General features: G+C 37.3%; 7 protein-coding genes across 20 annotated transcripts in view; 3 read left to right on the top strand and 4 right to left on the bottom strand.

The window, feature by feature from the left end:
- Positions 1–29,502, top strand: part of rasgrf2a (Ras protein-specific guanine nucleotide-releasing factor 2a) — a 35,347-nt gene extending 5,845 nt beyond the window's left edge. The window contains exons 2-28 of one of the 4 annotated variants that reach the window (XM_055207451.2): positions 938–1,044; positions 1,277–1,424; positions 1,502–1,591; positions 1,681–1,934; positions 2,053–2,132; positions 2,228–2,421; positions 4,531–4,640; positions 5,151–5,269; positions 5,541–5,701; positions 6,044–6,110; positions 6,300–6,436; positions 8,299–8,381; positions 8,534–8,737; positions 8,947–9,039; positions 13,392–13,795; positions 15,387–15,512; positions 15,814–15,903; positions 16,020–16,126; positions 22,012–22,124; positions 22,243–22,303; positions 22,407–22,510; positions 25,072–25,156; positions 25,420–25,617; positions 25,827–25,906; positions 25,981–26,098; positions 26,258–26,326; positions 27,864–29,502. In XM_055207451.2, the coding sequence (XP_055063426.2) occupies positions 938–1,044; positions 1,277–1,424; positions 1,502–1,591; positions 1,681–1,934; positions 2,053–2,132; positions 2,228–2,421; positions 4,531–4,640; positions 5,151–5,269; positions 5,541–5,701; positions 6,044–6,110; positions 6,300–6,436; positions 8,299–8,381; positions 8,534–8,737; positions 8,947–9,039; positions 13,392–13,795; positions 15,387–15,512; positions 15,814–15,903; positions 16,020–16,126; positions 22,012–22,124; positions 22,243–22,303; positions 22,407–22,510; positions 25,072–25,156; positions 25,420–25,617; positions 25,827–25,906; positions 25,981–26,098; positions 26,258–26,326; positions 27,864–27,962 (3,501 nt within the window). In that variant the 3' untranslated portion in view covers positions 27,963–29,502. Of the gene's footprint in view, positions 1–937; positions 1,045–1,276; positions 1,425–1,501; positions 1,592–1,680; positions 1,935–2,052; positions 2,133–2,227; positions 2,422–4,530; positions 4,641–5,150; positions 5,270–5,540; positions 5,702–6,043; positions 6,111–6,299; positions 6,437–8,298; positions 8,382–8,488; positions 8,738–8,946; positions 9,040–13,391; positions 13,796–15,386; positions 15,513–15,813; positions 15,904–16,019; positions 16,127–22,011; positions 22,125–22,242; positions 22,304–22,406; positions 22,511–25,071; positions 25,157–25,419; positions 25,618–25,826; positions 25,907–25,980; positions 26,099–26,257; positions 26,327–27,863 lie in introns of all 4 variants that reach the window. The other 3 variants (XM_055207450.2, XM_055207453.2, XM_055207452.2) reach the window with 3 other exon arrangements.
- A 2,958-nt stretch (positions 29,503–32,460) lies between these two features.
- ckmt2a (creatine kinase, mitochondrial 2a (sarcomeric)) lies at positions 32,461–37,135 on the top strand. Its single transcript, XM_055207454.2, has 10 exons — positions 32,461–32,620; positions 34,043–34,227; positions 34,762–34,960; positions 35,083–35,178; positions 35,256–35,477; positions 35,914–35,999; positions 36,252–36,375; positions 36,467–36,601; positions 36,681–36,806; positions 36,891–37,135. The coding sequence occupies exons 2-10, from the start codon at positions 34,079–34,081 to the stop codon at positions 37,005–37,007; spliced, it is 1,254 nt and encodes a 417-aa protein (XP_055063429.1). The 5' UTR covers positions 32,461–32,620; positions 34,043–34,078; the 3' UTR covers positions 37,008–37,135.
- A 1,415-nt stretch (positions 37,136–38,550) lies between these two features.
- ube2l3a (ubiquitin-conjugating enzyme E2L 3a) lies at positions 38,551–41,842 on the bottom strand. The gene is made up of 4 exons (XM_055207457.2): positions 41,756–41,842; positions 40,887–40,982; positions 40,579–40,765; positions 38,551–39,360 (listed from the first exon to the last, which is right to left on the bottom strand). The coding sequence occupies exons 1-4, from the start codon at positions 41,780–41,782 to the stop codon at positions 39,206–39,208; spliced, it is 465 nt and encodes a 154-aa protein (XP_055063432.1). The 5' UTR covers positions 41,783–41,842; the 3' UTR covers positions 38,551–39,205.
- hic2 (hypermethylated in cancer 2) lies at positions 41,298–56,924 on the top strand. 2 transcript variants are annotated; one of them, XM_055207456.2, is made up of 2 exons: positions 41,298–41,329; positions 52,370–56,924. In XM_055207456.2, exon 2 carries the CDS (start codon positions 52,400–52,402, stop codon positions 54,077–54,079), a length of 1,680 nt encoding a protein of 559 aa, XP_055063431.2. In that variant the 5' UTR covers positions 41,298–41,329; positions 52,370–52,399; the 3' UTR covers positions 54,080–56,924. The 2 variants fall into 2 exon arrangements, with proteins under 2 accessions (XP_055063431.2, XP_055063430.2); XM_055207455.2 differs by lacking the exon at positions 41,298–41,329 and adding an exon at positions 44,132–44,300.
- Positions 56,925–68,582: 11,658 nt separating this feature from the next.
- Positions 68,583–103,058, bottom strand: pi4kaa (phosphatidylinositol 4-kinase, catalytic, alpha a). Of its 7 annotated transcripts, none has more exons than XM_073874590.1 (55): positions 102,843–103,058; positions 100,337–100,453; positions 100,097–100,190; positions 99,924–100,012; positions 99,636–99,708; positions 98,830–99,089; positions 98,522–98,606; positions 96,996–97,147; positions 96,852–96,917; positions 96,680–96,776; positions 96,382–96,573; positions 96,214–96,314; positions 93,913–94,042; positions 93,199–93,331; positions 92,851–92,946; positions 92,503–92,686; positions 92,308–92,408; positions 91,942–92,110; positions 91,637–91,687; positions 91,440–91,548; positions 91,185–91,321; positions 90,310–90,443; positions 90,147–90,229; positions 89,782–89,852; positions 88,901–89,025; positions 87,492–87,573; positions 87,333–87,416; positions 87,160–87,249; positions 86,965–87,084; positions 86,694–86,786; positions 86,460–86,616; positions 86,224–86,351; positions 84,078–84,236; positions 83,130–83,281; positions 82,904–83,011; positions 82,576–82,796; positions 81,795–81,953; positions 80,301–80,374; positions 80,009–80,214; positions 78,705–78,795; positions 78,157–78,324; positions 76,616–76,669; positions 76,405–76,525; positions 76,199–76,328; positions 76,006–76,076; positions 75,849–75,921; positions 75,675–75,745; positions 75,467–75,576; positions 75,057–75,161; positions 73,036–73,161; positions 72,789–72,909; positions 72,485–72,644; positions 72,196–72,285; positions 72,041–72,124; positions 68,583–69,881 (listed from the first exon to the last, which is right to left on the bottom strand). In XM_073874590.1, the coding sequence occupies exons 1-55, from the start codon at positions 102,936–102,938 to the stop codon at positions 69,830–69,832; spliced, it is 6,405 nt and encodes a 2,134-aa protein (XP_073730691.1). In that variant the 5' UTR covers positions 102,939–103,058; the 3' UTR covers positions 68,583–69,829. The 7 variants fall into 7 exon arrangements, with proteins under 7 accessions (XP_073730691.1, XP_073730695.1, XP_073730693.1 ...); XM_073874594.1 differs by having other exon boundaries at positions 82,669–82,796; XM_073874592.1 differs by having other exon boundaries at positions 93,199–93,328.
- Positions 103,059–104,163: 1,105 nt separating this feature from the next.
- On the bottom strand, positions 104,164–112,949 carry slc25a1b (slc25a1 solute carrier family 25 member 1b). The gene is made up of 9 exons (XM_055207465.2): positions 112,677–112,949; positions 109,909–110,016; positions 108,649–108,748; positions 108,096–108,234; positions 106,824–106,908; positions 106,475–106,579; positions 106,262–106,377; positions 106,095–106,168; positions 104,164–105,876 (listed from the first exon to the last, which is right to left on the bottom strand). The coding sequence occupies exons 1-9, from the start codon at positions 112,786–112,788 to the stop codon at positions 105,762–105,764; spliced, it is 954 nt and encodes a 317-aa protein (XP_055063440.1). The 5' UTR covers positions 112,789–112,949; the 3' UTR covers positions 104,164–105,761.
- A 3,001-nt stretch (positions 112,950–115,950) lies between these two features.
- On the bottom strand, positions 115,951–136,574 carry LOC129446441 (kinesin-like protein KIF2A). Of its 4 annotated transcripts, none has more exons than XM_055207466.2 (21): positions 136,396–136,574; positions 131,802–131,896; positions 131,044–131,172; positions 130,714–130,768; positions 130,114–130,233; positions 127,203–127,303; positions 127,004–127,099; positions 126,877–126,931; positions 126,639–126,801; positions 126,466–126,556; positions 126,299–126,362; positions 126,128–126,219; positions 125,859–126,001; positions 125,572–125,776; positions 125,364–125,474; positions 123,279–123,346; positions 122,060–122,173; positions 121,444–121,591; positions 119,613–119,714; positions 118,583–118,718; positions 115,951–117,207 (listed from the first exon to the last, which is right to left on the bottom strand). In XM_055207466.2, exons 1-21 carry the CDS (start codon positions 136,454–136,456, stop codon positions 117,122–117,124), a joined length of 2,235 nt encoding a protein of 744 aa, XP_055063441.1. In that variant the 5' UTR covers positions 136,457–136,574; the 3' UTR covers positions 115,951–117,121. The 4 variants fall into 4 exon arrangements, with proteins under 4 accessions (XP_055063441.1, XP_055063445.1, XP_055063444.1 ...); XM_055207470.2 differs by having other exon boundaries at positions 122,090–122,173; XM_055207469.2 differs by having other exon boundaries at positions 130,114–130,215.
- Between the last annotated feature and the right edge of the window lie 7,605 nt (positions 136,575–144,179).

The raw sequence follows: 144,179 nt of genomic DNA, 5'->3' as shown, positions 1-144,179 counted from the left end.
CATTTTTATGGTATACATTTTGATCATTATGTACATCAAACCCACAATCCTTTGCGCTGCTCTAACCCTGAGCTACAAAAACAGGAAGCTCCACCTAGCTGTGACCATTGTGGTTTTATACATTAAAAAGCGTCCTTTAATATGCCACACACGTCATGTTTCTGTTTCCCATCTAAGAATAGTTGTAGGGTCAGATTTCTGCTGGACGCGGATGTTTTATGACCACATTTTGAATTTGTGTGCGAAGAGCGAGAGAACGCACGCACGCGGAAGTGTGTAGAGAATTATGCAAATTACAACGAAGTATGTGTGAAGTCAGCAAGCACCGTTAGTGTAAATAAAAAAGCAAAAGAATATGGGATTTTTTTGGGAGATTTTGTGGGTTGGTGAAGCACATTCACATGTATCTGTAGAGCGTTACACTAGCATCTATTGTTAGAGTCGAGTTGAAACGAGGCCTGAAGCTGAAGCGCATTAACAGACAGCACTGCGGTTACATAATCACACACCAGCCATGCATCAGGAAAATACAAGCAAGCCCTTAAGCCTGTGTCCTGTATAAAGCTCTCCGTATCACTGCACCATCTCTTATCTCTAAAACAGGTCCGGGGTCAGATTTCACCCAAGATCTAAAAACTGATGTATGTTAAGTCTATAATGTCATAATGCAAATTTTATTTTCTTTATGCACACATTTTTTATGGTTTTAGTGAAATGTATGGTGGGCATAAGATTTATCATCGGACCTCAAAATCCAAAATGGATCCTTTTTTTTATTGCCTGGTGCTGTGTGATTTCATGTCCGCTGATAGTTTTTAATAAATACCCATAAGGTCACGTTAGAGACCGCAGTACTGTACTTAGATCAGTTTTATCACTGTGAATCATATACGTTACGGTGTGTTTGTTAATATGTGGTCTGGATTGTTTTCCTCAGCATCATTTTCTGGTGATCTTCGGTCACGATGGACAGAAACCTCTGGAGCTGCGGACAGAAGAAGATGCAGACTGCAGTGAGTGGGTGGAGGCCATTCAGCAGGCCAGGTGAAGCAAACCACATTTCACTTTTTCTCTTTGTACGGATCGATAACAAACTAGTTTGCATGTCATGCGCGGTAAATCGATTAGGAAATAAATCACCTCTTTAACGTATCAGATGTTTCTCCGAAGATAAGAACTGAAATTTGTCTCCTCTGGTGATCTTAGCGATATGTGAACATTTTTCTTGGTTTATTTGGTGCTGATGTTTCTCTTTGTAAATGTCTGTCGGCGGCAGTTACTCCGATCTCATCATCGAGCGGGAAGTTCTCATGCAGAAGTACATCCATCTCGTGCAGATCCTGGAGACGGAGAAGGTGGCCGCCAATCAGCTGAGGACACAACTGGAAGATCAAGATACAGAGATCGAGAGGCTGAAGGCAGAGGTCAGAGGTCAAATCCTAACATGCATCTCATCTCTAATTCTCATCCTCTGATGTAAATGTCTTTTATCTTCTCATAGATCACAGTTTTGAATAAAGCAAAAGAGAGGATGTTGCTGTATCAGTCCAATCAAGAGGAGGAAGATCCGGACATCAAGAAAATCAAGAAGGTATTTGTCATAAGTTTAAGAATTGGTGTGTGCAGAACTGTAGGGCGTGAACGTCACCGCACGGGCGTCTTCTGTGTTCGGGTTCGCAGGTTCAGAGTTTCATGCGCGGTTGGCTCTGCCGGAGGAAGTGGAAGACCATCGTGCAGGACTATATCTGCTCGCCTCACGCCGAGAGCATGAGGAAGAGAAACCAGATCGTCTTTAACATGGTCGAAGCGGAGACAGAATATGTCCTTCAGCTGTCCATCCTGGTTAACTGTTTCCTGCGGCCGCTCCGGATGGCGGCCAGTTCCAAAAAACCTCCCATCAGCCACGACGATGTCAGCAGTATCTTCCTTAATAGGTACTACGTTTGAACCAATGGTTGTATATGATGTGTATATTAAAATATCTAGTTTTGTGTTTATCATCCTCCTGTGAAAATATAACCTTGTCTGTTTGTGTTTTTCTTTATACGCAAGCGAAACCATAATGTTTCTTCATGAGATATTCCATCAGGGCCTGAAGGCTCGTATAGCCAACTGGCCGACGTTAGTTTTAGGTGAGTTAGTATGAATCCAGATCTAACGGCAGACTTGAGTCCTGCTTTACGTGCACATATGGTTCGTATCTGATAATTGATTTGTTTGTGTTCAGCTGATCTGTTTGACATCCTGCTGCCAATGCTGAACATTTACCAGGAGTTTGTGCGAAATCATCAGTACAGCCTGCAGGTTTTGGCAAACTGCAAACAGAACCGAGACTTTGATAAACTTCTGAAGCAGTATGAAGCAAACGCTGCCTGTGAGGGCAGAATGCTGGAAACTTTCCTTACATACCCAATGTTTCAGGTGAACCTCAAAATGTAGACATATGCTGAAAAATCAGATGCATTGCATTGTGGGATAGATCACAGTCAAGTCCTCCCGATTTGCTTGTATTTACAACCAGTAAGCGTGTGGTCACACTATACTTTTCATTCCATTGACTTCCATTCATTTACGTATGAAAAGTTTCGCATTTCACTGAGTTCCAAAGTTCAAGTTTGGTGAACTTGTATATTTGTATTTGTATATTGACAAATAGATGATTGATATATCAAAGCATGACCTTTTCAGGAGGATTCTGAAATTAATAATAATAAAACAATAATAAAAGCAACCAAAACAATACTTTTGCGCATTATATCATATCTGGTTGCTGCAAGGGTCTGCATAGAAATCTTGCATGTTGAAACGGTTTATAAATTTATACTTACCGAAAATGAAGAACAAAAAATGTGCATCAATTGTGTTTTGCTTTTTTGTTTTTTAATTTGTTTATAAAGCCACTATAATGTTACAAATTTATATATTTCAGTGCTGTCATATTTTGTGCAGAAAGCTTATTTTGTTGTATATATAAAGCCTGATAACTTTCACTGCAAAAAATTACTTTCTTACTTACAATTTTTTTTCTTGTTTTGTAAAAATATCTAAAAACTCTTAAATCAAGATGCATTGTCTTGATGAGCAAAATGACCTAGGAAAATAAGTCGTTTTAGACAAAAATATTAATTTAAATAATTTGTGCTTAAAACAAGCAAAATAATTTGCCAATGGGACAAGAAAAAAAACTGAAACTTTTAAACCATCTTAAATTTTCTTACCTCATTGGCAGTTTTTTTTTTTTTTTGCTTGTTTTAAGTACAAATTCACTTAAATTTGACATTTGACAAACTAGACTTATTTCTTAGGTAATTTTGCTCATCAAGAAAATACATCTTGATTTAATTTTTGTATATTTGTACTTAAAACAAAACAAAAATACTAAGTAAGAAAGTCATTTTTTGCAGTGTTCAAATTTTTTTTTCATCCATTGATCACTGCAAAAAATTATTTTTAAGAAAAAAAATCTTATTATAATGTCTTGTTTGCAGTAAAAATATCAAAAAATTCTTAAATTAAGATGCTTTTTCTTGATGAGCAAAACGCCCCAAGAAAATAAGTGTAGTTTTAGACCAAAAATATCAAATTTAAGTAATTTTCTGCAAATAGGTTAAGCAAATTTTTCTTTAATATTTCTTTGAATTTAGTGCTTAAGAAAAATGTTGCTTACCCCATTGGCAGATTTTTTTTGCTCAAGTTCATTTAAATTTGATATTTTTGGTCTAAAAACTATACTTATTTTGTTGGGTCGTTTTGCTCATAAAGAAAAAGCATCTTCATTTAAGAATTTTTTGATTTTTTTCTGAAAACAAGACAAAAATACTAAAAACATTCCAACAATCATTTTTTGCAGTGATTCCCGCATGTTTCTCACGAACACCGCGTGCCAATTTTGTCTTGTTTTCAGTAAAAATATCTAAAAATTCTTAAATTAAGATGTATTTTCTTGATGCGCAAAATGACCTAGGAAAATAAGTCTACAGTTTTTAGACAAAAAATATCAAATTTAAAGAAATTTGTGCTTAAAACAAGCCAAAAAAAAAAATAATCTGCCAATGGAATAAGAACATTTTTCTAGAAGTAAGTTTTTATGAAAAAAGTAAATCTTAACGTTTATATTTTTTGTTTAAAAACTAGACTTATTTTCCAAGGTCAATTTGCTCATCCAGAAAATTGATGAGAATTTAGAATTTGTATTTATTTTTAGTTGAAAACAAGAAACAAACACTAAGAAAGTCATTTTATGCAGTGTGAGATGAGAATTCAAATATTTCCGAGTTATTTGGAATGCAGAATTAAAGAAAATCTTGAGTTTTCCCACTCATTTACGACTTTGTGGTTGCAATCACGTACGTTTATTGCGTAAATACGATATACTGTGTCTGACATGATTTGAAAACACTAATAGTGTTCTAGCCGAGGTTATCTGTGTATTTCATGAATATAAAGGATGTGTTGTATAATAGTATAGCATTCTGAAGATAACAAAGGAGATTTTAGTTTTTTTTATCTCAATTGTTAATTATGATCTAGATTCCTCGCTATATCATCACTCTTCACGAGCTACTTGCACACACACCTCATGAACATGTGGAACGCAAGAGTCTGGAATTTGCCAAATCCAAACTGGAGGAACTATCCAAGTGAGTATCTGCATTTTGTGTTCATGAAGTCAAATGAAGACATTTTGACATTTTTTGTAACCAAGTAGATCTGGACTTCCATAGTATTATTTTTCCTACTATGGAGGTCAATGGTGCCCCAGATACAGGTTTGGAAAAACTTGAGAAGTAAATGACCATTTAAAATATCACTTTAATGGCTTTGAAAGTAATCCTATTCATCTCGAGTAAAGTCATTAAAAAACTGTGACGTCAGATTTTAACAACTAAAAGTGTTTTTTCTACAAAATATCAAACACGGCGTTCAGTGGGAACATTCTGTCTATGGAAAACAAAGCTTTTAAATGCAAACGACATAATTAACATTCATGAAAACAAAGATCACACTTTCTTTCACGGTGGAATATTGACCCATTCACATGTTAATTTATTCATACATCCAACCAGTAGAGATGTCGTTTGTTTTATTTGATCATTTGCTTTGTCGTCTGTAACTGAGATGAGACAAATGCATGTTTTTTTTGTTCTCAGAATGATGCACGATGAAGTGAGTGACACCGAAAACATCCGGAAAAATCTTGCGATTGAGCGAATGATCGTGGAGGGCTGTGACATTCTGCTCGACACCAGTCAGACGTTTGTACGACAAGGTGAGATGCATTTCATTATTTGCAGTCTTGTCAATCATCAGGTTATTTTCAGGGTGTGAAGGAGGAGAAATAGATAAACTTTGTATTTTTCGACTTATACGTTTATTTCGGGTATGTCAGTAAACTCGTGACTTGATTGTTTGGCCCACTGAGCAACAGGAACCTGTTATCTGTTCACATGTCTTTCTTCAGTGGTTCAAAAAATATTTCTTCCAGTGTTTTATTTGTCGATATATCTCTGTTAAGCTGATGTGTGTGTTTTCTCCTTCAGGTTCTCTGGTTCAACTTCCCTCCATTGAGAAAGGTAAACTGAGTAAAGTGCGTTTGGGTTCACTGTCTCTGAGAAAGGAGAGCGAACGGCAGTGTTTCCTGTTTACTAAACACTTCCTCATCTGCACCCGGACCTCCAGTGGAAAACTGCACCTGCTCAAAGTGAGCCGGCCCATGACAAAAACATTTATTTGTTATTCTTTTAGTAAAACGCATGCATGAATGAAAGAGGACAGACGGGTCACCAATGTGACGTTTTTCATATATCTTTAACTTCATATCCAGTGTTACTCTCGTAATAGTCCCAAATGCATAAAGCATAAAGAAATAACCAGGAAAATACGTAGTAAAGCACACTTTAAGTCCTTACAAAGTTCAAGTTTGTAAATGAAAAATCATTTAAATCCAGTCATTGGACATATATTTCCCCCACGTGTAGTTTATTAATCAACGCTTCATCTATTTGCTTTATAACAAGGTACCGTTTGTTTTTTTCAACTATAGCAAGGAGGCACGTTGTCTCTTATCGAGTGTGGACTGATCGAGGAGGTGGACGCTAATGATGAAGACTGTAAGTGTGATGTTTGCAGATGTCGGAAAAAATATCCTGCTCATATTTTAGCCAATAAAGTTAAGGACACAATTATAAACCTGTCCAAAAGCACATCAACACCTATGACGTGTAGTTTATAAATTGTATGAACATACTGAAATAATAAATATGAATAACTGAGTTAAGTTTTGTTTCTGTGTCCTTTAGATAACGCTGCCGTTCAGGGATTTAACCATCTGGAGTTTAAAATCGTGGTTGAACCGGCTGATGGTCCATCATTTACAGTCACTCTGCTGGCACCGTCTCGACAGGAGAAAGCTGCGTGGACCAGTGACATCAGCCAGGTAAAACACACAGTAAATGTAAGACCGTTTGCACTAAACATATCACGAGGTTGTCTTTGTTATATTTACATCTGTGCATTATGGCTGATGTTTTTTCTTATCCAATACTTCCTCCTCTCTATTCAATAACAAACCCATGGCTTTGGTGTTTCTCATACTGTTGAGCTACAGGAAAGCTGGCTTATTTGCATTAACAAAAATAGACTTAACTGAATTTTCTGGAAAGGCTTGAGCGGTCTTTTAAACAGTTTGCTTTAGGGATCGAATGCACATTTTCATGCTGATTTTAGAATTCGTTTTGTTATGATTACTGAATATTATTAAATCTTTTTGGTAATCATTTATTTATTTGGCTTTATATAGTTAGCTTTACCAGCTGTATTTTATATAATGTCAAAAACACTAAATACTAATGATGGATAGACAAACAGATACATAGACAGACAGACAGACAGACAGACAGACAAATATATACATAGACAGACAGATAAATACATAGAAAGACCGGCAGACAGATACATAGGCAGACAGACAGATATATACACAGCAGACAGACAGACATATACATAGACAGACAGACAGACAGATATATACATAGACAGACAGACAGACAGACACACAGACAGACACACACACACACACACAGACAGATATATACATAGACAGACAGACAGACAGACAGACAGACAGACAGACATATACATAGACAGATAGACCGACAGACAGACAGACAGATATATACATAGACAGACAGACAGATATAAACATAGACAGACAGACAGATATATACATAGACAGACAGATATATACATAGACAGACAGACAGAAAGACATATACATAGACAGACAGACAGACAGACAGACATATACATAGACAGATAGACAGACAGACATGTACATAGACAGACAGACAGGCAAACAGACATATACATAGACAGACAGACAGACAGACATATACATAGACAGACAGACAGACAGACAGACAGACAAACAGACAAACAGACATTTACATAGACAGACAGATATATACATAGACAGACAGAAAGACATATACACAGACAGACATACAGACAGACAGACAGACAGACAGACAGAAAGACAGACAGATAAATACATAGACAGACAGATATATACATAGACAGACAGACAGACAGACAGATATATACATAGACAGACAGATATATACATAGACAGACAGAAAGACATACATAGACAGACAGACAGACAGACAGACAGACAGACAGACAGACAAACAGATAGACAGACAGATATATACATAGACAGACAGACAGACAGACAGACAGATATATACATAGACAGACAGATATATACATAGACAGACAGAAAGACATATACATAGACAGACAGACAGACAGACAGACAGACAGACAGACAGACAGACAGACAGACAGATATATACATAGACAGACAGACAGACAGACAGACAGACACACACACACACACACACACACACAGACACACAGACAAACACACACACAGACAGATATATACATAGACAGACAGACAGACAGACAGACAGATATATACATAGACAGACAGACAGACAGACAGACAGACAGATATATATACATAAACAGACAGATATATACATAGACAGACAGAAACTCATATACATAGACAGACAGACACACAGACAGATATATACATAGACAGACAGACAGACAGACAGACAGACAGATATTGTGATCAGTAGCATGATACATTTTTTATCTATCAAAACATTCTGATGTACAGTAGAAATGAAAAACTGTTTAATAATATCAATACAGTTGTTGATATGTTTTGTGTCCTAGAATGATTTTCTGTTGTTTTTCTTTTCTTTTCCTGATTTTTCATGATAGTGCATTGACAACATTCACTGTAATGGCTTGATGACCAGCGTGTTTGAGGAAAACTCTAAAGTTACTGTGCCTCACATGATCAAGTAAGATTCAACTTCACTTACATTCACATTCATTTAACTTATTGGTTTGTTTATATTTCACGTCAATGTGTAAAATAAACTCGCTCATACATGAATATCATACACAGATCTGATGCCCGGCTGCACAAGGACGATGTTGATATTTGTTTCAGCAAAACGTTAAACTCGTGCAAGGTCCCACAGATCCGTTACGCCAGCGTGGAGAGACTTCTGGAACGACTGACAGACCTGCGCTTCCTTTCCATCGACTTCCTCAACACCTTCCTGCACACGTATCGAATCTTTACCACTGCTGCCGTCGTGATGGACAAACTGGCCGACATCTACAAGAAACCTTTCACGTCTATACCCGTCAGGTGACAGCCGAGATCTTCCTGTCCTGATGTTTGATATTTAAAGCGTGTGACTTTTCAAACAGGTCCCAACCACTTTCTATAAGTAACTAACACATGCATACTAAAATGTTTGTATCCATCTTTGTATATTGTTTACGGTCCTTAAAACTCACCGTCTTCCCCTGATCCTCCCACAATCCTCTTGTTTCCTTCACTGCTGTCACTCACAGGGTTCAGTATCATTCATCTGACCGTTTGTCCATCACCTCCATCTGTCCAGACTACAGTCTGAAGATCACAAGACTCGCGCTGGATCAGTCCAAGTAACTCATCGCTCGTCTGTGACTCACTCAGCCTTGTTTCCTTAATTATTTTAGTTTTTTTTGAGCATTTTCTCTGTAATCCTTCATATTAAACTTTAACTTTGGCGTCTACAGTATATATACAGTGAGGCCTGCTGTTTTGCAAGTTCTCCCACTTGGGGATCATGGGGGGGTCTGAGGTTGTCGTCTTGGGTGAATGTCCACTGTGGGAGACATGGTCTAAAAAAAATCCAGAAATCACAATGTGTGCTTTTTTTTACTATTTATTTGTATGATACAGCTGCAAATAAGTATTTGAACACCTGAGAAAGTGTTAATATTTGGTACAGTAGCCTTTTGTTTGCAATTACAGAGGTCAAACATTTCCTGTAGTTTTTCACCAGGTTTGCACACACTGCAGGAGGGATTTTGGCCCACTCCTCCACACAGATCTTCTCTAGATCAGTCAGGTTTCTGGCCTGTCGTTGAGAAACACGAAGTTTGAGCTCCCTCCAAAGATTCTCTATTGGGTTTCGGTCTGGAGACTGACCAGGCCACGCCAGAACCTTGATATGTTTCTTACAGAGCCACTCATTGGTTATCCTGGCTGTGTGCTTCGGGTCATTGTCATGTTGGAAGACCCAGCCTCAACCCATCCCCAAAATCTCGCAATACACGGCCCCGGTCATCCTTTCCTTAATACAGTGCAGTCGTCCTGTCCCATGTGCAGAAAAACACCCCCAAAGCATGATTCGACCACCCCCATGCTTCACAGTAGGGATGGTGTTCTTGGGATGGTACTCATCATTCTTCTTTCTCCAAACATGTTTAGTAGAATTATGACCAAAAAGTTCTGTTTTGGTCTCATCTGACCACCTGACTTTCTCCCATGATTCCTCTGGATCATCCAAATGGTCATTGGCAAACTTAAGACGGGCCTGGACATGTGCTGGTTTAAGCAGGGGAACCTTCTACCCCATGCATGATTTCAAACTGTGACGTCTTAGTGTATTACCAACAGTAACCTTGGAAACGGTGGTCCCAGCTCTTTTCAGGTCATTGACCAGCTCCTCTCGTATAGTTCTGGGCTGATTTCTCACCTTTCTTAGGATCATTGAGCTCCCACGAGGTGAGATCTTGCATGGAGCACCAGTCTGAGGGAGATTGACAGTCATGTTTAGCATCTTCCATTTTCTAATGATTGCTCCAACAGTGGACCTTTTATCACCAAGCTGCTTGGCAATTGCCCCGTAGCCCCTTCCAGCCTTGTGGAGGTGTACAATTTTGTCTCTAGTGTCTTTGGTCTTGGCCATGTTAGTAGTTGGATTCTTACTGATTGTAAACTCTGAGAACAGACGGTGCTATATGGCACCAAAAGTGGTTCTTTGCTCTTTGCTATATGGCCCCTATATGGTTCTACACAGGTGCTTCACTGGTGCTATATGGCACTAAAAATGGTTCTTCTATGATTACGAGCGGAGAGCCACTTTTGGTGCTATATAGCGCCGTTTGTTTTTGGAGTGTATGGTGTAGACAGGTGTCTTTATGCAGCTAACGACCTCAAATAGGTTAATAAAATTAGGATAATAAATGGAGTGGAGGTGGACATTTTAAAGGCAGACTAACTTGTCTATGAGGGTCAGAATTCTAGCTGATAAACAGGTGTTCGGGCGCCTGTTTGCAGCTGTATCATGCAAATGGATAGTTGGGAAAATCATACATTGTGATTTATGTTTTTTTTGTCTCTCGCGGTGGACATGCGCCTACGGTGGCGGTTTTGGACCCCTCCATGATTTGTAGGTGGGAGAACTTGCAAAATAGCAGGGTGTTCAAATATTTATTTTCCTCACTGTATATATACAGTATATATATAAATAACTTGTGTCTGTAATCTAATAATCATCTTGCTTCATAAGTCAAAGCTTGATTATAAACATGACTGGCCACATTTACATAAACTGCCATGAACTGCCCACTTACCGGACTCACATTACAGCATTTTTGGTTGATTATAAGGTCTGCTTGAAGCACACACACGAGGAGATTTCAAAAGGTCTGTCATGCACCTCTGTCTCTCCGATTTAAAATCCTAAATATCAAACATGTTTGATATAATCGGGTGGCTCTGATTTGCTTGCGAGCAGATCAGGAGGTGTAAAGGCCCACGTATACGTCAGTTTTTTGCACAGCCTCGCAAAGTATACTTCATTTGACTCCTACAGGTACACCAGTGTTAAATGCATGCGCATTGCGACAAATTGCAATACCTCTCTTGGCCTGTTTATTACATACTGTACTCCTGTATGCGCATGCATGACCTGCACATACAAAGTACAACGGTATGCATAAAAAGTATGCCCAGGCCTTAAGATTTAATCCGTAAATGTCATTACACGCCACAAATTACATAATAATCTAAGTCAAACATTGGAGCCGATTGAGGTTCTGGGCTAAAAAGGGAAAAATCGGGATAAATTCAGAATGAAAATTACTTTAGTGTGAACCCGTCATTAGAAAAAAAACAAAAATTAGATACATCAGACAAAAAGGTAATTGTGTATAAATTGTATGTTTCGGAAGGACTGTGACTGTGTAAAAGCATAAAAACTAGCTATGGTATTCGGTTTAATCTCTACAGTATAAATGTTCTGGTTGGGTTTTCCATTTACATGGTACATCAAGTACACTTTAATTAAAAAATCCTCTCTTCGCCTATTTTCTCATTAAAATGTGTGTTACAGAAAGACACTAGCTCGTAGCACTGAAATTTAGCACCATTTATGTCAATAATTTTTCGCACTGTAGCGAAAAAGTCCTCAGGCAGTTTTAGTACCTAAACCTTAATGTCCTATTTTAAAAGGTCCAATGGGTCTCATTCACTAATTTATACACAAAGTTTTTCATATTTATACGACACTTGAACTTCTTATGAAAACTTTCCACCTAATTCGCTTATGAACGTTTGTGAATTTGAAGTTTTTTTGCATGAGCGGCCACGTGCACGAGGTTGGCAATTTGCATAAACCACGCCCAATCTAGCTCCATATAAGGGCTTTTCGCAGCGCAACGCTGGTCCAAAGAAAATTTTAGAGCAGTTTTTCACCAAAGCAAAAGAGCTAGAAATCCATGATCATATTTATTAGCAATTTATTAGTAATATTTAGTTTGCTTTGCATTTTTGATTTGGGGGGTTTTGCTGTTGCTGAAGGTAGCCAGTACTTTGTCTTCCAGAGTAACGTTAAAGTATTAGATGTGATAAAAAAGACATTTATTAACTCTTTCAACGCCATCAACGAGTTATCTCGTCAATTAAGAGAAAAAAATTGCATTAAAAAGTATTCCTGATGAGGTTTTATGTTAATCTGTAATACCGCGATTATTCACTAGATGCACTTACCCAATTTATAAAAAAACTGAAGCAAAAAATGATTTACTAATTTTAAACTATTTGTATGTTTTGATAATCGTTCTGAATCTGATTTCTAACAAAATTACTTCACAAAAATGCAATTATTTCAGCTTTTTGCTAATTAAATTTTTTTATTTTTTTAAAGAAAGTTTATAAGCAGAGAAAAAAAATAAGATCGTTTTGTATGTTTTGTATTGTTTGTTTGTTTGAAAGCAGAGGGTCTGTTCTTTCATTTGATATATATATATATATATATATATATATATATATATATATATATATATATAGAAGGGCAACTTTTCATAATATAATATTTGTATGTTTATATAAGGGCAACTTTTCAAAAATGGCTGGCAGCGAATGAGTTAATATGACAGAGACATCATCTGTTTCTCATTAAATTTACATACCTTTACATTATATAATGTAAAGTTTTCATAATATAACTTTTCATAATATAATATTTGTATATATATATTATATATAGAAGGGCAACTTTTCAAAAATGGCTGGCAGCGAATGAGTTAATATGACAGAGACATCATCTGTTTCTCATTAAATTTACATACCTTTACATTAGGCATTAAGCAGACACTTTATATAGAGATTTAAAAAGTGAGAAAGGAAATATAATAATGTATCCTCTGTATAATAAAAAGATATAATAATATATAATATAAAATATAATAATGTAAGTGTTATATCAAAATTTTTACATACATTATAATTATAGCCTAGTATTTTATTTATTGTGTACATTTGATATTTGTTTTTAATTTTTTTTGTACATTTAGAAGAAATTTGAATACAAAAGGTTTTATTGAATCATGAAAACGTCCATACACACATCTCACGCACAAATTCGTTCATATGCATGCTTAGTGAATGAGACCCATTGGTATTTCTAGAATTGTACGTGAGGTAATATGTATTTATTAACATGTTTTTGTCTTCGATGGTCCAGGTCCCTTGAACTTTTCTTCGCCACAAACCAGGGCCCCTGGAGCGGAGAGCACCTGAACAACAAATCCCCGCGGCTGTCACGCAAGTTCTCGTCTCCTCCGCCCGTATCTGTCCCGTCCCGTACGGCTTCCCCAATCCAAGCCCGCAAACTTTCCCTCAGTTCTGCTGTGGGCTGTAGGGGTGGAGCCCTGGACCTGTCGACGGCCACGTCCTCCGCATCCGGCAGCCCGACGTCCACCTATAACCCCCTCATCTCCTCCCCTCCTCCCACCTGTACCAAAGCCCCTCTGGACCTCAGCCGGGGTCCCAGTTCTCCCGAGCTCGCATCCACCACTCCGGACGAGGGCGGGGACCTGCCACGTATAGACGCCTTCTGCGGGAAACTGCGGAGGAGCATTCGAAGAGGTGAGATCAACACTGCTGACCCATCTTGGCCACTCCCTTTACAGCATCATTCCTGCCATTTGTTCACACAGGATGCGTTCCGTGAATGTAACGGCAATGTTACTAGGTCCCCTTTACAGGAATGATCCCAAAACATTTACGGGAGGTGTTTCTGTTTGCCAATTTTACGAAAATTTTCTAGGATCATACTGCTGTGTGAATGGGGTTCGGATGAGCGTCTTTGTTTCGTTTTTGTGTTGTTATTTGTGTTGTATTAGAATACAGTTAATCATTTCCACAAGAGTTTTCACACAGTCTATTTATTAAAGCTGCAATTCGTAACTTTTTTAGTTAATAATAAACAAAAATCAGTTGAGTAAATAAATAAAAAAACACAACGGTAATCTTATAATAATGATTTATAATTTACTTGCTTGAGTTGGACAAAAAGAAGAGGACCCGGCTACTATATCTATAAATATATAAAGTAAAGTGATCTATAAAGCAACAATCATCTGGGGAATTATGTGTTGTTAAAAAAGTGAAAAATCTAACTGCGGAGAGCCTTACGCCACGTGCACACCAAACGCGAAGTATCGCGTTCCTTGCTCTAGATTACTCACAGGATTTACCTTGGTGTGGCATGTGAATTTTTCCCTTAAGTTTAATATTTTTAACTTGCGCAAAGAGGTGTTTGAGACGAATAGCGCGTGTTTTCGCTGCAGTCACGCAGCCAAATTCGCATCATTCGCATCGCCCCGCTTGAGATTGCATCACATCTTTGCATTCACTTTGTATGTAATCTACTCGCGCAAATTGAATTTGCGTTTGGTATATGCCCCATTACAGTCAAAAAGTGAATGTGACAGAGCTCAAAGAGTTAATATCAGCAGGGCTTTTCACCATTTAAAGGTTGTTTAAATACTGGAGCAGATTTTTCCTCTGAACCAATTAGAAATCAGCAACGTACGGAGCCCCTAAGGGGACATGTAGTAAAAATTAAATAAAGTTTAGTTTCCCATGCACATGTGAAACTATTATGTGGGCATGAGAAACTATCGCGTGCGCACGTGAAACTATCGTGTTTAGTTTCGTGTGCGCACGTGGAACTTTCGTTTTCTTTTTTGAACGCGACAGATTCACGTGCGCACGCTATAGTTTCACTTGCGCACGCTATAGTTTCACGTGCATACGCGAAAGTTTTACGTGAGCATGCGGAATTAAACTTTTTAAAAAATTCTGCACATGAAGGTTTCGTGTGAGCACATGAAAGTTTCACGTGAGCACATGAAACTAAACTTTAGATTTTTTTGTTACTCCAATGTCACCTTAGGGGCTCGGTAGCAACGTGATTTATGTTAACATTCTTTTCGGATAAATAATTTTTAGGATATACTTCTGTCATGCCGAAATAAAATGACAGATCCGCTATGATGCAGTGATTACAGACACAGGGAAAGCACAATGCATGATACCACAAATAACGACAATTTAATGTTTCAAAGAGAGGGGGCGATAGCGAGGCAAAAGTAACGAATTGCAGCTTTAATAATGATAGATGCACATCACCTAAATTCAAAAGATCACTGAGATTGTATGATGGTCCTGACAGCTGTTCTGGAGTCAGTGTCATTGGACAAGTTCATTCCCGAGACGCCCGTGTCGAGTGAGACTGGAGATCTGTCACCCTGCCGATCTCCATCCACACCACGACACCTGCGCTGCAGACAGCCAGCAGGTACCATCTGCTTTCATCTCAGATTCTCAGGGAATATTTTAAGCATTGACCTTAAATACATTAAATCAGTTTATTCCTTTCAGTCCACTTGTATAGTGCATTTTTATTTTTATTTGCTTTGTATGTAAATGTGGTTGACCTATTTCACTCTGTCATTTATCAGGTGTTGCACTGAAAAAGTTAATAAATCCAATGAGATCCAACTGTTTCTTTAATGTGCTTGTTGTTGTGACGTCATAACCACACAGATTTCTAGTCACACATGTGTTTAAAACATGATAATCTGTTTGTCTTCTGATAGGTCAGTCTCCTGATAACAACCGCTGTTCCGTCTCTCCGGCCTCCGCGTTCGCCATCGCCACAGCCGCGGCTGGACACGGCAGCCCGCAAGGTCAGACGACACAGATCGCTTCAGACGGCTCACACGATCTCCTACGGCCTTTGGTTATGATCCCGCTGTGAGAAAAATACACACTCACAGTATTCCCCTGCTTTCCTTTTATTCAGGTTTTAACAACCAAGAGAAATCGTACGACAAAGAGTTTCTCATCCGCAGGGCTGCCACCAACAGGGTTCTCAATGTCCTGCGCCATTGGGTTTCCAAGCACTCGCAGGTTTGTGTGACTGCCATCTTTTCCAGCCCTGACACTCTCTTCCATCTGCTCTCCACTGATTTATTACTCATAACATCTCACATAGAGGACAAAATTATATTGGTCAGTCTATATCGGGGGTTTTCAAACTGTGGGTCGGGACCCACTCGTGAGTCGCACAGTAAGATAACGTGCATCGTGCAAAGTCACTTGGCTGTTGTGATGAATGATTTTGATATAATATACCATCATGTATTTTGGTATTGCAATTAACCTTATAAAAATATAAACTACCCTTCTAAAAGAAAACAAATGTGTGTGTTTCTATTTGAAAATATTGTGGTGGGTTCTGAGAAATTATGAGGATTATATTGGATTAAGTGGGAACAAAATGAAAACTTTGGGAACCTCTGTTTGATGTATATTATCATCCCTTTAATATTCCCCAGCAAGCAATTTTGCCTTCAAAAGATGTCTAATAGCGTCCAAACACAGGCCAGACATCTTGGCTAAAACAAGGCAAAATTACGGCGGTCACGTAACATTTAATAGACATCTAACCACACCCCAATAATATGTGAAATACAATAAATGATAGCAAACAGCTTGTAATTACTTTTGACTTTGCTTACATGATGAAATATCAGCGACATGGAACCAAATTCGTTTATTTTTTGAAGTCTGTTACTCGTAACCGGTATACATCAGCTTTATAGTTAAAGGTGCAATGTGTACATTTTAGCGGCATCTAGGGGTGCAATTGCGGGCCAAACACTTCACTCTGACTAAATACTCCATTCGGGCTAAATGCTGCATTCGGGCTAAACGTGTAATTTGCGCCAAATGCACCATCCAGGCTAAATGCAGCATTCAGGCTAAATGCGCCATTCAGGCTAAACGTGTAATTCGCGTTAAACGCAGCATTCAAGCTAAATGCACCATTCAGGCTAAATGAGACATTCGGGCTAAACTTGCCATTCAGGCTAAACACGGCATTCGGGCTAAACGCGGCAGTCGGGCTAAACGCGTCATTTGCACTAAACGCACCATTCGGGCTAAACACGGGATTCGGGCTAAATGTGTAATTTGCACTAAACGCACCATTCAGGCTAAACACTGCACTCAGGCTAAATGCACCATTCAGGCTAAATGTGTAATTCGCGCTAAACGCACCATTCAGGCTAAACGCTGCACTCAGGCTAAATGTGTAATTCGCGCTAAACGCACCATTCAGGCTAAACGCTGCACTCAGGCTAAATGCACCATTCAGGCTAAATGTGTAATTCGCGCTAAACGCACCATTCAGGCTAAACGCAGCATTCGGGCCAAATGCACCATTTAGGCTAAATGTGTAATATGCTCTAAACGCACCATTCAGGCTAAAAGCAGCATTCGGTCTAAATGCGCCATTCAGGCTAAACGTGTAATTCGCGTTAAACGCACCATTCGGGCTAAACGCAGCTTTCAAGCTAAATGCACCATTCAGGCTAAATGAGACATTCAGGCTAAACTTGCCATTTAGGCTAAACACGGCATTCGGGCTAAACGCGGCAGTCGGGCTAAACGCGTCATTTTCACTAAACGCACCATTCGGGCTAAACACGGGATTCGGGCTAAATGTGTAATTCGCACTAAACGCACCATTCAGGCTAAACACTGCACTCAGGCTAAATGCACCATTCAGGCTAAATGTGTAATTTGCACTAAACGCACCATTCAGGCTAAACACTGCACTCAGGCTAAATGCACCATTCAGGCTAAATGTGTAATTCGCACTAAACGCACCATTCAGGCTAAACACTGCACTCAGGCTAAATGCACCATTCAGGCTAAATGTGTAATTCGCGCTAAACGCACCATTCAGGCTAAACGCAGCATTCGGGCCAAATGCACCATTTAGGCTAAATGTGTAATATGCTCTAAACGCACCATTCAGGCTAAACACTGCACTCAGGCTAAATGCACCATTCAGGCTAAATGTGTAATTCGCACTAAACGCACCATTCAGGCTAAACACTGCACTCAGGCTAAATGCACCATTCAGGCTAAATGTGTAATTCGCACTAAACGCACCATTCGGGCTAAACACGGCATTCAGGCTAAATGTGTAATTCGCGCTAAACACACCATTCAGGCTAAACGCTGCACTCAGGCTAAATGCACCATTCAGGCTAAATGTGTAATTCGCACTAAACGCACCATTCAGGCTAAACACTGCACTCAGGCTAAATGCACCATTCAGGCTAAATGTGTAATTCGCACTAAACGCACCATTCAGGCTAAACACTGCACTCAGGCTAAATGCACCATTCAGGCTAAATGTGTAATTCGCGCTAAACGCACCATTCAGGCTAAACGCAGCATTCGGGCCAAATGCACCATTTAGGCTAAATGTGTAATATGCTCTAAACGCACCATTCAGGCTAAACACTGCACTCAGGCTAAATGCACCATTCAGGCTAAATGTGTAATTCGCACTAAACGCACCATTCAGGCTAAACACTGCACTCAGGCTAAATGCACCATTCAGGCTAAATGTGTAATTCGCACTAAACGCACCATTCGGGCTAAACACGGCATTCAGGCTAAATGTGTAATTCGCGCTAAACACACCATTCAGGCTAAACGCTGCACTCAGGCTAAATGCACCATTCAGGCTAAATGTGTAATTCGCACTAAACGCACCATTCAGGCTAAACACTGCACTCAGGCTGAATGCACCATTCAGGCTAAATGTGTAATTCGCACTAAACGCACCATTCAGGCTAAACACTGCACTCAGGCTAAATGCACCATTCAGGCTAAATGTGTAATTCGCACTAAATGCACCATTCGGGCTAAACACGGCATTCAGGCTAAATGTGTAATTCGCGCTAAACACACCATTCAGGCTAAACGCTGCACTCAGGCTAAATGCACCATTCAGGCTAAATGTGTAATTCGCGCTAAACGCACCATTCAGGCTAAACGCAGCATTCGGGCCAAATGCACCATTTAGGCTAAATGTGTAATATGCTCTAAACGCACCATTCAGGCTAAAAGCAGCATTCGGTCTAAATGCGCCATTCAGGCTAAACGTGTAATTCGCGTTAAACGCACCATTCGGGCTAAACGCAGCTTTCAAGCTAAATGCACCATTCAGGCTAAATGAGACATTCAGGCTAAACTTGCCATTTAGGCTAAACACGGCATTCGGGCTAAACGCGGCAGTCGGGCTAAACGCGTCATTTGCACTAAACGCACCATTCGGGCTAAACACGGGATTCGGGCTAAATGTGTAATTCGCACTAAATGCACCATTCAGGCTAAACACTGCACTCAGGCTAAATGCACCATTCAGGCTAAATGTGTAATTCGCACTAAACGCACCATTCGGGCTAAACACGGCATTCAGGCTAAATGTGTAATCCGCGCTAAACGCACCATTCAGGCTAAACGCTGCACTCAGGCTAAATGCACCATTCAGGCTAAATGTGTAATTCGCGCTAAACGCACCATTCAGGCTAAACGCAGCATTCGGGCCAAATGCACCATTTAGGCTAAATGTGTAATTTGCTCTAAACGCACCATTCAGGCTAAAAGCAGCATTCGGTCTAAATGCGCCATTCGGGCTAAATGTGACATTCGGGCTAAATGTGCCATTCAGGCTAAACACGGCATTCGGGCTAAACGCGGCATTCAGGCTAAACGCTTCATTTGCGCTAAACGCAGCATTCGGGCCAAATGCACCATTTAGGCTAAATGTGTAATTTGCTCTAAACGCACCATTCAGGCTAAAAGCAGCATTCGGTCTAAATGCGCCATCCGGGCTAAATGTGACATTCGGGCTAAATGTGCCATTCAGGCTAAACACGCCATTCGGGCTAAATGTGGCATTCAGGCTAAACGCTTAATTTGCGCTAAATGCTCCATTCGGGCTAAACACGGCATTCAGGCTAAACGCAGCATTCGGGCCCAACGCGTTATTCAGGCTAAATGTGTCATTCGCGCTAAACGCAGCATTCGAGCTAAACGCAGCATACGGGCTAAACGCGTCATTCAGGCTAAACGTGCCATTCGGACTAATCGTGCCATTTGGACTAATCGTGCCATTTGGACTAATCGTGCCATTTGGGCTAAATGCTCCATTGCACTTAACACATTATTTGCGCTACACGTGTAATTTCCGCGTTTCGAGCCACATGATGTCTAATCGCGTCTTTGCATTGACTTAGCATGTAAAGCACTCATGCTTAACGCTTTATTTTTTATCTTAAAAATAAAAAATAGACCCTTATAATCACATAGTTAGCATTTGCCATTGTTTTTTCCATGCTGTGAATGACCCAATTACAACAGATTTTTGAGAATCACAGTTCATGTGACACAGCCTTGCACCTCTTCAGTTCAGTCCCTGTCACACCTGCTTTACACTGCAGTCCTTTACTGAACGTAATAGTGGCTGCGCTAAATGTCACCAGACACCCGCAGAGCCCCTGAGGGCCGAATCTTGTGTTTACCCACTCACCCTCATCCACACAAATGTCCTTTTTGCTTTTACTCTCTAATGCAGATGGTTCATTTATTGGAGAAATGTTTTAATCTATGCTTACAAGAAGTGTTTTATCCAAGTGTTTTTTATCTAGTATAGTATGGAGGACCACAAGAGTCATGCAAAATGTAATAAAGAACTTCAATATTTAATATCTACCTGGACAATAAAAATAGCAATTAATAGATTTGTTTAAAAATGCATTAATTAATCTATAAATAAGTAAATAGTCAAAGTTACAAAAAAATCATTATGTAACATTTTATTAGGCAATAAAAAGTGAGATTATAAAAATAATGTAGAAATGAAATATTAATTCATTAATAATTAGTTCAAATTAATATAACAATTTACAAAAACAACATAAAACACTCAGTAAGTTCATCATTTTAAGTTGCATTATAAATTCTTAATTAAATAATGGAATTTCAAAATTTATTTCAAAAAGCGATTTAAAAAAAGAAGTAAATGACTGGATTTATGGATTGAACTACAAATGAAGGTTTAAATTGGGCATTTAAAAGTGCATTTCCATTTAACATTTCTGTTTCCATTTTCCCGATGGTTCTCCTTATTCTTTTCGGTATTCGATTTGCTTTTCGTTTTAGCCTCTCTATTTAGCTTTTCCGTGACCCTTTGGGTCCTCATCCGAGATCTATAAAGCTGTGCATGACGTACAATCAGAGCCAATCAGCGAGCTTGTTACATTCACCTGGCCATAGCTAATTTGCATTTCTCATTTGACCTTTTGCAAGGACCCAAAGGGTCACGGAAAAGCTAAATAGAGAAGCTGAAACGAAAATCAAATCGAATTGCGAAAAGAATAAGGAGAACCATCAGGAAATAAAAACCGAAATGTTAAACGGAAATGCCCTTTTAAATGCCTAATTTAAACCTGTATTTGTAGTTCAATTTATAAATCCAGTTATTTATTTCTCTTTTAAAATCACTTTTTGAAATACATTTTGAAAATTCCATTATTTAATTAAGAATTTTTAAATGCAATTTAAAATGATGAACTTATTGAGTGTTTTATGTTGTTTTTGTAAATTGTAATATTAATTTGAACTATTTATTAATGGATTAATATTTCATTTCTACGTTATTTTTATAATCTCACTTTTTATTGCCTAATAAAATGTTACATAATGATTTTTTGTAACTTTGTCTATTTATTTATAGATTAATTAATGCATTTTTAAACAAATCTATTCATTGCTATTTTTATTGTCCAGATAGTTATTAAATATTGAAGTTCTTTATTACATTTTGCATGACTCTTGTGGTCCTCCATAGTATAGACCCTAAAACTGTCAGATTTTGGGTTATTTGTGTCAGTATAACTGTGTGTGTTTTGCTGTTATGTGATTTGCAGGATTTCGAGATGAATGCAGAGTTGACAACGGCTGTGATCTCTCTCCTGGAGGAGGTGCTCAGAGATCCTGATCTACTTCCACAGGAACGGAAAGCCACGGCAAACATACTAAAGTAAAACACACTCGTCTACAACCACTACAAGATGGAAAAGACATTGTCAATCAATAGTATATCTGGGTGAACTTAATCAACAGTCTCATGGGTTAATAATGCTTGTGTTATTCCTCAGCGCTCTTTCTCAGGATGATCAGGACGACTCGCAGCTGAAGATTGAAGACATTATGCAGATGGTGAGAATCTCTCAGTTTCTTTACACCTCATACTACTGTAACACACATACACGCGTTGAGCTCTGTTGTATAACTCGCATCAATGTGTGTGTGTGTTTTTCAGTCCGAGTGTCCGAGGAATGAATGCTTTGAGTTGCTCTCAGCTATGGAGGTTGCTGAACAGATCACACTGTTGGATCATATAGTTTTCCGGAATATTCCATACGAGTGAGTCTACAGGAATATTTGATCCGAGCACAGACAAACTGCTCATAGTATATGAAAATTTATTTTATTAACAACAGTTTTATATAACATAAAACCACCGAAAATATGAAAAATATGCTGTACACAGTGTTGGGTGTAACTAGTTACTAAGTAATTAGTTACTGTAATTTAATTACTTTTCCCTTGGAAAAGTAAAGTAAGGGATTACTCTTATTTTCCTTGTAATCTAATTACAGTTACTTCTGATGTAACTAAATACTATAATACAATAGTGGATTTAACATGATTTTAGTTTACAATTCTCATTATAAACTGGTTGATTATTAGCATTAATATTAATGTGATGTTGGCTGTTTATTAATACTTAATAGCACATATTAATGCCTGATTCTGCAAAACCTTATTCTACATCCTTAACCCTCCCCATTTCTACCAATACTTAAAATTAACAACTTCTTTGTTATTAATAAGCAGTAGTTGGAGTATATTGATGCAAAAGTAGTTGAAAGTTAGTTAATAGAGAGAATTGGACCCTAAAGTGGGACCAGAATAATTGATGTACTTTTATATATTATTTTTTTGGGCCATTTCAAGCCTATTCTTGTATCATGTACTAAAAGGATTTAGAAAGTAATTAGTAAGTAATTACATACTTTTTTGGAGAGAGTAATTTGTTAAGTAATCTAATTACATGATTGAAGATGTAATTAGTAACTAGTAATTAATTACTTTTTTTGAGTAACTTACCCAACACTGGCTGTACATATATAAATAAATATAGCCGTGGAAAAAAAATTGAGAGACCACTCCAGTTTTGACTTTAATCATCATTTCTAGATAACTAGGTTTCTAGATAATAGACATTAAGTCACCCAACAGCAAATATAAAAGACTGAGAACATGACAAGACCCATGAAAGATCTGACTAAAAATCAGGGTTTTCGAATTTTTCCTAAAATATATGTAAAACAGTATTGTGTTATTGAGAAATGAATTTGAACGTGTTTTCTCTGCAGTATTGAAGATTGGAAACACTACATCTTTTTTTGTTATTTTGACCATGGTTCCCCCCATTTTAATTTTTAGTAAATAAATGCAAATATAACCTTTTTTTAAAGACCTTTTTTAATGTTGTTGGTAGTTGACCGAATTAAACAAAAATGTTCATTTTACTTAAACACATATTTATAAATAGTAAATTCAGTCTCTTTATTTTTATTTCACAGCTTTATTTGAAGAAAATTTATTTTCATTTTTAAAAACTAGGGCTGGGCGATATTGACCAAAATGTATATCTTTGTAATTTTGGGATGGATTGCAGAATGCGATAGATATCTCTAAAATAAAAGTTTACATGTAAGTAAAAGCCTCATGTGAGATGTCACAAACACCTTTATTAAAGGTGAAAATTATGAAAATAAAGGGTTTTCCTCCCATGTGGGTGATTCTCACGAAATCCAGACTTAGAAGGTGTCCAGCATCACATTTTTTTAAAAAGCTCTTGAAGCCAATTTTTTTGCACATATAAGATTAAGGTCTGAACTTACTATAGCCATTATTTTAGAATATTTAATAAATATTTCCTATAGAATTATTTACATTTTTTAGATTAGCATTATCAAAAATTATCATTACCGCAACATGATATTATATTAAATATATGCATTTACAAAGTCATGTTTCGGTAATGAGAACTAAAAAGTTGTCAAATTTCAACTTTTATCTGGAGAGAAAAAATATGAACTGCTTATCTGGTAGCCATCTTGAGTGTCACATTTTTTTAAAATATTAGTTCATTGAGGGCTTAAACAATGATTGAAAATTGTTGCGGAGGATGAGAAAATTGGTCTTGGACACATTTATATTCCTTATTATTGTCTCTACATTTACCAATAATCACCAAATACCACATGTTTCTTTACTGTAAATGTTTATAATTTAACATGCACAAAAGCTTTTTATTTTTTAGATTTTTTTAAATTATTTCCATGTCAAAGAACCCAAATCCATTCATGAACGTTGCGGTAATGAAAATGTTTCCCGTAAATGTGGAAAAAACAACAAAATTGGATTGTATAATGGCATTTGAAATCATGTGCAAAATAGTACATGAAGAGACGTTTGCTTCTTATTTTGATACTCTGACTTTGCATTTACTTTTTTATCAAAATGTTTCATGACACCTCATGAGTCTAATTTCGCGAGAATCACCCATATGAGCTGGTTGGAAATCTTCTCTATAGGAGAAGGGTCATATCAGACCAAATGGTTTTGTCTCATCCCGTATCCCGCTTGAAGAAAATACAGTTATATTACCAAAATACCACCAAAGTCATTTTAAGGAAGTCGCTGCCATGTTTGCAACTCCTCCAGGTCTTTGTTACAGCATGACCTGTCATATACTGCGCAAAGTCCCTCCCCCAGATGATGTCATTCTATAATGGACGCATCTTGTTACTATTAAATATCTTTAATATCGCCCAGCATTATTACAAACTATTGTGAAATTCCTGTTGGTGTTTTACTTTAGTACTCAAGTTTTTACAAATTCAACTTTTCAGAGAGTTTCTGGGTCAGGGCTGGATGAAGATGGACAAAAATGAAAGAACGCCATACATTATGAAGACAAGTCAACACTTCAACGATGTAAAAATCATCAACATTAATCAAACAAACATTTGCACACATATCACAAAATATTGAAGTGATCATCAAAAACATTTTACTTTAATTGTGTGGAGTGATCAGATTATTTTCATTGAAAATAGTTTAAAGCTCTGCATTCTTATATGATGAAAGATTTGTTTCTTTAAATGGATCCACACAGACGACACATTTATTATTAAAGTAAAGAGGCTACATTGAGAAGGTTATATTGACTTTGTATCATCCATATTTGATGGGTTCAGATGAGCAACCTGGTGGCGTCTGAGATTATGGCTCATACAGATGTTGGATCCAGGGCCAGCTCGATTGAGAAATGGCTCGCCGTCGCAGACATATGCCGCTGTCTTAACAACTACAACGGTGTCCTGGAGATCACATCAGCCCTGAACCGCAGCGCTATCTACAGGTTAAAGAAAACATGGGCCAAGGTCTGCAAACAGGTGGGGCACCATGAGCTTATAGCAGATATACACATTTTTATTTTGCAGGCAAATGTTTATCTGCTGGCTGTTTGATATAAAAGGGACAAGACATCAACATAAATGACTGATCCTATTTGTGTTTTACTATAGTATTAGTGTCATTGTTGACTATTTGAATTGTTTCATTGAATTTGCACCAGTTTGTACCAATTTTCTTTTGTTATCAGACCAAAGCCCTTATGGACAGACTGCAGAAAATCGTATCATCCGAAGGAAGATTTAAGAACCTGAGAGAAACCCTGAAAAAGTATGTTTATATATGTTATTTACACATAATATCAAAAAACTATCAGATTATATGGGTATATGTATATTTTGCAGTTGTAACCCTCCGTGTGTGCCGTATCTGGGTATGTACCTGACTGATTTGGCATTTATTGAGGAAGGAACGACCAACTTCACAGAGGAGGGTCTCGTCAACTTCTCTAAAATGAGAATGGTAAATGACCGACTTCTCAAATGGCCGCCAAATACTTCAGTTTGTGGCATTTGTAGAGGTTAACGTTCAGATTGTGATTCAGTTTTAAAAATCATGAGGCTTCAAATGAAATAGCGATTGAAGTACCATTTTCTTATGTCTTTATATTGTTTCTTTTAGATTTCACACATAATTAGAGAAATCCGACAGTTTCAACAAGCCCCCTACAGGATTGAGCTTCAACCCAAGGTACAGTTTTCTTTATTTATTTCTTATATAGTCGTTTTTAAAAATAGTCATGCAAAATAAGCAACTCTTTAACTCAAGCAAGCCTCAACCCTTTTTGCATATGCCTTAAATGGGAATTATTGTGATGCTTGACTTTATGGAAGAAGTGTGTTGTAGTTTCAACAAGCTTTCTGTAAAAGTGATTTCTGTTAAAGAGATTATTTCTATATGGAAAAGACTTTAAAGTCACCATTAAACGAATGTAGTGATTGTCTTATTTTCCCCGTGGTGGACATACTGTATATCTGAGTGAAACGGCTTCTGAATTGAAAAAAGGTAGGGCTGGACTTGATTTTGTCCATCAAGAGTTGAATGGATCATTTGGAAGTTGGTCGTCATGTTGCTATTGGCTAATTCCTGCAATCTTTTCCCAGACCCTGGAAAATTAAGTTAAATAAAGTAGAAAATAAGTTGAAATTAAGTAAAAAATTAATTGAAATAAAGTAGAAAATAAGTTGAAATTAAGTTGAAAATAAGATGAAGATAAGTTGAAATTAAGTAGAAAATAAGTTGAAATTAAGTTGAAATTAAGTAGAAAATAAGTAGAAAATAAGTTGAAATTAAGTAGAAAATTAATAGAAATTAAGTAGAAAATAAATTGAAATTAAGTAGAAAATAAGATGAAGATAAGTTGAAATTAAGTAGACAATAAGTTGAAAATAAGTTGAAGATAAGTTGAAATTAAGTAGACAATAAGTTGAAATTAAGTTGAAAATAAGTTGAAATTAAGTTGAAATTAATTAGAAAATAAATTGAAATTAAGTTGAAACTAAGTTGAAATTAAGTTGAAAATAAGTTGAAATTAAGTTGAAAAGATGTAGAAAGTTGAAATTAAGTAGAAAATAAGATGAAATTAAGTCGAAAATAAATTGAAATTATGTTGAAAATAAAATGGAATTAAGTAAAAAATTAAGTAGAAAATAAGTTGAAATTAAGTTGAAAATAAGATGAAGATAAATTGAAATTAAATAGACAATAAGTTAAAATTAAGTTGAAAATAAGTTGAAATTAATTTGAAAATAAGTTGAAATTAAGTTGAAAATAAGATGAAGATAAGTTGAAATTAAGTTGAAATTAATTAGAAAATAAGTTGAAATTAAGTTGAAAATTAATTGAAATTAGGTAGAAAATAAGTTGAAATTAACTAGAAAATAAGTTGAAATTAAGTTGAAAATAAGTTGAAATTAAGTTGAAATTAATTAGAAAATAAATTGAAATTAAGTTGAAAATAAGTTGAAATTAAGTTGAAATTAATTAGAAAATAAATTGAAATTAAGTTGAAAATAAGTTGAAATTAAGTTGAAATTAAGTTGAAAATAAGTTGAAATTAAGTTGAAAATAAAATGAAATTAAGTCGAAAATAAGTTGAAATTATGTTGAAAATAAAATGGAATTAAGTAAAAAATTAAGTAGAAAATAAGTTGAAATTAAGTAGAAAATAAGATGAAAATGTAAAGAAGCATAATAGAACTCCTTTAACATTTGCCATTTTTTTCAGGTTACTCAGTTCCTTCTTGATAAGACTCTTGTAATGGATGAAGACACGCTGTATGATTTATCTCTAAAGATTGAGCCACGTCTCCCCCCTACACGCTAAACATCCTCATGTTTACATCGGACTGCAAACTATCAGAAGTACGAAGTACGAAGTTGTTTATATGAAATAATAATGGGCTAATGTATGAAAATCCATACATCTGAACTGAAGTCTATCCAGTATGGAAACAGTAGCTTGGCCATAAAATCAAATCCATATCTTGTGTGCGTGCGTGTGTGTGCCTGAGTGTGTGAATGAATAGGTTATATGCCTATTTCTGCTTTGAAATGTAAACATCTATATTTCAAATATATATAAAGAGAAACTTTATGTAAGCATTTTTCCATTGAAATGGGCATTGGTTGAACAAATGTGGGTACCACAATGCTTTTGATGTAAACTCAGGTTCAAATGTGCCTTTTCCTTAATATCATGTAGTTACATTTCATCGTACATATTTCTAGCATGATGCATTTTAATATCTGATATTGTCTGAAAATGTTTTACCTGAATGCAAAATATTAGAAGCCTGATTCCTATTTAAGAGGTTTTGTATGTGTACAAATGTATATTTTGTATGTGATACGTGTTCGATGAGGCTAAACAGTGTTTACCTGTAACTAGCTGGTCCACTTTTCCGATCAGTCCTCCATTTTAAAAAAATCCAAGGACCACAGCAACATCTCCATCTACTGGCAAAGGATGTATGTTATAAGCTTCACCAAGCACCTTTATTGTTTACCAAATTTAACATGTTTTTACTATAGTAATTTATTAATGCTAGATATTAATTCAGGTATTTAAAAACAGATGGACTGCATTTATTTATAGTAGCATGTTAGTTTATGTCAGTTTTTTTGGACAAGTGTGTGCATAAATTTGCATTTAAATAGCTACACATTTGAAATAAAAATACATTTAAATGAGATGAATTTAATTTGCAATATATTTTATGTTTCTTCTGGATAAATGATAGGAAATGTTAATATACACTTTGACGTCTAATGACATTCTTACGTAAAGAACTGTAGTGCAGTGATGGTAGCAGATGGTATTACCATAGTACTGAATGATTACTTTATTCATTTATTATTGTATTTACATGCTTCTTAAATGCACTACACACAATACCATGGTAATACCATGTAAAAAAAATAATGGTAGTTTTTGATGAGTGCAGATAAAGTTGTTTACTTTTGCATAAACGTGAGAATCACTCATGGGTTTACAGGTTGGTTTCAGAAGAAAACATACCCATTTTTCAACTTTATATTTTAGTCAGTTTTTGTACAAAGTAAATGGATTATTGTTTGACTAATGTGAATATGAATACAAGATATGTTCATGTAAAGAATATGAAGTGTTTTATTTATCATTTATGTTTATTTCAGCATTTTATTATTTATACACATTTGAAGTAGTTGACTGACCTACATTGTTTTTTTTAAATAATTTAGTTAAATAATTGAATTCATGCACACTTTCTTGACCTTTGTTTGTATAAATGAATGTATATCTGTTTTTCAGCTACAGACACAAATGTATCCATGATGTTTCTGTTTAAAAACTTGTGAAATAAAACTTTGTCTTTTCTTCTGTACTGTGTGTTTATAGCCTGATAAGACCTATATGTGTCTGTCTGTCTGTCTATCTTTCTGCCTACTTGTCTATCTGTCTGCCTCTCTATCTATGTGCGTGTCTGTCTATCTGCCTGTCTGTCTATCTATCTGCCTACCTGTATATCTGTCTGTCTATCTATCTATCTGCCTACCTGTCTGTCTGCCTGTCCATTTATTTGTCTGTTAGTCTGCCTAACTGCTTAAACGGTCTGTCTATCTTTCTGCCTACTTGTCTATCTGTCTGCCTGTCTATCTATTTGCGTGTCTGTCTATCTGCCTGTATATCTGCCTGTCAATCTATTTGCCTGTCTGTCTGCCTACCTGTATATCTGTCTGTCAATGTGTCTGTCAGTCTGTCTATCTATCTGCCTACCTGTATGTCTGCCTGTATATTTGTCTATCTATGTATCTGTCAGATTATCTATCTTTCTGCCTACCTGTCTGTCTGTCTGTCTGTCTGTCTGTCTGTCTGCCTGCCTACCTGTATATCTGTCTGTCTATGTGTCTGTCTGTCTGTCTATCTTTCTGCCTACCTGTCTGTCGGTTTGTCTATCTATCTGCCTACCTGCATGTCTGCCTGTATATCTGTCTGTCTATGTGTCTGTCTGTCTGTCTATCTTTCTGCCTACCTGTCTGTCTGTCTGTCTGCCTGTCTATCTATTTGTGTGTCTGTCTATCTGCCTGTATATCTGTCTGTCTATCTATCTGCCTACCTGTCTGTCTGTCAATCTATTTGCCTGTCTGTCTGCCTACCTGTATATCTGTCTATCTATGTGTCTGTCTGTCTGTCTGTCTATCTATCTATCTGCCTACCTGTATGTCTGCCTGTATATCTGTCTATCTATGTATCTGTCAGTCTATCTATCTTTCTGCCTACCTGTCTGTCTGTCTGTCTGTCTGTCTGCCTACCTGTATATCTGTCTGTCTATGTGTCTGTCTGTCTGTCTATCTATCTGCCTACCTGTATGTCTGCCTGTATATTTGTCTATCTATGTGTCTGTCTGTCTATCTATCTTTCTGCCTACCTGTCTGTCTCCTGTCTATGTGTATGTCTGTCTGTCTATCTATCTGCCTACCTGTATGTCTGCCTGTATATTTGTCTATCTATGTATCTGTCAGATTATCTATCTTTCTGCCTACCTGTATGTCTGCCTGTATATCTGTCTATCTATCTATGTATCTGTCAGTCTATCTATCTTTCTGCCTACCTGTCTGTCTGTCTGTCTATCTTTCTGCCTACCTGTCTGTCTGTCTGCCTACCTGTATATCTGTCTGTCTATGTGTCTGTCTGTCTGTCTATCTATCTGCCTACCTGTATGTCTGCCTGTATATTTGTCTATCTATGTATCTGTCAGTCTATCTATCTTTCTGCCTACCTGTCTGTCTGTCTGTCTGTCTGTCTGTCTGTCTGCCTGCCTACCTGTATATCTGTCTGTCTATGTGTCTGTCTGTCTGTCTATCTTTCTGCCTACCTGTCTGTCTGTCTGCCTACCTGTATATCTGTCTGTCTATGTGTCTGTCTGTCTGTCTATCTATCTGCCTACCTGTATGTCTGCCTGTATATCTGTCTATCTATGTATCTGTCAGTCTATCTATCTTTCTGCTTACCTGTCTGTCTGTCAATCTATTTACCTGTCTGTCTGCCTACCTGTATATCTGTCTATCTATGTATCTGTCAGTCTATCTATCTGCCTACCTGTCTGTCTGTCAATCTATATTTGCCTGTCTGTCTGCCTACCTGTATATCTGTCAGATTATCTATCTATCTGCCTACCTGTCTGTCTGTCTGTCTGTCTGTCTGCCTACCTGTATATCTGTCTGTCTATGTGTCTGTCTGTCTGTCTATCTATCTGCCTACCTGTATGTCTGCCTGTATATTTGTCTATCTATGTATCTGTCAGTCTATCTATCTTTCTGCCTACCTGTCTGTCTCCTGTCTATGTGTATGTCTGTCTGTCTATCTATCTGCCTACCTGTATGTCTGCCTGTATATTTGTCTATCTATGTATCTGTCAGATTATCTATCTTTCTGCCTACCTGTCTGTCTGTCTGTCTGTCTGTCTGTCTGTCTGTCTGCCTACCTGTATATCTGTCTGTCTATGTGTCTGTCTGTCTGTCTATCTTTCTGCCTACCTGTCTGTCTGTCTGCCTACCTGTATATCTGTCTGTCTATGTGTCTGTCTGTCTGTCTATCTATCTGCCTACCTGTATGTTTGCCTGTATATTTGTCTATCTATGTATCTGTCAGTCTATCTATCTTTCTGCCTACCTGTCTGTCTGTCAATCTATTTGCCTGTCTGTCTGCCTACCTGTATATCTGTCTGTCTATGTGTCTGTCTATCTATCTGCCTACCTGTCTGTCTGTTTGTCTATCTATCTGCCTACCTGTATGTCTGCCTGTATATTTGTCTATCTATGTATCTGTCAGTCTATCTATCTTTCTGCCTACCTGTCTGTCTGCCTGTCTATCTATTTGCGTGTCTGTCTATCTGCCTGTACATCTGTCTGTCTATCTATCTGTCTACCTGTCTGTCTGTCAGTCTATTTGCCTGTCTGTCTGCCTACCTGTATATCTGTCTATCTATGTGTCTGTCTGTCTATCTATCTGCCTACCTGAATGTATGCCTGTATATCTGTCTATCTATGTATCTGTCATGTATGTATGCCTGCCTGTCTGTCTATTTATATATCTGTCTGTCTCTCTATCTTTCTAGGTCTGTCTGTCTGATCAGTCTGTTTGACTCTGTCTGTCTGTCTGTCTGCCTACCTGTCTCTGTCTCTCTTTAATTGTTATCTGACGACTATAAAATTGCAGTCAGTATTTTAAGAAAGTCTATAATTCCATGGAGAGGTTTAATGTTTAAAACAGATGACAGATGATGTATTTAGGTGTCTGTGTCCAGTGTAGAATGGTTGACTATGGTGGCAGGGTGTCAAGGGCAAACCGGACAACAGACATGGGTAATGACCCGACACTTACACAGAAGAGGATTGGCCATCAGCTCTCCGTCTAATCCCATATCCAGAGAGGAGCGCCAGTTTTCCACACAGACTGTGTGCTTCCTGACACAGCCGACTGTAACGGAGGAAACTCTACAGGTAAAACTCTCTTTTCTTACTCTTCACATTCATAAACTTGAATGTAGATTTTATACCGAGGAAATTTAAGCATATGAAAAAAAAAACTTGAAATATTAGTAGTGGAAAGCAATTTTGCAAACACTGTTTATAAAGTATAAATGTAAAATAGAGCAAACATCAGATGTTTTAATTTGCATGAATATACATTTTTAAGAAAATTAACTCAGAATGTAAAATTTTGCATCTTTTCCTCTATTCAATGTTCTTGGAAACTTTTTTGCAGTAAATTGGATTGCATCTAGCTCAGTTGATTATTTCAATAAGATGCATTCGTTTGAATTCCTGAAACATTTTTAAAGACATTATAGTTCTTATTTAACAGCGTTCTTCAAACGTTATCCACTAATCCTACAAGCCTAATAATCCTCTATAACGCTGTGGAAAAGATAGACATTAAACATGGGTATTGCTCATGTTTTTTGATGTTTTATGTAGATCTGTGCTCGAGCTGTCAGCTGGGTCTTGTGTGCATTTGTGTGACCGGTTCAGAATGTCATGAGCGAGCACGAGGTCTCAGATGAGGCTCAATTCCAAACACTTCATTTAGTCTACAGGTCTATAAATAACACTTTCACTTTTCAAGGGTTGCAGTTGCTCTGTCAGACTAAATGAAGGGTATAACTAAATGTTATGAACTGATCAGTGGACCAAAGGTTAACGTTTTAAATCTGCTATTTAATATATTGGACAGACCCACTTGTTAATACTGACTTTTCAAAGTTGAGGATAATGTGTCAACAATTGAAGTGGATTAAAACCTTTTCTAAAAGTTGTCTTAAAACCAATACCCAATATCCGTTTTTGTCTTAGGACAACTTCAAATGTTGACTAGTATATTTACATGTATGCATTTTATCTAAAGCAATATACAAGGTATACATTTATTTATTAGTATGGGTTTGAACCCATGACCTTTTGCACTGCAAACACATTGTCTACCATGGAGCTATACAGGAGCACATAATGGTGGCTGTGACCATCTGATTATTAATGTTGTTAAAGTAAAAATCGTTTTAAGTCAATTTTAAAAATGTTTCATAATGTGACATCATGGTTTTTCTACGAAATACAAAACAATTATTTGTTTTTCTACAATTGTCCTTTAAAAACCAGTCAAGGACAAGTGCTTAAGAAGGGAATTGTAACAAAAGCATGGAGTCCTAAATATACAGAGATGAACCCATTTTAATGTCAGACCACTTAAACACTCATAGTTGATTAACTAAAGTTAATAAGATGACCAGACGCAAGTAAGCTGCCATCTTAGATCAGGTGACGCTCTTCAGCTTACCGGACAATCTGTCAACTTAAGCACTAAAATCTTGGATAGAAACTGTAATAAGTCTGAAAATACTTCATTGCTATGTTCTCTTACTTCAGTGCTGACCTCATCCAGAAAAGCAGAATCGTTTGAAGATGGCTAGCTCATTCACCAAGATGATGTCGGGCCGCACCGCCGGTTTACTCGTGGCAGGTTTGGGAGCCGGAGCGGCCGCCACCGGTTACTTAATAAGCGACAGTGCTGCCCTTAATGCAGAACAGAGGAGGAAACTTTACCCTCCCAGGTATCCACCAAAGATTTACAAAACGATCTATTTATCAAACATGTGTATTCATTGGTTAAAAAATTGACTTCAAGCAGCTTGACTGTACCATATCCAAGTGAATTGTACGTGAGCCTAATGTACCCAGAAGGGTTCAACTTCTTTCCATTCCATGAGGGTTGCACCTGTTGGAAAAAATATGATCATGCGTAGAGGTCATGATGTACTGTGAAGTGTCACACAGTAATAATGTGAAATGTAAAGGGCTGTGAACATGAAACTTAAGTAGCTTATGTCCTGCACTGATAGATGCCAAAGATCAAATCAGATCAGCAGTCCAAGATTTAAGCTCTTGAATGAGTTGTGCATGTAGCATTTTCTTTAAATTGCTTGATTAAAAAGCTATTTTCTAAATGCACACTTTGACTTTAAATATCTAATGTTAAGATCTTAACCCTCCCCATTGCACCAAGGCTGTACATGGCCATTCATCTCCTTAAGCGTCTACATGCTTCCCAGTAACAGAACCTGACTGGAGATTGTTTTTTTCAACAGTGCCGATTTTCCCGACCTTCGCAAGCACAACAACTGTATGGCCAGTGCGTTGACTCCTGCCATCTACGCCAGGCTGAGGGACAAGGTCACCCCAAACAACTGGACTCTTGACCAGTGTATCCAAACTGGTGTGGACAACCCCGGACATCCCTTCATCAAGACAGTGGGGATGGTTGCTGGTGATGAGGAGAGTTATGAGGTATTGTCCAACTTAAGTAGCTTAGTAACTTACTTTGATCAACCAGGTAGTTTCAGACTAAACCTTCCTCCTCAGCTATTCTGGAGACAACAGCATTGACTGTCTGCCTTATGATGTTACAGGTATTTGCTGACATCTTTGATCCGGTAATCAAGGACAGACACAACGGCTATGACCCGAAGATCATGAAGCATCCCACTGACCTGGACTCCTCCAAGGTGCACGTTTTATCCTCAACTATCCATTCGGAATTGTCAATTTCTGAGCGCTTTTATTGATTGATGTTTTATTTCAGCTCACGTCAGGCATGTTCGACGAGAAATACGTCCTGTCGTCCCGCGTGCGCACGGGCCGTAGCATTCGTGGCCTCAGCCTCCCACCCGCCTGCAGCCGCTCGGAGCGCCGTGAGGTGGAGAGGGTGACGGTACAGGCCCTGGCGGGTCTGAAGGGAGATCTGGCTGGACGTTACTACAGCCTCACCGATATGACTGAAGAAGAACAGCAGAGACTCATTGATGTGAGTCAGTGCATATTTTGATTGAGATGTTTGGTTTATAATGTGATTTGGATTGAATCATTGATTCTCTTCCTCATGCTGACACGGCTCAGGAGCATTTTCTTTTTGACAAGCCTGTGTCTCCTCTGCTCACTGCATCTGGGATGGCCAGGGATTGGCCTGATGCTCGTGGCATCTGGTAGGACTTGGGGTTGGAAAAGCTGCAAATTTTCTAGTGCAAACCTCACCAGTTTAGTTCCAGTCCTGTCTTCTTGACTTTTTATAGCAGGGGTCACCAATCCTGGTCCTGGAGGGCCGGTGTCTCTGCAGAGTTTAGCTCCAATCCTAATCAAACACACCTGAAGCACCTGACCCCTGTTTTATAGGATGCAAGTCGACTCCAAGTGTTGTTTCTCCTTTAGATCCTCCACCTACTTTGCCTTTTTTCCTTCCCTAGGATCACTTTCTGTTTGACAAACCTGTGTCTCCCTTGTTGACGTGTGCATTTATGGCCCGTGACTGGCCAGATGCAAGAGGCATTTGGTATGGTTTTAGAAAGTTATGAGCATGGTTTGATGAACCTTTGGGTAGCTTAAGTCAAATGAGCTGTCTTGGGTAGCTAACAACGCTTAACAAGTACAACGTTCAAAGGTGAGAACGTGCTAGGTTTGGATGCAACGTAATGCTAATACTAATGTAAAATACTAAAATCCTGATTGCATGTAGAAAGAAGAACAAGCTTGCACATGCCATTTGATAATATAAAGTACTCCTACATTTGGACTCATTTCCAAGGCACAACAACGATAAGACCTTCTTGATATGGATCAATGAAGAAGATCACACCCGTGTCATCTCCATGGAGAAGGGCGGCAATATGAAGAGGGTCTTTGAGAGATTCTGCAGAGGACTCAAACAGGTCCTCCATTAAACCCATCTCGCTCTGATATTTACCTGATATCTTAGCTCAGTTTCTGTAAAGTTTATTTTTCCATCCCGATGTTGGACAGGTGGAGCACCTGATCCAGGAGAGAGGCTGGGAGTTCATGTGGAATGAACATCTTGGCTACATCCTCACCTGCCCATCCAACCTTGGCACTGGACTCAGAGCCGGAGTACACGTCCGCTTGCCAAAGCTTAGCAAGGTAACAGCATTTAGCTTTTTAATCAGGAAGAAGAACTACTGAGTGAAGCACTAATGTGTTTGTGATACGTGTATGCTAGGATCCTCGCTTTGGTAAGATCCTGGATAACCTGCGACTGCAAAAGCGTGGAACTGGCGGCGTGGACACTGCTGCTGTGGGCGACACCTTTGACATCTCAAACCTTGACCGCTTGGGCAAATCTGAGGTACACCATTGGATGACATCTTCTGATTTAAAGTCTCCTCTGAATGACATTTCTAAACTGTGTGTCTTTGCTTGTCTTAACCAGGTGGAGCTGGTACAGCTGGTCGTTGATGGCGTCAACTATCTTGTCGAGTGTGAGAAGAAATTGGAAAAGGGCCAGGATATTAAAGTCCCTGCGCCCATCCAACAGTTCAGGAAATGAGCACTGCTTCTGTGATAAAGGCTGGATTCAATACAGCAGAGAGACTTGTGGACGCTCCTTCCTCCAATCCCCAAACAGAAGGTCTTATATATACACAAAGCTTAATAAAATAAAGTTGAAAACTATAATTGTTTCATTATTTCTCATCAACGAATATGATAAATGTTAGGTATCAAAGAAAACAGTTACACACAAATATCTTTAGGTTTTAACCAGTAGTGTACCATCTCAGACAATAACAAGTTTAGGGTTATAAGCCCAGATTTTCCTAGAACCTACTGACCAGACAGTCAAACCAAGACTAGGGTTGTCACGATTATGAAATTTGGCTGACAGTTCATTGTTTAATAAATTGTGGTGATTATGACGATTAATTGCCTATTTATTGCTTTGACATTTAATTCTCATCTATTTTTTGTTTGTGAAATAATTTTCACTGATTGTTGTGATTATTTAAATTAAATCTTTTGCAAGGTTTATCTGGCAGTAAATATTTATATACATAACACATTTTTAAAAGTAATCTAATACTGTCTCGTTTATACAGGCACTGCAGCTCCCCCTTGTGCTTTTTAGAAAGATGTGCAATCATCGCGGTGATCTGAAATCATCGCGATGAAGTCAAACAATTGCGATGAGAAAATTATTTAATCATTGTGACAGCCCTAACCAAGACCTTTATTACCAAAATTAAAGCTCTTGTACTTGTTCCTAATTTTTTACAATGATCAAAACTGCAATGAATTTACATGTCACGTTAAACCCTTGCCTCCCATCATTAACCCAGCAGACTAATCCATTGGGTCCAAGTTCTCCTTTTAGATCTGCTTAGTGTCGTGTCTAGTAATGCTAATCTTAATTCTATACTTAAGAGAGAAGTGGGTTAGGGGTGGGGCAACAGGCACCAGAAGGGTTAAAGGGAAATGAAATCAGTCAATCCCAGCAAAGTGAGCTGTGTGGATGCCACTGCAACACAATACAAGAGAGTATTTACAGCGTGTGCACATGCAAAACCTTTTTGTACCCAAGGATAGTAGAAGTGTACCAGGTAATACCATGATATCAAATATCAAACTATATTAGCAACATAGTAACATGCTTTATAAGAGCAATGCCATTTAAATTGCTGGATGTTTTGTTTTTCACAATTACTAAATTTATTTTAATAAATAATATTTTTACTTTACCTTTGGGCCAGTGTCCTAAAATAATCTGTATAAACTAGGTGTTTAATTAATTTTTTTTTTTACATTTTTCTAAATTAAATATTTTATTCTAGCTTTAAAAAAATACTTGTGTGACTACACCACATGCGACACACATAATAGGTGAAAGTTAAATATTAATAAAAGTTAAAATAGGGGTTATATATATATATATATATATATATATATATATATGGTGTATTTATGAACTTTTACCCCATGTGATAAACATCCCTGTAGTTGTGCAGCACATTGTAGTGATAAAAATACGACTGGCTTTAGTGACCGAGATTGTGCTGAAATATACGAGCATGTTCAGTCAAAAAATAACACACAGCTTTACTTTTATGACATAATAAACATTATATTGGTGACAGTGACTAAGCTGAGATTCCATCAGTTACAAACAGAGAGAATATGAAGAACATTAAATCTTATTCCACAAAAACAGTGCAACCTAAGCAAATATAAAAAAAATAAAGATGAGAAAGAAATGTAAATGAAACATTTGCCACACACCTTTAGAACCTTGATGTATTATATATCATCATTCAAAGAACTTTTAGATTTTACTTTTTAACAACGTCATACATGTGAAAGTGAAGCGACATTAACATTATACTCTGATTCACCTCTGCTATGAAACAGTCATTGCACAGCAGACGGCATGACCCCAACACATCTCTGTGCAATTTAAGAACAAATTAAAAGGAACAAACGTTTTATTCTAAGGCCCCAACCCCTGCCCTATCCCACCCAGAAATCTCACAAACTTATTAAGATCTAATTCGCATGTGTTCCCTGTCTACACACTACACCAGCCAGTCGACACCCAGAGGCTGAGAAGTCACGGGTCTTTCTGCCGATGGTGAAATGCGACTGGGATTTTCTCAGGGAATGCTGGGTGACGGAGAGTGAGAGCAGGTGGGAACTCAGATTTGGAGAGAAGGTTTGTGGGCAGAGCAAAAACAAGAGAAACGCGCCCATGCAATATCAGTCCACTGGACGCTTCTCGCCGTGTTTCTTTGTAAACTCTTCTGCGTTCTTAAAGAATTTTTTACGGTCTTTTGAATATTCTTCTGCTAGGTCGGCCCTCAGTGGATGCTCTGGTTGGGGGTCATTGACGAGGGCAATGAGAGACTGGATTACTGTATGGAGAAAAAACACAGATTCTAATTCATGAGTATTCATGTCGGGATGATTAGATATTAAATACTGTCCTAGGGCTGCAACTAACGATTATTGACGATTAATCGGGCGATTATTTTTCAAATTAATCAACTAATTGGGATAAAAGTTAAATATTCTCAATTAGATTTTTCACTTATGGCTAAATAAGGCATGTGGAAGTGTACTTTTAAAAAGTTTTTAAAGAGTTTTACTAATATAATCTTTGTTTATTTTGTTATTTTAAGCCTTAATTAAAAAAGTTTGTGCAGCTTTTAAATAGTTAAACATATTTAAATGTCAAAATATTAATAAATGTGACATCACAGACCAACCAATCGATAATGAAAACAGTTGACAACTAGGGCTGGGTATCGATTCAGATGTTCTGTATCGATTCAATTTCGATTCATAAGCTATCGGATCGATTCGTTTTCGATTCTCTGTTCGATTCCGATTCTCGGACCGATTTTTATACTTGATTCTCGATTCAACTCAATGAATATAGATTTAATACAAATACTTTAGTTATAAAAAAAGTGAACATAAGTTTACAAGTGGGCAATTAATAAAAAGAAATTAAGAGCCACCAACCTGTATTACACTTTTTTATTTTTGGTACACTTGGGTACATTAAAACAGAACCCATCTCTAATTTTCAAATGCATACAATTATGTTATATACAATACAATTTTGATGCAATATGAAAAATGTATGCTGATCAAACAGGATAAGGTTATTTCATTTTTTTTTTAAATCGATTCGTGGCTTGAGAGAATAGATTTTTAATCGACAACGTAAAAAAACATGATTAATCGAAAAATCGATTTTTTTTTGCCCAGCCCTATTCACAACTAATTTCATAATTGATTATCATTGATTTTATCGGTTAGTTGTTGCAGCCCTACTTTGAACTAACGGCGGTTTCCCGGACAGGGCTTACGCTATTCCCAGACTAAAATGCATGTTTGATCTTAATTTTTAAAAAAAACATCTTGTTGATGTATCTTAAAATATATTAATGTCATTGTTTTGTCTCAAGATGCACCCATATTGCAAGGTATGTTTGTAAAAACTACTTAAATGTCCAACTATAACTAAGGCCTGGTCGTGTCTTAACCTAAACCCTGTCTGTGAAACCGCCCCTAGCTCTTTGGTTTGAACCCAAAGTAAAAATGTCCTTTGAGAGACTTTATACCTTGGTCAGTTTTGGTTGCTGGTTTCCAGTTCTCTGCACTTATGACTGGCAGGCACACCTGACCCTTCTCATCAATGTTTGGGTGGTAGATCTTTGTTTTAAACGTAATCTTTGGAGGTTTAAAGGGATATTCTGCAGGGAATGTGATCTCAATCCGGAATGCGCCTTTATCATATGGAGGGTTGTCCTGGAAGAGAAGAAATCCTTATGAGATCTTAAACAACAGGTAATCAATATTCTACTTCATTTTACTCAATAACAATAGAGTTAAATTCAATACAACTATTATGGGATTTCTGTGAGCTTACAGGCACGATGAGTCCCTGCCAGGTCAGAATGTTTGACTCGTCAACTTGAATGTTGCGGAAATTTCTCATTCCAGACTTGCGAATTTCATCGAGTTCCTGTAAAACACAAAACACGATCCTCCTTTAGTGATATTCAGGACGTTTAACCTTTAAAGAAGTTTCAGAAACCACAAAGTCAAAACGAAAGTAAACTTCTCTTTACTGTGGTCATGCACAAAACTTCAAACACCAACATTAAAATATAGTCCATACAGTATAACAATTAAAAAATTATTTTTGCATTTTTACAAATGATTAATGTATTTATTATAGTAACATAATATCTTATTAGCACACAGATTAAGTAATACTGAAACTTTCAAAGACAACACACTTCCTGTTTCATCATTTTACTGATAACAGCGAACATTACGACCACCCAGATATCATTCTGCTATATTAAGGTATTTATTCTTTGATCATCTTTCAAATCAACCTTTTGATGAAATATGTTTTGGTCTCGTTGGTAAATTCAGACATAAACTAGTTTCATTTTCAATCTTACTCATACAATCCGTTAAACGTTAACACTCTTCAACAGACGTGCAAACTTAATACTAAACAATAAACTGGCCTCACTCAGGAGACAGTTTATTTGGTTTTACTTTTTTATTTAAATATTCCGTTTTATTTCAAAGTGGATATTTGAACTACAGCTAAGCTAGTTGTCTTCATCCTCCTCTTCCTCATCAAATTTCTAACCAGAGTCATTTAAAGTTTCACGTTTCTAACAAACAGCCACTGAAAGCCGTAACATATCTGTTTTTAAAGACAAAACAAATTAAATCTTTATTTTATATTAATTAAACCACATTTCTCGGGATATTTACCTTATGCAGTCGCCTGCTCGCCGCCATCTTGGATTTGATATTACCCACAATGCATCGCGCATTGAATTCACGCCACTTCAGTCTTGAAAGTTATAAAATAATACCTCATTTATTAAATAATATAATAAAATTGAAATTTTCAAATGTGCTGCTTAATGCTCTTTTCAATCTTAAATGTTATATATTTTTCTTGCACCTATTATTGTTGTATTATTAATATAAGTTTTAAATTCCTATTCGGTTGTAATTGCAAAATTTTGTAGTGAAATTAATGTGTGGTTTGTGATTAAATTAAATAAATATTACACAAAATACACAAAAGTCCCAATTTCTCATTTTTACACTAATGCTGGGTTTATATTTCAATATTTTGTAAAAAATAGAGATAGATAAAACATTTAGATAAAAAAAAACTTTTAGCTATTTTTACAGAGTAAAATTCATATTATCTAAATTTATATATTGAAAATTACTAATATAAAAAATACATTAATGACTCACTCGATTAAATTAAACTTAAAATTAATACAATAATTAAAAAATAATAATAATAAGATAGCTAACACAGATGAATGCTTATTAAATTAGTCCACTAGGGGGCGTACGAGCACTTGTGTTTCACATTAAAACCCCAATCCAGGACTACACATGTGAGAATTAATTCATGATGATTGATTACTAGAGAGTAAATACTATACTAACACTATATAACACTATATATACAATAATACTAATATTTTGTGAATTACTGTTTTCTACAAATCATCCTACATACTGTAAAGAACATTTGGTAAAAAATATTACCTTAATATCTTTAATATTGACTGAGTAAGATTATGTCAAAGATTGAAAGCAAACTTTCATGCTCCTAATCTCATCCTTAGATTATGAGATTTTAACATGGATTTCACAGGCTGGTTCACATATATTCATTTTTATTTGGCCATATTTTAGGTATTACAATTTTTATTCTATATTGGATTACCAGGAAACAATATTAGCTTATAGTCAAAGATTCATAACAAACGTGCTATTTGTGTTAAAACCCCTTCGAAACAGCCAAAATATTCAGCATAAATAAGAGTAATATAAAGTAATATAAAGTTGGCATTGTTTACTTATGTGACTCTGTTTATGACAGGCTAACCAGGCTAAAGTCTCAAATCAAATTCTGAGATGATGAGCATCAAAGTTTGATTTCATTAATTTGATTTAAATCTTTTACATGATCTTAGTCGATATTTAGTCAATCCATGACTGACACATATTGGACTTGACGTTTCTTGAGCACAGTATTACAGTTTTAAAATATACTATAAAGCTTTTTAATCATTTACGTAGACCTGAACAAAATCATTGTCAATTCAGTAAGGCAAATTATGTAGTGGAGTGAAAGCCACCCATGAACCACAATACTAGACTATCTAGTTTTTCAGGTGATTAAACTGCTGATAACCAACAACCAAAACGAACAAACGTGTCATAATCAATGTTTGATACCACAATAATGGTTTTGGTGTCAATAGTGGTTTTACATTAATAGTCAAAACACTACCACATCAAGATAGCTATAGCTAACAAATTATAAAGACATGAATATTTTAAAACATTATGGGGTGGTTTCTCTGACAGTCCCAGACTCAAATGCATGTTTGAGCTGCTTCATTTCAAAACACCTTGTACTGACGTATCTTAACATATATCAGTGATATTGTTTTTTCTCAAGATGCACCCCAGTAATGTTTTTTTTTTGTAAGGTTTGTTTGTTAAAACTATTTAAATGTCCTAATTTAACAAAGGCCTAGTCCTGGATTAATCTAAACCCTGAAACCACCCCAATAAGTGTTGTTAGGTTTATTCTAGTATGAATGAAATGAAAGTGCATGTTAGATTTTTTATGATCAAAAGTTTTTAAGATTTCTTTTTAATAGTTAAGTTTTTTTTTTTAATTCAGTCAGTGTGTTAGATGATTTTGTTCAGTATAAATATTGCAGTTTTACAGGAAGTCATAAAACCTTACTTTATGATATCAAATTACACATGCATGAAATCTTGAAATAAGTTATCTTTTTTCTTAAACACTAAATTCAAGAAAAAAATTCTTAACCAATTGGCAAATTTATTTTTGCTTGTTTGCAAATTAACGTTTTTTTTTGTCTAAAAACTAGACTTATTTTCTTAGGTCTTTTTGCTCATCAAGAAAATGCATCATAATTTAAGAATTTTTAGATATTTGTATTAAAAACAAGACAAAAATACTAAGTAAGAAAGTCATTTTTTGCCGTGTGTGAGTATCACAGCAGCAGCAGCAGCAGGTCACGGCACGCAGCATCATCACACCCGCCTCGAGCTCTTTACGCAAATGAGCGCGTGTGGCTGGCAGAGGCAGGGCACTTGGCTCTTTCTCCCCCTCTTTTACTGCCTCCTATTCAAATTTGGGTCAGGGGTGAGGATTTCTCACGTCACACAAGCAAGATGGCGCTCGGAAAGCTGTGAGATGTGAACAGAGGATGGCTGTTTAAAGACATTCAGTCGATGTATTAAGGTAAAGATGCTTTATTCTTCCGCGTGCACGGTATGTCGAGTTACAAAGACGCGTTTGGAAAGCATAAACCGCGGGGTATGCGAGCGCGTTCGTATCCATTTTAAAGAAACAGTGATTCCTCAAGCGTATTGCGTGCCCACCGGGGCTTTTAACGCACGGACGCACGCACGCAGCGCGAGCGCAGCCTGGCAATACTGGCAATACTGTATGTTTTATATGTAAAGGATTGCCACAGCTTAAATGTTACGCATCTAAATGTGATTGTTTGCAATGTTAAACAGATGAAATGCACGTATGCGGTATGTTTATAGTGCAGTATGAAGGTTTACGCGAATCGTAGGTGGTAAACGCCTGGCAGCGAGTCGCCTTTATGTGGATTCCTGCCCCCCTCCTCTCTCTGTGTGTTTACCTTTAACATTATTAATATTTGCGCATGCTTCTGGAATATTGTTCATTGTTATTAACGCATGCAATTAGATATAAGAGTACGAATGTGAAGTTAACACGTGTGTTTGTAACTGTCTGTACGTAAATCACAGTTTATTAGTATGAAGGGTAAAGTTGATGGTTGTATCTGTTAAGAAGCGTTTGCTGCTGTATATGTGTGTTTGTTTACCTCACACGCACGCGCACACACTGGATTATGATGTTGTTACATTATAACGCAGCTCAGGTGATGAGTTTGTTACAATCTTCTCTTTTATTGTTACATGTATCGTCTTATCGTTTGTTACGTTGTTGCTTGAAATGCTACGTTCAGTTTGGTGTCTCATTCTTTTTTGCTGTTCATATTTGAATTAAAATCAAGCGTATGGTGTGTCAAAGTAAATAATTGTACCACCTCTATATATCTACAGGATGGGTGCTTAAATAAGAAACCTTAAAAACTCATCCATTTTAATGAACTGGGGGAGGGGGTGGCTTGTTTTACAGTGGTTGCTGTGGGTTTTAGATCAGTAGTACCCCTTCATTAAAGTCATTCCCTGCCTCAGTGACAGCTTGCTTGAATGAGACGTATACAATATATCTGTGATATGATAGTAAACAACCGGATATCCACGTGCATCTCTTGTGTTGAGATCAAAATGTTTTATGGAGGAAGCAATAATGAATTAAAGCGTAAATGAGTGATAAAATGATTTGTGGCTCTCTGCTATATGCTGTTGTGAGCGCAGTGAGGTTTTGAGCCACAGTTACTTGAATTTAAATTTCAAATGCATTTATAAATGTTTCTCTGTGCGACTGTGAGTCAGGCGGCCTCTGCTGTAATTGGTTTAGCTTTGTGCTCCACAAAGGTATCAGAGAAAGGAAATGAGAATAAAAGATGTGTTTAATAGATGTAGTGGCATTCACGTTAAAGCCCAATCAATACTCTTATGAAAGGAAGGCCTTGGTTTCTGCTTTGAATAATGCAGATGATGGGCTGTATTGAGTGAACTGGGTGGGGACAGTGTATTTAGACCATTATCATTGAGAGGGGCTCTTTCCAAAGTTTGTTGTGGGTTCAGATTTTGATCTAAGCCTAATTGACACCCAACGTTTTGTGTCTGTTTTACCGTCAGTAAATGTTTTTGACGGTTTTATCTGTTTTGTAATGTCTCACCTGGGTGCACTGTTTAGTAATAATGAAAATGTTTAACTAGGTACTCCTTTTAGATTACTAAAGCGTAACTTTTTAACAGGAAAATAGTTATAATTGGGACAGCCCTGTTTCTTTACTCGAGTAGAATGTAGGTTAACTTGTATTTAATTGTTCAGTTTGATTTTTTTAACGACTGTGTAGTCTCACATGTTTACGTGTGTGTTAATGTATGGTTTGTGTGCATGTTGCTTAAAGGCACAACCTCGTGTTTGAAATCTTGTCCAACATGCTTGGTATGTTTCTTGACTTTAACCTGGAGCTCTTTTAACCGTGTTTTGTAAAAAAAAGCAATAGCAGTGTAAAATGTCAGATTATTAAAGATAATAAATGTGATTTATCAATTGAGGATTACTCAGGGTTGCCTAATCTGGCTATGTGATTATTATAATATATTTTTTTAATTCATGATTTCATGCTCTGCCGTTACACAGAGCCAGGTGTTTTGTGATTTTTAGATGTTTGAGTTTTTGTTTTACAAAGGCACTTTTATTCTGTATGAAGTGCTCACACGATTGAGGGTTTGAAACAGGTTTTTCAGTATGTGCTCGCCTGCTTTCGTCTGATCACTTTGGCTGTCGTTGAATCTTGTTTGTGAGGTATTTTAAAACTTCAGGCCTTGTTTCAACATCATAGATGAACCCAGCGTACTTTTGGTTTAGCCACAAACCACATTAACATCATATGCCCAAAGATGGACCAGAAGTTCTCCAATCATTTTAGGTGCAAGTAAACAAACCTTTAAATAAGTCCAATTTAATTTCAAGTTGTCCCTTTTTCTTCTACTTGTCCCTTGGTTTTGGTGGACCCATGTTGTTTTGTAGCACACATCGGGTGTGTTATTGAATGAAATAGACGGGGCAGTGAGTGTGTAAAGGGGGGTGAATTCTTCAGATAAGGGATATTCTGTGTTATCAGACCCTTGGTTTTGTTATTGCATCACATCATTTCAATCAGGTTTAACCGTTTCAAGAGGTTAGCGGTTGGTTACAGTAAGCACTTTGATCTGAATGTGTGTGTTACTCACCTGATGTCAATAAAACTAAATGGGCACTTGACTATTTTGGGATTTCTCTGTTTTAGAGATGGAATCATCACATTTGAAGTGAAGTGTGTCATGATGATGTGGTTTTATTCTTGTACTCGCTCAATATATTATGCAGAGTATGTATGCATAATGTGAACGGATGATGTTTTGTTTGCCAGTACACTTTCATGGGAGCCAAAGTGCTCAGTTTGTTTTTATAGCATTAAGACAATAAAGTTTGGGGCCCTCAGGGGTCGGTGCCAGTGGATAAGCTTGTTTATGAGGTTCAGCACACTGCCTGTCTGACTTGTTTACCCGTGATGTTACTGCCCTCCCTTGCACTTTGACTTTTTTCAGACAGCAATCTCTGTGATTAGAGCGGTCGTTTGGTCTCGCAGACTCCGCTGCTCATTCATGATGAGAAGTAGGAATGTGAAGTAATCGAAACACCAGCAGCATCTTATCAAGACTTCTGTGCAACTCTTAGATAAAGACGTTTCTCTGATGTTCCTCGTCTTTGGATGTTCCTCTCGTTTCTTTATGTAGGCAGTGGGTTTAAGAAGTTTGATTGGTATTTATGCTGTTCTTTGCTGTAAGAGGGAGATATGGTTTCACACAATTGTTTAGGGCCAGCCATACTGGTTTTTGTGGGTTACTGGGTAAATGGAGACAGTTAGATACCCGATTTAGAGAAGTAAAGTTGTTCCTGTATGTAAATGTGAAGTGTGTTTATTTGTGCTTTTTATAAGACAAATTTATAAACGTTTTGCATTTTTCCGGCATTGCTTTGTTGGCAAAAATCCTATATCAAGTGAAATCATTTATTATGTTTATTTCATGCACTATCCTGAGTCATCATTAGATAAAGTCTCATGAGACTCAAAAATCTGCTGACTGATGGATATTCTTTCTGACCCTATTATTGGTTGAGACGAGAGACAAAATTGGGTGTATGAGAACGAGACAAGACAAGATTTTTACTTTTTTTTTTTAAGAAATCCTCAATGATAAAATTATAAATGAGTACCTAAAATCACATAATTTTGAAACGTTTAACTAATCTAGGACTGTCCTTAACAATTATTTTGGTAATTGATAATTAAATAATTTGATTTTTTTGGTAAATAACAATAGACTTGAATGAATAATAACCTTTAAAATTACATAATAATGATGATGCAATAATAATTGGTTCGAATAAATTATTAAGCAAAACAACAATATGTAGCCTATGTAATAAAAACCAGCATTATGTATTACAACAAATGCCTGCAAAAAGGTGCTAGCGGACTTGTGAATGTTATCTTTACTTTAGATTGAGAAAACGTTTACTTTTAGCAAAACAACGTATAAATTCATTTGAATATTTAATATTTGTCCAATTCTTTACAATAGAAATGATACAGCCGCTGTCATTCTTGAGCAAGAACATGCAGAAATTAAATCATCAAAAATCTTGTGACTTAGTCGCATTAATCGTGATTAATCTATAGCAGAATAAAAGTTTTTGTTTACACTATATATTTGTGTGAACTGTGAATAATTTTTTATATATAAATATGCACACATGCATGTATAATTTTAAGAAAAAATATATATTTATATATTAAGTATTTATTTATATTTGATATAAATTATACATAAATATACAAATGTATATACACATGTAAACATTTCATACATATAAATATATACATGCATGTGTTTGCGTTTATCTATACAAAGTTATTATACACAGTTCACACACACACACACATGATGTAAACAAAAACTTTTATTCTGCTTTAGATTAATCGTTATGCATCCCTACTTGTGACACATTTAATCTTGCAAGATCACATCGTATGAGATCTTGTCACACCCCTAATGGCTGTATCTACCATCGTGAATTATATAAAGTATAAGCGCATAATGTTTTGTTTTCTGTTGATTGAGACCTTAATAGTCACATTACTTTGCCCCTTACACTCCTGTATGGTTTTTAAATAAATGTGAGACTAAAATGTTTTGTTTTGGGTTTAAATTTATTTCTTCAATAAGTTCATGGATAATCTTTGGGATTCATTGGATTAAATCAGGTGCACTTTTTTATTGCACAACTTTAGATAAAGAATGAATCACACAACATGATGTTGCAAATTTGTGCGAAGATAATTTCAGTAGCGTTTCTCATAGACACGCCAGTCTGGCAGAAATCTACTTGGTTGCATTACAAAGATTCTGGTGCATGTCAGGGCCTGCTCATCCAGTGGATCGGGTGCTGGTTTACCTGTTTCCCACCACACCTTTGGTGATCACCCAGCTCGGGTTTCAAGCTGTCTGTCACACAAACCACCCGGTGATGTCCAATAACCTTTTTACCCAACCCCCATCTAACAACAAAGGGACTGACCCTGGAGGCTGGCATTAATGAGTGCTGGCAGGAACGTTAAGCTGTAGTGGACGCCCATAGAAGACCATAGAAAAGAAAAGAAACTGTGTTACTGTTCAAGTCTTTCTTCTCTTTTTCCTTTAAGCGGAAAGATGAGAATTTGTGTATGTTTGGATCCGAATATGATGCCAGTTTATACCTGCTGGTTTTCACAAGCCACATGTTTTGACAGCAGGCAGCTGTTAAGTGTTGGTCTCTTAAATGTGTTGTGATTAAAATGCTAATAGAAGGCAGTCTAACTGAAGAATACATGAAGCATTTTGGAAATTGTTTTACAAAGGATATTTATTCAAGTTAGTTTGGCTAATGGAATGATAGATAAATAATACACAGAAAATGCATACCAGATTATATATTGGGTAAGATTGACTCATAGAAAGATGGATGGATGGAGAGAAAGATGGATGGAGAGAGAGAGATGGATGGATGGAGGGAAAAAGAGCGAAAGCGGGATGGATGGAGAGAGAGATAGAGATAGAGAGAGAGTTTGAGGGAGGGAGAGAGGGAAAGAAATGGACTGATGGATGAAGGGGAAAGAGAGAGATAGTGGAGAGAGAGATGGATGGATGGAGGGAAAGAGAGGGATAGAGGGAGGGGGCTTGGATGAAGAGAGACATGGAGAGATGGATGGATGTAGGGAGAGAGAGATTTGGATGAATGGAGGGAGGGAGGAAGGAAGAGAGATGGATGGAGAGAGATGGATGGATGGATGGAAGGAGAGAGAGAGGGTCAGCTGGATGGATGGAGGGATGAAGGAAGGAAGGAAGGAAGGAAGGAAGGGAGGGAGGGAGAGATAGATAGATGGAGGGAGAGATAGAGAAGGGGGGGATGGATGGATTGAGGGAGAGATAGATAGATATATAGATGGACGGAGAGATAGAGATGGAGAGAGAGAGAGAGAAGGGGGATGGATGGATTGAGGGAGAGATAGATAGATATATAGTTGGAGGAGAGATAGACATGGAGGGAGGGAGGGAAAGAGAAAAAGAGGGATGGATGGAGAGAGAGATGGAGAGATATGGATGGAATGGAGGGAGGGAAGGGGAGAGAGGGGGGGATGGATGGAGGGATGAAGGAAGGGAGGGAGGGGGAGGAGATGGATGGAGGGAGAGATATATAGATGGAGAGGGAGATAGAGAGAGAAGGGGGGGGGATGGATGGAGGGAGAGATAGATAGATATATAGATGGAGGGAGAGATAGAGATGGAGGGAGGGAGGGAAAGAGAAAAAGAGGTATGGATGGAGAGAGAGAGAGAGAGATGGAGGGATATGGATGGAATGGAGGGAGGGAAAGGGTGAGAGGGGGGATGAATGGATGGATGGATGGATCGATGGATGGAGGGGGAGATAGATAGATGGAGGGAGAGAGAGATGGATGAAGGGAGGGAAAGAGAGAGAGAGAGAGAGGGATGGAGAGAGAGAGAGAGAGAGAGAGAGAGAGATTTGGATGGATGGATAGATGGATGAATGGATAAATGGAGGGAGCGATTAAGGGAGGGAAAGGGAGAGAGAGAGCGGGAGATGGATGGATGGATGGATGAAGGGAGAAATAGATAGATGGAGAGAGTGAGAGAGAGATGGATGGAGGGCGGGAAAAAGAGAGAGGGGGATTGATGGAGAGAGAGATGGAGGGAGAGAGAATTGGATGGTTGGAGGGTGAGAGAGAGAGATAGATGGATGGATGGAGGAGAGAGAGAGTGGGGGAGGGAAAGAGAGGGATAGAGATAGAGGGGAGTGGATGGAGAGGGACATGGCGAGTTGGATTGAGGGAGGGAAAGAGAGAGGGGGGGTGAACGGAGAGAGGTATGGATGGACGGATGGAGAGAGATATAATAAATGAAGTCTTCAGAGTTTGCACATATATTGCACTAATGTTGTCATGGTACCAAAATTTCAGTAGTCTGTACGGATACCAATAAAAACTCTACACACATTCACACAAAAGCATGCTAATTAAACTCTATTTTATTAATAAAGTAAAATGTTAATATAAAATAATAATATAAAAGCATTGCCATTCTGTATTTACTTTACATTTATTCATTAAGTATAAAATGTACTTGTTGCTGAAATGTTTCGGCAGCTGTTGTCTGTGTGTGTTTGCTGGGATCCTTCATGCTGATGAACATCATCCTCAGTCTGCTGCTTTAAAACACAAACACAATAAACTTTACTAAGACAACTGAACATAGATGCATATACAACATTAGATGACTGACACTAAATAACTGGTTTTAACTCTTTCCCTGCCATTGACGAGTTATCTTGTCAATCTGCATTACAGATATTATCCACCAGGTGGCGCCAGTCTCCCGCAACTTATAAAACCCGAAAGTATTGCCCTAGGGCAAACAGCTGTTTGTCCGTGTATGTTTTAAAGATCGCTCTGCATCTGATCTCTATCAAAAGTCCTTTACAAAAATGGAATTAGCACTCATAATGCAAACGTAATTAAAACTGAAGCTCATCTGCTTGAACTGTAATGAATCCAGTCGACGCCTTTTAATGTGTTTCCTCATTTTATCCCGACACTTCGCTTGTTCTTTCAGTGATCCGCTTGAAAGTATTTCTGTCCGCGAATAACGTGACTCTGCACATCTTTAAATGATTTTGGGAAGTTCAGAGACCCTGCATTAACTCTTGTTGCAACTCGCATCTTTGTGTTGCGTCTACGAAAGGTTTCCAACTGACAACCTGTCAAACAGCGAATCATTTCCGGGTGGACCCAGACCTGGTATGACGTTTTTTTAGTACTGGCTTGGTACCGAAGACCTGTCACTTTTAACAAACCTGTTATGCACAAAGGTCAAATCCCATCAACAGTTGTGGCATGTTGTCCATTAAAGTTGTTTTGTTTGTTTGTTTCAAGAGATGCTTTGAATGGGTCAATTTGATGAAAGGCATAATTTAATAGTGTAATAAAACTGTCTTCCCCACAATGGTTGACTGAATGTGTTGTTTTTGTTTTGCAGGTTTCATAGGTGAAGACACAGAAGTTGGAAATGGAATTGCCAAATCATGCCAAACAATTGCTGCTGCAGCTAAACCAACAAAGAGCCAAAGGTTATCTGTGTGATGTGATCATAGTGGTAGAAAACGCCCTGTTTCGGGCACACAAGAACATTCTGGCAGCCAGCAGTATCTACTTCAAATCCCTCATCCTTCACGACAACTTGATTAACCTTGACACGGACATGGTCAACCCGTCGGTTTTCCGACAGGTCCTAGACTTCATTTACACTGGCAAGCTTTTGTCCTCGGATCAGTTCAGTGACCACAATTTCAATGCCCTGTTAACGGCGGCAAGCTACCTCCAGCTTCATGACCTGGCTGCTCTCTGCAGAAAGAAGCTCAAACGCAATGGTAGGTCCCTCCTCAGCAAACCCACCACACCTACCAACGGTAGAACTTCTAGGAACCAAAGGCTGTCCTCCACACCCGTAACTCCAAACCAAATGTCAGGGTTAAAAGACTGCGAGAAGGCCAAGAGACACGACGATCTGCTCAAAGACGACCTGTCCGAAGATGAGATGTTTGCGAGAAACGCTCACTGTGTGACTGCGATGAGTCCATCCACGAGTAAGAACGGAAGCAACGGCGGTTGTGGCATCCAGGAACTCGGCCTGGACCTTTCCAAGAAAAGTCCCTCAGGGAGCACGGCCACCGAAGAAGTGAGTCCCAGCAGCATCCCGCAGGAATCGCCTCAGTCTGCCTCGGAATCCACAGCCAACAGTGCCTCGTTCGAAGAGAACGCCAACACGCAGAACCTCGCCGGCGGGGAGCCCATGGAGTTGGGAGGAGGAGGAGAATGTGAAGAGAGCCAACCTCCTCCGGACATCGACCAGCGTAAAAGCTCCCGTCAGGTGGCGCGACAGAGGCGGCAGCCCAAAGGAGAAGGCAACAAAGGTGAAGATGTCGAACGAGGAACTTTACCCAACGGCGTCGCCAAAAGATTGAACGTGGCCGGAGAAAGACTCCCCGGTGGAGGAAACGGCAACTCGGAAATATCCTTCCAGTGTAAAGAGGAAGAGGAGGGCTTGGAGAACGGACAAGAACAGAGCGAAGACAGCGGACACAGCGAGAGCGAAGGCGGAAGGAACAGCGCCAATTACGTTTACCGTCAGGAAGGCTTCGAGCCGGCACTCGGCGACAACCTGTACGTCTGCATCCCCTGCGGCAAAGGCTTTCCGAGCTCGGAGGAGCTGAACGCTCACGTGGAGACTCACACGGAGGAAGAGCTATACATCAAAGAAGAGGACGACGAGTCCTATCCAAAGGAAGATGAAGTAGAGGCCGAAGATTTGTCTTCGCAGATCGGTCACGGCCACGGCACGGAGTCGCGACGATTCAGCTGCTCGGTCTGCAACAAGAGCTACAAAGATCCGGCCACTCTCCGGCAACACGAGAAGACCCACTGGCTCACACGTCCCTTCCCCTGCAACATCTGCGGCAAGATGTTCACTCAACGCGGCACCATGACGCGCCACATGCGCAGCCACCTAGGGCTGAAACCGTTCGCCTGCGAGGAGTGCGGCATGCGCTTTACCCGCCAGTACCGGCTCACGGAGCACATGCGGGTTCACTCGGGTGAAAAGCCGTACGAATGTCAGCTCTGCGGGGGGAAATTTACCCAGCAACGTAACCTCATTAGTCACCTTCGAATGCATACCTCCCCGTCATAAGCCAAAGACCCCAGGAGCGGCAGACCCTCAAGAAAGAGAGACAACGCACACCTCTTCCTTTATAGTTTACTGCAGAGTTTGAAGTTTTAAAAACGTGAAGCTGGATTCTCCTCTGCTTTTAATGACAGGAGGAGCCATTCAAACAAGGATTCACGAATAAACCGATCGGTATGATTTTATAGGCTTAAGATTTCGTTTACTGTGAATGTAAAACTGGCTACTAATGCCGTTGTATTATCCAACCAGATGTTAGGACTGCTTTCAACCGCTGCAGTCTATGCATTGGTTTGTTGACATGTTCAGAAATATTCCTCCTTTGTTTTTCTTGGTCTTTTAAACTGGTATATGCTGGTATGTGGAAGGTTTAAGCTTTTAATGACCAATTTGTTTTCCACAAGTATTGCAAATTCAAAAGGTTTAAAGTGTCTCTAAGGGTCTGAAGATAGTGTTGTAAGACCAAGACTTGTCTGTGGTCTTTTGTGTGGTATTTCATAAAAGCTTTGTGCATCCAACCAAACATTTCCCAGTATGCCTGCTCTGTATCCATTGGCTAATTCTGGCTGTAGCTGGGTCGGGGTTTCCTACTGTAGTTTTGTACCATAACCAAACCTTTCATGATTGTTGATTAATCATAGCAGCGAGAACCAATAGAAATATTTTTTAAATCTTTCGAGTCACTTGCAAATGGATGCGTTTAGCACAGGGCTACTACAATTCGCCCCACCTACATCTGGATTTAAGCCAATGGAAACATGCTGAAGAGAGGCCATGGGTGGTCTTTTGAGCTGTGTCGTTTACTCTGAAAGAAAAGCCAAACTTAAAGGTACTTGTTTTTAGATTACTTTAGATAACTTATTGATATGCTTCTGTGAATGTTTTAACTGGAAGTTCTAGGGGTTCGGGTTGGGTGATGGGTCAGATTTGGGTTTATTATTATCGGTACAGTTCTTTCCTTTACTTTTTTGAGTTGGTTTTTCCCTTGACCGAGAAAATTCAGGTCCGTACGGTCCTGTCACGTTCTACCTCTTAATTCCTAAGAACAATACATTAATTGGACAAAATATGGAGGTCTCTCTAAATATAGATTTATAAAGTTTGTTGAGGTTTTTTAAATAGTTCTGCCCATCCACAAAAGTTTTACGTTTTTAAAGCATTAATGTAGAAAATAGCTACTTTGGGCACATGTATTTAAGAGTAATCCAAAGAGAATGGCTTACCAACAAAGGTTTCCTGTAAAATATCCCAACCAAAGGTTTCTGATTCTGCAGAAGGTACGAATGTCATCCAAGTTCTCGACAAAGAGCAATGTAGTGAGACGTTAGTTTGTACTTGACGTTAACTAAAAACCAATGAACTTCTTTCCTCTGGTGGTCGAGAGCGTCGTTGAAGTTTACAATAGTTTCTCAAGAGTGTCTTTCAATTTCTTACTCTGTCTACAGATGAACTTCAGAAGGACTTGTTTATTTTAGTTCAGACCAAACAGTGCGAGTGTTGTAGATTTTTGTTACATATCTATCGTTCATGCTTGGAAGTCTTACCGGACTAAGAAAGCGTTACACAGCCCCCCAAAAAACCTGTTCGGAAATGACATTAGTTGCGTGGAATCATCTATTCATTCGATTCGAGGTATCTGTATTATGTGTAAAGGATGCATGTTGAAAAGATTTTAAGCTTATTCAAAATGCTGATAATTGTATTGGGTGAATGTTACATTGGTCAGGGTTTGGATAAATGCTGATGGATGTATTTATAGTCCTGTGCTGATATTTTTCATCTTTATTACACGTTACGTTTTCCACCGATCACGGTGTATTACATTCCATATGTAGTTTTGTAATGTCTTTTTTTGTCGGGTTATTATCTCTGGTTCTGTCTTCAGTGTCCTGTTTTTGGGGGGCAGCTATAGTCGTATTGAATGGAGCTCTGTTTACACCCTTTTTTCCTGGAATCCTTTCCCAGTTGTTTTAGTTCACCTCTCATAACATTTTTGTGCAAATTGAATCAGTTCGAGTCAATGTGTGCTGCCCCTTTTCAAGCGTATTGCATTAATAGGTCTGGAATGGACAAAATGATTGATTTGAGGCACGTGGTTGCAGGCTTTAGGTAATCCAAATCATATTTAGCTCGATAAGAGACAGTCTGGATATTCAAAAGTCCTTTGAGTTTTTGTTACAGTGCGCTCTGGCATTGATAGCTCAACTCAGGGAGAGGTTTTTTATTGAAGGATTCCAGGAAAAAATTCCCGTTGATATCTTGCTGGTCTACAAGCACTTAATATGAACGTTACAGAATTGATGTTTTGGGTAAGATGCTCTGTTGTTGAGTCCAGCGTTTAGATGAGAGAACGGGAGAAGCGGAAAAAGTATGACAAAAAGTTTCAAACTGTGACAATAATGTTTCTACTTCAAAACTTCAGGGATAGTTTTGCATATTTTGAAATGTGGAGCTTTCAACTACATTTGTAAGACTGTGTGTCAATTTCTGTATTTTAATGACGAAAAGCAAAACACTAGTTTTCATACAGAATAGATTTTACGAGAGTATGTTCCCATTTCAAAACACTTAAAAAAAACAAAAAATAAATAAAAACAAAGCCAGAGATCTTAGAGGAGTTTTACTTTTAAGTTCTTAAGTGTTTTTGAACAAAAAAAACCTACAAAATAATAAAAAATGCATTCTAGTTAAAAATGTATAAACAAATAAGATAAAAGCTCATACCCAAATTTTCAGACTATTTTCTAAACCAAAGCACATTTTGAATGATTGATTGATTGATTGATTGATTGACAGCTTGTCTGATAAAAAGATTCTTGTGTATAATAAAAATCTCATTGTTTACATAAAACCTCTTACAGTCACAGACCTCAGGTGAGGGGAGGCCAGTTTAAACACGCGGCGCTTCTGTGTACGTCATCGAAAGTCGTAACTGTGAGTCGTGCCCTGTGAACGTAGCCGCATGTTTGAGAGATGCTGCAACCACTCGATTGGCCCTTTAAAATGTGCCGAGACGTCCCGTACGCAAATCATACAGTCGCCAATATGCTTATGAATTTGCTGCTTTTGTTGTTTTTTTTTTTTTTAAATATGTAAATACGCATGAATACAGTACACGTTTACCTCAAAGTTATACTTGTTAGGACTTGCTGCATATATATAAATATATGAATATAAATAGATATATTTTATTTTTCATTTTGATTCACTTTTCTTTTATTTCGTCTACTTTATTTTTTGTGTGTGTTTTTTTGTCCACAAAAGAAGCGAGTGAAACTGGCCTCTCCTCCATCAACACTGGTGCAAACACTTACTGACAGTGTTCACTTTTTTTATCAAATGTCTATTGTCAGTGATGAATGTATTTATTTGTTTGATCTTGTTTTCACTTTGCTAAAGAGTTCACTTCGTGCGAGGCGACGTGTCTTCTGGGTTTGAGTTCATTCTGTTGGGGTACATAAAGTTGTGGATCATTTTCAAACCTGTGAAGATTTAGACATGAGGAATGTATTTCTCTATGAAGTGTTCGTCATAAACACACGTTTGTAACCCTTGTCTTACTGAAGCATGCACGTGCGATTCCTGTCATAAACACTTGAAGGCTGTTTGTACATTTTTAAATGTCCGCCGATGCAGGATCTTTTTGAATTGTGTCAAATGCGCTCAAGGTCGTGTTTCATGTGCAGAAATCAGCCGTGTTGTCTGGTGCCGCCGTTCAAATCCGTTTATCTTTTGGGTAATGTTTACTTGCCAGTACCCAACAGAGCCAAAGGTTTCTCATAAACACTTTTGTCATTTAAAGCAAACAGAATGCAGATATGTCTTAGTAATATTATAAGATCTTGAAGCTTTATAAAATGCACTTTCCTGTTTTCACTGAGGTCCTGTGTGTGTGTGCCCTGCTGTAAGATCCAGGCGATGCATCTTATCGGTTATTTGAACTTTTTTGCTAAGCTTTAAGCAGATTATTGACATAATCTCACACTTGTTTGCTGCTAATATGTAGTTTTATCTGATTTCTCTACGTATCCCGTATAGTATTATATACATTGCCTATCGACATAACTGTTAAGCGTTCACAGGGACCTCAAGTTACCAAGCTAACTAAACCAAAGCCAGATTTGCAAGCATGTGCATAGCAGGTGGGCATTTTCCATACGTTTTTACTTAAACATCATATCACATTGAAATGTTTTAGCCATAAGTCCATGCATTCAAAGCCCAACGCTGTGATTCTTCATAAGCATTCCATTAATAAATCAAACACTATTTGACTTTACTACAAGGGGAAATTGCAAGCTAAAGAAGTTTGTCGTGAAGTTAAAGGGATAGTTCACCCAAAAATGAAAATTTGGTCATCATTTTTCACTCTCATGTTGTTACAAACCTGTATAAATGTCTTTGTATTGATGAACACGAAGGAAGAAATTGTAAGATGTTTGTAACCAAAACAATAATGAGCCTCATTCACTTCCATAGTAGGAAAAAAGAATACTAAGTGATTGGGGCTCATAAATGGTTTGAGAATTTGTAGCCAAATCGTTTTTGAGCACCATTGACTTCCATAGTATTTTTGTTTCCTACTATTGAAGTGAATGGGGCTCAAATTGGAATACAAAAAATTTAAAATTTTACATTGTTTTTTAACTTGTGCATCCTCACATTGGAGTCCCAAGTTCATGTACAAAGTTTGGTTTCAATATGTGAAAGAGTTCCTATAAACTACTTTCTGTTTGGCGACTACGCCATGGGTATCTTTTGGGCTGTGATGGGCAAACGCTTCCTAAAGTCAAAAATCCTTCTAGTAACTTTTGTGAAGTTCGGACAAAATTTGTGACCTGTGAATCTTTTTTGGGTTTTCTGTTCAATCAAATATGGCGGAAGAACGACATGAATCCGTGACATCATGTCTTCAAGCAACTTAGACTTAGGCACTGCCCGAACATTTTAAAGTTTGAACGGGGTCTCTGTGTCAAATGGCCTAGTCGCAGGAGCTGGCCAAAAATTTGGGCGAAATAATAATAATAATAATAATAAGAAGAAGAAAACTTATGAAGAACAATAAGTGTGCTTTTTGCAAGCACACTTAATTATTCTCAAACCATTCATGAGCCAAAGAACAATTCGGCTACATAGTATTTTTATTTCCTACTATGGTACTGAATGGGGCTCATGAATGTTTTGAGAATATGTTTCCAAATCATTTTTTAGCACCATTGACTTGCATAGTATTTTTGTTTCCTACTGTGCAGGTCAATGGTGCTGAAAAATGATTTTGCTACAAAATCTCAAACCATTTATGAGCCCCATTCACTTCCATAGTAGGAAATAAAAATCCTATGTAGCCAAATCGTTTTTTGAGCACCACTGACCTCGATAGTATTTTTGTTTTCTACTATTGAAGTGAATGGGGCTCAAATTGGAATACAAATTATTTTCAAACCATTCATGGGCCAAAAAACAAATTGGCTACATAGTATTTTATTTCCTACTATGGTACTGAATGGGGCTCATAAATTGTTTTGAGAATATGTTTCCAAATCATTTCTTTAGCACCATTGACTTGCGTAGTAGGAAACAAAAATACTATGTAGCCAAATAGTTTTTTGAGCACCACTGACTTCCATAGTATTTTTGTTTCCTACTATTGAAGTGAATAGGGCTCAAAAACTATTGGAATACAAATTATTCTCAAACCATTCATGAGCTCCCCAAAACAATTTGGCTACATAGTGTTTTTATTTCTTACTATGGTACTGAATGGGGCTCATGAATGTTTTGAGAATATGTATCCAAATCATTTTTAGCACCATTGAATTGCGTAGTAGAAAACAAAAATACTAGCCAAATTGTTTTTGAGCACCATTGACTTCCATAGTATTTTTATTTCCTACTATGGAAGTGAATAGGGCTCATGAATGTTTTGAGAATATGTATCCAAATCATTTTTAGCACCATTGACTTGCGTAGTAGGAAACAAAAATACTATGTAGCTAAATCATTTTTGAGCACCATTGACTTCCATAGTATTTTTGTTTCCTACTATGCAAGTCAATGGTGCTCCTGCTTGATTTACAAATATCTTTGTGTTTAGCAAAACAAATAAATGTATACAGGTTTGTAACAACTTGATAAGTAAATAATTTTTGGGTGAACTTTCCCTTTAACAATACAGTAAAGACATTGAAGTGCATCGTTGAAGTTGCCCTGATTTGACAAATCGATCAAGTTACTTTTGTGTGCATTGTTTTATTTTCATTTGGTCGACCTTGAACGCGGTTCGCAGACAACATGGCGGTTTCACTTTACATCTCCTCAGAGAGTTTGTATTCAGGTCAGCGCTGCGTGTGGCTCAAATTCTGTGTGTCATGTGAATTAAACTGTACAGATCTCATCTCGCACTCACAGTCTTAATGTACAGCTATGAGAAGTCATTTTAGAATCTTTTCATTAAAATCTTGATCAAAAAAAAACTTGACTCTTTGGTCTGTTTTTGTGCCTTTGCATGCAGTGTTTGCATTAAATATTACTGTAACTGTTAACCCTAAATGTTTTAAAATGCAACCTGGTGATGTGTGAAACACCTCTTGGCCCGACCATGGTCAAAGACTCGATTGCATTTGTGATTTTGGCAATAAAATAACCCACCCATAAATACAAAAGCATCAAAATTTTACATGAATGTTTTCTTATAAAAACTGCTTTATGTACGAACTGCAGTACGATTTCAGGGCATGATGTCTGGAAATTTAGTTACGTTAAACCAATTACATTTGGGCGTCTTCAAAGGCCATTTAGGCTTGACTCTGCAGGACGTGTTGCGTCGCGAGCCCAGGGGTCGTCGATGATTAATGACGGGCGGGTGAGAGGGACCCCGGGCCCCTTCCCCCAAACGGGCTCTAACCGGTTGTGGCACGAGATTTTCGTCTGCCATCTGGGAGCCCTTCAGAGAGCTTCACCAATCAGAGGCGGTGGCTCGCCCCTTCACCAGCGCTTTTTTCTCCCCTCCGCCGGGCCCTCTGCTCTGAATTCTCGGGGCCATTTAGAGCGGCCCTCCTTTTGTTCCTCCCCGGGCTTGCCAGTGTATGTCAAGAGGCCAGCGTGCACCTCCCTGCCCCGAGGGAACAGAGGGTTGGCATTTTTATGGCCGATTCTACGGTGCCGTTAAGCCCCGCCTCAAGTGGTGTCACATGCCAAATGACCCTGAATGGGGTCAGTTTCAGGCACAATGAGTTGTATGTTGATGTCACCTCCCCCCGCTCGCCCCCGTCTGCTAAGTATAGATTAACTATAGACGCATCTGCAGAGAACCAAAATCACATGCAGATCTTGCGAGGAGGCCATTCAGCGTCTAATGCCCACGGTTGGGGCATCTGCTGCGTGATGCAAATTTGCAAAATGTTAATGCATTTAGTGCATTTCAAATCCTTGACTTTAAGTATCGAATTTATAAAACATAAAGCGTTTATTTGTATCGTGGATGATTTAACGGGATGAGGTCTGGTAGAGCAACTTGCAGAGTGTTGTTTAGCATAATAAATCTAAAAAAAGCTCATGCAAATAAGTAAAAAACGCCGTTTGCCAAGCATCTTCCCAAAAGCTTTTCACTCCTTTCGATGTCTCCGGTTTGCATAGAAAGTGTTGCACCAGGTGTCTGCCTCACCAGTACAGCAGCTGCCCCTCGAACCCTGGATTAATGCAGGAGATGGAGGGGGTGGATGCATGCGAGGCCGTCCGGCAGAATTGAATCTATTCTTCTCTTTCTTCTGTCTTTCTTTCACTGGACTGAATGTAATGGCACAGTCTGCCAGGCTGACAGTGCAACGGCCAAAAGAAACGGCCCTACAGGTGGTGGGCACTGCAAGAGTTTAGCATATTGGTCCTTTCACATGAAACAGTACAGCAGCCTCTCAGAGAGAAAGACCGGACCTCCACCCCGTCCCCCTGCTCTCTATTTACACTGTGCCATGGTGCTATACAAAACAGGCTTTAGGGCAACAGATAATGGGCTCCTTTGCTCGAGGTTGAAGGGACGAGGCCACAAAAGACGAAAGGAAAAAGATTTAATGTGAAATTCTGATGCCATTATTTTCTTTATTTCTCCTTGAACGTGATGACGCTGGACTGAGTAATTCAATGCTACAGTTCATTTTCAAAAGAAAAATTGGTGCCACCAAGGAGATGTGAAGACCACACATTCTTCATATTTCTTTCAATAAGTAAATGATTCAGTGAATGCTTGCTTTTAATGCAAAGCAAACCCATTCATAACCAGATGTGTGTTTTAAAATGCAACAAATGTACCTGATCTTTTAAAGTTACAAACCTTTAATCAGAAACTGTCAACTGTATTTGATGAACATAAACGGGTCACATGGGTGCGGCCCCCTTGCCATATGTATGCAGATTCATTGGGGGGATCAAACCTATCCCATCGCACACATGGCATCAGCACATCCAGATTCAGTCCTCACACTCCAACCATTCATCACTGTCACGTCGTGTTAGCTTTGTGTGTGTCGGGCAGAGCAGAGGCAATGCGGTCCTCGCTTAAGCTTCTGCTGGTAATACTACAGTAATAAAGGGATGAGCCGAGTCCTAACCCACTGTTGTCCGCTTTACTTGCCATGACCTGGTTATGATATTTTATTATTGAGGTTATATCTTAAATTATGTGATGTCAAGTTCACCAGTGTACATAGGTTCAAGTCTGGCTTGCATCATGTTCAGGACTCAAAATTTCCTGTTTGTCTCCACTGTTCATCATGAATATAAAATGTTGACTATAGCAGTCAGCACTGAATATAGGCTGGATGTAAACCAGAACCAAATGTTTAGTGATCGTATCACTGAGTTATGCCAAAGAGTGTAAACTTTGATTTAATGTGGAGCTGTAAATGAAAATGTAAAGAAAAAAATAATGCACAACACTTCATCGAACCAAAAATTGTTAGTGCAAAAATTATTGTGCTGACTTTACTGTTTCTTTTCACTTTATCAATGCAGTAAAAAAATTCAAAAAAAGTTTTCTTCTTTTCACAGCTATGTCTCTGTGTTACTTTCTTTATCTGTAATCTTTCATTTTAGTCAAATCCACGTCATTAAAAATTTACTCATGCACATACAAACGCACATTTTTACACTGCAAAAAATGATTTTCAAGAAAAAAATTCTTAGTCTTGTTTTCAGTAAAAATATCTAAAAATTCTTAAATTAAGATGCTTTTTCTTGATGAGCAAAACGACCCAAGAAAATAAGTCGAGTTTTAAGACCAAAATGTAAAATTTAAGTGGTTTTGTGCATAAAACAAGCAAAAAAAATCTGCAAATGGGTTAAGGAAATTTCACCAACTTAACACTAAATTCAAGAAAAATTTGCTTACCCCATTGGCAGAATTTTTTTGCGTGTTTTATGCACAAAATCACTTAAATTTGATATTTTTGGTCTAAAAACTAAACTTATTTTCTTGGGTCGTTTTGCTCATCAAGAAAATACATCTTAAATTAAGAATTTTTAGTCAAAAATACGAAGATTTTTTTTCTTGAAAATCATTTTTTGCAGTGTAAAGCTACACCCGAGCTACGCACAAATCTGGATCCCTTATTTTTAATAAGTTTGCCTAACTTTACATGACTTAAAAAGACAACTTAAAGGGGTCATAGTGTGAAAATGAGACTTTTTTCATGTTTAAGTGCTATAATTGGGTCCCCAGTGCTTCTATCAACCTAGAAAATATGAAAAAGATCAACCCAGTAACTTAGTTTGGGTAAACCATTTTCTGCAAGAATGTGAAAAATAGTTCAGATTTCGCCTGTTTTGTGAGGTAGGTAGCAAGGTGAATTACAATAATACCGCCCCCTTTATCTGCACTATCCAACCACCGCACTGCCATTTAGTGGAGAGAGAAAGAGGGAGAAAAGAAGGACTTGACAGCACAATTGAGTTTCAATTACAACAAACCACCATCATTGTGATCAGTGTTTGCATTTCATCGGCTCATTTGCATTTTAAATGGAACACCCAAAAATGGCACACTTTTGCTCAGGCCTACAAATGAGCAATTTTAACATGCTGTAAATTAATTATCTGTGAGCTAAAACTTCACATACACACTCTGGGGACACCAAAGATTTATTTTACATCTAAAAAATATCTCATAATATGACCCCTTTAAAGCCAAAAACCATGAAGACTTTTACAAAATCAGGTAATACGTCATTTCCGATTGAACTGTATGAAAATATAAAGCATTATTTTTCAAAAAAAAAAAAACTAAACTGTATAGTATTCATGAATTTTATAGTTGAATACTATAAAATAAAAAATAAAAAAAATAAAAAATAAAACGCCTAAAGATAATTTGCTGGTTTTGACCGTTTCGACCAGCGTGCAAGTGCCACTCCAGCAAACACAACACACACCTGACGTAACGTTAGCATTGCCAATGCTTCCCTTTTTGTTATTTCTTAGGGAACCAAATCGTTTCTTTTCTGTTCTTTTTCGTTTTTTTATGTCAACAGTCAGTACAGTATGTGTGGTAATATTGTTTCAGGGAAATGCTTGGCACCTCAGGGTAGGGTGAAGCATATACGGGGTAAAGTATATATGGCACGTCGTCATGACGACACATTAAATCCCATAATCTCTAAGCTCATTAAAATAAAGTTAGCAGTAAGTGATCTCACGTAATCACATCGTTCCCTTTTGTGAGACTGTGTGTGTGTGTTTCAGATACTCTCATGTTTTACCATAGCCTACTGTAGTTTCAGTGTTGCCGTGAACGCGCATCTTGCAGCATCACGGGCGTCCAAAAAATGCCCTATTGTGAATAAATGTGCACGTTTGAGGAGAAATAACTGGCGACACCTTCTTATTGCCCCCACCTTCCCTACATCTGAGTGGGTGCCCGAGGGAGCCGTCACCATGGTAACCCCGTATTCCTGCTAATGTATGGTTGGTAAAGTAAAATTCCTAAAGACAAATCCTTCCCAAACTCCACGTGCTGCTTTTGAGAAATTTACCTCAGTATTACTGTGCTATATAAATGCACCATGGTTGGGTACAATATCACATTATTATAAACCACACAAAACACCAATGAACCATATACAGTACCTCTACTAGTTTAAATGTAAATACCATGGTAAGTACTGATCATGTAGTGTGTCAGCTGAGTTACTGCAGTAAAATGATGTAAAACAGCATCACAGCAATATTTTGAAAGACATTAATTTGTATTAATTGTATTAAATGAAATGTTCCCTGTTAAGAAAACACACAATAGAAACCATCACAGAAATTGTATTGGATTTAATGGCTGTAATGGGAATTTTATTGGTTGTAATAGAAACTATAATGATCTCTACTGGTATGTGTTGGGTTTTATTGGTGGGGGCATTACTGAAATATGTCCCAATACAAAAAGGCATTTTGTAGTGATTAAATGGTAAAAGCTAATGGTCCCTAATGGGATTTTAATGGAAACCATTAGAATCTCTGTGATGGTTTCTATTGTTTTTTTCAGCAGGGTTGCTTACTGCACCCACCCAACACTGAAAAAATAATGATTCATTCAATTTACTTTACTTTTTTAGTTGCAATCAATTTATTTTAACTACATTTAAACAATGTTTTTATTTATTTTTTGTTGTTTAAATGTAGCTTAAATAAATTGATTGCAACCACTTACCTCAAAAAATAAATTTATTTCAACTACATTTAAACAATGTTTTTATTTATTTTTTGTTGTTTAAATGTAGCTTAAATAAATTGATTGCAACCACTTACCTCAAAAAATTGAGTAAATTGAATGAATAATTTTTTTCAATGAAGTTTCTGTAAACAAAAGGTAAAAATATGCATTACAATACAATACACTTTAAGTACAAATGTATTATTTTCATGCACTAATTTTGCACAAGATAACAAAAAAAGATCAACTTAAAATCATATAAGTGTACTGAACTGTGCTATTGTGAAAATCAATTTAAGTATTACTGGTATACTTTTACGTTTTTTTTCTGAATTGCTAAAACATTTCTTGAAACCAGCACTCATTTTCTCGAAACCTTAAACACAAACTTATTCACAGAAACCCTGAATCTTCACGCAAAATCCAACAATCCCTTCAAAACCATTTCACCTGTACTCAAAATCAAACCAAGCTTTCAAATCATACACACATGAGTCATTAATATAAACACAGAGCATCAGACATGCAGGAAAACACAACATCTAGGACATCTGCTTACAGTAAAATAAATATTTATTGTATATATAACAACACATTTGATAAATACTGTAAAAAATAATGCAGCATGAAGTTAAAACAACTTGGTTTCGCAAGTCAATTTAACCTACTATTTGAAGTTTTGGCTTGTGAAAAGTTGACATAACTTATAAAATCAAGTTGAAATTTTCTGAATTTCTAAAACACTAAAGCCCATTCTCTGAACCAAATTCCCTTCTGTCAAATGATTCACTCTTTTTGAAAAACTTTAAACAAGTTTAGTTAGACACTGTTTGCAAAACTAACCACAAACTTCTCACTAAAACACATTTTGCACTGCGATGCACTTGTTTTATAAATGTTAAACACAAGAAGGCAAAAGTTGAACACAACTAGAAAACTCAACAACTCAAAACTGTTCACACTTTTGTCTAATGGTATTTTTGACCAGATGTATGGTTTGGAGACAGATGAAGAGTGTGATGAAGAACAGGACACCAGAGACGATACAATTGCCAAGTTTTGCAGTTTGATTACCAAATTTTTACAAAATACAAGTGCTGCTTTCAGTTACATTAAAAACTATTACTTGCAGTAGATTACAGTTATTGAGATTTTTAACAGTATTTGTCAAGTATGTTGTTATATACAATAAACATGTCTTTTTCTGTAAGCAGATATGTTAATGTTTATATTATTTACTCATGTGTTTATGACTTAAAAGCTTAGTTTGATTTTGAGTACAAATTAATTGGTTTTGAACAGATTGTTCAGTTTCACTGTAAAAAAAAATCCGTAAAAAACGATAACATTCCGGCAGCTGAGGTGAAATACCGTAAAATAATGGCCACAATAAATTACAGACATTTTCCGTAATACAAAAATTTTACATTAAACAGTCAGGGGGTTGTGGGAATTTAGTTTGAAAATTTGAATTTATGTTTAAGATTTTGAGACAATTTGTGCTGGTTTGGAGAAATATGTTTTAGCAATTCAGAAAAACTTTAACTTAAAAAAATTAAGTTAAAGTAACAAAAAATGTTGATTTGACAAAAATGCTGCATATTTTATACAGTGTATTACTGTAATCACAAGTTTAGTTTAGTGAATATAATGAATACTTTACTGTAAGTACTGCAAATAATAATACGTTTTCATAACGTAATAATAATAATGTGTGTTTAAGCAGCACTTATATTTTGTTAAAAATTCAGCAGTTCAATTGAAGAGTTTGGTTGCAAAACGAGATAAATCCGTTTTTTAACCTTTTTGTCAAAATATGTTTATTATTATGTCATCATGTTATTATTTTGTTTTATGGTGCTACTTAGCTGTATTTTTTAAGTTATGAAGGTTAAAATCAAAACAAACCAACTGCAGTTGAATTGATATTAATTGGAATGCACAACCAAAAACAAGATTTCTGAAAAATAAAAAAACGGATTTATCTCGTTTTGCAACGAAACTCTTCAATTGCAAAATTTCAATCTTCATCACACTTTTCATCTCAGATTCCAATTGGTAAAAAAACTATTAGTAAAAAAGTGTTTTTGAGTTGTTGTGTTTACTGGATGATAAATGTGTCATAGTTGTGTTCAACTTTTGCCTGCCTGTGTTTAACATTTTACATTGCAGTATGAGATGTGTTTAGTTTTGCAAAAAGGGTGCATGAGTTTGCAAAACCGTGTATAACTACCTAAAGTAGTTTAAGGTTTTTCAAAAAGAGTGAATAATTTGACAAGAAGTTTAAGCCACTGGGAATTTGGTTCAGAGAATGGGGTTTAGTGTTTTAGCAATTCAAACAATTAATTAGAAATAAGTATAATTGTACTTGCTGGTATTTTAAGCATATTTTTAGTCTATTCAAGTATACTTTACTTTTTACCTGGGAGGCAGAAATGTAAAGATATGTACTGAGATTTTCTCAAATGTTGCTATGGTTGGTAAGTGGTTACCAGCACCCACCTCAGTCTCTGTGAACAAATCTCTAACCATATATTATCAGTAATAGTGATGCATTCCTTTAATATTACTAAGAATTTAATACAATTCATTGCAAACGACTAAATATTTGGTGTGATATACTGTATAAGGCTTTTGTAAGTGTAATATGGTACATCTGTAAGGATTAGCTCAGCAATTTTGTATCTGGCTACAACAACCAATGAAATATTAATGCATCTGTATCTAAACTCATCCTCTTTACATATAACGCACACAGTTTTCAGTGCCTATAATCAATCTCAATGGAAATTTGTGTCAAAAACAACAATAAACACATTTATCTGCGCTTATATTTTTATAGATGGTTTCAGGTCTTTCATTTCTGTTCACAAATACATTTATTTACGTTAACAGCAATGAAATGTTAAAAGTGCAAATGTGGACGAACAGCGTATATCATTGGTGACAGCTTTCATGTTGAGGTTCAGAAATCTCCAGCAGATGAAGGACAAACTTCAACATTTGACATGAATGAATTGTAATGGTACAGCATAACATCACTTGATTGTCAATGATGCTAAAGATGTGATGCCAATTCATTAAAACATACCAGTTAAACAGATAAAACAGATAACATAGACAGAAAAAAAACCTTTCAAGACCCTTTGTATTTATGCTAGATATCTTAGATTTATAATAATTATATTGTCGTTATACAGTTAAAATAATCTCTAAATAACGTAACAAGAAAATGATTCATAAGACTATAGATCGATAGTTCCTCTAATGTGTACAGATTATATTCAATCTATTCATCGATAGTCTATTAAAAAACTAAATTTAAGACAATCTTTGTAATGAATTTAATCCTACAGCAAATTTCTGTAAACCTCACCAATGAAATAAAACATAATACTCTTGTCCCACATCTTCATTGCCAAACAAGCTTTAAAAAACATGCAAAATGTTCAGCAGCTATATGTTAGTCAGTACATTATATTTTCTTTTTCGGGCGGAAAATCCCTGTTACGAGTAAACAAACAGAACCAAAACATGTCCAGGTCACCCCTAAAATCAAAAGCTAATTTTTAAAACTAAAGTGTTATTTCTTTATTTTGATTCTGGGGTCCAATATGACCTGGACGAGTTCTCGCTCGGTTTCACGAGCTTCATTCATCCAGTAACAAACACGACAGCGTTTTCACAACGTACACTGTACAAACACAGATGCATTGCATAAAACAGGTCATTTATTGACGGCACATACAGTGCAATCGTTGCCCGTCTTAGAAATGGCTTTCTGGGTGACATGAACTAAAACCCAGTCGTAAAGTTTCAAGTAGAGTTAAAGGACGTGGAATGTGAAAACTCTGGCGGCAGATGCCTTAAAGGGAGATAAGACGACATACATGCATCGTAAAGTTCAGCAAATCACACGAGGCCCTGAGGCGGCTCTACAGGAAGTGACACACCTATGATCGGGGCCAATCAGGATGGGTAAATTATTTATCTCTATAAAGTGCTCATTGTTACGGACTGGAACAGACGGATAATGAGATGAGAGGAGACGTGCCGGTCCGATCTCAATATGGGATTTGGTTCTGGTAATACTGCAGCATGTCGTATGTTCTGCTCCTGCATTAGAAAAACACACAACAGCGTGAGTCACACATGTTAAGATGAATACGTGACCATGTACCACAAAACCATTCATTTTATACATCATCTGAAAGCTGAATAAATAAGCTTTCTATTGATTTATGGTTAGTTAGAACAGTGCAATATTTGGCTGAGATAACTATTTGAAATCTGGAATCTGAAGGTGCAAAAAACAAAATGTTGAGAAAATCGCCTTTAATCCCTTAACCGGCGCAGCCCTTTTTGACTGGAGGGGTGAAAAGGTGATGTACACTTTTAAATTAATATAACTCTGACATTTTTGATATTGGTCTTGTTTTAAAGAAGACACTTTAAAGTTTTTCCCCATGAAAATATTCTAAAAATATAGGTGAAAATATATTCATTATTATATTTTTAGCGGTTTACATTTATTGAATTAAATAATAATAATGCAATAAAGTATAAATGTTATACATAAAATTATGAAAATATTTCACGACAGAAATGCTACAAAATTTAAGACTATAACTGCGTTCACACCAGGTAGATGCGGTAAAAACACAGTATTTGCGTGCAGTTGGACACTTGAACATTTTGAGTTTACTCGCTTTATTCACACGTGAAAGCCACACGTGAAATTCGAGACATTAACGCTGAAATGTGTGTTATGGGAGGGGCTTCTGCAACTCCGCTCACTTCCTGTAATCATGTGATCATGCAAGCTCCTGATTGGTTAACGCAGCGCGAATATCCGCCAAAGTTCAGATTTTTCAATTTCCGCATACCTTGCTACGTCTTCCGCGCGTCTTTGCATTGACTTAACATGTAAATCACTCGCGCTTGCCGCCTCTTTCCCATCTGGTGTGAACGCACGGTAAGTTTAAACTAGCTGTGAAATTTTAAGTTAAAATCACAAAGTTGGTTTTACCAACAATGGCCACTAGGTGTCAACAGTTTGCTGCATACTCTTGTCACAAACTAATAAATTACTGTCACTGCATTATTATTACTGCTAAAAGGGTTTGAAATATAAAAACTACATTCTTAGAGCTTTAATATAAGTTGTCAAGGTTTTTTAGGTTTAGAATAGGGTATTAGTGTTATAAACATGTAAAATCAATTTGGGTCTACCTGTGGGCCCGTGACCTTTTAGAAACTGACTCTCACCACATAATTTTTTTCCCAAAATGGTGATGATACATGAAAACTACACTCTTCGAGCTTTCCAACGATATATAGATTTTTTAGGTTTAGAATAGGATATTAGTGTTACAAATATAAAATAACAACGTGGGCCCACCTGTGGCATTTTAGAAAATGGCTCTCACTATGTCATTCCTTTCCCAAAAATGTGATGAGAAATGAAAACAAATTTTCAAATGATATATGATAAACATGCAAAATATTAAAGTAAACTCAGGTGTCCCGCTCACGGGACAGCGCCGTCCAAATGAAGTCCTTAGCACTGCATCCACTCACAAAAATAAAGTTTTGATATATTTATGAAACCTTACCTTCACTTAATATCCTAATGGTTTTTGGCATACAATGAATTTTTGGCCCTGTGCTACAATATACCCATGCTACTTATGACTGGTTTTGTGGTCCAGGGTCACAAGTGATCTGGTTATCACCAAACCAATAATAGTTCAAATTAACATTAATTGCCTATTAATGTTCACAACCGTTCATAAGTTTAGGGTCACTTTACTGAAATGTTTTTAATGATCATAAAAACATTTTGAACTGAAAACATTGGGATGAAAGTTGGGTGCACATTAAGCTGGATGTGGATTGAGTCTTGACGCTTGATCTCTGGTGTTGGTCTTGACTAAGGCTCGACTACAACACTGTTTTTCTTTCATTAAAAAAAGTGTATATAAAAAAATTATTGAAATGATGCATTGGACTGAGTGATAAAGAAAAAGCAGTTTATAGATATGAACTCCTTCAACACAAAAAAACATCTCATGGTGAAACTGCTTAATAAAAATTGTGTTTTGATTTATTTCAGATGCTTTTAGTCACATCATAACTCTTAAAGTTGCATTTGTGTTATTCCATAGTTTACTATTATACTAAAACATAATGAATAAGTAAGTGACCCTAAACTTTTGACTGGTAGTAAGGAAATATAAAGGTGTTGTTTTTGGTGATCGGTTTGAGGTTCGTACCTGTTGCTGAGAAAACAGCGTTCAATGATTTTAATCATGAAGGCAGCGGCTTCTTTCTCGCTCATGTTGGGGTTAAACCTTTGCCTGCCAAACACAGTAAACAGGTTAACCAGCTGTCAACAACACCCCACAGCCGGTACGTGAGAGGAACATACTTGAGATATTTGATGGTTTGTCCTCTAAAGCAGGGCAGCCCCGTGTCCAACATCAACGTCACTAATGACACCACTGCGTCCATGTACGGCCTGACGTGAAGAAAAACAGACAACAGCTTGAACAACAACATGAAACGTGCCTACAACCAAACCATCTCAACAGGTTTGGGGGGACAAAAATGGCACACGGAGGGCAGCCGAAATCTTGCCCGAACACGCTCAAATCTCAACGTGTCTGAGCTCGATCATCATCTCGCAGGACGGTGAAATATTGAAGAGTATGTCTCACCTTACGGCCAGGTATCCGCGCACACACATCTCCATGAACCATTTAAAAGGCGTGGCCTCCATCTTTCCCCCCATGATCATCACCATCTCATCCGTCAGCTTGATGTCCGGCTCCCAGCCCAAATTCCCACCCGGAGAACTTTCGAACATGAAGCCGAAATCTGTAAGACACAGAAAATACACAGAATTGTTAAAATTGTTTACTCATAAAAGATCACAAGCATGAGCAGATTAATATGCGTGTGTCATAATAAAAGCCTGTTTCGTTGACAGTGTCAGAGAAAGAAAGTGAAAATAATGGTGACCGATGTGGATGAGGTGTCCTTTGCTGTCCAACATGATGTTGCCGTTGTGTCTGTCTTTGATTTGTAACAGGAAGAGCAGGAGACTGTACGCTGCCATACTGCGAATGAAGTTATATCTGGCCTGTAAGATACATTACAGAAGATACACAATTCAATAAAAGCACGTCAGCATTCTGTGCACAGAACATATATTGTAAAATTTACAAAAGAAATCCATAACACAACTATTTAAAGTAATGCCGGTTACCTTTTGGAAGGCCAGCGTGGACTCATCTCCGTACTGATTCCTGAAGTAGTCGTACATGCCGAAGTCTGTCTGCCTGCCGAGCTGATCGCGGGACTTACAGTCGGGGATGCATTCGATCACACCGCACTGTAAGAGTCACACGGCACACGCAGGTAGGCAGAAGTTTAAATGAAAAAAGATGTTTATGTCCTTCTTTGTTCAGTCCAGAAGTTTTCCAGGATTTTTCTCCATTTAGTGGACCTAAACAGCTTCAAAGGGCTCCAAACGATCCCAACCGAGGCATACAATGCAAAAAATGACTTTCTTACTTAGTATTTCTGTCTTGTTTTCAGTAAAAATATCAAACAATTCTTGCTTTCTCTTAATGAGCAGAATGACCTAGGAAAATATAAACTTTAAGTAAATTATTGCTTAAAACAAGCAAAAAAATCTGCCAATGGAATAAGAAATATTTTCTTGAAATAACTTTGCTTTTTTAATCCATTGGCATAAGCACAAATGCTTGTTTTTGCTAACTTTTATGTTTTTTTTTGGTCTAAAAACTAGACTTATTTTCTTAGGTCATTTTGCTCATCAAGAAAATACATCTTAATCTAAGATTTTTTTGATATTTTTACAGAAAACAAGACAAAAATACTAAGTAAGAAAGTCATTTGGCAGAGTACACAGTGCAAAAAATGATTTTCAAGAAAAAAAAATCTTAGTATTTTTGTCTTGTTTTCAGTAAAAATATCGAAAAAATTCTTAAATTAAGATGCTTTTTCTTGATGAGCAAAATGACCCAAGAAAATAAGTCTTGTTTTTAGACCAAAAATATCAAATTTAAGTGATTTTGTGCATAAAACAAGCAAAAAAAAATCTACCAATGGGGTAAGCAAATTTTTCTTGATTTATTCTTGAATTTAGTGTTTAAGAAAAATGTTCAAGATTTTTTTTCTTACCCCATTGGCAGATTTTTTTGCGTGTTTTATGCACAAAATCACTTACATTTGATATTTTTGGTCTAAAAACTAGACTTATTTTCTTAAGGAGCAACACGACCCAAGAAAAAACATCTTAATATAAGAATTTTTAGATATTTTTCCTAAAAACAAGACAAAAATACTACGAATTTTTTTCTTGAAAATCATTTTTGTCAGTGCAGTGGTTTTGTGCATAAAACAAGCAAAAAAAATCTGCCAATGGGGTAAGAAAAAAAATCTTGAAATTTTTTTAAACATTAAATGCAAGAAAAAAAAAACATTTTTATTTAGTGCATAAAATTTTCATTTGCAGATTTTTTTTGCTTGTTTTATGCACAAAACCACTTAAATGTGATATTTTTGGTCTAAAAACTAAACTTATTTTCTTGGGTCATTTTGCTCATCAAGAAAAATCATCTTAATTTAAGAATTTTTTGATATTTTTTACTAAAAACAAGACAAAAATACTAAGAATTTTTTTCTTGAAAATCATTTTTTGCAGTTTAAGGGTCTTATCTAGCAAAACAATTGTCATTTGACCTCTCAACGTGATTACGTAATACGTAAGGTTGCACTGGCGCGTCAAAAAGTTGTGCTTTAAAAGTACATATTTGAATTTTTTGGGCAAATAGGACGATCGCTTCGCTAGACAAGACCCTTATGCCTCAGTTGAGATCGTTTAGAGTCACTTGAAGCTGCACTGAACCTGTAAAACCATTGAGGTCCACTTAAGTCAGGATTTTTTTATGAAAGTGAAGCAATCCTTTAAATGATGGGTGCATGATTTTTGAAAAAAAACACTTTGGAAAAGGGAATCGGGCCGAGTACCAAAACACACTTGTAGCCAATCAGCAGTAAGGGGCGTGTCTACTAACCAACATCGTTGCCTGAGTTGTGTATGTATGGGACGGGTCAAAAGAAGGTCCAGATTCTATTGGGGTAGGGGGGTGTTTGTTTACAGTAGGTGATTTCAAATATCAACATTGGCTTTCAGAGATCATGCACCCCGCCTTTAACATGTGAACAATAATGAGAGCAATGAGATGGTTGAGGACTCACTCCAGGTGCGGTGGCCACCACACGGTATGGGAACACAAACAGGTCCAAACCCACCAGCTGGAAGATGTTTTTGAAGAGGCCGATGATCTGCAAGGCGAGCATGTCCTGACACCAAACAAAATCAATCAATCAATTTAATGATGGATAATAATGATGATGATTCAAAACAAAACCATCAGTGAATGAACTTAAGTCACTTTGGATAAAAGCATCTGCCAAACGCATACATGTAACGTAAAGGAAGTCAAAACAAAACGGGGAAGTCTTTACACACATATATATATATATATATATAGTATAGAGTACATAGTTTCCTGTTACAGTAATAAGCATGAGACTTCCTGCATTACAGTAATGAGAAAATCTTCCTAATGAAGATGTTTAAGTGATTTAAAAGGACACACACACACCTGTCTGCAGTCATCGCCCACTTTAAAGATGGCCGCCTGCCAGCAGACCTTCTGAGCCGATTCAGGATTCTCATCCGCTTCTTCCAGAGAATCTGAAGGACAGCGGAGGCCTGCAGACACCCATTAACATTATTACTGAAACTGTGTGTGTGTGTGTGATCTATCTCGTTCTTCACAACGTCACATGATTGTTTATGAAGAAACTCACCCTCTTTCTCCAGCTCGCTCACTCCACACCTCTTGACTTTGAATTTAGCCAGATAAGGGGCTTTAGCGGCACTATAAAAACACACCAATGACACCGTAAATCACTGTTAAAATGTAAACGGTTGTAATAGTGCCGATAGCCAGATGACAGGAGAGCACGGGGTTAAGATGTTACCTCTGCATAGGAGTTCCCGACTTGTAGTCGATGTCAAGGACGATGGCTTCTGGATTGCTTGGTAAATAACATCCTGATGATTAGAGAATGATAATAAATACATCATAAATGGATCAACTAACTATTGAGGTTAATCTTCAAATGATGAATAACTGACCAGGTTGAACTTTGATTTCTGACAGTGCTTTTAAACACGCCCTCTTTCTTTCATCTCCTTTTGGAACGGGCCTGAGACACAAAAACAAATCGGATGTGTATATGAGAGCGTAATGTAATATTAAAAGTGATTTGTTTTATTATTGCACCCCCTAGAGTACAGAAAGTGTCATGGCCGTGTTAGTGGATCATACTTGATGATAGCCGAGACGTTAGTGATCTTATTGAAGAAGTCAAACTCGCGCTGGTAAAAGTCTTTAGCAGGACCTGACAGCGAGTGCGTGATCTCTTCCACCATCTGCTCCAACAGCTCACCGATGTCCGCTGAACGAGAGGAAGGTCAGGTTTTAAAATACTTGTGAGTTTTGATTTGAGAGTAAAGCCCATCTTCACTACATACGGTCTTTTTGATGGCCCTCCTCATCCAGGAAGATGTTGGTCTTCATGTTCCATATAAACTGATGAGCGAGGAGCTGGGACTTCTGGGCGGCCCATAGGATGTATTCACGCACGTAACCCATCTTGTCAAAAAGCACAGCACGTGAAAGATGCATAAAACTGCCACAGGGGTGGGATAGTTCAAGAAAGGTCACAGTTCATCTTTGTCTCACCTTGTCATACCGCAGAGCCTGAACGATTTGAGGAATGTAGAACAAAATGGCGTCCTGAAATGACACAAAACACAGGAACGTCAGAAGATTTTCTGTTTGATCTAAGGCCACAAGTTAATTGTTCAGTTAGATCAGTCATATATGTTTATTAAGCACATGGGTCGTATAGACAAATTCCCTGACTTAAAGGGACACTCCCCTTTTTTTGAAAATATGCACATTTTCCAGCTCCCCTCGAGTTAAACGTTTAATTTGTACTGTTTTGGAATCCATTCAGCTGATGAGTTTTAAACAGGAAAAAAATGGAAAGCCTTTGTTTATTTTTTAGCGTGATGCTAATGGTCTAATCAGATTCAATGGATTATGCTAAGCTATGCTAAAAGTGGTACCACCAGACCCGGAGATTGGCCGAATAGATTCCAAAACAGTAAAAATCAAATGTTTAATTCTAGGGGAGCTAAACAATTTGCATATTTAAAAAAAAAAGTGGAGTGTCCCTTTAAAAGCTGAATTTCATGACCTATGTCTAAGACAGGGTTCCCACACCTTAGTTAACTTCAAATTCAAGGACCTTTCAAGGACTTTCCAGGTCCAATGTCCTCAAATTCAAGGACTAAATGTGGGGAAACATTTCAAGTGAGAGCAAGTTTACATCGTTTTACCTTTTAAGATACATTGTTACAGTTCCCTTTTGAGGGAAATGTGGAGACACTTTGGGGACGCCTCCAGGGGTAAGTGTGTCTGAATGTGTATATCAAATTCAACCAATAGTGAGACTTAACGACAAAGACAGGGTGACGCGGGAGCCAGTAAGTATATCGGTATCTAAAATATTGCCAAAGACGGCGTTACAGGGACGCAGGAAGTACGGCAAGAGAGACGCAGCGTCTCGTTCCCTTCTCAGGGAACAACAGTTGCATACGTAACCAGAGACGTTTTCATGTGTCAAACACAACTACCGGTATGCAAAAATTAGAAGATATATAGAAGATATAAGCATTTAAAGCAAAGAGTTTAGCACGTGTGCTTAAAAAGTCTATATTTTTATGATATTATCATACACTACACAGGGAATAATATGGATTTTTTTCCAGAAAACATCGTGCATAAAATAGATTCAAGCACTTTCAATGACCTGTATCAATGTATGTATATTTTCAAAAACTTCCCAAGATTCACAAAGTTTCAAGGATTTCAAGGACCTGTGGGAACCCTGCTAAGAGGCCGTGAGCCTGATAATGTAGTGTACACTGTGAGTTTATAAAAAATTTGCTTTACATGTTTCAAATGAATAAACAATGTTTAGATTGAAGATTCACTTAAAATCAGTGAAGGTTTGGACCTGGAAATGGCATTCCTTATGTCACAACTCAACAAGCGGATTATATTTTAAACTAAAATTTTAAGTGACAAACAAAATCCCTGATACTTCATGACTTGGTTGTGGTTCCAATGACTTTAAAATTCCATGATATTCCAGAAATTCCATGAACAGTGGGAACCCTGTAAAGAGGATGTGGCGCCGCCCTGCTGGCACGTACCGGCGGAAACGAACGCAGCACTTTGACTCCGTACTGGGCTGTGAGTGGATGCGGTGGATACAAGCTGGAGAAGTAAGAGAGACCGGTGGGGGGGTCAGCAGGTGCCCAACACAGGATGTGACTCAGCTCTGGAGAATCAGCATCAATAGTGTGCCACGTCACCAGGAACTATAAGAATAAAAACACACATTACTTAAATTGTGATATTTAACAGCTGGTGAACTATGAAAGATCAAGTTCTCTGAAGCTATATGACAGCCATCATGGTGGTCGCTTTATTTATGTTAAAGGCACAATATGCATTAAAATATCCAAAAACAGTTATGTTTTATTCACATGTGAACAAGTACAAAAATTGACTTGCATTTCTCCTCATTTTCGTTTTACGGCATTGTGGGTAATATCAGCCCAAAACACATGCACAGATACCCCCTCTAAAACTTCATAGGTAATAGCACAATCTCTCTGCGATGGCATGACATTAACCTCTTTATCAAATCATCTGGCACACTATGCAAAACTTCGAGTACGTGTACAGGGACGCATACCTTCACAGCCTCGGGTACATCGCTGACAGCACCAGGATCAAGTCGAACCAGACGGGTCACTTCAGCCACAATGGCATCTGCGTTTTTAAACCTGGTAAGCCAGAAAACGTCATCACGTTTTTATTAAAACAACCTGAATTATTTCTCAAGAGATGTAAATCCAAGTTACATTTGTGACCCATGAAGGCAAAATGAGTCGCAATGCACACCGGCTAATTTTGAGCTAAAGGCAAAAGAAAGTATAAATCCCGAATTTGATCGAAACTACATAAGCCTTCGTCTAGCGATCCCAATAATCTGCAGTGTCATCTAAAATGATCTTTATTTTTGTATGTTTTCTGTAATGTGTACCGTCCTAAATACAAAGATGGTTGTCCATCCACATGCACCTCTGACATTTTGGTATGGGGTTTAAAACATGCACGAATTAGAAAGTAAACTGCAGGACTGATTTGATGTTAAAATTCCTATTAAAAGAGATAAAGTTTTGGATCTGAGTGATGTTAAAAGAGTTATTAAGAGCGATAAGACATAAAAACGATCTTCCGCTGACTGATAGATCCGAAGCAAGCACAGATGCGCAAGTGCGCGACCCCAATATATATACACACATAAAAATATCTGTTTTGACAAGAATTCAAGCAGATATAATCTGTTATGCCTTAAGTGAACGTTTGGTTAAAAATATCTGATGTGTAAGATTATATTACATCCTTGCATTACAGAAGATCTTAAAGCTGTCTGTCTTACTGTCAATCAAACAATAAAAGAAAGAAAAAAGTTGAACATAGATATTTTTTGACTTATCTATAGTTTTATCAGTGATTTTAAGGTATGAATGTGGTGATTTTAGCTTTGAACAAAAATCTTTAACTACATTTTTCTCAAAACCGACCATGCTTCAAACAGGTGTAGCTGTCATTTATTTGTCAGATTGCATCAATCATACATCGTTTTCAAGATACTTTTAGAAAACGTCCAAATATAAATAACACATTTTTGAAAATTTGCTTATTTTGCCAGCACAGGTCACATTTAGTCACTTAGCAGACGATGCTTTAATCCAAAGCAACTTACAAATGAAGAAGCATTTTGCCTTTAAAAGATTCCTAAATTGTGTTGCGTCAAGTATTTGTAATGTAAAAGTTGTTACTTTCTAATATCATAGTTTAATGCATGCAATGTACTATATAACATACAGTACATCTTTTAACAAATGCAGAAGATCGCCCAGGTGGTAGCACCTGGTACGTCAAAAATGACCTTTAAATCTGGACACTAGGATGAATGTATGCTTGGCGTACCTGGCGGGCAGCTGCATGGCCAGGTAAGGAGCGATACTCCAGGCCAGATTAACGTTGTCTTTCCACTGTTTCTCACTCAGATTGATGTATTTTGACCTCCAGTTTGAGATGCTGGTTTCAACAGACTGCTCAGTGGCGATGCTCAGCTCCTGCGTGGACAGCGGGTTATACCAGGTGGTCAGTCGCTCGATCTCACTCGCCAGTAAAACAAACACGAGAACGTTCAGGACTCGGGAAGTGATTTAACACCGATTTCAGAAAAATATCAAGGAAAAGACGTTTATACCAGTAAGGCCAACAGTAGGGTCCGGCGTTTCATGTAGTATTTGTGCAACTGGGTTCCTCTGTTACTCTTTTTGGACATCCCTGTAGTAAAAGCAAACAGTTGAAGACATGAAACCAGCCAAACACGTCTTGGATAAGAAATACTGCTACTGAAATCTTATTATTATTTTTTTCAGATGGTCTAAGACAGGGGCCTTCAAATACTCTTCTTCGAGGGCCAGATTTTAAAAATGTAAATATGATGCAGGCCAAACTTTTATGCCTTTTTTTACCTTTTATAGATTTTTACTCATTATATTTTATTATTATATATGTTATAACTTATGTTGTTTTTGTTATAGGTCATATATTAACAAACATGCCTTTACAAAAAAAGAAGCTCACATCTTGTATTAAGTATTTTGTCTTTAAATTACTGTAAACTATTTTTTTATATGTAAAAAACAATAGCAGTTTAACATTGCAAGAGCCAAATGTAAACATAGCACAAAAAAGTGCAAGTGTAAATGTACTTTTGTAATATGTTGGTTATGTTGCCTGGTATGTTGTTTTGTGAGAAAATTTTGAATGCAGGTTTGAAATAAATAAATAAATAAATAAATAAATAAATAAATAAATAAATAAATAAATAAATAAATAAATAAATAAATAAATAAATAAATAAATAAATAAATAAATAAATAAATAAATAAATAAATAATCATCAAATGTATTTTTGTAAAAGCACTAACTGTAATGCAAAGCTCTTAAACTTCTTTTGTTAAACTTTCATACATTTTTACATTTCAAGTATTCACAACAATATATATAGTATTCAAAGTATCCTAATGACTAAACATGCACTTCATGTTTTCTTTTTTATTATTTTAAAGATATATAGGCTAAACCGCCTTTTCACTGTACACTACATTTGGACACGACTGTTGGAGTTCGCCCCCTAGTGGCTGTCGTAATAAAATGTCCATTTAATCGTAAATCCGTGTCAACATGGGAGAGAAGCTCATCCCAGCGCAAGAGCCTTTAAATTTATGAATATATTTATACTTAATGATTTACTTATCAGTTATCAATCATTTTTAAAGGATTCAAGTGTTTACTGATAAATGTAATCAAAAATGGATTAATAATTTTCACCTTGCACACAGTATTTTGATTGGTACACACTGAAGTACATCACATCCGGATGGCGTGTCGCATGCATTGTACTCATAGTAATTTTTTTTATGCATCCAAAGCTCAAATTGGATCCAAAAATTACACGCGCAGATGGATGGGATCCCACGCAGCCCCTTTCCAACTCTCCTTCTGGTTTATCGGCTGTCATTTGTCATGTACAGTGGAAAGGCAATTTAAAGTAACCGTGCTGGTTTTAAACGAAGCCGGATAAAGATGATTGTAGGGCCCTGGTCTAAGATAAATCTTAGAAAAAGAGGACACGGCTTGGCAGGCGATGGATAGTCGCATCATGTTAACAGTACACAGTGGCGTGTTCAAGCAATACCTGACTTCTTGGATGTGGTGGAGATGCCGCTGGACAGAGGATAGGTGTTGATCCATCCCTGAGCGTTCTGCTGCCGGGTTCCCACGCTCATGTCCATGTTATTCCTGGGGTCGGCTGCGTTCATCACAGACAGACTGTTCAGAGACGGATCCTGGTTATCTGCGAAACGACACATTGTTACGCAATTGAATGGATTCTCCTTCAAACGTATTCATGGGATGAATCGTATCTGGGTCACAGTTTACCCCAATTAATTTTGCATAATGAAAACAGAGTTTATATTTAATTCACTTTTTTTCTTTAAAAAATTTTCAGGTTTGGGGGTTAAGTCAACTTTTCTTTACTTCATCATTCCAGCACTTTCTCCATTTCCATTACATTTATTCAATTATTAAGACACAAAATGAAGCTCTACAAACGACACATGCGACGAATAAATATGAGGCGAAGCAGCTGACTGGTGGTTCTGTTTGATGATGCAACAAATCACACGATGGACGGGACGAATGTGGTCAATTACACCTCATACTGTGATGATCATGCATTTAACATGAGACTGATGACACAATGCTCTCTACGATGGACAGAGAGGGTGATGACGGTACAAGGGAAGGAATGACGGGGCGGAGCCATTTCTCAATTTGCGCCCAGCGACAAATTGATAAATAGGGCAGCCGGGATGACTGGCGTGCATTTATAGCAGAGGTTTCAAATTTGCGGGATGCAAATTTGAAATGCATTAACATGCTCCTCCTGCGCTGTTGTGGCGAGGGAGGCTTACTTAATATCGATATCGGAGACGTGCTGGAAACGATTAGCGATCCGAAAATTCCCGTGGACAGGGAGCTTTGAGGGGGATTGGCACCGAGCTCACCAGGTGGCACGAGATGACTAGCGGCTAGGTACTTCTTATCAGAGAGAATGCTGGCGTAGAATTTGATCATGACGCTGATGTCCTCGCGGAGACGCTTGTCCCCCTGCGTGGGAAACTTGGACGCGACGCTGAAAAACAAAGATGACATTATATCATTAAAATATCTGACTGACCAATCACAATTCGGTATTCTAGAAATCAGTATAATAAAGTACTAAAACATGCAGTGTTTTACCTAAAGTAATCAAAGGCGGTGGAGTAAATCTTTTCTCGGAGGACATTGCGGATGGTGGCGTTGGTCACTACGTCAGAGTGCAGTAAAGCAAGTCCGAGCGTCAACAACCTGTACACAGGAAAATATCATGAGATCTTATTGTAGTATCATTTTCTGCTTGTATTTATGGGACGGACCACAAAAAAAGAGGTATAAAGAAGTGAAAGACAGTTGTGTTCTTGCTGACCTAAAGCGAGGACCAATGGCGGCCACGTGCCGGTTCAAACTGCCTTTTGGTTCCCCGACATTGAGAGACAGCGACCTCTGCAGAAGACTGCCGAAAATCTCCACTTGATCTGCACTGCAGTATTTGGCGATCTCAAACCGCTGTACCAGGAACTGTTTGATTGAAAGTACATGCAACAGTTTAATACTTGTAACCAAAACAAATTAATCAAATTAGTGCAAGTTTTCTCATTTCTAAGATTACATGAAATGTGTACGACAGATTATCTAATTTCTCAGGTGCTTTAGAGCTTAGCAATGATGTTTTTTGATGAATTAAAGGTCACCTAAAATGATTTTTTTTTAGATTTAATATTAGTCCCAGGGGTGCCCGAGGACGTGCCTGTGAAGTCTCAGGTCCAAATACCCTACAGATCATTTATTACACCACGTTAAAAAGTGCATTTATGGGTGTGCAGAAAAAGTGCTGTATGTCTCTTTAAATGCAAATGAGCTGCTGCTTCCCTCCCTTCGTTTACGGTTATCTATACCAAAAACGCACACAGTTTTTAATAAGGCAATCACCTTACTTCATTTTGATAATGAACGTGCAGTAATGAATTATGTAAAGAAGATTTAAATAGAAATTAAGACTTTGGACGATTGTGGGCGGGGCCTGCGCAAAGTGACATCAGTTTGCACAGAAAACATATATTTAAATATTTTACAGTAATTTCTAGAAATTTCACAGTAACATTTGACCAACCGATAGCATTTACTGTGAAACAGTGACGTATTTTTCAAGAGCGACCCCCAACAAAAGGTGAGATTTTCTCTCAAGGAGACTAAAGGCTATATCTGTTGTGTATCAAAGTAGCTTTAAAAGAGTGTAAATCAAGTCCTCTCATGACAGGCTTGCTATGAACATGCCTATACGCTTCAACGGATAAACAAGTTAACAGCCGGTAACCTCGATCCAGATGTAGTGAGGCGTGACGTCAGGGGGACAGGGGATTGGTTGGCTCTCCTCTGATGCAGCGAGGGGGTCGGCCTCAACCTGCGTGTCGGAGAACAACCCCATCTTCAGTTCTACGGTCATCTGCCAGGCGCCGGCCATCTCCCGCATGAACTGACACCAGAACAGTGGAGAAAAACATTTTTTTTTTAAATCTGTGTAACAGCTATACATGGTATAACAGATAATGCATATGCACATATGGACTACCCAACATATATACTACTGACAGGCCGGTATATTGTAGTGGCTGATATATTTTATTATCAGATTTGGCCAATAAATGTTTTTGTTCCTTAAATTATGAAAATAAAATGAAATACACTCAATCTATAACATACAGTAAAATGATCTATCATTACTTACTTTTTAATGTGACGTTAGCTTGCGTTACATCAAACAAAACTCAGCAAAGTCTTACTGTGCATTCATACCAGATGCGCATGAAGCAAATAAATCACGCTATTCGCACGTAGTTGGATGCTTGAACATTTTGAGGTAATTCACGCTAGGCTTGCTGCGATGGTCGGTGAAACGGTGATAACCGGTGCTTCAGCCTCTCACCGGTTAGATCACTTGCCCACCGCGACACCGTCTTTCACCGTCGTTTTGATATTTTCGTGTAATTAAATCATTTAGTTTCGTTAGAGAGAGCAAACGCTTACAACTGAGTGTGTATGCTGACAGCGGAGCTGAACGCGCGTCACGTCACAGAGCAGCGTGTCAGATTTCATTTATTCCTGTCAGAGTGTGTGAGGCAAGCTGACTGACTAGATGATGACAGAAGCCGCGTGCTTACTCGTTGTTGTTTTAATATACATATATGATGTTTAAAATAACCAAGATCGTTTTGTTCTTGTGTTTTTCATCAAGAAAAATAATAAAGCCATCATTCAAGCAGCGCTATATGGCGAAGTAGCCGGTTGCTCTGCTTGGGACTGGCGGGTTCTGTGAGAATTACCTGCACACATTGACTCAAGCACTTAATTAAACCAGCTGTTGCGCTCGCATTGCACGCAAATTCATATGCGATTTAACGCAGCGTACGCAAGCACTGCATTTAAACAGTTGCGTAATTCAAAAGTGAAAGTAAAATGTGCACGTCTGAATGCGCATTTATAAGCCCCTCCCACACGGTGAAACCGGGATTACCGGGTTTGTGACGCGCCGATTAACCGGTGGGAAAATTCTGTCACCGCGGCAACCCTAATTCACGCATGTAATTTAGATGCAAAAACGCTTAATTTGCCAGCTTTTGCTAGCTTGTAGTCTCAATATGTATAGCTCAAATTGACTAAAGAGCCTTTTTTCCAACAAACCAGATTATCCAACATCCTCACTCACTTTCTTCCAAGCAAGATCTTATTACTCCTGTTTCTATAAAATACGAAGATGTGTTGTACAGCTCCGGGTGTCCACCAGCGACGATGATTTTGTCCTCCATGTTGTTTAGTATTTCTGCCTCCTCTCACTACGTCGTAATCACGTCACTACTAGAGCAAGCTCCTGATTGGTTAAAGCGGCGTGAATATCTGCCAAAGTTCAGATTTTTCAACTTGTGCGATTTGCGTAAATCACACGTTACGCACGTCAAAGGGCTAAAATGCTCTATTTGCGCAAATCGGGCCATTCGCGCAAATCGGACCATTCGCGCAAATCGGAAAATTCAAGCAAATCGGGAAATTCGCTCAAAACATCATTCGCACAAACGCATAATTCACGCAAATCACTTTATTCACGCAAATCACTTTAAACGCGCAAATTGCGCCGCAGGATGTCTATCGTGTTCAATTTGTGCGATTCGTGCAAATCATGCATTATGCACGTCAAACGGCTAAAATGCTCAATTTGCGGAAATCGGGCCATTCACGCGTATCGGGCCATTCGCACAAATAGGGTCATTCGCGCAAACGCATCATTCGCGCAAATCACTTTATTCGCACAAATTGCGCCGGAGGATGTCTATCGCGTGTAAATCACTTGCACTTAGCGCTTCATTCGCGTCTGGTCTGAACGCAGCATTATACATAACCTCATATCGGCCACATTGCTTTCTTGATATCAGCATTAGCCAATAAAAACCACCACACAAGTCTCTTACCGGGACCTCCAGCCCAGTCCTGGCTGCCAGCAGCCACTCCCAGCAGGCTATAGCCGTTTCCATACCGTTCTCCGTGAACATCTTTAATGGAGACCAGCACAGGTGATGTAGTAGTTGGGGATCACACTCTACATGGATGAAAAAAAAACCCTAATCAAAACCGACTCCATCTAACAATGTAAAACTCACTTAATATTACTATTGCAATTGATATGATCTTAAAGTCTTTGACGTGCCTTTGGAGCTGATCAGCAGGGCGGCCATTTTGAACATGGCTTCAGTGAAGATCTCAGGCTGACTCTGATCCAAAGCTTCACTCATCTGACGAATCAACAGCTTGTTCAGATCTGACGTGCTCTTCGTGGCCTCCGAGAAATGAATCATGCCTGCCACCTGCACACGTGAACATCGTATTAACACACGCATCAGCCTACTTGATCATTTAGCATTAAATAGAGAGATGTCTGCACCTGTCCAGCATAGCGGTTTCTTAGATTGAGAGATGCCATGAAGTTGGAATAGTCTTTCTTCACACATGCTGGCCTCTCTGTGAGCTGAGTGGTCTGAAAAAACAGAGAGAATGAAGTCTTGGTTTTACTTGTCGCTGAAACAACTTCAATGGCTGACATATTCCTTCAATAACCCATCATGCCAAATCCCACCCTACATTTCGTTCGTCATTCCAGTTTCATTTGGAAATAAATAACATTTCGTAAACACATATTGTGTCCATCATCTTACACCCAGACTGGTGCTCTGTCGGTTGTATCCAGCGTAGTGCAGGATGCTCTCTGTGGCCATGGCGAGACCCGTGTGCTGGGACAAACCCGATACCCAGTTCTGATGTTTATTTAGGTACTCCTGCAAAACACAAAGGTACTATTATCAGCTCTGCTTAAAAATCCTAGAGGATTATACTGGTGATCAGATTCTGACCTGTAGATGAGATTTGGTGACCGACGGGGCCCATTTCATGGCCTCTTTCAGGATTTCTCCACAGCGGGCGGCAAAGTCTTTCACTATACTCTACACAAAACATATAACATTACATAACTTGTTAAGAGAGAAAAGACTATTGAACAATGCAAGCAGAAGTGGTGCAGATGTACCTCTCTGGCCTCGTATGTATCAGGCACTGTAATGCGGTACGGGATGTCAGGTATGTCATAATACGGCTGGTCTTTGTGTATGTCCTAAAAGAAAGCGCAAGTTAATCGTGATTTATGAATATTTATAATGTAGCTCTTAGTAATGCGGACAAAACCTACAGCGCTTAGTGAAAGAGAGAGAGTCTGCAAGATATCCAACATGGTCTTCAGCACGCGGCCACTCCACAGAAGATGAGGAAAACTACAACATCAAAGACACAATGAGATCCCAAAACAAAGCTGAGCATCTTAAATGTTCATGAAATACAAACTTTGATCCAAACCACAAGTAACACTTGGTTCAACCCACATTAAAACATCCCATCATTCAAGCTCAAGGTAGGACACAAAAAAATTTGCTGTAAATGTCAGAAATGGATTGCATAACAATGAACCTGTCCTCCAAAATACCAGACCAGATAGGTTGTTTGTGAAAGCGGCTTTAAATGACCTATAGTTAAATTTAGGTGCCCTCTGGTGGGCATAAAAAACGCATGACAGTCACCACCGATCAAAATGCGGGTTCATGAATGTGAATAAATTTTCCAGTATTTAATTCACAAAACTTGCTTTTGCATTCAAGCACAATAAGCGATATTCAGAGCACTTAAAGCGTACTTTTTATTTGTGTACATGCTGCCTGGGATCGAAAGCGAGACTACACACTGAGGTACAGGAATTTCTGATGGTCATCAGAGTTGCCATGTCCGCTTATAAGACTTTGGGCTTCTTATTTTGGCAAGTCGCGTTAAAAAAAATCACGGGTTGCGTTTTTTTGGGCTTATTTAAAATAAAGGAAGTCGTTTTCTCAATATCCAATGCAATTGACTAACACTGTCTGCTCACAGGAAATATAAGAGCTGTGGCGTAATTCGTAAAAACATCCCACCAAATCCGCCCCCTTCTCTCCCTCATTGGAGAAAATTCATGTTCATTGTACACACTTTTTGGGTATCCCAAACGAAAGATTGACATCGTGAAACAATCGTGCCGATTTCTGTGATCGTGGGTCTTCATCGGTTGTCCTATGTCGATTTGTGAAAGACGTCCGTTTTCCGGGTCTTGCGTCCAAAGATAGCCTACATAAGTCTTTTGACAGTGTCAGAAGTCCAGTATGATCAACACACACTGTGTTTGCTGCTACGACCTGCGTACCGGTATTTGTTTATAACTAACGCATGCTGGTAAAGCATGCTAACGTGTGCCGCAGCCATCGCAGCCTCGGATTCAATAGGTGTCATCATCCAACAGTCTACATGCTTGTCGTACCCACGTTTAAACGATCCATGTCGCACACAGTGTCTTATAGGAGTGCAAAAATCCTGCAGTGTATCCCGGGCCTTAAGGGAAAGTTTCCGTTGTATCGCCTGCTGCCAGTAGGGGCGCTAATTTAGAAAACGCTCCTGTGGGTCGTATTTCAGGTAAGTGACAAACGACCGATTTGGTTGTACAAGTTAGAGGATAGGTTGTGATTCTCTATTATGAATGTGAAATCAGATTCAGTCTTGGCATAACAGAGATGAACTCACGTCTCCGCAAGACCCGACAGATATTTGTCAGCGACCCGTCTGATTCTCTTGTGAATGTGGTTGAAGTTGACCAATAGGAACTGAGCATGACACTCTAACTCCTCCTCATGAGCTTTGGTCTTGGGCTAAAAAGAAAGAAATCTCGATTATTTTGTTAAAAATCATAACCATGATTACTCAGTGACTTTAAAAACATGCATTCATTTAAAGCAGACATTTCACAAGACTTTTTAAGACGTCAAATCAATCTTTAGTGTTCTCAGAGTACGTAAGTGAAGTTTTAGCTCAAAATACCATATAGATAATTTATTATAAGATGTTAAAATTGTCACTTTGTAGGTGTGAGAAAAATGTGCCATTTTTTGGGTATGTCCTTTAAAATGCAAATGAGCTGATCTCTGCACTAAATGGCAGTGCCGTGGTTGGATAGTGCAGATTAAAGAGCGGCATTTTTATAATAAGATCCCCTTCTGACATCACAAGGGAAGACAAATTTCAATAACCTATTTTTTCACATGCTTGCACAGAATGGTTTACCAAAACTAAGTTACTGGGTTGATCTTTATCATATTTTCTAGGTTGATAAAAGCACTGGGGGACCCAATTATAGCACATTTATATTTTCATGATATGTCCCCTTTAATCTTTTAATTTAGTAAGTGTTACAATAGGCTACACGTCAAAGCAGTGGTGCATACAAAGTGCCTTACAAACACATCTGTCCAGCGGCGTACAATTTATATTTTAACTGCACAGTAATTGTTTTACCTCCATTATCTTGTTTTTGTAATTAATTAAATCAAAATTGAAAAAAAAAATTGAAAACAATTAATTGCACAGCCCTAATATAAAATAGAAACGTCCTCGTGGGATTCATTTACCTTGTCAGCCATCATTTGTAGAAATACATCAAAAACTTTATCCCCCACTGCAATGACGCACTGCATCATCCCTGAAAAAAACACACACATAAAAAAGAAATATTGAAGCTTTTTCATTTTCTCCGTACCCACATGAGAAGACATTTTTGGTGGCTGATTGATTGATGTCAAATTTCTGCCTTGGTCCAAAATGCTGATTGACATAACGATATTTCTGATTGACCCAATTAAGTGGATTTGAAGAGAAAAGGTATTTAATGATCGAATAATACGTGCCGAGAGCACTCGTTTAATATCATTATCTCCTCAAATGTGCTGTGATTTTGATCTAAATTCTGATTTTATGTGTTAATGGTCAAACTCGCCTGATTTGTCTTTCTGGATGGCTCTGTCCTCAAAATAGCGAAACATCACTTGGAATCGATCTGAATCCAGCGAGCGTAACACCCTGAGGTGAAAGAAATGAGGGATCATGTGACTTTCTGCTGTAGGATCTGATAAACCCGTAATGTCATCAGACTTTCATACCTCATGTATTCCAGCCGATAGACAGACAGCAGGTAAGTGGACATGGCAAAATCCAGTTTATTAATGAGAGCTGCGACTTCAGGAGGAGGATCCAAGAGATTTATGATGGTGCTCCTCAAATCATTCAGCTCAGCCTAAAAATACAACACATGTACACATTTTTATTTCTACTTCAAATAAACCACATTTAACAGGGTTCCCACACCTTAGTTAACTTCAAATTCAAGGACCTTTCAAGGACTTTCCAGATCCAATACCCTCAAATTCAAGGAATAAAAGTGGGGACACATTTCAAGTGAGAGCAAGGTTACATTGTGTTACCTTTTAAGATACATTGTTACAGTTTCCTTTTAAGGGGAACTCGCGCTGCGTCACTATGGTGACACTTTGGAGACGCCTCCAGGGGTAAGTGCGTCTGAATGTGTATATCAAATTCAACCAATGGTGAGGCTTAACGACAAAGACGACATTACAAGGACGCAGGAAGTATGGCAATGGAAACGCAGCGTCTCGTTCCCTTCTCAGGGAACAACAGTTACATACGTAACCCGAGACGTTTTCATGCGTCAAACACAACTATGCAAAAAAGCATTTTGGTATGAATAAACATTCGCATACAGAAGATATAAACATTAATAGCAATGTATATTGTACATTTTCAAAAACTTCCCAGGGCCTTGAATTTTTCCCCCCAGATACACAAACTTTCAAGGATTTTAAGGACCCGTGGGAACCCTGATTTAAAGATACTGTTAAACATAATGGTATCGACTAATACTAACTAGTTTTTTTCTATCTTTGTCACTCTGTGTAATACTGTCCATACGCTAATATTTATTAAAACTTCCAATAAAGCGCATAATGAATGGTAGTACCGGTGTAACAGTATCGTTCTTCAGAGCCGAGTTATACTGAAGCTCGGAGCGCAAAGGTTCTCCGCTTGGGAACGTCAGGAGCGGTGATTTGGTTGCGATCTCACAAACTCCCTCGTACCACTCCTCTGGCCACAGACCTGAAGAACACATTGACGAAACACAACTAACATGTGTACAGAAAAATAACACAATCATCTATTGAAAAATTCAGAATAAAATGGAGATAATGTAAATAATACATGACAAACATCTGACCTGATCCCTCAACAGCAAAGCCCATGACAACCGAATAAAGCCAGAAATCTCTGAAGAGCTTCTGTAGTCTCGGTTTGGCCTCTTTTATGGGCGGCAAACGTCTGGTCAGCTAAAAACAACACATACGATCAGATGCAGCTACCCACTAAACACATTTTATTATACATCCAGAGAGATTTCTATAAACCGTCTCTTACCACAGCGATGACTGGAATGAGAACTCCTAAATTACCAGCACTGCTGGATGCCTGATGATAAAAGCCAATTAGACAAATTCCCCAAAAACAACAAAAATAATTAAACGTAAAGTCAGATTTTATTAATACTGTGACACTTTCTATCCTGCATTCACTTTCACTTTTTTATCATCATATGTTTTTTTTATATAATGAACAAGACCCCACAGGACTGTCTAGCACAGCTGATGTTTTTAAGATCAATGTCTATTTAGTTTCTTTTCTTATAACGCAACAGAGAATTAATTTGATTTTATTGGTGATACCTTGAGGGCCGGACCCTTCTCGCTGGCCCTCTCGCTCGCCCGTTTGCCCTCCAGTCCCAGCTGCACAAACAGTTCAAGAAGATTCACCAGCAGCTCATCCACCATCTGCTCCGTCTGCAGGTTCGCTGCGATGTTGGCCAACGCGTTGATCACGGCCAGAGAACAGTGTCTGTAAACATGTTAGGATGCAATGTTACTAGTTGAAATAGTGACCTCATGATAAAACAACTGAAGTCTTTCAGGGGTGTTGAAAGTTAACTTTAGCCCTTTTCACACAGACATTACGGAAAATACACGGAAAATGCACAAAAAAAAGTGAAACGGAAAGTCAACGGAAAGTGAAACTTGCAATATTATTTGTATCACCTGTATCCATGATCTTTGTAGTCTTTGGTGGAGTAGACCATCGAGCTGGCCTTCACACTAATCTGCTGGAACAAGTTCCACACTTCCTGATAAATGTATTGCTGCCAGAATCAAACAAAAGATTAAAGGTTAGCACCGTCGGACCGAAACGAAAACGTATCTATATCAAACAAATTTGCCCGTATGATGTCGTACATCTCCCGTGATGACCATACATCCCAGCTGGTCTATGATTAAGACATCGAGCTGTGATGGAGGCTGACAGAACTTCTGCTGAAGGATTTGAAGTATGGGCACCATAACACGTGGAGTGTCTCTCAAAGCCACAGCAATGTGTCCTAATGTTCGTATGGTGTGATCGGGAATGAGGTGGGCTTCTCTGAGGAAGAGGAACACAAACATGTTTCTAACTTCAAAGCAATTAAAGAATATGTACGCTTGTCATGAGACGTTTAATAAATGATTATAATGATAATAAAATAACATTTATTTAATTTCATGTTGTGTTTAAACACAATTAAGAGTCTTGAGTAAATAACATACTTATCGTTTTCCTGGGAGATGTACAGGCGGTTTGAGAGACTGGCGAGAAAAGCCTCTACAATGACTGAGTCCATGATCAAACCTGCTTTCAAACCCCTAGATACAAAAAGGTAAAATAAAGGTTACTTATTACTGACTAGTAACTTATTAGTTAGTGGGCCCAACTCATTTCACAAATAGTTAAGCATGTAATTCTGTTAGACAAACATTATCTAAAGCTGAGAGGCTGAACTATGTACAAACGGTCCTGTCGTAGGATGAAGCACAACTTTGACAAACAACAAGATTGTGTTTTAAACATGGCATCAGACGTTGACACTGTGTTTGAAAAACTATGATGTGTTTTACCTGCAGATGTTGTCGATGGAGATGTCTCTGAGCTGCTCATACATTGACGGCTGACTCTTTTTACTGCTGTGAGAGCTGAAGGTGGACTGCGAGTGTTCATTGGTCACATGGATCTTGATCTCTCCAGTACCTGCTAATGATAAAGATTCATAAACTTGTTAACCTGATACTGTTAATATTTGTGTATCAATTGGGTGTTTCATATGTATGCTGGAACAAGCTTAAAGGAACATGCCCCGATTTTGGGAATTTAGCTTATTCACTGTATCCCCCAGAGTTAGATAAGTCCATACATACCTTTCTCATCTCCATGCGTGCTGTAACTCTGTCTGACGCAGCCCCGCTAGCTTAGCTTAGCACAAAGACTGGAAGTGAATGGCTCCAGCTAGCAAACTGCTCCCAATAATCACCTTGTTAATTGTACATGGTGTGACTATACAAATCACAACACATAAATAGGAAAATGTTCACGTTATTTTGTTACTTATTGGGAGCAGTTTGCTAGCTGGAGCCATTCACTTTCAGACTTTGTGCTAAGCTAAGCTAGCGGGGGCCGCGTCAGACAGAGCTACAGCACGCATGGAGATGAGAAAGGTATGTATGGAGTTATCTAACTCTGGGGGATACAGTGAATAAGCTAAATTCCCAAAATCTGGGCGTGTTCCTTTAAGATGAAGATATAAGATGGATGAAGAGGTGAGATGTGGCGCTCACCTGTGGCGTATTGACTGTGGTACTTGTAGAGTTTAACCAACACGGGTGAAGGTACCACCAAAAACTCTTTTAGAGACATAGTGACTGAATGAGCCACTACAGGGAAACGCTCGCACAACCGCCCCAATCCCTGTAATAAACACACACATACACAGATGGAGTCAGATAAACACAAACACACACATAGATAGACAAACATACAGACACAAACAAAGAGTCAGACAAACACACGCAAACATAAACGAACACAAACACATACAGCCAGAACAACACACACAAATATACACAAGCACACACAAAGATAACCACACAAACAAACAAACACAGACAGACACACACACACACACACACACACACACACACACACACACACACACACAAAGATAACCACACAAACAAACACAAACAGACAAAAAGACAGATACACAGACAAATATACACAAGCACACACAAAGATAACCACACACAAAAAACACAGACAGACAGACAGAGACAAACAAAGACAGACAGACAGTCAAAGACAGACAGACAGACAGACAGACAGAAGTATATAGATATACAGACATACAGAGAGATAAATCGACAGACAGACAGACAGACAGACAGACATACAGACAGACAGACAAAGAAAGACAGACAGACAAAGACAGACAGACATAGACAGACAAAGACAGACAGACAAAGACAGACAGGCAGGCAGACAACGACAGACAGACAGACAAAGACATGCAGTCAAAGACAGACAGACAGACAAAGACAGACAGGCAGACAAAGACAGACAGACAAAGACAGACAGGCAGGCAGACAACGACAGACAGACAGACAGACAAAGACATGCAGTCAAAGACAGACAGACAGACAGACAAAGACAGACAGACAAAGACAGACAGACAGACGGACGGACAAAACAACAGACAGCCAAAGAAAGACAGACAGACAGACAGGCAGACAAAGACAGACAGAGACAGACAGACAGACAGGCAGGCAGACAAAGACAGACAAAGACAGACAGACAGACAGACAGACAAAGAAAGACAGACAGACAAAGACAGACAGGCAGACAAAGACAGACAGACAAAGACAGACAGGCAGGCAGACAGACAAAGACAGGCAGGCAGACAGACAAAGACAGGCAGACAGACAGACAGACAGACAGACAGACAGACAGACAAAGACAGACAGACAGACAAAGACAGACAGACAGACAGACAAAACAACAGACAGCCAAAGAAAGACAGACAGACAGACAAAGACAGACAGACAAAACAACAGACAGCCAAAGAAAGACAGACAGACAGGCAGACAGACAAAGACAGACAGACAGACAGACAGACAGACAGACAGACAGACAAAACAACAGACAGCCAAAGAAAGACAGACAGACAGACAGACAAAGACAGACAGACAAAGACAGACAGACAAAGACAGACAGACAAAACAACAGACAGCCAAAGAAAGACAGACAGACAGACAAAGACAGACAGACAAAACAACAGACAGCCAAAGAAAGACAGACAGACAGGCAGACAGACAAAGACAGACAGACAGACAGACAGACAGACAGACAGACAGACAGACAGACAGACAGACAGACAGACAGACAGACAAAACAACAGACAGCCAAAGAAAGACAGACAGACAGACAAAGACAGACAGACAAAACAACAGACAGACAAAGAAAGACAGACAGACAGACAAAGACAGACAGACAAAACAACAGACAGCCAAAGAAAGACAGACAGACAGGCAGACAGACAAAGACAGACAGACAAAGACAGACAGACAGACAGACAGACAGACAGACAGACAAAACAACAGACAGACAGACAGACAGACAGGCAGACAGACAGGCAGACAAAGACAGACAGAGACAGACAGGCAAGTAGGCAGGCAGACAAAGACAGACAGACAAAAACAGAAAGAACAACAGACAGCCAAAGACAGCCAAAGGCAGACAAACAAACAGACAGACAGTCAAAGACAGACAGACAGACAGAACAACAGACAACCAAAGACAGACAGACACACACACACACACACAGACACACACAGTCAGATATAAAAACACACATACACAGACAAACCAGCACTTACACATCGACAGTCAAACAAACAGATACACAAACATATACATAGACACACACAAACTTTACTATATATTTAGGGTTTCAATAATTTACTTAAATATAATCAGTTTTCTCCCCTAATTCATTCAAGCCTTTAACCCTTTATTGTGTCATTTGCCATAGATGTGTTTCAGTGTTTGTTTCCTATGAGAGGAGGCGGAGCTCAGGGCCGTACCTGTAGACAGCAGATGAGGAGGGGCATGTGTGCGATGATCACTTTACTGGACGTCTTAGACTGCAGTTTCTCCGACAGCTTTGTGCAAAGGTTCTCCGCACCTACCAAAAACACAACATCAGACGAGTCACATCACACACCAGCGATTTCTCTGACAGATAAACTCACCCTGTTCTTCAGTGACGGCCCAAACCATCAGGTCCACGCAGGCGGCGTTGGCCTGACAGCGGAGTTTGAGCGGGTTCAGTTCATTGTGAAGATACTCCACGTCATGAAGAATCCTCTGAAGCTCAGACTGACTGCTGCTGAACTGCTCCAGGACAAAGTCATGAACCTCCTTTACAAACGACGTCTGGAGCTCTGAAAACATCATTTGGCAGCAAAATGTTTCATTTAACTTCACACACACACACAGACAGACTGAATAATAAGATTTATGGGTCAGCTGTAACTATTTGTCACTCACCTTTCATGTAGTATAAGGTGTCCCTAAGCATTTTAAATATGGCCACATACAGCGGATCACTAAAGGACTTGTAGAAGAGATTCGCTGCTGGATCCGTCTGTGACAAACAACAAATCAGATTAATGCAACAGAACAAACACAAAGCTAAAGTTTCCAAACAAAAAACACAAACCTCCAGCACGTCAGCCATTGTCTGATCCAGCATCTTTAAAAAGGACTCGGACACGCACTGCTCCACCTGTCCAGGGTGATAAACACAGATAAATACATGCACATGCTTCAAGTATGACATGACAGATATAAAACCAGCACTGACCATTTTCAGGAGGCGTCTCAGTAGATCCAGAGGTACGTCAATCTCTTTACTGTTGCTGCCTGTGAAAAGAGGAGACACGGAGAAACTGGAGCTGATGGTGGAGAAATAATAGTCTGGGTCTACAGCGCTGCCATCCGGAAGATATGAACCTGCTGGAGAAAAGGCATTCAGGTTAAGACACATCAAGCACAAGCACATCTCTGAGTCCTGGGAGAGTTTTGCGTGCCAACAAGCATTTCATCAAATCCATAGCCTAACCACAAACATCATTATGTATATAGCATGCAAAGATCAAACCACAATACTTCAAAAACAATATGTCAAACCTGCTGCAATGACATAGTGTGCATAATGTTTAAAATAGGGCTGAATGGATTATATTGTAGAAAATTATGATACGATTTAACATGCTAAACTATGCAATATGTGATAGGATAATGCTTAAAGTTTGTAAAATCTACTTTATAGATTTTTTTTTACAGACGTGTATTACGTGCGTCCGATGAAACAGTCTATACATAACATTTTTAACAGATTAACTCATTCCCCGCCATTGACGAGTTATCTTGTCAATTATGAGTTAATATTTAACTAATAAATATGCCTTTCTGGACGAATTTCAAAGTGAAAGTGTAATACCGAATTAATCAAAAACGGAAGTTAAAAAGATTTAATGATTTATTTTAACTGCCTTTATGTTTGATAGTCATTCTGAGTCTGATATCTAACATAAATTCCTTTACAAAAACACAATTTTTTAAGCTTTTTGCTCAAAATGTCCATATCCATATTTCAGTGGTTAAATTAAGTGGAAAAAGTAAATATAAAATGAAAGTTTTTTCCCCATTTTGTTTGTTTGTTTATTGTTTGTTTGAAAGCAAAGGGTGTGTTCTTTAATTTGATATAATTTGTATGTTTATATATTTATAGAAGATATTTTTTCCTGCAAGGAATTTTGTGAAACTTTTGTTAAAATCACAAAAATGCAGGTGGGCAACTCTTCTCAAAAAGGCTGGTGGTGAATGAGTTAAAATCATTCAGTTTAGTGCTGCCTCACAATTAGTCATGACTAATCGTTTGCAGAATAAAAGTTTTTGTTTACATAATATGTGTGTGTGTGTACTGTATATATAAATACACATGCATACATGTATAATTTTAAGAAAAAATATAAATTATATATAAATATAAACATGTATGCAAATGTTTCTTAATTATATACATGTATACATAATTATTATACACCCACTTATATTATGTAAACAAAACTTTTATTCTGCAAATGATTAGTCACGGTTAATTGTGAGGCAGCACTAATTCAGTTAACTATTGCTATATTCATATTGCTGTATGCAAATTTTCAATATTATGATAATTACGGTGTATATTGACCTGCCCTAGTATGAAAGCAAACAGCACGTCAGTGGACTCTGTGATAAGAAAATTTTATAATGGGTTGTATGTCCGTACTTTTAAAGTATGCAATGACAGCAGGACCAACACACTCAGATATTATTTACAATTACCTTCAAAAAAAGGAGCAGAGGGGTCAGACGGAGCAGAGGGGTCAGACGGTGAACTGGGAGGAAGACCGGCACGCTCAGGACTGGCCTATGTAAAAGAAAGCAGGCGTTACGAACATCAGATCATTTATTTTAACCCAACATCATTAATCATCAAACAGCTAATTGACAATCCCGAATTTTTTTTTTATGCTTAAGCATTTATTGAAATCAAGTTTTTAATCACACCATTTGGGTTGAGCGTATTTGCACTTTCGATTTAAAGACGCATACGTCCCCTGTTGGTGTAAAACATAAATGAACACTGATACCTGCTGAGAGATGCTGGCCGTGCTGCTGGTTTTGCGGCGCAGTGTGTCGCTCTGGCAGACCGCGAGGAAAGAGCTCGGAAGGATGGAGCGGAAATCGTTAAAGGACCTCCGTCGTATCACCTCAGTCCCCTCTGTGAACAAAGGCTGTGGGTTCACCCGCGGGAACAGCTTAGACAGCAGGGGCTCTTCAGTGTTGCTGTAGCGGCCGAAGGCTCGAACCGCCCCGAGCAAACAGGGCACAGTGTATTTACACTGGAATTCTGCAGATATCAGACATAATGGATCTTTAAAATTCATATAAATATATAAAGTTAACATGATATTAAAAATCTTAAAAAATTTCTGGTATGTTACTCATATCAAAGCAATTAAAAAGTTTGGTTTCATCAAATTAATGTTTCTGCTAATATAATGCAATATACATGTCTATTCAATCAACCAAACAAATATATCCTGTGAAATAAAATCAGTCTTATGCTGCGTGCACACCAAACACATCGCGTTCCTCACTCTAAATTACTCGCGGGATTTAACTTCACATCATGCACATTTTTCGCTTGAATATTTTTAAATGGCAAGAAGATGCATTTGAGGCGAATAGCACATGTTTTCGCGGCAATCGTGCCATTTGCCTCGTCCCGTGCGTGTTCGCATCTTTTCACGTCTTTGCATTGACTTTGTATGTAATCTACTTGCGCAAATCGTTGAATTTACATTTGGTGTGTACGCCCCTTTACTGTTAAATGTTCTTATGTTACAAAAGTAATTTCATCCGGTTGTGGTGCTCACAGCAGGAAGACACAGACCTTTTTCTTGACCTTCAATGTTCTGACATGTTTCCACCAGAACCTGCATGAGATTCATCACAGCTTCCAGAATCTAAAAAAAAAAAGAATCTATCAATGACATTCAGTTTGTTCAAATTTTGTGTAACTGAACTACTGAAATATGGTGTTAAATGAGGCTGCTAATGCATAATGGAAAGCGAAGGCACTGCGTTGTAACAAATGTTCTGATATTCCATCCCTCCAAATTAAATGAATGAGGACAAAATGAAGAGCAAATTCCCGAATCAACATCAGACAATGGCGCACCTGGATTCGCATGGACTCGTCTATCTGGGCGACGTCTGAGAGCATCGTCACCAAACAAAAGGAGAAATTCTCGGCAACAGGAAGCGTGTCTGAAAACACAAGTGAGACCTCCATTCATGAGCAGCGGAGCGTTAAATAACAAGATGTGATAAGAAAGAGATTTAGTTACTAACCTCTTCCTCTTCTCTCTGAGGACTCTTCGATCCATTGCACCCTTGGCAATCCCTTCAGCAGACTCAGCAAATATGGGACAATAGTGTCTTTGTGCTGTAGATGTACATAAACACACAATGCAGAAATGCACATTACTGTTTTTTTTTTAAATCAAGTAAACTGAACATCAATCACTCCAATATATTAAACCAGGCGTATCCCACTACGGCTCAATGCTTGTTCACAGAGGAGACCAGTACCTGCAAGTCAGACTCCACCAGAAAGATGCCCAAAGCGATCACAGCATCTCTCCTCCTCTCATCCAACTGGAAGACACCACGGATGTCCACGGGACACATGCATTGTAGCTTCTGAACCTATAGTACACATATATGGTGGAGATTCAAAAAAATCTTCAGCACTCAAAATTTGAAGGACTAATAGCTGGGGGTATATCAATGTTATACTAGTGTGTTTAACCAAAGCACTTCAACAAAACCTTTATTTTGTGGTAAACACTGTGTTCAAAATAAGAGAACAGTAACCACTGTAGCACAAAAGAAGATTACAAGAAAAAGTTTTCAGTTGTCAAAATTGTAAGAAGTACTTCATCATGTCTGAGACTGCAGGACATCACTATGATCTCTTTCACATTTCAGTAACTGTTGTGAGTTTCTTAAAGGAGCATTTCACCCGTAGAAACATTAATCTTTATTGAAAGTGTGTTATATTTGTAGGTGAAATGTAACATACATTTAGAATTTGGTGCCTATTTGACCGAGAAAAGGGGTATTTGTAGTCTCACTCCCTCAACAAAGATATTGGACTTCCTTCTTTCAATGATGCAAAATTATGATTTTTACATCATTGAAAGAAGGAAGTGCAACACCGAAATCTGTATTTCTCCTGTCTCAGCGGCAACTGAGAAAATTATGCATGACCATTCAAAAACATGTCTGGGGTTCTAACTATACAAAGCTTAATGCAAATGGGTGAAGTGTCCCTTTAACCATAACTTTGTTGCCAAGAACTTTCTAGATATTTTTCGTTTTTAATTAAAACAAGACTTTTGACATGCAGGCCATTTTACGGTGCAAAAAATAACTCTTTTACTTAGTATTTTTGTTTTGTTTTCAGTATAAACATTTAAAAATTCTTATATTGAGATGTGTTTTTTGATGAGCAAATTGACCTAAGAAAATAAGTCTAGTTTTTGGAAAAAAGGTATACAATTTAAGTGAGTTTGTGCTTAAAACAGGCAAAATATCTGCCAATGGGGTAAGACATTTTTATTTTAATCTTTCTTGAATTAAGTGATTTTTTGCTTGTTTAAATGTTATGTTTTTTGTCTAAAAACTAGACTTATTTTCTTAGGTCATTTTGCTCATCAAGAAAATGCATTCTTAATTTAAGAATTTTTTAAAACAATACAAAAGTTCTCAAGTATTTTTTGCAGTGTATCATCTCATTATTTCATTATTTTTAGCTTGAAGGACCTGTTTCACCCATTTTGCAGTGTGGCCGTAGGCACATTGTCCTACATGAAAATTGCAGGTTGATTGAGAGATGTTTGCAGGGCAAGAAGCACATGTTGCCGAAGGAGGTTCTGGTTAACATTTGCATTCACTCTGCCATGCCCATGTAGCTGTAAAAAAGGCCCAAAATCCCCATGACACTTTATGACCTAACATAATGTTCCCAATAAATTAGACTTGTTTTCATCACTAAAGTGAACTTTAGAGGAGTTCTTCTTTGTCGGCACAACTTGTTCCTCTCTAAATATCACCCATGCATGCATAATGAAATCTCTTAAACATACTAATAATAATAGTAGTAAATCCCAATACAGAAGTTTCCCTCGGAGTAGATTAAGATCAAATGTCATGTGGACGTAATGAAACCACACCTGAATCTCTATACATTATCACATGCAAATAAACAAGAAGAGAGCACTTTTTTTTACATATTTAGCTCAAGTTAATCATATACAGTAAATGTTCAATAGCTCTTTTAAACACTGTTTGAATTTGCCATACACTCAATGACAATGAGGTTTTTTTTAAAGACGTAGTAAAGCATGTCGTTTTTTGTGTAAAGATCCACCCGGTCTGGTTTACCACGTTCTGTCAGATATTAACATAAAAACAGAAGCAAATCAAGACTGACTGGTTTTATAACCAAACATTTGTGCCAGACTAAATGTATATAAGCTTTATATACAGATTTTAAAAGTATCATATATAACACAGTTTTGGAAACAAAGTTTTTCAATATATTATTCACAATTAAATAAAGTCTTGTCTGGGCAAATTTTAAATATAAGTGTGGTGTGACTGATGTAATTGTGTTGAATGATTCAACACTGACATATTTATAAATAAATGTAGTCAACTATTTTACATTACTTCATGTATTATGTACAATTATTACAATAATGTACTGTCTGCGACTTGACAACTGTAACACAACTGAGCAACAAATTAATTATTACAATATAGTTAGATTTAACCTATACTCCAAATCATGGCACACTTATAATAATAATAATATCGTAAATATCTTCACATCAGGGTTTGTAAAGGGAAGGATGAACTGCTAAATCAATGACTTCACAAGTAATTTCGTGTGATTTTAATTACTAACAGGGCAGAAAAGTTTAATATAAACAAAATAAGGCAGCGCTAATATGAGAGTTTGTATTATATGTCGTTTTGTTTTGGTTGTTAGCTGTTAGCTTCAGATGCTAATAGGAAGTGAATCTCTCACCTTGTCGATGGGAGCGGGCCGATGAGCAGCCAGAGAGCGCGCGAGAGACAGCACAGTATTAAAATAAAAACCTCTCGACGTCCCCTTCCAAGACATTGTTCATTTATTTATAAAACAACAAACAAATATTTACATCTTAAAATGAAACGCTCATCTACTGAGAGCGGATGAGAGCTGCGAGTACGGAGAGTCTGAAGGGACATTTGACAAGGTCAACGCAACGAGCGCGAGCATCATACACACACACATCACTGAGGAGAATAATATAGAGATAAATGATAAATATATTTCATTTATACAGAACTATGCATCTGCTTAATCTAAACATAATTATATAATAAATTATTATATAATACATGTGATTTATATATATATTTTCATTCTAAATAATTTTGCACAATTATAGTTAAGATACCCATACGGCAATTTAAAATATAATTTTAAATATAGGCCTATTTAAAAATATACAAAATATTTATTTGTATATATTGAAATATATTTTGAAATATTTAGAAAAAAAAAATATATATATATATTTGAGGCCATTTATAATATATTTGGAAGAAAAAACTTTCTATGTCACAAACCTGTAAACAAAAGATTTTAAAGTTTTTAAAAGATTCAAATTAAATATATTTTCAATTGCAAACATATAATTCTATACATATTTATATATTTCATACTTCATAGACTTTATACCAACTTTAATATTTTGGCCAGGAAAATATATTTTTTGCCATATGGGTTGTTAAATTAGAAATGTAACAAAAAACATTTCCAAATTTAAAAATATATTTAATTAACCTTTACTTTCTACAAAATTTATTTAGCATATATTTAAAAAAAATTGGCCAAAGAACTATATTTTTTGCTGTATGGGTAAACTTATATAAAATAATTAAATGTGACATATTATTGTATTAGTAATAAAATTATATAAATATGAACAAAACGATTACAGATGATATCATGGGAGAAAATCTTGTTTTATACGCCTCTCTAAATATATCAAACACTACAGATTTTATATATTTTCAGTCAAAATTTTGAGGTCACTTCACTAAAATTTCCTTATTTCATTTTTATGAAAATCTGAATCTTGATCTAAACTTAAAAAAACATATTTCGACACAAAAAACACAAAGAATATGGTTCATTAAAAAAAAAAAGTCTTTTAAAAAATGACATAAAAGCAGCCTAAATCCTTCAAAACACTTATATCCAAACATCCCAATGTTAAGTGCATTGTATTGGGGTCATTCAAATGGCTTGCACACCCTTTATTTCTACCTAATGTATGGGAAAAAACAAGACAGACTCATTTTACACAGTCAGCATCATTTATTCCAAATGAGAACATGATCTGAAGGCACAATATGCTTAAACATTAGATCTGTCCTCAGATTTAATTTCTTGTAAACATGTCAATTAATGCATGTTTAAGGTCACACATCTGGAATGCACTCTGATGTCAGAAACACAAAATAAAATCCTATGTTAACATCTGGTATTGTTCTCCATCCCAACATGGGTCAGCTGCGTTTACAAAAGCATATACATACATTACATCTGATTTGGCAACAACACAATGAACAGAAGTCTGATGGATACTGCAAAATAAAGACTTTTATGATCCCATAACCACAACACATGATGCATGGTAAAGGTAAACAGCACACATTATTAGCTGTTCGCTTACCTGGATACTTTTAACCTATAAAACTACTGCATATCATAAGTTAACACACTTGTAAAATATGAAATGTTTACATTATGGTTTACATTGCAATGATGAAAAGTAGACATTCGCTTCTTAAAATGTCATCCATTATATGTTATTTTTATATCGTGTTACTTTTCCCTCAAAGATTTAGTGAGATTTTAATGTAGTCACTTATTTTTAGATATTTGAGGTAGGACAGCATGAGACCGTGGAACATAAAAACATCATGTGAATCATATTTAAGGCATTTAGTAAACAGCATTGGTCACATTTGTTGACCCTTTTAACATTATTAACTACTGTACATTTAGTTAAGGCCAAATAAGTAAACATTATATTTACCATTATAGAGTAATCTGTCTCTTTGGTGACGCTCCCTTAAGTAAAAATCACTTGAGTTTCTATAGTATATGGGTTAAGTGGTTATGCACATACAAGTATTAAAACATGTATTCAAATCCAGCCCAAAACAGAGCAAAATTTCAGACACAATCATATATTAAAGTCATTAGGAAATGCTATTACAGCAGGAAATAATTAAATGCAATTTATGGCAATTACTTAATGTAAACAAGTATAATCAACAAAGAAAAAAACTATATTAATATAGGCACTTAAAATAATCATTCAACCTGGATTACTACCAAATCTGAAAGTGCATGTGTTATATGTACCACTATAGGTTATAAAACTATTATTTATAACTTGACTTCTTTAGATCATCCAAGGTATTTTTTTAAGATGCACAGCGTTTCTATTTTTTATTTTTATGGTGAATTTTACCCACTCATTAGAGGTAAAGAAAATAAGAAACAGGAATGTTTGCAATGAGTGAATTGCACTTTAGAAACAAATTATTATTAAAAAGTAAAAAGAAAATTTCTGCAACATTAAAATGCTTTATAAAATCCATTTGCTTCCCCAAAGATTAAGTTATCCCTATTCATTAAATAAATCTATCTTTAAAATTGGTACTTGAGCTGAAAAAATCTTATTTATCATAAATCTAATGTTCAAGTATGAGGTGTATTTCTCACATTAGTTGGGGTCTTGAATAAACTGAAAATTAAGCACATTCCAGTGACTCAATTGGTTGTTGTCAATATTTTGGCCCCTGTGTAAATGTTCCCGGTCGTCACACCAGCATGATGTCATGAGGGGCAGACTTCGCCCATCACTATGTTTGATCAACATCATTAATCGGTCTTCCAAACCTTGTTGAGAACTTTAACCACTTCATCATAGATTATAAACACTATTGCCACGTCCAAACACACACGGCCTAATCTGGGCACTGTGCCTTTGTAGAATCTAGAGAGAAGAAATCAAATCAAAGTGAACACATAGATGTTACTGTACATTAAGGATGAATTTCACCCTAAATTTAAAAAGAATCCAAATTTCTATTAGCCTATTAATACATCTGTAAAATTGTGTGTTTAATTGTCAAGAAAATTATTAAAACATATTTTGAAATGTGACCTGGACTTCACTTATAAATAATAATGTTTTGTGATAGTTTGACTTACGCGGCTGGTCCCTCGTGTCTCATGATCTTGACGGCACAGTCAATGGTGCTCTTATATTTGTGAGCTTCTAATCCCTTTAAATATTAATATTAATATTAAAAACATCTCTTTGGCAAGCATAACTTTAAACATCACAGTCTAATAAATGAGGCTATTTAATCCCACACCTGCATTCTTGTTTTGATCACATCCAGCGGCGTATTTCCAAACACACTCGCTGCTCCCGCAACGGCTCCAAACACTCCGGTTATAAGAGGATTAATATTCTTATTGGGGTTATCACCTAGTGTTAAAGTGAACACAAAGATATTCATAAGTTCTGATCCTTTAACAGTTTTACTTCATGACTGTGATAATGTCTGTGGATGAGTTTCACACACCTTTGTACCAGTTTCTCAGCGAGGTCATGACATAAAATCGTATGGCCTGGTTGGAGCCTTGCTTCAGTACAGTAGCTGTTAAACCCTGATATGTTCCTTTGAGTCCTGAACACAGTAAAATAAGTGTAATTTACAAAATACATCAACAAGAGTGCTAGTAAAAGAACACGGAAACATATTATTTATATAGGTAGATGGGTTTGTAGTCTTTGTTAACAATAATTTGTGAATTATTTGGTTAATAACTGGTTCATATGGTCACATATTGTTGCTGGAGTATAATGGTTCAGATATATCTGCTGTTATAAATGTGTTTCTCCAGCAGGTGTCTCTGCGGTATAACATTCACCTTGTGTTCGGACTATTTCTCTCACACCGTGGAAAAAGCCTCTGTACTTTGGGTTTGCTGAGGATTGATCGTGGATAAATTTGACCTGAAATTGAAAAATATAGATATATTTGTACCCATAAACTAATATTTTTGTGTCAATGCTGATTTAAACTTTTAACTGTATCTTGTAAATAAAAAAAAAAACTTTCTCTTTCCTTAATTTCTCTGTGTACTGAGTCATACTATCCAATACAGCAAAAAAAAAAAATTATTTGGCCAAAAATATGTTTTAAATAAATGCTAAAATAAATACATTTTGTAAAAAGAATCCACAACCCATACAGAAAAAAAATATTTTCCTTGTATTTGCATATTTTACTTGTATTTTCCTTGTATAAAATGTATTTATTATTACAGTATACAATTATAAGTATATAATTTGCAGTTGAAAATATATTTAATTTTAATCTTAGTTATCTTTACAGGGTTGTAACTTTTAAAGTGTTTCTTATCAGTTTTATGTGAATATATATTTATATATACATTTTTTCCACATTATACATACCGTAAATGGCCAAAAAAATGTATTGGTTAAAATAAATTTTTGTAAACATATTTTACAATATATTTCAGTACATATATTTTTGGTAATTTTTGTATTTTTTTAAAATTCTATTTGAAAATATATTTTTGCCGTATTTATTGATATCTAAATGTTGTGAATGAAAGATTTTATTTCTTGTTTATTGCATTTTAAGATGAATCGCATGTTATATTGTTACTTTGGATACACTGCAAAAAATCTTTGCTGCCTTAAAATTTTTATTTCAACTTACTATTATTTATCTTGACAAGAGATGATTTGCAACTTATCAAACAAGGTTGACTTTGTTATAACACAATGTTATAACAACTTATGTGTACTTATATCATCTTAATCAAGTTAAATTATAGTAAGTTGAAATGACTTGTAAATCTAAGTTGATTCAACAAAAAAAATTAAGGGAGCAAATATTTTTTTACAGTGTATACGTGTCTGCTATATGAATAAATGTAAATGCAATTACTTATGCTAATATTCTCCATCTTTTAATGCATTTTATTTGGTAAAGCATGTAAACTGCAAAAGTCACTGTATGCAATTTGATGTGATTAAACTAACTAAACTAGTTCCCATCCCATTATAATAAACAGAACACAATGTACTGCTTAATCTCAGTGTAGGCATACAATCCAAACTATCAATGCAATATAAAAACACCATCATCAGGTAAATATTCTCATACACACCTTTATAGTCTCCATAGGACACACAACAACTACAGCTTCAGCCACACCTGCACCCAGCCCGCAGATCAAACCACGTGTGCTGTCCAACTTCCCAGATTCATCCCTCATTTTGTTACTAAGAAACTCAAACATCCCAAACCTGCGGAGGACATGAAGGATAAATATATATATAGTGAGTACTTTATTTTAAACTAGGTTTAAGTTCCAGGACAGCATGTGCATGGGCTCTTTTTCAAGAGTATTTTAATAGTCTACAAGGTACCAGGCTGCAATGGATGAATTGTGTTTGAGATTTTTAGTTACAAATAAACCAGACTTGTAATGTTCTTCCATTTTTGGGGGACTTGAAAAGTCTAGGAACCATAGATGTTTACAACAAATGAATTTCCAAACCTTTTCCATTAACGTTAGAAACTAAACTAAACTCTGATTGGTCGTTTTTCATGTCAATCAGACAGTCACTTTCTGCCGACGTATGCACAATAATTTGCAGAGGCATCAAACCTTACGCAGGACTATGGTGGTTTGTCCCAGAAGGTCAGTAAATGCTTACCTCACTGCAGCTTTGGGAATGGAGCCATAGAGGAGAGAGCTCAGCCCCCTGTACAGACCCTTCACCCCATGACCCTGTACCGTCTGCTTTACACAATCAACTGTATGAGAACCAAATACAAGAGTCACATGATTTCATTTCAACAGCATTATTACTGCTGTAATATATAGTAGATTATTAAAGAGCATTCCAATCTGAGACCGCGGGACATTCAAAACGCAAATCATTAGAAAGCGTGGGGGGGTATGAATTATTAAAGCGTTTTTTTTTAGCTTTTGGGTTGTTCTCGCGCTGATCTCCTGCAGTCGAGTAAATCATTCATCAGTTCAGAAGAGAACGTGCCCGGTGTGAACGCTCAGACTCTCCAAACCTGGCACTGTGGATCACAGCTGTACTATTGGTTAACAAACAAACGTGGCTGAACAATCAGTGCAGATAAGCGTGATGTGAAAAGAAGCCAGCATCTAAAGTCCAATGGCCGACACGCTCTGATCTCAATGAATCTTCTGAACCTTGAACTTTAAACCCAGGTGAACGTCAGATACGCTGGTGATTCTTTAATCAACTTCAATGAAAGTTTCAGACAAACTCCCAGAACAATACTGATGCAACGCTCATGACAAACACTAGTAAAAATAAAGGTGATTCAAAGGTTCTTCACACCTACAAAAAAAAAACACTTTAGGTTCCTCAAAGAACCATTCAGTCAAGGTTCTTCAAAGAATCTAATCTTATAATCTAAAGGACCTTTTGGGAATCAGAAAGGTTTTTCAGATGTTTATGGTTCTTTATGGAAACAAATGGTTCTTCTATGGCATCATAAAGCACATTTACTTTTAAAGGTGCAGTGTGTAATTTTTAGAAGGATCTCTTGACAGAAATGCAAAATAATATACAAAACTATATTATCAGGGGTGTATAAAGACCTTTCATAATAAACTGTTATGTTTTTATTACCTTAGAATGAGACGTTTTTATCTACATACACAGAGGGTCCCCTTACGTGGAAGTCGCCATTTTGTGCCGCCATGATTTTACAGAAGCCCTTAACGGACAAACTTTTGTACTAAGTTGTCTCCGGCGATGACATGTTTGTCCGGTGGCGGCTACCGTAGCTTCTCTATGCGTTTCAAAAGCAAGAGGTGAGCAGTGAACTGAGCCTTTCACAACCTCACCACTAGATGCCACTCAAATTTACCCACTGCACCTTTAAGAGTGTATAAGATGATAACAGGCATCAATATTTGAGCAAACACTCACCGATTCCTCTGTATCGAGGTGGATTGGCCTTTTCATCTAACTGTAGCTGAGTTTTCACATATTCTGTAGGGAACGTGATGCAGATTTCAATGCCACCGGCAAGTCCACCTGCTAAAACACAGACGACGTTACTAATATCAAAGTAACAATTTAAAACCCTTTTTTACTAGACCTGCATGATATTGGTGAGGATTGACAGTACAAGATTTTGATTTTTTTTTGTGATGTTTATTGCATATGAGAAATGCTGGATGATTGAAAACCTTTGTTTTGCTATGCATTCCTACATTTCTATACAAAAGATATGCAATGCATAAGTTAATAAACATTTTTTATGGTGTACCACTGATAAAGGCATCTGAAATTGCTTTCCTTTTGAAATAATACTTTGCGATGTGACTATATTTGTCAATGCCGAAATGATATATTGTGCTGCCAATACGTCTTTGGTTGTAACAATAATAATGATTGCAAAGTACAAAACATCTCAATTGTATATAAGAACTGAATTTGATTGTGCAAGCTGTGATCGCCCATGCAAAACACTTTGCCAGAATGCCAGGATGTTGGTATGGGGTTGTTGAGGTGCTTGGAGCAGTTTGCTACATGGTTGCTAGGCACTACTTGAGTCTTTTAAGTGCCTGCCAGGGTATTATTGCCGTTTGAGAAAAGGGTCTCAAGGGTATTCTCAGTGGTTGCTTAATGACCCGGGTGACAAGAGCCCAACCCACGTCTCTTTGATTTTCAGGTTTCCAAATCGGCAGGATCTTTGCACTAAAGTTTAATATACAGCACCATGTCTATAAAGTGTCTGCAATTCTTCTTATGGTGTACTTCTTGCAAAACTCAATTATCTGTCGCCTCCTTAAATGTCTCAGTTCAGCACATCTGCAGATGAGCAGCCAGCAGTGATGGGGGCGGAGAGTCTTGCTGCTATTGGTTGGATATATTCTTCCCACTGGATCCGCCCATCTTTATGTTACAGATGGGTGTGACTACGCAAACGTCCTGCTCTTTAATTACTTTTTAACTTTGCTGACGCCTACTGTGCCATTCATTCGAATAAGCACAAAACTACAGGTGATGAACATTCAAATGTGACTTCAGGACAAAAATTCATAGGAAACGTTTATTGCTCAAGAATGTTGTTTAAATCTATGACTTTCTTTCAATGAACATGAAAGTTACAGACTGAGAGGCTCAGTCACCATTCACTGTCATTGAAGTATCAACTTTGTTTCCTTCTTAAGTTCGAAGATATAAAAATACACACAAGTGAGACCATTATGAATGAATGAGACCATTAAATAAAAAGCACAGATGAAAACAAACACACTTTATTTCAGGTTTCACAGGTTTACACATCCCTGACGAGCTCTTATCTTATCTGATCTAACTTGTTTGACTTGCTGGTTTCTTCAAACCATCAAAACTGCTTGGAGGGGTGCAAACGCGGACAACATCATCTACTTTTATGACATCATGAAACCCAACACCATGGTCACATTCTTCCTTAAACACAGCCTGGGTCTTCCTCATACAATCACATGAAATCACCTGATGTATCAGTATTAGGGCAAATGTCACGTCAGATACGAGTGCTCACCGGACAGCAAACAAACAACACTACTAGGATCATTAAGTAAAGGATGATTGGTCATGATCAATAGCACAGTATGTATGAATGATGCAATTAATCCTGTTTTTTTTTGTCCTAAAGTCAAACACACATGGCCTATATGATGCAATAATGACCTTGTGTGTGTGCACATGTTAACCCGTCATCTTTGTGTGTGTTTTTTTTTTTTGCTGAGCCATTGGTTTATTCATTGTGAATGCGAGTACACTTTTATTATTATCATAAAAATACTGTACTGAACATCATACAGATAATGAATTATGACTGACAGGTAAATGTGACACCTACCATAAGCAATGACACACACCTCATATTTGCATTAAAAAACACTCGCCATGAACTGCATTCCATGCTATTGTGTTATCTATGCATGCCAACATCGAAATGCTTTTGTCATCAAAAAAATCCATGCACTCATAAAGTCAACCACTGAGTTTTTGCTGAGACTGGGACAAGAAACATGCAGCACATGATTAGATATGAATGAAACTATTATGAGTTGCCCATTAACTCTCACTGCTGTGAACGTAACACGTGCCCTGGCAAGACATTAATCCCACTAACTAGTTATTCAGGCGCTGCAGGAAAGAGTGGAAAAACACAACAACTACATGTTCAAGGCAGACATCAAATAAATATTTGGTATCTCGGGTTTAAGAAAATCCTAAAGGAATGTAAGCGGATTGCAAATGGAATTTTTATTAGAATTGAGCCAGAAGTTAAATAGGAACCTTTAAAGAATTTTCCCAAAATTGAAGTGAAATTCGGTTGCATTCCTTTTGGATTTGTTAAACAGAAGACATTTAATGTATGCAAGCTAATATTGGACTGACACGTTACACTGCTGATACAGTCAGCTGACGACCTCACAATCAAAAGTGTTACATTGTATCAAAGTTTCTTTTAAACTTTGTATCATTCAGATGTGACGCAACAGGGTGCACGAGACACACACTAACATGAACACACATCACTGTGAATACTCGCCTGGACTCAGATGTTCGTCTACTGTCCTGTAGGGGATCAATGGAGTAAATAACTGTAAACAGCCTGCGTGACCGCGCAAAAACGCTGATCTGGAATCAGTCACTGCATAACTTTAACGATACAAGCACAAAACGACACTTACCTGCTAAAATAGCTTTTCCAGGGTGGGTGAGTTTGGTTTGGCCGGCGGGGGCAGCGGCGGATAGACAGTGGGGTCTGTGGAAAGGACTCACAAATTTCGGGTTCCCTGACATTTTGCTCGTTTTAAAAGCAGAGGCACGCGCGATTCATTCACAGCTGAGGCACTTATAAGCGGGATAAACGGAGCTCATATATGACGTGAAGGGCTTTCTGGAGCTCTTCTGATCTTTTGACAGCCCAAAGTTTCCTCTCTCACTGTCAGTGGGTCAGATGAGCTCCGTGTGTTTTTAGGGAGGGGCGAGTTTCTCCTGTAGCGCCATATTTTTGACAGACACAACAGCGCTGTTAAGGTGGAACGACATCACAGGCTCGCGTGGCGTTTACAAATTTAAACCGCTTTATATGTGATTGGTTTATATTCAGTCATTTTATAATTTATACTGATGTTGTATAGACTTATTACAGCTAGTATTTATGATTTTAGTAAAAAAATGTAGTATTTACTATTTTGATTTTTTTTAGAAAATACAATATAGAGTATTTAGATTTTAAATCAAAGATGATTTTGTGTTGTGGATAATTTTGTGTGACAAACCTTGGCATCAAGGCTATATTTGAAAACAAATCTGAAAAACAAAATTTATAGGCCTATATTTTTTTTTGTGAGGCGAGGACATCTGCTGGTTGTATTTGAGTAATGGTCAACTAACGTAAAAACATATTTACAGGACACAATAAATGTACTGTTCACTACACAATTTATGTACCGTTCACTACACTTAAATAAATTATTTGTAAGAAAATCTTTACGATTCACAAATATTTTTATTATTATCATACATCACTCCAAATTTCAGTACAAGCATTCACAGAGATAAAAAGTAATAATAAATAGAATCATTAAAATATTTATAAAAGAAAATATATAAATAAATACAATTACATTACCTATCTATTTAAACCAACCATTTAAAAAAACGTTTAATTATTATTTTTTTCTAATTGCTAAGTGTTTTGTTTACGATCCTCAAATCTAACAATATTTTGAATAAATCTCTTTTTAAAATGCTACGTTTTTCTACAAAAAAATAAATAAGATATGAATTGTAATATCCAGAGATTTGTTTTTGCGTTCATTAGCTGAGGACATTTATTTTGAAATCTAACTCCCGCTGTGACGCCAGTGCGCATGCCCAGTTTGTCTCCTTCACTGTGCCTTGCAGCAAAGAGTATAGAAGTATACTCTTTGCTTGCAGTAGTAAACTCAGAAGATTTTGCTTTTGCAATTGGCACATTATTGCATTTTTTTGCTATTGTTAACAACAACATCCACGGTACGACTTTATGATATTATTTTTAAACAAACCATCACTTTAAATTATACGAAATTAAATATTTGACAGTAGCATGTAGATATTGATAAGCTCTTTAAAAACTTGAATAAAATGATCTAAACCGTTTTTTTCAAGCCAGCTTTATAGTTTTGTCCTGTAACAACTTTATTTATGATATGCAAAGTTTTCACCTGTCGGTTTAACGTATTAAGCTTTTTGCATATGATTAAGTCTTAAAGGCTTTCCCTTTATTAATGATAAATATTATGAAGCTGAAGGACACACCCCCTCATGCATAAACATAACTATTTGTTTTTTCTAGTCCTTCCTGCTAGTTAGGCCAATATCTGATAGCTTTACCCAAAAGGGATGTAGCTATGTTTCTTTGACAAACTTTTTTGACATCTTAAAGTTTTGTGTTCCCTTTAACACTAAACTCAGATTACACATGAGATTAAGCGACTATCTGGCAAACGGTTGGTCTCTTTTATCATAAACCCTTTTGATGCATCTGCAGCAGACACTTTTTTGACATCACGCAAGATGCACATAAGGTTACATGTTGTGCCGTACACATCATTTTTTGAAATGATGAGCCACACACATGATGGGCTACATACATGTTGTGATGAGCTTTGCATCAAAAAAGAAGTCTGATAGTAACTGTAGTTTAACAATGATATTTTCATAGTAAACATATGGTAACACAAATCTTAATCAATCCACCAAATAACAATAATAATAAGTGTTTGCAGATAATTTTACAGACCGGCTTAGAAAGAAAAAAACCCACTAACCACGAATTAGTCGCATCACTTACAAACAGAATAAGAACACAAACCCCTAAAGTGCACGTTTGTTTCCTTTAAAGGTGCAGTGTGTAAATTTTAGCGGCATCTAGTGGTGAGGTTGCAAATTGCATCCACCTGCGTAGTCCACTGCTCACCCCTTGCTTTTGAAACACATAGAGAAGCTGCGGTAGTTGCCACTGGACAAACATGTCTTTGTCGGAGACAACTTAGTAAAAAGTTTGTCTGTTAAGGCTTCTGTAGAAACATGGCGGCACAAAATGGCGACTTCCATGGAAGGGGACCCTCTGTGTATGTAGATAAAACGTCTCATTCTAAGGTAATAAACACATAACGGTTCATTATGAAAGGTCTTTAAAAACCCCTGATAATTTAGTTTTTGTATATTATTTTGCATTTCTGTCAAGAGATCCTTCTAAAAATTACACACTGCACCTTTAATGAAAACGAGCACATTCTGGGCTTTTCTGCTTGACCGTATATGCTTTAATAATATATTATAGTGTGAAGTGAATTTAGTGTATTTATATCACTGTCTTAATGCAGTAAACAACGTAAAGAATAGGCCCAAACTGAATTGACTTCATTCTAGAAATTTTAAGACTTTAACGACTTTATTCTCGTTAAATAACGACTTTATTCTCGTTAAATAACGACTTTATTCTCAAAATAATATTTATTCTGACTTTTCTCGTTAATAATTACTTTATTCTCGCATTTTAATGACTTTAATCTCGAGATGGTTTTATTTTTTTATTTTAACTTGGCCCTTATCCTCCTTCGTAAAAAAATCTGCCAATGGGGCAAGCAACAAAAATCTTGAACATCTTTCTCAAACACTAAATTCAAGAAAAATTCAAGAAAATTTTTCCTACCCCATTGGCAGATTTTTTTTGCTTGTTTTATGCACAAAATCACTTAAATTTGATATTTTCAGTCTAAAACTAGACTTATTTTCTTGGGTCATTTTGCTCATCAAGAAAAAGCATTTTAATTTAAGAATTTTTCCATATTTTAATGAAAACAAGACAAAAATACTAAGAAATTGTTTTCTTGAAAATCATTTTTTGCAGCGTGTAAAAAAAGTCAACTGAATTGTTGACGCCAAATGTAGTAAGAGAACAAATGAAAATGAAGTTGATAGATGGCTGTTTATTTATAATGGTGCAGTACATTGCATGAACACTGACAGCACAGATTCACAACTCTCCTCTTTCAGAATGACATGAAAACGAAATTGTTTGGTAGAAAAGTGTTAAAACAAAATACTGACAGTTTTTATAAATTGCATTTAAAAACAGACCGTACCCTCCCCAGACAGGAGCTGAATCCGGGCCGGATCTGTACCGAAGCTGCTGACTTTGGCGCGGATCTGACCCGAAGTCGTCTAATGTCTGTGAACATTTTCACATACAGTAGTTCTCAATTACAAAACACCATCCGGTAACAAAAGTCATTTCATCAGAGTTTACCAAATGACATTTTAAAGTTCTAGGATGTGATCTAGATTAGCCACGTGTAAAGTACTTTCACATAAATGTAGTGTATTGTTGTAATATGGCCTTCCTTTACAGTACTTAGTGTTGTTTGAGGAAATGCTTTAACTGGCATATAACTAAATCCCAATAACACAAACATATATTGACACCTTCCCTTTACAATCATATTCAAACAAGTCTTTAAATAAAACCAGAACATACATATAATGTTCATCTAGTCAGTTTCTGTAAATCTCAACAAAGATAATACAGCAGCGTTTGTATTGGAACAAGGGATGTGCAATATTTCTATAACTTATCTTTTTTACCCATATACGATACCACCTTAAATAAAAATGAGTCAAGCTGAATGTGTTATAAACGAGGCACAGTGTTTTTAGATTATAATTAAATCATTTCAAGCTACGTCAGACAAATTTTGAGATCTTTCTCCAATGGAAAAACACGCAAACTCTTGTTTAAATGAAGGAGCAGCTATATACATTTGAAAAGCATGTCATGAATAATGTTAATGAAATATGTACAGATGTACAATCAAAGCTGGTTTTTGCATGCATTAACTTACAGACCGAACAACCCGAGATCTCTTTCACGGCTGTCCGGATTGTTAACGTTTGTAAAAACAGAAATGAACTTTCTATACAATTAGGATTTTAAATGTGCTTTTGTAGATGAAACGTTCACAACACTTACAGCAGGTTACTGATGTACATACATTGACAGCTGATAAAGAGAAACAGCCGTTGTGATTGATTGTTAAAAAGGTCTTTAAGCAGTAAAACGTGAGCTGGTGATGAAGTCGAGCTACAGCGCTCGAGGACGTTTGGGGTTTATTTGTTTACTGGCCTGTTCTTCTTCTTGAAGGGCCGAACGGAAAGACTTCACTTTATCTGTCACAAAAACAAACAAACAAACAAATGTTTTCAGAAATCACAAATTGGGAAGGAAAATTTAGGACAATATTTGGTTGAGATACAACTATTTGAAAGTTTTGAATCTGAGGGTGCAAAATAATCAAAATTATTAAAGTTGTCCAAATAAAGACCATAGAAACATCTATTACTACACTGCAAAAAATGACTTTCTTACTTGGTATTTTTGTCTTGTTTTCAGTAAAAATATCTAAAAATATTATGTATTTTCTTGATAAGCAAAATGACCTAGGAAAATAAGTCTAGTTTGTAGACAAAAAAGCTACAATTTAAGCGAATTTGTGCTTAAAACAAGCAAAAAAAATCTGCCAATGGAATACACTGCAAACAAAAAAAAAGATTTTCAAGAAAAAAATTCTTAGTATTTTTGTCTTGTTTTCAGTAAAAATATCTAAAAATTCTTAAATTGAGATGCTTTTTTCTTGATGAGAAAACAACCCAAGAAAATAAGTCTACTTTATAGACCAAAAAAATCAAATTTAAGTGATTTTGTGCATAAAACAAGCAAAATTTTTTGTTAAACACTAAATAAAAAAAAAATTGGTTATCCCATTGCAGATTTTTTGCTTGTTTTATGCACAAAATCACTTAAATTTGATATTTTTGGTCTAAAAACTAGACTTATTTTCTTGGGTCCTTTTGCTCATCACGAAAAAGCATCTTCATTTAAGAAATTTTAGATATTTTTACTGAAAACTTTTTTTTTTTTACTTGAAAATCATTTTTTGCAGTGTACCAGAAGTGCAAATAGTAGGACTGTGCAAATTGACAAGTGCAATTTGAATATTAAAGGTGCAGTGTGTAAATTTTAGCGGCATCTAGTGGTGAGGTTGCGAATTGCAACCAACGGCGTAGCCCACTGCTCACCCCTCGCTTTTGAAACACATAGAGAAGCTACGGTAGCTGCCACCGGACAAACATGTCATCGTTGGAGACGCCTTAGTCAAAAAAAATGTCCGTTAAGGGCTTCTGTAGAAACATGGCGGCACAAAATGGTGACTTCCATGTAAGCGGACCCTCTTTGTATGTAGATAAAAAGGTCTCGTTCTAAGGTAATAAACACATAACGGTTCATTATGAAAGGTCTTTATACACCCCTGATCATATAGTTTTGTATATTATTTTGCATTTCTGTCAAGAGATCATTCTGAAAATTACACACTGCACCTTTAAAAGTAAAGTGTAAATATGTACAATGAATAATTATAAATAATGATATATATATATATATATATATATGTTTTGTTGGCTATTGCTACAAATAAACCCGTGTGACTTATGACTGGTTTTTGTGGTCAGAAATGTATTTGAGAATCACTATAAACACACTGACCTCTGAGCTCTGTTAAGACGTCGATCTTTTGATCTAAAATTTGCTCGAGTTGAGTGGCGTAAGACTCCACGTCATAATCAACTTCTTCTGTCATTTCCAAAAGCACCTTCTCATCCTCCAGCCAACGTATGGACTCCTACAAAACAGCAAACCACTAATAAACACACAGTAACATGTCAAAATATCATTTATGGACACAATACAAGTACAATACTTTTTAATCATTTTGTTTTATTTAGTAAGATTCTAACAATATTATAAACCTAAACACAAGATTTTTTTAAAAAGCTATTTTACTTATTTTTTATTTTACACAAAAAAGATGTACAGTACTAAACTCTGAAAAGGTGCTTAAAGCGACACTCCAGCTCAAGGTTTTTTACAGCGATGCCACAGAAAAAGCATTTCTTTCATATCTTTTTATAATCTAAAGGACCTTTTTAAACTACAAAGAAGCTTTTGTGAAACTGAATGTTAAAGGTTCTTTATGGACACAAAACTGAGGTTTGTGAACCCCTGGTGGTTTGCGAGGGAGTTGCAACAGGTTAGTTAATAAAATAATTAATACATTACAATTAAATAATAAAATGTAAATCTAAATATTAACAAAAATATTTATTTTATTTGTTCATCATGTGACCATTACACAACACTACAATATATTAAAAAACTCATGCAAAATGAACAGATACGTTTTACGTAGCAAAAAAAACTAAATGTATTTAAAGTTAAACATGCAAATTAAATTATTTAAATATTTAGTTAAAATCTCAGGGGGTTCTTCAATTAAATAATTTAGGTCATGGGGGTTCAGCTGACAAAAAGGTTTGAAAACCCCTGATCTACAGCATCGTGAAACACATTTATTTTAAAGACAAACGATAATGTTCACAGCTCAAACCTTCCCGGTTCAAGTTACAGAGGACAAGCTTTCATTAACATGTAGAAGTCTTAAATCTCCAGCCCACCGAATTGCAAGTGTTGTGTAAAACTCAGATCTTTGTGCAAATGCAATAAAATGCTAAAAAACCTGAAAGACGGCCCGGTGGTCTTCTAGAACCTGCTCCTCCATCTCCACCAGCTGAGACACCACCTCATGAAAGGTGAAGAGCTGAGGAGACACTTCTTCTTCCTGTACACAACCATAAATCATCATCACATACTGTAGGGATGCACAACATATACATTGCAAAATCGACTAAGTATTTTTTTTCTTGTTTACAGTACAAATATTTAAAAATTATTCAATTAAGATGCTTTTAGACGAGCAAAATGACCTCAGAAAACAAGTCTAGCCATCAGACCAAAAATATCAAATTTAAGATTTTGTGCTTAAAACAAGCAGAAAAATCTGCCAATGGGGTAAGACAAAAAATCACTAAATTCAAGAAAAAATGTCTTACCCCATTGGCAGATTGCCCCGCTGGCCTTAAGCACAATTTGATTTTTTTCTATTTAAGTGAATTTGTGCCTTAAACAAGCAAAGAAATCTGCTAATGGAATAGAAGAAAATGTTTCTTGAATTAAGTGTTTATGAAAAAAGTAAACTTATCCCATTGCCAGATTTCTGTTGCTCAAAATCACTTAAATTGTATATTTTTCTGTCTAAAAACGAGACTTATTTTCTTAGGTCATTTTGCTCATCAAGAAAATACATTTTGATTGAAGAATTTTTAGATATTTTTACTAAAAACAAGACAAAAATACCAAGTAAGAAAGTCATTTTTTTGCAGTATAGTTTTAGCATCGACATTGCATGTGTTTCCCAAATGTAAGCTATTTTAAATTATGAAATATTAATGAACAAACCCAGGACACCTGGAAAAACAGTATGTGCAAAAATGACTTTCTTACAATTTTTTGTCTTGTTTTCAGTACAAATATCTAAAATTCTTAATATGCTTTTTTTGATGAGCATAGAAAATCAGTTTAGTTTTTAGACAAATTTTTTTTTTAATTTAAGTGAACTTGTGCTTAAAACAAGCAAAAAAAAAAAAATCTTCCAATGGAATAAGAATGTTTTTCTTGAATTAAGTTTTTACATTGCAAGAAATTATTTTCAAGAAAAAAATATTTTTTGTCTTGTTTTCAGCAAAAATATCTAAAAATTCTTAAATTAAGATGCTTTTTCTTGATGAGCAAAACGACAAATTTTGTCTAAAAACTTGACTTATTTTCTTCATTTTGCTCATCATGAAAATGCATTTTGATTTAAGAATTTTGAGATATTTGTACTGAAAACATGACAAAAATGCTAAATAAGAAATTCATTTTTTTGCAGTGTATTTGTAGCATCTGGATTGTGATTTTGCAAGTCTGACCTTCATCGAGTTTAAATGGGAGTATTTTTTTCTGTCATGTCGAAAAAATTCATGTGTTGTATATGAGATTTTAATTGGCTAATTTGAATTGTATGACATGTATTGGACGTGTTTGTATATTATTATTAGTTATTGTGATCTAATGTCCGTTAGAGTCCGATGAAGGTCAGCAGACTGAAACATTGCATGTATCAATAAATATTTAGCAAGGAGGATTGATAGTGTGCTGGATTTCATCATTTTTACGAATTATTAATTATTTAAATCATCAAATTATTGCAAACTATTGCATTATTCACATCTGCAATATTGTCACTGTTTTGATATATTGTGTTGCCCTACTGTACTCTGATGCTGCACCGTTGTAAACATATCTCTATTTAACCAGTATAAAAACATACATAAATACGTGTATTAAGTGTATTTCTCTTTTTGCTTAAAGAACATTATCCTAATAGTAATGTTTATTTAAAAACACATTTTGAGAGAAAAGCTTTATTTGCTTTACTTCGGCTGATGTATTAGATGTAACGCTCGTACATTTTGCTCACAGAGCAGCTTGAGATCGTCTCTCTGTGGAGAGCTGCCGACACCCCACTGCGCTTCCAAAACATCCAGCTGATTCACCGAGTGTCCGCCGGACCGAATGTCCATCACTGCACTGGGGTCTATGGTTAACTCCTTCACCCTGTAGTCACAAACATCATCTCAATTCACAACATCAGCGTATGAAAGATTCATGTGATGATGTCACGGTGCACGGGCAGCCAATGGACCAATGAACTGACAGAGGGCAAGCGCTCCTCTTTACATATGCAGATGTTCATGCACGTGTCACAGACAAGCTCTGTCAGGTCTATAAGGCACAAGCAAACAAAAACAATGTTATTATGCAACAGAAAACGCTTAAAGGGACAGTTCAACCCGAAACGACTTCATTTCTGAGTGAATCATTCCTTTAAAACATGACTGTTATGCTGGGATGAAAAGAAATGGATCAAAAAAGTGACGCACATAATGAAAAGCAATTTATGGAAATGAACTGAAACAGAAGAACAAATGATTAGTGCGGGAAATAAAGAGAAAAAAACAGAGAAAGGATTCATCAGCGCTCTGTCTGGCATTAGACAGGCTTAAAAGTGGAAAAAAGCGAAACCTGCTGGGTGAGGTAGCAAAGTCATCATACTCATAGGTAGGAGAGAGCTCGGAGCGACCGCCTCCCCCCTGGGAGAAGGGAATGTCGGAAGGGCTTATCCCAAACTCCTTCACTCTGAGGACAGGACAACAGACGACCAATCAGACAGACGCTTTTTTAATGGTTTGAGGGTGACCATTAGTGAAATATACCAAATATAACACTAAGGGGGCGTGTACACCAAGCGTCCAATCACAGTGGAGGTAGGACAAATATCCCAATAACCAACGGGCACATCGGCACAACAGGCAAAGCAGAAGCTAAAAAAAAACCAGCGGGCATGCTCACACAGTCGACGTCCGCCTGCCGTTTTTAACCGTGTTTAAACCGTTGGTGTACATGCCTCCTTAATGTCTATGAATATTTTAGCTGCATTTAATTGAAAGAAAATCTACCTAACTAACATAACTCAAATATTTTGATGCCAACATGTAAATCACAAAGTTCATTTGTAATTCAGAATTGTATTAAATGTAGTCAGTAAGGTCCCAAAGCTGAAACAAAAAAAAAAACCTTTTAGTAAAATTTTTATTTATATTTATTTGGCAGAGATGCTTTCAACCAAAGCGACTTCCATACTGATAATATCTACACAGTGTGTTTTTTAGGGTTTGAATCCATGACTTTTGCACTGCCAACAAAATGATTTAAAAACTGGGTCTCATTTATGAAACGAGCACACAACAGATAATCGGGCATACGGTCATTTCCACGCAAAATGTGACATTTATCAATATAGACGTGAGCGGTGGCTACGATTAAATCTCACGTCAGGTTTTACCTCGTGTATGCAAGTTAATGTGAAGATGAATGTTTTACACATTTGATAGCCTATCTGATAAGAAATAATGAGGAAATTGTGTTTCCGTTTCATATATATATAGGTGCAATATTCAAATTACGATTTATCAATGTATGATCATTTGTACGATGAGATTGGCGGCATACGAAAATTTTATGAATCACACTTGAACCTTGTCGTAAGATGATATTTGCAAACATATCTGCGCTTGATTGATAAATGAGGCCCAATATTTCTGTAATGTTTGTCGTGACCTGTCAGGTTATTTACATTGAAAACATTAAAGTTAAAACACGCATTAAGAGAGAATGAAGGGTAATTTTCCACATAAATATTCTACTTATTTGCAGACAGAGGTGTAAAGATCGTCTGACGTACCTGTTGGCGTATCTCAATGTGTTTAATGTGTTTTCACATGATGCCATTCCAGGGGAAATTGTAGCAATCTATTCACAAAAAATAAATCATCTTTATAGCACAAATATAATTCAGAAATAATCAAGCTATACTGAGTGTTCGAAATAAACACGGTCATATCTGATACAACATAGCCTTGAGTACATTATTGCTTTTATAAAACAGTTACCACACAATATGAACATTTGAGTACAAAATGTATCATTGCAATTTTCATAAAGTAAAATCAGTAAACGCCTCCCTTCCGCTGGGAAAAAATAGTCCTTGACCAACTTTAGCGGCATTTCCATTACCCTTTAAATTGCGCAAATTGACGTTGCGAATTGAAAATACGGCCAATGTGATATTAGTTAACCTACCAACAGTAGCATCAGTAGACGTGATGTTTGAAATTACTTTTCACATATCATCAATTAATGGAAATGCCGTCATTTCGCAAAAATAATCTTTTGTCGACATTAAGAAATCAACGCTAAGGCTTTGATATAGACCCGCGATGGAAACGCAACTTGTGACAGTAACAGAATGATTCACAAATATGACCATGGACCACAAAAGGTTGTTAAGGGTCAGTTTTTTGAAATTGAGATTTATACATCATCTGAAAGAAGAATAAATACGCTTTTCATTCATATATGGTTGTATGGATAGGACAATATTTGGCCAAGATACAACGATTTGAAAATCTGGAACTTGAGAATGAAAAAAAAAACGAAAATCGCATTTAAAGTTCATAGTCCAATACAGCAACGTATATTAATGAAAAGGTTTGTTAAGTGCTCTCTACTGCCTTACCGAAGTTGTAAGCTTTAACATTAACCGAACTTGAATGGGAAATGCCCAAGGAACAGGTAGTAAAGCCAAGTTTGTAGACAAGTTTCTGGCCAATTTTGATTGTGATCATTTTGTAGGAAATTTACAAAATATTTTCATTAAACGTGATCTTAACATAATATACTAATGAATTTTGGCATAAAAGAAAAATGTATAATTTTGACCAATGCAATGCTTTTTCCACAAATATAGACGGTTTCAGCAGTAACAAGCGGCGGCTGTCGTGGTCCTCACGTAACTTCCGGTAAACTCCGCTAAGAATAAAGTTCTTTAAACGTAGTTTATTTATATAACAAGCAAAAAAACAACACATAGATTACCTAGGAAACCAAAACATTTGTTATTTTCGACGAGGCATTTGTTTAAGAGATCAGTTTAGCAAACCGAAACCGTAAGTAAAGTTCGGATCCAGACGTGTATCGCGTCAGCGCACGTGCGTCCGATGAAACCGTATATACCCACGCGAATTACAACTGGTCTTGTGGTCCAGGGTAAAACATGTTTACATTAATAATGGTGCTGCGTTTTCAGTACCCTTCAAATTGCGCAAATTGAAGTAACAAATTGAAAATGTGCCCAATAGAAACACTGCAGTTTCGAATAAACGTAAGCATTTTTACGCTCGGGTGAGGTGGTTTTTCAGGCAATTCGAACAAGGAATATAAATCACAAAACTGCAATGGAAGCAGTTTTTCCACATTTAAAGGTCACCTGACATGCGTAAAAGTCACATGATCATTCTTTAAATATGGCGCGGTATGTTTGATTGGAGGACAAGACAAAGGAGGTGTGGTCAACTTCATGCGGCGTCACAAGAACAGACAAGCACATGACATCAAAATACTGCGAAAGCGACTTGGGAGTCGACTATTCTGTATGCTTTCAAGTCGCTCTCGCAGTACTCCGACGTCATATGCATGTCGTTCTGCGCATGAGGCCGAACACACCCACCATATGAATTATCACGAGAGAACAAAATTACGATTTAGTCACATTTCCATTTAGTTTATGGAAATGTCATCATTTTGCTAAAGTTTTTTGTCGACATTCAAGAAATTAACACTAAAGTTTTGCACTGTAATGGAAATGCTAGTGAAACACTCAACGATCATAGCTGTTTTATTGTCAGCTATTGACCAATCAGAATGAAGGACTGGAACAAACCGTTTCATAAAATCATGCATTGAATATAACATTAGTAAAATATCTTACCATACATGTTCTAGAATTCTCCCCTATGAAAGAATCTCGTAAGACCTGCGTCAGTTTACTGGCTCTGAATGGAGTATGTGGTTTATTACGACCCAAAGCTCTGATACACTCCTACAGGACACATAGCACGACACAAGGGTGTTTGAGATCCAAATAACACTAAAATAAAAATAACGAAAGATTGATGTGTGTGTGTGGCAGCCCAAACCTTCAGTGCCAGGAGACTTTTATTGATCTCGGCACCCTCGAGACGCGTCTGTCGGTCGGCGCTCGACGTGTCTGCCCCTCGCTCGTTCCCGGCCAGGTCAATGAGAGAAAACTTGCCGTGCATTTTACCTCTCCTGCGCAAAATAATCTGAAACACGGCATGACTGCGGGACGAGTGCGCATTAGCCGACGTCTGTCCGGATGTCCTGTAATAAACACATATGTAAAAAACAATACATCTGATGTGTTCACTATTGTAGCTGTGTATTGAATACTCCAATATTTTACCTGCAACTGTTGCCCATTTCGATAAGTTTAAGGACGTCCTCTGTACATTTCACCTCTCGTTCCTGTAGGCCGACCACCTGAACCTGCTGCTTACCGTCTTCAAGCACACGAAGCTTCGCTTTCCTGTTCAGAAGATCAAACACCTGCGGGCACAAAGTTACTTGTGTTTTACATATTATCTGCGTCTGTATATGCGTTTAATGTCTATGAGAAGATACAGTGTTTGTTAAACGAACTACAATGACTACTAATAAATGCACATGACTTGCCTTCCCGCTGTAAATCTCAAAAAACGTGGCGTAGACTTGAAGATCCAACTTCTTGTAATTTGGCTTTTTCAGCATTAGAAAAACATCACGTGCTGGAAACGAAGTAGGTACGGTTAAAATACAAGAACGGGAAGATGCTTCAAACATACTAAATTTAAGCTTGATACGTACCGGCAAGTGCATAGATGCCTTTCGAGCAGTCTTGATTCTTCCCTGAAAAATCTCCGCCCATCGTCTAAAAAAATGAAATTAAATCAATTGCTAAAAGAAAATATCTTCCTCGGTACGTCCAGCAATGTAATGTCATCTGGTATCGTGCGCTATCATTAAATACTTACGTGAGTTTTCCCGCTGCCCGTCTGACCGTAAGCAAAACAGGTCGCCATTCCTCTTTCAAATATAGTCTCAACCAATGGCCGGGCGGTAAACCTAACACAAGACAACACAAAACCAAAATATTAACCAATGACATAACAACACAGTACTTTTCACAATCCCAGTAATGTCTGACCTGTAGACCATTTCATTAGTTGAGGTGTCGTCGAACGCATAATCAAATCGAAATGTCTGATTCTCCAAGTATCTGGTTAAATCCACTTTCTGCTTGGGTTCGTGAACCATCACCACGTCTTTACTAGGGATTGTGATGACATCTAGATCCTTCACCGTCATCTCTGAGAGGGAGAAAAAAGGTGATTCTGTGTACCCAAACCCTAGTCATTAAAATACAGATGGATGGTAAAATATACCTTTTTTGTTAAGTGGTCGTGTCCGTACACACACGCATATCCGATGGTCTTCGATCTGAGAAAAACATATTATTTGGTATTGGTTATTGTCATTATTATTTGCAAATTATATGAAATATTTATTCACCAGGTCAGCAGTTGTCAGTGGTCTGTAATCCAAACTCGCTCTGAAGTCTCGGATCATGCACATAATTTCGTAATTTGGGGTTGTGGCATCAACCTCCTGCAAAAAATCCCATATATAATGACATCATGTTAAACTAAATGAGCAAAATGCAACCAGATTATAACCCACAATGCAATGCACTGAATTTGTCATCGCTTACCTGAGCTCTTTTCTCCCGGAGCTCCTGCTGTTGTATTCGTCTCCTCTCTCTCTTCTCCTGGAGCTTCTCCACTTCCTTCACACAGTTGGATTTCCTGCGAGCTGAGAAACAACAGCAATCTCACGACCTCCTAATGATTTTTATATAATCTGACAATTTTTTATTATCCCAGCAGGCATTTCAACGTTGATTCACCGTTGAATCAACGTCAAGGACAAGGTTGAATCCACGTTGAATTACCTTTTGATTTTGCAAATTTATTCAACGTTGAACAACAACTGACTTTATTTCAATCAAATTTCAACGTTGAATTTTAAGCATTTTATTAACCGTTTACCATTCACCGTTGTTTCAACGTTAAACAAACAACTGACCTTATTCCCAGTGAGCTCGCATACTGATAAAATGTATATAAAAGCATTTGCCAAATGTTTTAATGTAAAAATCCAATTGGAGTTTGTAATCAGCCGGTGTTATACACATGTAACTTGTGTTTGGGTGATCCCCTCGACACCGGCGACAGGAGGCGTCATCTCTGAGGAGAACAGCACTAAATGTTGCTTTTGTTCTTGTGCCTCAGAAAACAACAGCCACTGTGTGCGACTCTGAGAGCCACTCACGCTACCATCACTACTGCCGTCTCACATCTTTATATACTCACACGCCTTTAAGATTTTACATCAATGTGGTTACAAAGACCATCACCATCTTCCTCAACAACTAGAACCAAACCTGAAACATCTGGAAACGAACGTCAAGAGCGCACTGTCTAAAGCCGATCTTGAAGATCCAAACGCCTTTCCAAAAGAAAGTCTAGACCAGATTGTATGGAACTGAACATCTAGAGCCAAATGTCTAGAGGGAAACATCTAGATCAGAAATTTGAACATCTATAGCCGAACAACTAGACCAGAAAGTCTGGAGCTAAACATCTAAAGTCAAACGTCTAGAGGCAAACATCTAGACCAGAAGGTTTAGACCAGAAAGTCTGGAGCTGAACATCTAGAGCCAAATGTCATTATTGGTCTAGTCTTTCTGGTTTAGATGTTCGGCTCTAGATGTTTAGCTTTCTGGTCTAGATGTTTGCCCCTAGATGTTCAGCTCCAGAGATTCTCCAGAAATGCCTAGAGGCAAACATCTAGACCAGAAAGCTAAACATCTAGAGCCAAACGTCTAGAGCCGAACATTTAGACCTGAAAGTCTAAACCAATAAGTCTGGACCATAAAGTCTAAACCAAAATGTCTTGAGCTGAACATCTAGAGCAGGAGGTCTAGACCAATAAGTCTGGACCAGAAAGTCTAGACCTGAATGTCTGGAGCTGAACATCTAAGCCAAACGTCTAGAGACAAACATCTAGACCAGAAAGCTAAACATCTAGAGCCAAACGTCTAGAGCCGAACATTTAGACCTGAAAGTCTAAACCAATAAGTCTGGACCATAAAGTCTAAACCAAAATGTCTTGAGCTGAACATCTAGAGCAGGAGGTCTAGACCAATAAGTCTGGACCAGAAAGTCTAGACCTGAATGTCTGGAGCTGAACATCTAAGCCAAACGTCTAGAGGCAAACATCTAGACCAGAAAGCTAAACATCTAGAGCCAAACGTCTAGAGCCGAACATCTAGACCTGAAAGTCTAAACCAATAAGTCTGGACCATAAAGTCTAAACCAGAATGTCTTGAGCTGAACATCTAGAGCAGGAAGTCTAGACCAATAAGTCTGGACCAGAAAGTCTAGACCTGAATGTCTGGAGCTGAACATCTAAGCCAAACGTCTAGAGGCCAACATCTAGACCAGAAAGCTAAACATCTAGAGCCAGAACATCTAGACCAGAATGTCTGGAGCTGAACATCTAGACCAGAAAGTCTTGACTGGAAAGTCTGGAGCTAAACATCTAGAGCGAAACGTCTAGAGGCAAACATCTAGACCAGTAAGCTAAACATCTAGAGTCAAATGTTTAGACCAAAAAGTCTAGACCAGAATATCTGTAGCTGAACATCTAGACCAGAAAGTCTTGACCGGAAAGTCTGGAGCTGAAAATCTAGAGCCAAATGTCTAGAGACGAACATCTACAGCAGAAAGTCTAGACCAATAAGTCTAGACCAGAATGTCTGGAGCTGAACATCTAAAAGTCAAACGTCTAAAGGGCAAACATCTAGACCAAAACATCTAGAGTCGAACATCTAGACCAGAAAATCTGGACCAGAAAGTCTAGACCAGGGATGGGCAACTTCGGTCCTGGAGGGCCGGTCTCCTGCAGAGTTTAGTTCCAACCATAATTAAACACACCTGAAGCAGCCAATTAAGGTCTTACTAGGCATACTAGAAACTTTTAGGCAGGTGTGCTGAGGCAAGTTGGAGCTAAACTCTGCAGGACACCGGCCCTCCAGGACCAAAGTTGCCCATCCCTGGTCTAGACCATCTTGAGTCAAACGTCTAAAGCCAAACGTCTAGACCAGAAAGACTGGACTATCTTGAGCCAAACATCTAGAGTCGAACATCTAGACCACAATGTCTGGAGCTGAACATTTAGGTGTGTAACAGGTGAATTCATTAAGAAGTAAGTGTGTGTGTGTGGACTTTCACCACAAAAACATGACCACCCACAGTCCCACTTTATTATAACACAGCTGCACTGAGACCATCTAAATTCATTCATTCAGCGGTTTAAACAAATACCCGTCTCTATTTTGAGCAAATTAATGTGTCATAATCACTAAAGTCAGCCCTTTTTGCCTGCTTTAAATTAACATTGCTAAACGCTGCTCGGCCACGGAAAACAGTCGGAAACGTTTCATTAAAAAAACTTGATGTCAGCAGTTATTCATCAAATAATGTTGAAATGGAGCAGATGCACATGTGCTGTAGTCTGTTGCATCTTTTACAAACTAGGTTGTTGTGTTGTTCAGGTACCGTTCTGCTGCTGTAGGGTTTGCTGTTGAATGGGTGGAGGTGGAACGGGTGCGGGAGGAGGGGCTTCGGTCTGCTGACTCGGACGCGCTCGAGTCGTACCTACTGAAGACGAATACAAGCCTTCATGACAAACAACAAAAAAAGACAACAATGACCATAATGCACATATTAATGCAAATACTATTTTACATTTTTTTTAAATAATAAAAGTCATCAAAACAATAACGGACCCACATGATGCAAGGACCAAATCGTGAAACATAAAAAGCTAATGTTATACTTGTGTTTCTTTTCAGTAGCCATTTTTTTAACAAACTTCATCGGGTGAATCATGAGACGATGCAGTTCCCCTGTGTGTAGGCCACATCCCAAAAGTTTACTTTTAAATTTAATTTGATTTCAAATATTATAAAAATGATGATGCTACAAAACAAATTTTGAGTACAAAACAAATTTCATGTTATTGCATGATAAGAAACACAACTGTGCACCTGTTATCAGTTTATATGTATTGTTATTCATCACAACTGAGTATTAATAAAAAAACATCTTTAGAGTCAAAATGATTCATATTTTATTCTGCATGAACTGTTCTCATACCTCGGTTATCCCTTGCAGGTGTCTCATTTTTAGGTGGAGCTACAGTTCTGCGGTTCTGCAAGAAACAAATCCAGGAAAATTTAAAATATATCATCCACTTTATAAATGCAAAGGATCTTATGGTTCTTATGTCAAATCTTGCAATGCAATGCAATCCAGTTTTGTTTTCCAAAGAAATATGAAATGCGTGCAATGACCTAGTCTGTATTAACACTGAAAACAGTACTTTAAAATAAAATATAACAAATTATAAACACAAGAAATTGCATATTACTGTGTTCATCCATACTCATGCCTCAAGTTGTGTTTGTGTAATAAGTGAGCACACACCTTGCTTTGAGGGATCTTGTTGACTTTGATGGCACTGGACACAGGCGGCGGAGGAGTTTCTGGACTTTGTGCAATTTCCTCCTCAGGTGCCAAATCTGGATTCAGTGCAAATATGCTCTCCAAATCAATCTCTTCACACAGAATGAGCATTTCATTCAAGGTCCACTTTTTACTGTTTAAGCTGAACCACCCTACACAAAATATTTCCTATATGATAACTGAGATCTCAGCACAGTTGGAGACTTAAATTTCCTCAGATTATTCCCCTGGAAAAATCCCATTTGTTTTGCCTGCAAATTTCATGTCTCAAAACATGCATTGCATAAATAACCAAGCATGAAATCAAAAAACATAAACTCAAATATTAATATTAAGATTCTTTAAAGTCAGAATGATCTATGCAACTAATATGCAATGTTTCAGTGACTAACAGCAGCAGATGAACTAGAGACGTTATTTACAGCCGAGGTAGAAAAGCTGCTTTACAATAAATCTGTCTTTATCCTGACACATCAACATTATATCTGTGTGTTTGTCACAGACAGTTAAGAAACAATTAATAATACTGCTATAGTTACATTAATCTGGGTTAACTTAGATTTTACATTCATGCATGGATGATCTTTTATCCAAAGTGACTTACAGTGCATGTGTGTAACCTGGGATCAAACCCATGACCTTTGCACATGACCTTGCACTGTTACTCTCTCATAGCCAACTGATACAGTCAATATGACGGACATATAAAGTATAAATACCTCTTTTCCTTTCGTATCTCCGTTTTCAATCCATTCAACCGTCACACTGTCATTGTCTTCATTGAGTGATGTCACCATGGCCTGATGTATTCTGCCTGCAAGAGATCATAACACCAACAGGACCATTAACACTATCCTGCATACCAGCTTTATCTTTTTTTTTACCATGCAAAATATATTACTACTGCACATTGCTATTGTAGTTCATATAAACAAGGTAGAATAATACTATCATGCAAAATCCACTTTTACAAGATCTTTGGACATAATGCATGTTGGAAGTGTGTAAACACAACCACCGTACGATGAAAAAAATCCACTTGCTCCTTGTTTTTTAATCCTCATTAAAGCTGTCTTATTAGACATGCCGCTTTGATTCTCTTATCAATGTGAGGTCATATTGATAAAGCCCCGCCCACTTACAGTCCTGCATTACCACCCTCAGCGAGTTGTAGTGAAGGGCGATTTCGAAGCACGCTTCATGAGGCTTTGAAACATTTACAAACCTTTTGTTTCGGAGCTTGTTTCAAACTAGCCAAAGTTTAGCAAACGAAGCTTCATTACGTCATAACTGTTTCGAAACGTTTCGAAAATCCAATTCACCACTAGGGGGAGTTGATCACAAATGACCAGTGTAGGTGAACTCAGGTCAGTTTTATTATAAAAGTTCATAAAACATTCATCCTTCTGACTAATAACACTACCATTTTGTCCACATTTTGTTTATAGACAGATTTAAAGGTGTTGCGGAGGATTTTCTTGAATTTTAGAAAAGAACCGCCTTCTCCACTTTTTAAAAAAATGCAATTGCACAACACTACTGATTGACAACTAGGAGGACCAATAATCCACCCGGAAAAAGAAAATCCTCTGCAATACCTTTAATGACAAAAATGTGCATAATTAAAAAGGTTCTTTTCAATGATTTGTTTGCCATGAATAAAACTAAAAACACAGAATACACTTTTAATTATTAAGTAAATAATTTATTTTTCTTAAAACATATTTTTAGAACAATCTTGCTATTATTTTGTAAAAAGTGTTAAATGTTTTATGGACATATCTTGCTGCTTTTACACTATTTTGACCAGCAGGTGTCGCAAGCATGTATGGTGTTTCGAACGCTTCGAAAAACTGAATCAATTTGCGAAGCAATTGGTTCAATTGATTCGAAGCTTGAAAAGCTTTGTTTCTCTCATCACTATAAGTTGTACCCTGTCAAATAGATACTTTTGTCTCAGACTTTATTAACAGTGGCGGAACTAGAATTATTTTAATTAGGTGGCCAGGGGGTGGCCAAAGCTACTTTAGGGGGTCCATAGTCCATAAAAGAAAATGACGTGTAACCATGTATCAAGAAAGCATAAATGAATCTTTTGATCGCATTAGATGTAAACATGATAAGGGTGAATTTTAAATCTTTCTACTGTATTTCTTACATCTGATTTACTGTCTGTTAAAGGGATTCACCCAAAAATGAAAATTCTGTCATTTACCTACCCTTATGTTGTTCCAAACCTGTATTTTATTTTAATAAACACAAAAGAAGATACCCCGATAAATTATGGTAAGCACACAATCCATTGAATTCCATCATGTTGTTTTTATTCCTACTAAGGAAGTCAATGGTTAACAGCTGTGTGCATACCATCAAAATATCTTCTTTTGTGTTCATCAGAAAAAAGACATTCGTACAGGTTTAGAACAACATAAAGATGTAAAAATGATGACAGAATTTTTATTTTGTGAACTATCCCTTTAATGAAGCAAAAGATCAGGAAATCTAAACTCCATGATAAACCTTAAACTTACTTCAAACAGCAGTGCTCAACACAAAGGATTTTTCGATTAATCTTAATTTACGAAGATATAGAAGATGCAAAAGTTTTCTTTTTTTTTGATATTTAATTAACTTTAATGACAGAGAGACTTCAACAGGTTAAGCCGAAAGTATACTAGGGACGTCCGCGTATGCGCGCCGTCCGCATGACGTCATTTTCGTCATGAGGAGGGTCCGCGGCCGGCCGCGCGGACCGTCCGCGTGCAGCCCAAAATTTGAGACCGCGCGGACATTGCGCGTACAGTCCGCGTATGACAGCGCATGCGCGTGAAAATATTTAGACAGGACACTCCATTATAAACAATTATACAAAGGAAATAGACAGCATTTGCACACACACTATCGTTTTTCTTCTTTAACTTTTACTTCTTCCAAGAACAGAAAGCTGTGGAGCATGTTTGTTTGATTACTGACTTTGTTGTCTTGTTGTTTGTTCTAAACTGTGTTTGCAATGGTGGATCAGTTACTTTTCTTCACCTATCTTAATGTTTTAAAGTACTGTAAATGTCTCCAAATCAGTGCTGCCCTGGCAGCCTGTTAGACTAATAATTTGAATAAGAAATCATTTGTATTGCGTATAGTGTCGAACGCGGCCGTCCGCGTGTAGCCGCGGGGACTATACTCGGAAAGCTGCGCGGCCGCGTGCGCGCGCGAGCCGGACGCGGAAAAAAGTATACCCGGGCCTTTAGGCTAAGACCGAATGCAATAAAATGTTTATTCTTTTAAGACGTACAGTAACCAAATGTTTAGTATGAAAATGACCTAGACAGCTATTTTGACATATAAGCATTTGTCCGTTTAAGCCAAAAAGACGCGAATATGAAGTCGTTTAAGCTCTGGCTGTGCACGCGCACTATCGGATATGCGCGTCGCGCTTTCAAGTTCAATGTGGTAATCCAGTCGAATTAACAATCATACAGTAGACTATAAAGATCACGTCAAGAATGAAAACATGGTGCTGGGTTTGTTGTAAAAAGAATTGGCAATCTTAGATTCAACCCACAAGACAATTACCACACTTCCAGCATATACGGTGAAAATAAATCATGTGGTATTAGCAAAATGTACGACTTCTCTTACATCATTTTAAAGATTCCAAGCATTATGTAGACATGACATTTATCTTCTGATGGTATAAAAAGTAATTTTTCTGACGCGTTTTTGAAAAGACGTCACTGATGGAGAGATAACAGAACGCGCATTATGTATATTTTCTTAATTTTGTGAAAAGCACAACATTCAGTTTTATAGACACACAAAAAATGACACTTGAACGTTTTAAATGATGTATAAATCATTTCTGTATGTCCAAAATCAGCAGAGTAATCCAAGTCTCATTGCGCAGTGATTGAAAAATAAAGAGTTTGCGCCGCGACGGCAGGGAGGGTTAATATTCATAATGTTTGTTTTTAACAATGTGCTGCGCTGCAAGTGATTAAGTGAAAGTAGCGCATTAAATTTGGGGTGGCACACTGGGGGGCCAGTGACATGTCAAGGGTGTCCAGTGCCACCCTGGACACCCCTCTGGCTCCGCCACTGTTTATTAATCAGATCTATTTTAACTGAAAGTGTTCACTGTCTGTTTGTAAGGAAGTGAGGGGCTCTAGCTCATTTGCATTTAAAGGTACAGACATTAAAACAATGCAGTTTTGCGTTTTGGACGTTCTATAATAAATGATCTGTCGGATATTTTGAGGTGAAACTTTACAGACACATTCTTGATACACCTGGGGCTTATATTACATCTTGTAAAAATTACCATAATAGGTGACCTTTAACAAGACTCGTTAGCCCTTTGATTATTAAATATAATGCACAAGAAGTTATTTAAGTAGAAACATTATACGATATGTTATATTTTATAGCTGGATTATCACAACCAGCATAAGTTAAATCTGAAGGTGTACTGTATTCCTCCATTTGTGACATTAGACAAATGAAATGTTAAAGTCATCTGTGTAAGGCCCTGCAGAAAACTGAACAGCACTACACTGGCCACTACAACACGTGACGTCACTCATCTTATATTACATGCATGTCACTTGTAAACTGTTACCCATAATTTGCAATGCATTTACACATGTATTATTACGCATTACACTGACATCTTTGTCTAGTGTGCATTGTACACTGCACCAAATCTTCACTGTATAAATGTATATAGCTATAGTGACAAAAAATAAACGCAAAGGGTTTTTAAATCATTTACACACGATGTCTCAGGGCGTCTTCCTCAGATTTGAGGTTAACACGCTGCGAATTTACGATTCCTACTACGACTACGCCTTGGCTTAATATTCATGAGGAATTTCTAGTGAACCTACACGATTGGCTTATATGTATGCGTAATCAAATCAGCGTTAGTCATTTGGCGAATCCTACTGGTAAAAGTCGCCTCATGATTATTAATCAGACTACGTAGCGGCGCACTCGACACAGTAACCAAGCAACGTCAGTAGAGACCTAATTAATATTCATGAGCCCGGTCTGCGCCATAGTGCGGTTTGTAAATACGCTAACGGGAGACCGCTTCATGCATGTATATCTCTCAAAGACAGAGAACTATATCCATTATTATGTACCTTTATACGCTTGTATACACTTATATAGACCGTTTTCTGTGGTGTGCATCATATGTCTTTTCTTTGTTTAATCGGACGTACTGCTAGATGGTTTTACGCGGTTAAACAAAGATGATGCACCGACAAACTGTATCTCAGCCTAATAAAAGAGCCGCTGTTGGGTGTGACTCACCATCACTCCGCTTGATTTCCACATATATGCCGATCTGGATCTTCCCGAACACAGCTGCCATAGCCTCATGTGTGTACCAGTATCTGTGTGGATGGATTTTACCGGGTTTAACGGAAGAAGTTGATCATCGGCAGCAGAAACCGGGAGCAGGTCAGTAGGGAGAGAGGATGATCGCGCATGCGCAGAGCGCTCACACGCCCATCGGCAGAATGTCACATCAGCCTCTTTTGTCTGGTTGCAGACAAAAATCAGTTTATTTGATGGACAGTCCACGACATGACTTTATTTGAGTTTTTTTATTTTAGTTCAGAGATTTAGTTCAATTCTGATGGTTTTTATTAAACATTAATAAAAAATAATTTCCACTGTCTCCTAATTAGGTTTAGTAACGTGTTAGTTAAAACTCGCTAAACTAAATTGTTTTAATTTAGAATAAAAATAATTCATCTAAAATATTTCTAATATTAAACTTTACATTTAATCGAAATACAGAAATATACACATGGGGGCAGCACAGGGCTGTTTGTAGGCATAAGAACGACTGCAAGAGGGGACCCATGTTACATCAAAATCTGGCAGTGATTTACATTAATGCATTTGCCGGAAACTCTTCCTCAAAGAGACTTACTTTGCATTCAATCTGTACATTTATTTGATCACTATGGTCAAATATGATTACATTTCATTCTTTGTGAAAGTTCATGATTTTCTGATTATATATATAATTTTTTGGGGGAGGGGGGCACTTGAAATCTGGTCACCCTGGGGCACTTCACTGTGTTAATCTGGGCCTGCTGTATATGTGTAAGCTGGAAACATCTGCCAGAGGTCTGTGACACTTCCTCACAAATCTCTCCTTGACCTCTGCTTTAGTTTTTTTCTGACAATCTGTTGTTGAAGAGGAATAAAGATGCCTGCTATGGCTTTCAGCTGAATGCAGCGCTTTTATAAACTTAAAATATTAAAATACTGTAACCATATTGCACTCTGCTGTGACACTTAACCTTTTACGAAACGGTTTCTTAGAAAAAATTGAATGTGTCACACTTGCCCAGCCTGTCAACCAGCAATCACAAGAGTTGGTGACAGAAAGACCAAGACAAGGCAGTAATCTGACTTATGTCATCTTTCCAGTCAAAATGTGCATCCTCTGCCATGCATGAGTAAATGACAAATACAATTAAATATCCCCCAAAAAACCCAGTCAGAATGCCACAGCCAATAATCATTAGTTCAGTTTAGTCTCTTTGATCCATGCCGAATCATTTTCTGAAGCAGTGAAGAGGAAGACAGCACCTATCCCATGATGCATGAATGAAACATTTACTTTTTCCACTCATTTTTCTTTCACACAGCAGGAGATGAATTACTCAGGGAATGGATTCAAAAGCAGCGTTCGCTCTTTCCGAGCCTTTTCTTCTCCTGCGTGGAGATTTGACAGACGACGCGCCGGCTGCAAGGACTCACAGCAAGGTGAAGGGCAAATGAAACGCGTCCTCCCGGGAATCTGTGCACGAGCTTTGAAGTGTGGAATGAGATTGTGTGGTGTGGAAAAACAAGGCAAGGTATTTGTTTGTTGTGTTTGTGTTTTCTCACCCCTGCTACTATATCCGTGTGAGATTTCAAGGGCCACACACAAACGAAAGAAAGAACAACAGGGCAAAAGAAATCATGTTGAACGCCTGAAATGTAATAAGCATGGCAAGAAACATGAAGAAAACCTTCAATTAAAGTTTTTTCTGTTTAATATACATACACAAATGAGGCAGTGCAGATCTTTTCTGTGTGCAAGTCAACACAAGAATGCCATACAACTTGTACAGTGTCTTAAAAAAGACCAACTAAAATCAGCCTAAGCTGGTTTCCCAGCCTCCTTAGCTGGAAGGGCCTTAGAGGAGTTTTGGACACTTATTTAGCTGGACAGGCTGTGAAACCAGCTGACCCACCAGCTAAAACCAGCTGACCTATCAGCTTGACCAGGCTGGAAAACCATCTTAACCATCTTTGCCAGGCTGGGGGGGACCAGCTTAAACCAGCTACTTCCATCTTAAACCAGTCAAGACCACCCACAGCTTAGCCAAGCTGGTTTGATCTTAAAAAGTGTCCAAAACTCCTCTAAAACCATCCTAAGCTGGGAGGTCCAGTCTAAGGCCAACCAATCAGATTAGCTAGGCCAACAAAAAAGGCAGATTAGCTAAGGCCAACAAAAAAGTATCCCAAACCACTTTAAAACCAGCCTAAGCTGGTCTCCCAGTCCCCCAACCTCCTTAGCTGGGAGGGCCTTAGAAGGGTTTGGCCAAATTTTTAGCTGGTCAGGCTGGAAACCAGCCGACCCACCAGTTAAAATCAGCTGACCTACCAACTTAACCAGGCTGGAAAACCATCTTAACCAGCTTTACCAGGCTGGAAGGACCATCTTAAACCAGCTACTTCCATCTTAAACCAGATAAGACCAGCCACACAGCTTAGCCAAGCTGGCTTAAGCTAAAAAGCTGTCCAAAACTTCTCTAAAACCATCCTAAGCTGGGAGGTCCAGTCTAAGACCAGCCAACCAGCTTAGCCAAGCTGGTTTTAGCTAAGGCTCCTCCTAGCCTGGCTAACTAGACCAGCAAAAAAGTGTCCAAAACCACTTTTAAAGCCAGCCTAAGCTGGTCTCCCAGCCTCCTTAGCTGGGAGGGCCTCGGAGGGTTTTGGCCGTATTTTTAGCTGATCAAGCTGGTCTTAGCTGGTCAGGCTGGAAACCAGCCGACCCACCAGCTAAAACCAGCTGACCTACCAGCTTTACCAGGCTGGGAGGACCAGCTTAAACCAGCTAAGACCAGCCAATCAGCTTAGCCAAGCTGGTTTAAGCAAGGTCTCCTAGCCTGGCTAGCTAAGACCAGCTAAAAAGTGTCCCAAACTCCTTTAAAACCTTCTTTAGCTGGGAAGGCCTTAGAGGGGTTTTGGCCACTTTTTTGCTGGTCAGTCTGGGAAACTAGCTGACCCACCAACTTGACCAGGCTGGAAGACCATCTTAACCAGCTTTTCCAGGCTGGGAGGACCAGCTTAAACAAGCTACTTCCATCTTAAACCAGCTAAAAGCATCTAACCAGCTTACCCAAGATGGTTTAAGCTAGGTTTCCCAGCCTGACCAGCTAAAAAGTGTCCAACATTCCCCTAAAACCATCCAGCTACATCATCCTAACCAGATAAAACCAGACTAGGAGTTCATCTAAAACCAGCCAACAAGCTTAGGCTGGTTTTAGCTGGTCTTTTCAGTATGGACAGTTGCATGTACCTTACCTTACATTTCCATTGTCTCAACACAAGTTTGATTACGTACTTCAATATTTTATTTACAAACTTTAATTGTTTGCTCTGTTGTTACGATACGAGTTTTACGTATTTAGAAATGCGAATGCATAGTACACTGTCAACACTGTGTAGTATGCAGAAAGCAGTATGCTAATATTTTGCATCACTCTCAACACATTTTGTTTGCCAGAGAGGAAAAATAAAAAAGCAGTGCATTCAGATGATAAACAATAATTAATTTACATAAAAAAAGAAATCAAATGTGATACATCTATATTTTCATGTTTTGAATACACCTGACAGCAACAAAGAAACAACCTTCAACTTTCCTTTTATCACATGTCGTCTTGTCATACAAATGAAAGAAAGTCAAGAACCGAAGACATTCATGTTTCTATCAGCTGATCTCAGGACTGAGTATTATTGGTTCTGAGGCCACAATGCTTTACGTCTCATTTCTATTCATCTGGCTGTCATTTCTATCATGCTTTGATGATCAAGTCATTATCTTCTCTATTCAAAGGCCTGTCGCACCTCGCCACAGCATGAGCCACAATTAATTTTCTTTCCTGTCTCACATCACACTAACCTTACATTTATTCATCAGTTTCCATTCAGAAATGTACATTTCACCAAACCCAAGACACTTAAGTTTCATTCTGAACGTATTTGATATCGCATCAAAGCATCAGTAAGGCGGTTGATGTTAGAAGACGTGGACGTTAGATTTCATGTTAGTGTGTTAAATCTAAATGTAAATTATTCACTACTGTCACATCCCCAAGTAAACATCCATCTAGCCGAACATATTTGCTGGTTTGTTAAGATTTCTCTCTAATAAATAAATGAAACGACTCCCAAACGACACTTGTGACTGACACTCACTGTTTTGGTGCATGTGGTGTTTTAACATCAGTAAGGGTTTCAAACAGCTCATCTGCTGTGATCTCTTTTAAGTATCCCCGTCTGATTTTGGATATGCACTGGTGATTTCTAGTTTTCTCATAAAAATGTGCAGACTGAAAACTATTATTAAACCATATATCACTCGCTTTTAAAAATGCATGTACAGTTGTGTACTGTGAGTAGCTGTAAAGAAAAAGCATTCAACTTTTTTTTGCGGAAATCAAATGGATGCTATGAAATAATTTATGGCTCTCGGAAATGCTTTGGTTGCTTTTCATATCAAATAAACAACGCACTACACACACACTCACAAAAACATGTTATATAAACTTTGTTTTTTAAGTTTTGTAGAGTTTCATGCATGACTGTGTGTATTCAGGTATTTCATATACTGCTGTGTTTATCAATTATTTAGATTTGCAGGTGCAAATTATGATCACATGGTGGCGCCCACAACCACATAATATTACTCAATGACTGTGCTTGACTCCCAATTCACCTACTTTGCCCTAAAAGTTAGTACTGTTTTTGTTATGCGAACAGTGCAATACTTTAACATGGGGCATACTCAATCTAATTTTGACTGGGTCAGCATACTACTCTTGCTATTTCTACAGTACAAAATATGCTAATAAAAGCAATTGCCCAAGTTGTGCAATATACAGTCAGAACAAACAATGCAGGTGTATTAAATTAAGCTTTAATAAAATTAAAATTAATAAAATTAAAAATCAGATGACTCTAAATTTGCATAGTTGACCTCAAAGACAAAAAATTGAAAATAACACCTAGAAAACATAAAGAAAAGTAAACATGAAAGCCAAACACTCTGGGCAGGTATAAAATGTTTATGAGACTTAATAGTTTTTTTGTTATAGTTCTGATTATTACATTTACATTACTTTCATGCATTTGGCAGATGCTTTTATCTAAAGTGGCTTACAATGCATAACGTAAGGATTAATTGACGACGATTGAGCATTATTTTTAAATTGACTGGAGTCAATTTTTCGGCTTATACCACAGTTACCAAACACTCAACACTGAAAAAAAAGGATTCATTCAATTTACACTTTTTTTTAAGGTAAGTTGTTGCAATCAATTTATTTTTAAATAAAACTTTTTTGTTTTGTTTTGCTTTTCTATTTTTTTTAAATGTAGCTTAAATAAATTGATTGCAACCACTTACCTTAAAAACATTTAGTTAATTGAATGAATAATTTTTTTCAGTTTAAGACATTGTTCAGGTGTTTTATGAGACATTTATAAGACATTTTTTGTCTTTAAAGGTGCAGTGTGTAAATTTTAGCGGCATCTAGGGGTGAGGTTGCGAATTGCAACCAACGGCTCAGTCCACTGTTCACCTCTTGCTTTTGAAACACATAGAGAAGCTACGGTAGCCGCCACCAGACAAACATGTCATCGTTGCAGACAACTTAGTAAAAAAGTTTGTCCATTAAGGGCTTCTGTAGAAACATGGCTGCACAAAATGGCGGCTTCAATGTAAGGGGACCCTCGGTGTATGTAGATAAAAACGTCTCATTCTAAGGCAATAAACACATAACGGTTCATTATGAAAGGTCTTTATAAACCCCTAGTTTTAAATATTATTTTGCATTTCTGTCAAGAGAGCCTTCTAAAAATTACACACTGCACCTTTAAAGCTGTAATTCTACAGCTTGAGAGAGAGAAATAATTGATTACTTAATTACTTATCATAAAGGGCAAACAAAACAATTTGGAAATTTGAATTTGGAAATCTGTATTGAAGTATTATTTTAGAAACAATACACTGCTTTGTTTGGCAATACTAACAAGAGAGAGATATTTGTATTGTACAATTCTTGTTAAACAATTACACAAAATTTTTTTTTTAAAAATAAAATATACAAATAAATAATTAATACAATAAAATCAATAAATATTTACATTCATTCTCTTACTACTTCAAGTTCAACATTTACCCTACTTTTAATAAAATTGATTTAATCATGTTTTTTTAAAATAGACACAACCTCTTGCCCCACTTTCCCTTCTTTATTTTTTCTAGATATATAGATGGCATATTTGGCTTGTCCGAAGTTAATCAGTTGACATTTGTATTTTTGTTTTGCACTGTAAAAATTATTAAGATTTATTAAGATTTTAAATTAAGATTTAAAAGATCAAAAAGTAGATAAAAAAATAAAAATCTTTCGCCCCAAACAAAAAGCACATGCGTGGTATCAATGGCCTATCAATATTTAGATGTATTTTTTTCTTCAGTATTTATGTATCATTTGTTTTAGTTCATATTATCAGAAATGAAGCACAAACAAAACTAAACGCCCCAAACAAAAAGTGCATGTGTGACATGCATAACATCAATGACTTATCAATATTTAGATATAATTTGCAGTATCATTTGTTTTAGTTTATATTATCAGGAATAAAGGAGACACAAAACTAAACAAGCAGGCAGTAAGTGTTTATTTACTGTATTAATTTTCAACGACTTTTATTAATTATTTCAATTTATTTCTTTCGCTACCACACATACTATATATTTATGCTTTATTTGTTGAAATTAAATGAATCCATTAATTCAGTTAAACTTGGCGTATTGATATGAAACTTTATTGCGGTCGACAGACCTGGAACTTCTTTTTACTAAAAAAATAATGCACACCTTTGTCAGGTTTGTCAATCAGAATAAAGCATCCCACAGCCTCGTGGTATAAAAGGTATACTAGTATATACGTTCCCTTGGACCAAACCCACGCAATTCGCTACAAAAACATAGATCAGCGTTTGACTTCAGTGAATTATTGCACACATTCAGTTATTATGTGTGAAGGCCTGACTGCATGATTTCAATGCTGAGTTTACTGTGGTCTTATCATTAGATTTGAGATTTACAGCTGCTGTCAGGTACTGTAGGAGACACAAAGGTTATGAAGGGGGTTATTTTAGAGCACCATGCCACTCACTGTTTACATCTCTCTCTCTCTCTCTCTCTCTCTCTCTCTCTCTCTCTCATGAACGATGCACCCCACATCCATCTGACTTTATTACAGCGCCTCCTGAATATGCAAAGCTCATCTCAAATGAGACGCATCTATCTTGTGTCATATCCTCCGCCCCGCTCTCAGAGCTGGAGGACTGTATGGTGGGATATCAGATATTAGGCTTTGCAATAAATTGAACTTTTTAATAAAACATTTACAGTGTCTGCTATTTTAAGGCAAGCTGTGAAAATATACAGTGAGCTCATTTAGTTTGAATGAAATGAAACCGAAGGCAGTAGTGTCCACTAGATTCGATTTGTAGTATTTGGTACAATAAGGTTGTATTTAAACACATTTAAATGAAATATTATCAAACGTGAGAACGTCATTTTACTGTTTGACTACTCTGATTGCTGGTTTGTTGGTTTCTCCATTTCCAATCCATAGTATGTCTGGATTTAACAGAAGGACGGGCGTTCAGTGTCCGATATCTGGATTAGCTTTGATAAAACACCAAATTAGTCATGCAATGTTAACTTCATCCTATAATCTAGGAAATAAAGGCAATTTAGATTATGATCTTAGAAAGAAACTAAT

Source organism: Misgurnus anguillicaudatus, chromosome 12, assembly GCF_027580225.2.
Source record: "Misgurnus anguillicaudatus chromosome 12, ASM2758022v2, whole genome shotgun sequence".
Taxonomy (NCBI): domain Eukaryota; kingdom Metazoa; phylum Chordata; class Actinopteri; order Cypriniformes; family Cobitidae; genus Misgurnus; species Misgurnus anguillicaudatus.
Note: the sequence above shows the minus strand (reverse complement) of the source record. Positions and strands in the feature narration are given on the sequence as shown.

Coding starts and splice junctions, on each gene's coding strand:
- LOC129446441 (XM_055207466.2), bottom strand. CDS start 136,456: ATGGCAGCTGTGTTCGGGAAGATCCAGATCGGCATATATGTGGAAATC. Junction 130,769..131,043: donor ACAAGATCCCTCAAAGCAAG/GTGTGTGCTCAC, acceptor TGTTTCTTGCAG/AACCGCAGAACTGTAGCTCC. Junction 126,557..126,638: donor ACTAATGAAATGGTCTACAG/GTCAGACATTAC, acceptor GTCTTGTGTTAG/GTTTACCGCCCGGCCATTGG.
- ckmt2a (XM_055207454.2), top strand. CDS start 34,079: ATGGCTAGCTCATTCACCAAGATGATGTCGGGCCGCACCGCCGGTTTA. Junction 34,961..35,082: donor GTGATGAGGAGAGTTATGAG/GTATTGTCCAAC, acceptor ATGATGTTACAG/GTATTTGCTGACATCTTTGA. Junction 36,376..36,466: donor TCTGCAGAGGACTCAAACAG/GTCCTCCATTAA, acceptor GATGTTGGACAG/GTGGAGCACCTGATCCAGGA.
- slc25a1b (XM_055207465.2), bottom strand. CDS start 112,788: ATGTCAGGGAACCCGAAATTTGTGAGTCCTTTCCACAGACCCCACTGT. Junction 110,017..112,676: donor TGGAAAAGCTATTTTAGCAG/GTAAGTGTCGTT, acceptor GTGTTTTAGCAG/GTGGACTTGCCGGTGGCATT. Junction 106,580..106,823: donor AGAAATAGTCCGAACACAAG/GTGAATGTTATA, acceptor TACTGTGTTCAG/GACTCAAAGGAACATATCAG.
- ube2l3a (XM_055207457.2), bottom strand. CDS start 41,782: ATGGCGGCGAGCAGGCGACTGCATAAG. Junction 40,983..41,755: donor CGAGCAGGCGACTGCATAAG/GTAAATATCCCG, acceptor TGTGTTTTACAG/GAACTCGATGAAATTCGCAA. Junction 39,361..40,578: donor AGCAACCAAAACTGACCAAG/GTATAAAGTCTC, acceptor TTCTCCATACAG/TAATCCAGTCTCTCATTGCC.
- pi4kaa (XM_073874590.1), bottom strand. CDS start 102,938: ATGTCTTGGAAGGGGACGTCGAGAGGTTTTTATTTTAATACTGTGCTG. Junction 87,574..88,900: donor CTGTCGGGTCTTGCGGAGAC/GTGAGTTCATCT, acceptor TTGATGTTGTAG/TTTTCCTCATCTTCTGTGGA. Junction 86,352..86,459: donor CCTGCTGATCAGCTCCAAAG/GCACGTCAAAGA, acceptor TCATCCATGTAG/AGTGTGATCCCCAACTACTA.
- hic2 (XM_055207456.2), top strand. CDS start 52,400: ATGGAATTGCCAAATCATGCCAAACAATTGCTGCTGCAGCTAAACCAA.